Here is a 144,179-nt window from a genome sequence, read left to right on the forward strand (position 1 = left end):
GCTAATGTGGGTCCTGGGGAATCAAGCCTTGAACCGGGGTCCTTAGACTTCACAGGCAAGCGCCTAACTGCTAAGCTATCTCTCCAGCCCTCTCAAGAATATTTTAAGGGGGATGGGTTTTATTCACGTGCAGCAAGAAGTCATTTATTGGCTTTAAATAGTCACATGATTTGTATTTTTTAAAAATCATACCATCTCCAGTAATAAGACAATTGTGGGAATAAGAAAGAACCTAAGGGCCCCAGTTATCAATTGTTAGAATTCATGGGAAAGGATGGCTATTACTTTGGATTAAATTAGTCATGGGACAAGAGAATAGTCAAGATATATTTTGGAAATAGAATCAACAGACTTGTTGACAGCCTGGATGTGAGGGATGAGAAAAGAGGAAAATTAAGGATTACTTCCAGGTTTCTAGCTTAAGAAACTGGGTGGGAGGAGGTGCCATTTTCTACCGTGAGGAAAATTGTGGAGGAGGAACAGTCCTTTGGTATGTCACTGTTTATTTTTAACATGATTTACTTGAAATGTCTGTGAGCAACCTATGTAAGGGCAAATGTCATGTAGGCAGTTGAATATAAATCTGCAGCTTTATAATACGCAAACAGTATTAGGAAGTTTATGATAAGAACCTTATAGATGACTTAAATGTTTAAAGAAAGAAATCATGCATTCCTGGGTTAGAGGAATTTGTAGGGGAAAAAAAGTTAGGAGTTTACCCAAAGGAAATGAGGGAGAAAATTCCAGGTAAAAGGTAAACAATACCAAAGCCAGAGGAGAAAATCTTAAGGCCTCAGAGAGTGAGAAGTTCAATTTGTATGGCATATAGTTTGTGTTTGGCTTTTGGAAAGATGACACTAGAGATGGTGGGTGGAGTCAGCCCACAGAGAGTACTATATGAAGGAATCTATTATATTTTGTGGACAATTATGAGAGAGATCAAATCTTTCAAGTCTTTGAACAGAGGTATGACCTGATAAAATTGCCATAAGTCATTAAGTATGGTGTATTGAGGAATGAGAATAGGAGGGAATGGAGGCAAGTTAAGATATATTTCTATTTTCAAGGCATGAGATAGAACTAAATATTTTTAAGACTTTTGATTATGTTGGAGTTTCCAATATTTTCATTATGTGTCTTTGTCTCCATACCAGATTATGGCTTCTGGTAAGGCTAACAACTCTTTTCAGTCTTCCCACAGTTATATTTAACATGAATCAAATGGAGCATCATGGTTATAGAATGTCCTAGGGGAAGATACAGTACAGGTGAAGACTCTGAGGTGAGAGCTTGACATGCTTCACAGGGAAGTCAAGAGAGGTGTGAAAGTGGCAAATGACAACATATCACTGAAAGAAATAGAAGTAGGCAGGGTCTTATAAAAATCATTGCAAGAGTTCTGGACTTTACTGGAAGTGTTGACATGGGTTCAAAATAGGAAAGAACTAAAAAAGTGATAGCTCTGGTATTGAAGTGAATACATTCACTCAGGGTTAAGTACTGATGGAAAAAGCTATGTGTACTCAAAACCACAGGCTGGCAGGACATGGGTCATGAAGTGTGTACTAGTTAAAATTTTTAATCCTTTTCCCTTTTAAGGCCCCATTGTCTGCTTTCTCATTCCCTCAATAATTAGCCACACAGGTTGTTCCTTCAATCTCTGAAATCTTCCTTTTCCAGACTCCCATTTATTATTTCTACATATGTACAGTCCCACCTGCTCCCATATGATGAACATGAATCACTGAGAAAGTGGCTGAAGGTGCTCTCCCTCCCTCAGTAGTATTTCCATTTACAACTGAGGCCTTGAATTTTCTGATACAAATGTTAACCATGAAAATCACATAGCAAACTAGAGCTCAGGTGAGGTAGGGTTTGAGAGCTATCTGTATGTACCTAATGGTGAAGCATCTTGTTTTGTGCTGTCTCATTGGTATATCTATGATGAGTTTTCTTTCAAAAGAGGTAAAATTTGCTTAGGACAGTTTTTTTTTTGAAGGAACTCTACAGAAGAAAATAATATGACCAAAGTGCTGTGCAATACTGTTTTATCCCACCTTTCCTTTATTTCTATCTTCTGCTTATTGTTTTTCATTGTTGAGATATGTATACACATAGGTATATGTATGTATACACAGGGATGTGTATATAGTGTTCATTGTTCAGTGTGACCTTTGAGGAATACATTGAACCCTTTGGAGCATATGTGCTCTATAAATATAAAAAAGCAATGAATTAATAAAACATATTCTTTTGCATGAGTATAAGATTTGCTATTTCTGTATTCTTTCTATCCATCCTTTACTTAGGATGGTCCAAAATGTAGGTGGGTATAGTTCAATGGACACAGAAGACACTCTCTACTCTAAAATAACTCCTCTACTACCTGAAATGTAACAATGTGGATATATATAATTTTTGACTCCCAGGCATTTGTTTTCAAGAATCCTTATTAAAATTAAAATACCACAGGGGGTTCATGGGTCATGACTTAAACTTATTTCCTTTTACAGTAACCCACTGCTCTATCAAACACACTTTGGCTATTTCTGAACCTGTATTCCACTATGCTCCATAAGTAATTCTAAATTTTATTTAATACAATTTTTAAGTTTTTGTCATTTTGTGTGTGGAGTATGCATGTGTATGCACAGATACAAATGCCACATGTGCACACATGTAGAGGCCAAAGAAGAATGTTTGGTGCCATCCTCTATTACTTTCTACTGTTGTTTCATTCAAACGGAGTCTCTCATTGTACCTAGAGCTGCCATTTTCAGTCAGACTAGCTGACCAGTACACTACAGTTCTCTTGTCTCTGTTCTTCCTCAGGACTGGGTTTACAGGCATGCATGGCCATTCCTTGCTTTTTTATGTGGGTACTGAGGATTAAACTCATGTTCTCATGATGGTGTAGCAAGTCCTCTAACCCACTGAGCCATCTCCCTAGTCCTAGTAATGCTAAATTTGATATAAATTATAAATATAAAATTATTTTTTATCATTTTACAAATATCTCATTTGACACCCAAATCCAAACCTACTTGTTAGTTTTTAAGACAATTTATTTTTACAATATAACAATAGCAAATGTATTATAGAAAATTAGAAAGTAGCAAGAGGATAGAAAGGAGAAAAAATATCAACCATAGTCCTATCACCTAAGGAACAACCATCATTAACAATGCTGTCATGCTCAATCATTAAACTTTAGGTCTGATTTCTGGTGTGCTTGAACTTACTCCTCTGATTATGTATGTCCTGTTTTTATCACACTTGGACTTCTGTGTATAGTTACTTAACTTAATGTGTCTTGTGCTTCCAACTACACTGTAAGAACTTTGGCAAATCTGCTTATCCCCAAACATCAGGTAAACTGGACCAGTATTTTCTGACTGACTTAGTCTATTTAGATAATGAGCCATTATCAGAATATAAAATAGAACAAGTATTTAGGTCATGAAAATTAAATCTTTTTGGTCACCTAGCTTAGTGACTATTGTTTTTCTGTTTCTGAACTGTTGCAAGGCTATTTAAATGGCCTCTTTCTCCACACCAAAATTAAGTAAGAAGCATATTGATAAAAAAAAAAACAACACACAGGACTCATTCAGAGGTTCGCTGTATAAGACAGAAAGGTGAAAGGTAAAGAAGTATGTGGGGAAGTGAAGAAAAGAGAAGGAGAAGAGAGGAAAGCAGAAGAGAAGAGAGGAGATGAGATATGTAGTCCATAAGTTGAAAACAGAAAAGAAGGATAGAGGATAGATAGATAGATAGATAGATAGATAGATAGATAGATAGATAGATAGATAGGCAGACAGACAGATGATAGATAGATAGATAGATAGATAGATAGATAGATAGATAGATAGATAGTCAGTCAGTCAGTCAATCTGGTGCTCAATCCAGTATGTGATTTGCTTCCAGCACCGTGTACAGGATCCCATCCACTTGTTCTGAGTCATACCCGATCTCACGAAGCTCCAAGTGAGGGAGGACAGAAGTAAGGAGATAGCTGACGTGGATACGTAGCCGTGTAAGCCTTGCCAAAGCCCTGTATGATGGAGTGAGGGGGCAGAAGAGATGACATGAAGTCATTAGCCAACCGAATAAAATAAAGCCCCTTCAAAATAGGCCTATATTTCTTAACATTTATGTTTCCATTAGGTAGAAAGAAAGCAGAAAGCACAACGCCACCAAATACTGGGAGATTGGCTGCATCTTTCTAAGAAATATTAACTCAGTCCTTGGCTGCCTATGAATTTATGGTATCTCCCTTGTCTATTTGGCCAGTAACTGGGATGGGGGTGTCTTAAGGCATCTTTCCCATTAGCACTCTCAAGTTGATTACTACACTCTAGTAATTAACCTTTCTAGGTCATCTCTCTCTGGGTTCCGGTAGGAGACTTGAGCCTTCTGCAGCACTTCCAGGTGTGTCTCTGTTTCCTTCAGTTTTTCTTTTAATTCTTGCTTTTCCTCTTTGGTTCTTTCTAGTTCAGCTTTCAGAATCTGGAATTCAGCTTGGCGATAACCCATGTGTTTCTTGCTCCAGTACAAGCCTTCTGTCTCCTGGGTACTGTAGGTCACCAATTCATGTTGAACTTTCTTGAATTCAGAATGCCAGTGGTTCCTCTCTTGTTCTAGCTCCTCTACCTGCAGTCCAAGAAATAGAAATTCAATGACCAAACACTGAACAGAGTGCCCCAAATTGCCCCTACTGTATTCACCCTGTGTTCTCATTAAAAATATTTCTCTATACAAATATCTTTTCAATCCTAAAATAAGAGGGAAGTTCATTAGGGCTTGGTCCATCTGAGCAATGTCATAGACTGGTCAATAACATATTTAGTTTAAAAGCCTCAGAGGTTGAAATAAATTATCAGAGCATCAATACCCAAGTCCCTTGGTCACAATAACCTCTTATTTCTATTGGGAAAGTGTTGCCCAAACCTTTTGCTGGAACAAATTTCTTTCAGCTAAAACACGTTCCAATTTTTCTGTGGTTCTCTTCAATTCTTCCATTTCTCTCTGGTTCTTTATCTTTGGCGTGTTACGACCTCCACTCTCCTGGTGGACTTTTCCCTTTCCCCCAATGGCTGCAGCAGAGGCCACAGAAGAATAAGGAAGTGGGTTCCAGGATTCAGCTGTTTTTCTTCGCCCAGTAAACTCCTCTCTGTTAAAAGGGATTAGCTGAATAGGAGCTCCGGAATCTCTAACTCCTTTTGCCACACCAACAACAGCTACAAAAGGTCCCTTATTCACTTCTTTGTTTATGTTCATGCTACTTCTGTTAGATTCTTCTGCTACCAGTCTTGGCATCTGATCTTCTAATTCTTCAGGAAGCAGCGAGCCGCGACATTGGTCTTGAGACCCTGGACATAGAACTGAATCATCCCTGTTTTGCCCTGTATTCTTGCTTGCTTCTGGGTATTCTGGTAACAGGTATGGTGGTGTGCTTCTCTCTGAACTGCATTTATCATGACTGTTTTCTCCTTCTGGGTAGGCAATAGCTGCTTCTACCCTCCTGTGAGAACCAGGCATGGAATAGTCTAGAGGAGATGGGGTCATTTCATTCTGGAACCTTCTTCGTTTTTCCACAGGTTCCTCACTTAGAATCCATTTGTAATTACTACAAGAAGAGAAAATTAAACTGTAAGCTGTTACAATATCAGCTTAATATTATATTCTTCTTCTATGGAACCCCTCATCAAAGTTCTCACATTAAAACTGTGTCTAGATGTTCTGCACATATTACCTTAGGTCAAGACTAGAAATACCACGGTTGAGATATATGGTTTGTCCCCCAATGATTCATGTGCTGAAACCTGTCCCTAATTTTACAATGTTAAGAGGTAATGCTGTACCTTTAAGATGTGGACCATAATGGGGGGGGGGGGTTGCTAGGTCATTTAGGATGTACAGAAGGGAATAAAGCTATTCTCCTGGGACCCTGAGTTAATTCTGATGATGTACTCTTCCTGACTTATGAGTTACACTCTTGGTTTTCTATCTGATGAGATAATCTTTTCCCCCCATCATACACATGCTTATCATGATTCCATCTACCCTAAGGGATTGTACCACAGTCAAGCACTATGCCTTGGTCCTTGAAACTCTGGACTTGTGAGATAATTAAATAATTTTCTTTATAAAGTTATCCAGCCTAATGTATTTTGTTCTAGTAACCAACTCTACCCCTTTACTCATGCAACTGTTGTTAAAGGAGAGGTAAAGTTGAAAGAAAGGTTTTTAAGTTCAGCATATGAATAAGACAGGACTTGTCTGACCTTGGTAAAAAATTCTAAAAATGGATTTTAAGCCAGCTTGACTTGGAAGTTTCCAAAATACAAACAGAGGAAGACAAACAAAAAATACACAAAATACCTTAGCAGAGAATGGAATAAAGGGTCATAAAAAAAGCTTAGTGGTGTATGCAGAGAATAAAGCTAGCTCGTTAATTTTAAAGTGTCACAAAACCTTCAGTATCAAAGACTTAGCACATTTTTATATGGCAATATAACACCACACAATTCTTTGCCAGCCAAGTGGATTAAGGCAATTGCCCAGTATTCACTTATAAAAGTTAATTAAAACACACAGCTCTAGTTAGAAACAAGGAAAAAGAATCAGCCAATTCAAGTCATTTCCCCATTATGAAAACAACTCTACTTGGTCAGGCACAAACCGGCACTCCCTCTGTTCTTCAGAGAAATCCAGAATGATGGCCTCAAATCACCTTTTATTTCTTGCTGCTATAAGCATTAGTGGATGGAGAATCTAACAAAACAACTAGGGTTGGAGAAATCTACAGATTTTAAAATCATGTAGCAGGCTGGGAATGCCACTGGCATCCCTATCACTATTATATTCTCTCTCCAAATAACCAAGAAATTTCAAGGTTAAAAATTAGCTTTCAAACTTTGAATGAGAAAGAATCAGGCATGTAATTAGCCACCACACAGCACCTCCAGGTTGCCCTTATCTCTGCAATTTCAGAAAACATCTGTGAAACATCTTTAATCTTAGTTTTTTATGATGCTCTTTAAGTTCTCTAGAAATAAAATTGGCCTTCTATCTCAATAGATCTTATTATGGTAGCCTTTAGGAAGAAGCAAAAGGATTTAGATGCTACACAAAGACAAATGTATCCATCTTTAAATTTCCATTAGGGGAACTACTGCAAACAGTCCTTTTAGCACAGGAGCTGAGGAAGATAGCAAAACAATCCTTTGGCAGGAGTAAAGGAAAAGTATAATACTATATAGAAACAGTAATATGGCAATGCATGCCTATAATCCACTCTTCATCAAGTTAAGGCAAGAAGACTATCATTAGCTTGAGGCCATCCTGGGCTACATAGCCAGTACCAGGACCAGCTATGGCTAAAGAATAAGATTCTGTCTTAACAAACAAACACACAAACACAAAGTTTTATTTGCCTTATCATTTCCCCAACTTTAAAGGCTCTGTCTTTAACTGTTTTCCCTCCTGACCCTAAATTTCTTCTGTTTATCAATCACACACAACAGTTCAGCTACAACCCTTGGGCAAAAGTTTCTCAGATTCTCCCAAGGCTTGCCCTCTAATACTGAGTTTGTAACTATCGTACATTTCTTCCTGGAGGTCCCACTAGTATCTCAAACTTAGTATGCATAAAACTGACTTTTCATTCCTATGTTCAAACATGTTTTCTCCCTTACATTTCCTATGGATGGGTGCTGTTACTATGAAACTGTTGGTAATTGGTATAAAGTTTTATACAGTGATTAATATACTATAAGTATGCTAATTTAAGTTTTCATTATCTTTTCTAGACTATTACAATGATCTCCTGCTTCCACTCTAGATCATCTACTACTAAGTTAATATTCCTGAAGCCACACTTTAGATTATGCTATTCCTTATTTGAAGTTTTAAAGTACTGTTCCCTACAACATAAAAATTGAAATGCCTTGGTTTGGTATTGTAGTAGACAATGTCAGGTTCGCTGAGATGAACTTCCAAACCAGGCACAGAAGGGATTTATTGAAGCTTACAGATCCAAGGTAAGTTCCATAATGGCAGAAGAAGCTGGCCTGCTTTCACATGTACAAGCAGAGAGAGAGAGAAGCCACAAGCCAAAAGCTAAAAGCCACACAGCACACTTCAGGAACTCCAGGTGAAACTAGGTACTTTGCCTATCTTTACACTGGAATTTCAAACCCACCACTACACCTCCTGAAGCCAGGTGGCTGCAGGTCCAAACGACAAACTAATAAAACACTGAATATATCAGGGGCCATCTATTTAAACTACCACAGGGATTAAAGCTTTTGCTTGACAAAACATAGGAAACCTCTATGCCAGACAGTGTGAGAAGTGTTTAACATGTATTGTCTCATTTAGCACTCCCCACAATCAGGAGGTAAGTCATAACATTATCTAAATTGCTTTAAAAGGAAGCCAGGAATAGGTTATAAGCAATTGTCTCAAGATACTAAGTGGCAGGGGTGGTACATAATTTAGCTTTAACTTTTTATCTTCCAAAATTACTTCCTTCACAAATATAAGCCAAACGGAATTGCCGTGTGATTTCTCATGCTGTTCCTTTTGATTGGAATGGCCTTCTCTTCTCTAATACTGCATGTCTAAAACCAGCTCAAGAGCTGCTTCTGAATTTCTGCAATACTGTTTAACTCTCTCTCTTATAACAGACATCACTCTCTACTGGATGTGTCATGTATGCATATATATCCTAGGGTACCCCACTAAAGCACAGAAGTTTAACTTTATTTCTATAAGGAAACTTAATTGTTAAGAGTCAGATGAGGGAACACAACTTTCATGTAAGTGGCAATCAAAAATGAAATATTCTATAGCTGAGTGTGGTGGCACATACCTTTTAATCACAGCACTCAGGAGGCTTTCTGTGAGTTTAAGGCCAGCCTGGGCTGAAGTGACACCCTGCTTTGAAAACTAACAAACAAAAAAGAACTATTCTCTACATGATAGGAAAATATATGGATTTGGGGCTGGAAATATGGTTTAGTGATTAAGGTACTTGCCTGCAAAGCCAAAGGATCCAGTTTGATTCCACAGGACCCACATAAGCCAGATGCACAAGGCGGCACATGCATCTGAAGTTCGTTTGCAGTGGCTGGAAGCCCTGGCATGCCCATTCTATCTGCCTGTTTCTCTCTCTCAAATAGATAAATAAATAAATAAATAAATAAACAAACTAAAAAAAGAAAAACAAACAGATCTTACTTATTTATCACTTTATAAGTGCATTTTACATTATTTTCTAAGTATTTCACATTTTCTGATTAAAAAAACTAGCGTACTAACTATGCTCTTGCTGCTTCAAACTGCCTTCTAAGAGGTTTGACTACAATAAGTTTAATACTTCATTAATCAAATGAGGAATACTGTATTCAAATAAGAACATTTCATTTTTACACACTTATCCTTATGTTTCTTACTGTGTTTAAGATACTATAACAGTCAAGAATAAGAATGAATGAATATGACTTCTGCACAGTGAATATGTACTCATTCTACATATTTAAATGTCATATATTTACCCATTTAAAGTATACAATTCAATGGCTTTAGTGTGTTCAAAGAATTCTATAAGTATCACCACAATCGAACATCATCACACACAAAATTTAGCCACTATGAGTCACTCTTCATACCCATACCACCTCTAACTAGGTAACCATTAATCCAGGTTATGTTTCTATGTGTCTAGAATAGGCAAATGTACTCTAGGTATTTCATATAAATGGAACTACAAAATAGGTGGTCTTTTGGGTTTTGCAGTAGTAGCTGTTGTTTTTAAGTTCCAATATCACTATTTTGGCCAGGCTGTCATTGGACTCATGGACTCAAGTAATTCTCTGCCTCAGACTTTGGAACAAATGGGATGAAAAGCCTGACATATGTGGTCTTTTATAATTGGTTTCTATCATTTAGTAAGTTTCTAAGGTTTATCTGTGTTGTAGCAGGTGTCAGTATTTCACTGCTGCTATTGTGTTATGGTTTGAGCATGTTGGTATGTTAAAACATAATTCCCATTTTGCAATATTAAGAAAGTGGAAACTTAAAAGTATGATTTTAGAGGGAGAGACTTTGGAAGGTGATTAGCAATAGATAAGGTCATCAGTACAAAGCCACCATGACTAAATACTCATGAGAAGGAGAGGGACAGGGATAGGGACAGGGAGAGAGTGACAGAGACTCTCGGGAGGATATAGATACAGGCACAGATCTGTGCTTGCTATCTCTTGCCATGTGATACTATGACCCATCTCAGGACTCAGGCAGCATACTAGTGCTATACTGCTTGGACATAAAGCTTTCAGGATTAAGTTTAAAAAATCTGGCTTTTCATAAAGTTACTCAGCCTCCAGTATTACATTATAGTAACAAAAATTAATTATTTTAATTCTTTTATATGATTGAGTGAGATTCCATTGTATATTTATGCACTTATCAGTTGATAGACATTTAGGTTGCTTTTACCTTTTGTCTACTGTGAATAGTGATACTATTAACATGTTTCATATGAATGTAGATTTTCAATTTTCTGGAGTGTACACTGTAAGCATAATTACTGGGTTGTATAGTAACTATGTTGAATGATTTGTAGACTTGGCAGATAAGATTCTACCAAAGCAACTGTGACATATGGCATTAATAGCACCAATACATGAGCCCCATATATGTTATATTTGGATTTTTAAAGGAAAACCAACGTAATTATGTTGGTTTTTTGAGTGGGTTAATAGTCACATTTAGTGTATTACTGATATGTTTGAATTTATATCTGCTGTATGTTGTTTTTTAATGTCATGCCTTCTTTTGTTTTTCCTTCGGTGATCCTATTTATATATTTTTAATATATATTTTTCATTTTTATTTATTTATTTGGGAGAGAGAGATATATAGAAATAGGCAGGTTGAAAGAGAAAGAGAAAGAATGGGCATGCCAGGGCCTCCAGCCACTGCAAACAAACTCCAGATGCATGTGCCCCCTTGTGCACCTGGCTTACTTGGGTCCTGGGGAATCGAACCTGGGCCCTTTGGCTTTGTAGGCAAGCACCTCAACCTCTAGTCATCTCTCCAGCCCCCCTTTTATATTTTAAGAACATTTTATAGTGGAACACTATAGAAAGTCTAACAACTTATTTTTACAACTGAAAAAGAAAGTAGAGCAAGCACAATTTCATAGTGTAGTGTATTAGCCTTATTATTTACCTTTTGTTTATTTGTGACTGTGGATCTTAGTTGCTATCTGGTTTCACTCCTGTACAGATTTGCTACTACCAGCCAACTTCTTTATGCTATTCTTGTCAAATATTTCACACCTGTATATAAACCTAAGGACAAAATGCTATGCATATATGCAATAACATACAAATGCTATTTTACATAATTATTCTTTTTTTTAACTTTTTATTTATTTATTTGAGAGCGACAGACACAGAGAGAAAGACAGATAGAGGGAGAGAGAGAGAATGGGCGCGCCAGGGCTTCCAGCCTCTGCAAACGAACTCCAGACGCGTGCGCCCCCTTGTGCATCTGGCTAACGTGGGAATTGGGGAACCGAGCCTCGAACTGGGGTCCTTAGGCTTCACAGGCAAGCGCTTAACCACTAAGCCATCTCTCCAGCCCCATAATTATTCTTTAAATGGGTTAAAAATAGAAAGAAGCCAGGCGTGGTGGTACATGCCTTTAATCCTAGCACCCAAGAGGTTTGCTGTGAATCTGAGGCCAGCCTGAGACTACATGTAAATTCCAGGCCAGTCTGTCCTAGAGGGAGACCCTACTTTGAAAAAAAATAAAGGAATGCCATTATATTGCCCTTTACAACTCTAATGAGTTGCTGAGACACTTTTAAGAAATTCTGATGTTAGGTTTTATACTTTTCACATGCAGAATTTCAGCTTGGGTCTTTGAAAAAAAGAATTTCTATCCCTTACTAATATTCTATACCTGATCAAACACTGTCATCATACCTTCCTCAATTATTTAGCCATAGTCTCCTTCAGTTTATTTTTATAAATATTTACTTTTATTTATTTGAGATAGGCAGAAAAAGAAAGAATGAGAAAGAGAGAGAGAGAGCAAGAGTGAGTGCACACATGGACATGATGGCAGGGCCTCTTCCTATTGCATACGAACTCCAGATGCATGTGCTATTTTGTGTGTCTAGCTTTACATGGGTACTGGGGAATTAAACCCAGGCAGTCAGGTTTTGCAAGAAAGTGCCTTCAACTACTGAACTATCTCCCTAGCCCCTCCTTTAGTTCTTTTAACACATTATTAAAAGGTTGCTTGGAAATCTATCTGCTAAACCCAACATGTATGTTTCATCAAGAAGTTTCAAACTGCTTCTTTCTAGATACAGATCACACACTCCCATTTCTTTCATGTTGCATATTTTTTCTTGACATCTAGGTATTTTAGCTAATATAGTATAGAAATTCTGTACAAATATTACCCATATAGGGGGGATTGATATTGTTTATGTTTGCTTATTACTTTTGATTAATTTTGTAATGTGGCTGAACTGACTCCATAAAGTTGGTCTCCCTTTCACTATCAACTTTTGGTTCCTTGTTCAGATGTCTTTCTTGATTTGATCTTTCCTTTGGCAACACAGGGTTCATCCCTGACAGCACAGGGCATATCACATATTGGTCAAAGACTGTGTTCCCTTGGCCAATTAGGATTTTACCCTTTTCTACTGGATATGAATGTGGCTTGGAGGTTATCAAGCTTCAAAGAGTTTGTTGCTACAATCCAATCAGCTAGGCAAAAGCTTCTATTTGTTCCTCCTCAGTAACCCCTTAGAGACAAAATCTTGAAAATGTCATACGCAGTCTTCAAGATTTCCAGGGATATGTATGATTTTATTTTTTAAACCTGGTTTTCTAAGAACTGACCCTGGATAAGACTATTATTTTACCATGGGTTGCTGCTGGTCAGAGGTAGTACTTAATTCCTTATGCTAGTGAGGCTGCTGCCTTATTTCACCTTTTTGATGTGTTCAGTTTGGGTACTAGTTTCAAGACTACCTTATGTCCTGTTCTGCTTGTTTCATAGTGGGTACTCATTTGTGCTTATTCACAGCCTTGTTGACGCCTAGAATTAACTATAATCTCAAGAGGCTCTTCTATACTATTTTTCTCTGATTTTATTACCAAACTTCTATTTTATTTGGCTTTTTTTGCTTGTTATAACTTATATCACAGTTTTAAGTGTCCTCCTAATTATTCTCCACCATGATCTTTTTTTAAAAAAATTGGCAATACCCTCAGCTTATGAAATCCTTGATAATTTGTTTCACATTGTCAGTTATTTCAGGTGGAGCTGAGGAATTCAATCTTAAGGCCTGATTCTTTCCTTAAGGATAAACCTCTGCAACACTACAGTTACTAAAGGTAGATAGTGAACCACTTCTTACAGAGAGAAACAATCTGAAAATTAGTTGGAAGCACAAAAAAAGCTCAAATAGCCTAAGCAATTCTGAGCAACAAAGATAAAGCTGGTGGTATCACCATACCTAATTTTAAAACATACTATAAAGCTACAGTTACAAAAACAGCACAGTACTAGCACAAAAACAGACATGTAAATAAATGTAACAGAAGAGAGGACCCAGATGTAAACCCAGGCAGCTATAGCTATCAGATTTTGGACAAAAATATTCACAGGAGAAAAGATAGCCTCTTTAACAAATGGTGTTGGGAAAACTAGATATCTATATGTAGATAATGAAAATATATCCTTGTCTCTCTCTATCATAAGAACCAAGTCCAAAGAGATCAAAGACCTTAATATTAGACCTGAAACTCTAAAACACAAAATGTAGGGGAAACACTTCAACATATATACATAGACAAGGATTTTCTGAACAGAACACAGTCACTTAGGGAGTAAGAAAACTAATGAACCATTGAGACCTCATGAAATTAAAAAAAAATTGTACAGCAAATGACACTGTGAATAAAACAAAGAGGCAGCTTACAGAATGGGAGAAAATCTTTGCCAGCTATGTATCTGACAGAGGATTAATACATATGATTTACAAAGAACTCAAAAAACTAAATGACAGAAGTCAAAGAACCCAATAAAATGGGCTATAAGACTGAATAGAATTCACAAAAGAAGAAAAAGAATGGTCAATAAATATCTAACAACATGTTCTACATTGTTAGCCATCAGGGAAATGCAACTTAAAACTACTTTGAAATTCCATCTCACTCCTGTCAGAATGGCTATCATGAAGAACTCAAATGACAATAAATGCTGGTAAGAATGTAGGGAAAGAGGAACCCTTCTATGCCGTTAGTGGGAATGTAAACTTGTATAACCATTGTGGAAATCTGTGTGGAGTTTCCTGAGACTCTTAAATACTGATTTAACATATGACACAGCTATACTTCTTGGCCTATACCTTAACGATTCTACATATTACTATGGATATAAGTGCTCATCCATGTTTATTGCCACTCTATTCACAATAGCTAGGAAATGGAACCTAGATGCCCTTCAAATGATGAATTGATAAGGAAGATGTGGTATATCTACCCAATGGAGTTTTACTGAGGTATAAATGAAATTATGAAATTTGCAGGGAAATGGATGGATCTGGAAAATAGTATACTAAGTGAGGTCACCCAGGGTCAGATAAATCCCACATGTTGTTTCTCATATGTTCATCCTAAATTAAAATATTTAGATTTATATGTGAATTGGAATAATAGTAATAGAGAAGGGACTGTGAAAGAGACAAGAGAGGAGATGATTTAAGGGGAGGATATAGTGATATATAAGTAGAGGGGCAGAATGCTGGGTGAAGTGAAATGGCCTAAAGGGAGGGTATGAAGGAGAGGAGAGGTTGGGAGAGGGTTAATCAAAATTTAAGATGTTATGGATAAATCACATGGAAACCTACTTCTTTGCTAGCTAATAATACATACGTCAAAAAGAGAAAGTCTGGGCAGAGGTATCTTGTAGAAGTGATAATGCTATGCCCAGAAGACACAAATAGTTATTAAAAAAATTTCAGAGACAGAGGTTGGATACCTTCCAGCAAGTTGTTGGCCAGGGAGGCCCCTGATGGCCCCCAAACACTACAGCCTATTGTTAAGGCTTGTGGTTGCCAACCAGAAGAACTAGATAAGACCCTATTAGTAAAGATTCCACATGCTTGGGTTGCAGATCATTGAGAAATCCAGCTGGAGTTGAGTCACAAGCATCCTCCCTGTTGAGTACTTGTCAGTATGCTGGAAAAATCTATGCAGCATATTGTCATTGGGAGGAGGAAAGTCATCAACAGTTTGAAGAAACAGTTGACCCTGAAAAATGTATGGCTGGCCAGCCAGGTGAAATGTATCAAGTGGTGAAATAGCATGTCTGTTCTGGGGTAAATCAATTGCTATCTGATTGGAGTTGAGGCCTGCTCCATGAGAAGAAATTCATGCCTAATACTGAAAACCTAATCAAAAACCTATGATTGAAACCAGGAATGGTGCACACGCCATTAATCCAAGCACTCAGGATGCAGAGGTAGGAGGATCACCATGAGTTCAAGGCCACCCTGAGACTACATAGTGAATTCCAGCTCAACCTGGGTAGAGTAAAACACTACTGCAAGCCCCCCACCCAAAAAAACTGTTTGAGGAAGTCATATGCCCTAGGGAAGAAAACTACTACTTTTGTCTGGCTAAATGCATGTATTATGCCCATCAAACTACCCTCTAAACACATATGGTTATGCCCATATGGTAATGCTACTCTCATTTAAAAAATATTTTATTTATTTATACATTTGAGAAAAAGAGGTATATATAGAGAGAGAATGGGCATGCCAGGGTCTCCAGCCACTGCAAATAAATTCTAGATGCATGTGCCACCTTGTGCATCTGACTTACATGGGTAATGAGGAGTTGAACCTGGGTCCTTACACTTCATAGGCAAACACCTTTATCACTAAGCCACTCCAGTCCCTTTTTGAAAAAAAATGTATTTATTTATTTATTTATTCTCTTTTACATAGAAGCTTCTCTTTGGAGATGGTGGTGATTACTGGAGGGATTTAAAAATGGCCAAAGTGCTGAGAAGTGACATTGGAATGTTTAGTAGTAAGTGAAACATCTCTATCACACCCTTCAATGGTAGAAGAGGAGTATAAGAGTCAAAGGAAGGGGGGAGGACTGCTTACAATGCTGCAATTTTGACACCAAGTGGCCTTGATATTCATGACTTTACAGTTACTGACATTACCTACACAAGACCTGTATAACAGAAGGAAAAATGATGACATCAAAATAGAAGAGAGTCTAGTAGGAAATAAGAAGAGATTCAGTGGAGGGGGATTGGGAGAGGGACAAGTAGTGGTGGGAGGGGATTATGAACATGGTATATTGCCTATAGGAAATTTGTCAAAATATTAAAAAGTTTTTTGTTTGATAGTATCTTAGAATGTTGCCCAGGCTGATTTCAAACTCCTGGGATCAAGTGATCTTTCTGTCTTAACCTCCCAAGTTGTTAGGACTACAGGCAAATTCTACTGTGCCCACTTCCCCACCAATTGAATCCTTCTATATGCAAGCTTGAAATCATACAATTATTATAGTTTACTAAACATGTGTGATATTAGCAGAATCAAGTATAATGATCTATTGAAAGAATCTTATTCTCAATAAAATAAAATTACATATGAATTGTCAAAGTACTGCACCTTTCACTGTTGCTTAAACCTCACTTGGCATAGCATTCCATGAACTCATAAAAATCTCAACAAAAACTGATGAGGTATGCCACCCAATGGATGTACTGTAGTACTACACTCACAAAATACCAGACATAATATACAAAACAGCATTTGTAATCCTCTTGAGGTTACTAAAGACATTACAGATTTATCAAACAAATACTGGAATAAAAGGAAAAATGCTGAGAACAGAATAAGTATTTAAAAACAATGTCATGAGTATGCCCAGCAGACCAAGGTAGAGAGGTAATAACGTGCTTCAAAAAGACAGTGTTGGGGCTGGAGAGATGGCTTAGCAGTTAAGCGCTTGCCTGTGAAGCCTCAGGACCCCGGTTCGAGGCTTGATTCCCCAGGACCCATGTTAGCCAGATGCACAAGGGGGCGCACGCGTCTGGAGTTCGTTTGCAGTGGCTGCAGGCCCTGGCATGCCCATTCTCTCTCTCTCTATCTGCCTCTTTCTCTCTCTGTTGTTCTCAAATAAATAAAAATGAACAGCAACAAAAAAAGACAGTGTTGTTGTCAGGTTCCCATTGTTGGTAAAAATCACCTAACCAAGAGCAGCTTGTGGGGAACAAGAGGTTTATTTTGGCTTACAGATTCGAGGGGGAAGCTTCATGATGGCAAGGGAAAATGATGGCATGAGCAGAGGGTGGACATCACCCCCTAGCCCACATAAGGTAGACAACAGGAACAGGAGTTTCTGTTTGCTAGTGCCAAAGGGGGAACTGGCTATAACACCCATAAGCCTGCCTCCAACAATACACAGCCTCCAGGAGGCATTAATTCCCAAATCTCCATCAGCTGGGAACATAGCAATCAGAACACCTAAGTTTATGGGACACACCTGAATCAAACCACCACACACAGTATTCATTGAGCACCCTTTCAAACCTATGATGAGAACTGAAAAAAAAGTACTGACGGGAATAAGGTATAGTTAAGCTCAAACTACAGAGACCAATGTGTATTCTATTTTTACCCCTTTACTATACTATGGAAAGTACATCTTATAAAGTATTTCTTCAGTATAACTCAGATTTAATCATTATTAATTATTATTAATCATTAAGTGCCTACTATATATATTCCAAGGGATTCTTCTAGCTGCTTTCATATAGACTGTAATTGAATTCTATTAAGAATTCTATTAGTTTTGCTCCTAAAAGCTTGTTTCCTCTTCAGACTATCTGCTCATGTTTAGGATACCTAAAGGTTTCTCCATTATCTATATTTTTTAGCTTTTTTTTAAAAATTTTTTATTTATTTACTTGAGAGTGACAGACACAGAGAGAAAGACAGATAGAGGGAGAGAGAGAGAGAATGGGTGCACCAGGGCTTCCAGCCTCTGCAAACGAACTCCAGATGCATGCATCCCCTTGTGCATCTGGCTAACGTGGGACCTGGGGAACCGAGCCTTGAACCGGGGTCCTTAGGCTTCACAGGCAAGCGCTTAACCACTAAGCCATCTCTCCAGCCCATTTTTTAGCTTTTTAAGGTAGGGTCTCGCTGTAGCCCACACTGACCTGGAATTCACTATGTTGTATCAGGGTGGCCTCAAAGTCTTGGCAATCCTCCTACCTCTGGCTCCTGACTGCTGGGATTAAAGGTATGCACCAAAACACCCCACTTATTATCTACATTTTTAGGTGTGTAAGCATAACAGAATAGATGTGTACACCTGTACTACTTACCTAAGAAGAAACAAATAGGTAAAGGATCAGTATCATTGGGGAGGGGATTAATTTGCCCTCTGGAATAATCTTTTTTCTTTTGAAGCAAGGTCTCACTCTCACCCAGGCTGACCTTGAATTCATACCATAGCTCAGGCCAGCACTGAACTCGTGGTGATCTCCTACTTCAGCCTCCCAAGTGCAAGGATTAAAGATGTATACATCACACTGGCTCCATTTGATGTACTCTATTGCCTCTATTGTACAATATGTTAAGAAGCTATCCAAGCAGAAAAGGGTCACTAAAAAGTACACACCACCCATTACACAAGGATTATGTGATGATGACTATAGGATTTTCTACTATAAACAAGCAAATCTGGCTCAGCCCTACAATGAGGAGAACATCAGAGAAAAGAATGCTACTAGAAATGCTGTGTATATTTTTATGGGGGCAGCTATACTACTCAGTACCTCAGAGACTCCTAATATCTACATAAATGAATCCTTGTGCTCCTTCTTGCTATATGGACTAAACATTGATGAGGTGCTAGAAGATGAATGCATAATACCCCAAACCAAACTTTTACTAATGATTTATTCTAGAAAACAATGCATAATACGATCAAATAGCACAAACTTCTACTACTTATTTTTAAATGTGGCAAATGCTTCCTAGGCCTAATAAGTTCTCAAAAAATTTAATATCTTTACATTTATCAACAATGCTAATCTGTATAGCATGACCCTATTTATATAGCACTGTTATCATATCCATGACTCCATTTTTATGATTCATAGCATAATGTGAATACTTAATGAAGATCACTTAGTACAGTGATCACTTAAATATAAACATGATAGAATATATACCAAATTATAGGAACATATAATCTAACGAATAGTATGGAAAAGGGATGATGTTTTTAGTCACCTGGAAAACTGCAAAACACTGCAATCAAGAGGCTTAAGTTGAAGAGGTGATCTTCTTTCTTCAACACATGGAAGCAGGCTTGGGCTACTGATTCTCTCATACCCAATTGTCTTGTCATTCAGTCCAGCCATATGTTGAATAGTAGGAATCTTCAGTGGATTACTGAATACCTACCAAGAGAGAAATAATTCATAAAAATCCCAAATTCAAACCAAATACCAAAAGATGAGTCAATCCTCCTGATGCTAGGAAAGAATGCTTGACCAAATAAAAAGAAACTGTTTCCTCCACAAAACAAACAGTGCACAGTAATGTACACTAAAACACAGGGACATTTAGTTACCACCCTTTATCAGCTAGATACCAGCAGACCACCCCCAACTCAAGTATTGGCTCCTGGACCTATCCCACCCACAATATAAACCAAGTCCCCAATCACTGTCTATTTCTCTCTTGTGACCCAATTGAAGGCTAGGTTTTCATTCTTCTGATATTTGTGATGAGAGTAGGGGTTGAAGGGGAAGCAATGCAGCCAAGTGTCTGCTGGTTTGTGCATGCCAGAGACTATCACATGTTCACAGTGCACACACACAGAAACATGCACCTGGAATCTTGTAGTAGAGCCAACTTATGAAAAGAGTAGGAATAATTAAGGTGAGGGAATAAAGGGGAGGCAAACTGAATGAGGACAAGGCAGTCCTAGGAAATCACCCAGTCACTACATTGGTACAGAGTATGAAACCTGATTGCTCATATGCCTGGGCTTGAGCAGGGTATCTGAAGAAGTATTTGTATTAAACTGCCTCTCTCCTCACTAGTCTGACCTGCCCTGACTGAGGATGGGAGAGGTGAATCTAGCATGCTTCTAACAGATCTCTAGGAAATAGGGTCAAAAGGGAAACCATGCAGTAAGGCAAGGATGGGTGGGGGAGATATATGGGTGCTATGGTGGCTGTCAGGAAAAGTGTGTCCCTAAAAGGACGGCCAACCTTATTGCACCCTTCAGCGTCCGGAGCTGGGCAACCATGTCCGATAGACAGTGCTCCTGAAAATTCAAAACAGCAGAGTCTTTATAAAAGCCAGCCAGCCTGAAAGCAGGGATGGGGGAGGCACAAAGAACCAACCCTTCTTCCCAAGAGAAAAGAAGAAATCACTTCTGAAGTCCTAAAAGAAAGGAGACAGGAAAACCAGACACTCAAGAGGAGCACCCTGTATGAGGATGGAAGACATCTGACTATTCTGTGACACTAAATGTGACATTCTCACTTCCCAGAGTTGATACTAAACCCATATCTGGAAAACAAATAACTTAAATCTCCTGTTTTAAGTGAGTTGAACATAAGGAACAGAAGATCAACATAAAACCCAAAAGATCCAATAAGAAGAAAAGACATGAGAAGAAATCCTTATCATTTCTACACAGCTTTCTCCAACCTATGTCCTCTGTTGGGGAAAACCGTGTGAGGAAAGGAAGAGGGTGAATTTGTCTCTCACCTGGTGGTTGTCATTTTCCATGGGTTTCTTCATCTTCTCAACATTTTGATCTCTACAAGATAAAAGTGCTATTTTGACTTGACAGACCAAAGTATCAGGATTTAAAGTACAAGGCCAGCCTGGTCTACATGAGCTATATAGTAAGACCCTGTCTCAAAAGTAAGTCCTATTTGTTTCATTCGTGAAATGTCTCAGTTTGAAATGAATTATTAGTTTTGTATTTCACATATTATGTTCATTTCAAATTAAATATAAGCCTCAATGAGGAACTAACTAGGGTTCTTCTACTCTTGAATTGTGCTATTAAAGAGTTTTCAAATATTCTCTGTGCGAGAGACAGAGATAGAGAAAGGAAAAAGACAATCACAAGTTTAGACATTCTACATATTAGAAGATGGTTAGAAGGGATGAGGATAATGAATTGGCAGTGCAAAGAAGGAAGGAGAGAAATATTAAGTGCCCTCAAAAAGTATGCTTCTTCCCCAAACATCCATCTTATTACAAAGGGTCAGGTTCATCCATTCTATGATGCAGATTACCACCTCATGTGTACTCAACTGTTGTTTAGCTTTGCTCAGGTATAAGTCATCGATGCCATCTTGTTCCTCTGGAACAGAGCACCTCCTGTGGGAGAGAGAAATCTTTTTGGAAGCAAAATATGTTCTTCACTTTTATCATTTATTTTCCTTATGACTATAATAAGGCAGCTTAACAGCCCTTTAACATTATACAATTTATTTCCCTCTCAGTACAAAATCTTGCTCTATGTATAGCACGATGAACAGAATTTTAGGAGTAAAACCAAAATGAGTATTGAAAATTTATTCAATGGTTAAAATCAATCCAAGAAGAAAAAAATAATAATGGCAATTAGAAACTATATTATATCTGTTTTACAAGGGAGTAAAATGGCCAGGAAATCTCTCTCCTGCACTAAGTGTAAACAAACAGAAGTTAAAGAATTCAAAAATGAAAGTTCTAAGCACTCCATCCCACAGTCTGATCACACCATGTCATTTGGTCTCCTTGGAAAGATACTTAGGCATATCTGGAGACTGTAATGGAATGTTATAAGTGACAAATCTAGCCTTCATTTATTTACTTTCTTCCATTTTAAACATCTCCCCTAAAAAGCATACTCTGTTGTGTAGCTTTCTATCAGACTATCAGCATTCATCCTGTGAAGAAAGTGACAGCTGGATTGAAGCAAAGTGATTTCTTATGAGCATATGTAACTCATGAACAAAAAAAAATTGTTAAAGTTAATAACCATGGATATGTCAGGCAGTGTTTATATGTTTAATGCTACAAGGAACATATGGCGTATTAGGAAGACAAGCCTGCAAACAAGTAGCATTGAATGTGCAAGATACTATTTACATTGATTCTGGAAAGGAGGCATATTAAATTATTGACACAACCTGGAATGTAAGGATCTTAGTTTTAAAAATTATAAATCCAACAAGAATTCAAAAATGTACACATAAAATGCCTCAAACTATAAAATAGTATATTAAAATATCAAGAATCAAACACTGTGGAAAGTCAGATTAAAATCATTATAATTTGTCAACAGGAAATGTTACCACTAAGACTTCGGCTTTTGAACTAGTTATGATTTGGATAAGGAGATGGAATATACAAAGTCATTTCAATCAAGAGAAATTACACTGCTTAAGTCATGGAGGAGAGAGTAACCATTGCATATGCGAGGAGTAGTGCCTGACTAAAGCACAGGCTTTGTGCTAAGAATATAAAGAAAAATAAGGACAGATAGGTAAGTTGTGGCCTCTTAGCACAGGGTGGTTGGATTGTAAGCTCAAGAACATAAACTTGAAATGTTTCAGAATATAAAGATAATTCAAGCTTTATTCAAGCACAATATCAAATCATGGAACTTTACCTGTATTTTGGATGGGGATTATAGTAACAAAACCATCTTGCAGGTAATGTGGATGGATCCACCTTTCCAGGAAGCTTCCTCCATTTAAGACATTCATCACACTGTACCCATGTCTGGTCAGGAAGCTTCCTAAATGAGGAAAAATTGAACAGTATGATTATGTATATCTTAGCTCTGTGATTTGTCTAATATTAAAAAGGTACATTCAGACAGTGAAAAATACTTTTAATATTTTTATTTACAGAGAGAGAGAGAGAGAGAAAGAAAGAAAGAGAAAACAGGCCTGCCATAGCCTCTTGCCATGAACTCCAGACACAGGCACCACTTTGTACCCCTGGCTTTGTATGAGTACTGGAGAATTGAACCTGAGGCCATTAGGCTTTGCAAACTATCACCTTTAACCACCAAGCCATCTCCCAAACCCTGAAAAAATTTTTTTATATAAAAGTGTGTTATAATCTTGATATTTAAAATACATGCATTTGAACATCATAGATGATTACACCAGATACAGATAATGAAATATAACAGTTATTAACATGGTAAGCTATCATTCTTCCCAGAGGCCAAAAGTATTACTTATCCTTGGATCTTTAATTCCAAGAAAATAAGATAATTTTAGCTTAAAATTTAGTGATGTGAGAAAAGGATTATGTACATTTTATTTCAAGTATTATGTATACATTATGAGTAAGAAATGAACTATGCAGAATCATTTTATTTGCTCTGTCCAATCACAGAAGAGATATAAAATCTCTTTATAGGAGTTTAAAAAAATCCATTGGGGCTGGTGACTGGTTATATAGCTCAGAGACAAGGTACTTGTCTACCATGTACAAGGCCATGGATTTAAGCCTCAGCACCCTTTTGTTTATGCTTCAATCATATTTTGATTAGGTTGACTCTGATAGTCCCAAAGTTAATCTTAAGGGATAATATAACAAAATTTCCTAACTGGAATGTTTTCTCCTGACTAACATGGGTTAAATTATTAGAATAAAGTCTTCAAGAGCTTAATTATTAAAGATTTATAACCACTCTCATCCATATCCAGAAGTGCACAATCAAGTCATGTAAACCTCAAGGTGAATGTTTTTCTGTGAAAATTGGTAGCCCATATATGATACATGTCAAACGCTAGAGTGTGAAAGTTGCATTGGTGAAAGAAAACCAAAGGCTGGAGAAAATATGAGGAGGAGAAAAGCACCTCAGGCCCATTTTAATACTAGGATTGGTGATTTTATATATACATACATATATATATATATATATATATATATATATATATATATATATATATATATGCTGCTTTGATACCACATTTTGTAATAAACTTGTGTGGTTCTTATAAGTCTTAGTTCTAGTTAAATATAAAGTAATCTAACTTCATTATGGAAAGACTAGAAAACTCAGAATGATATACGGAAGAAGAAAGGTATCACTCAAATGCAATGTCCAATTCTTTTAAAACTCTGCTTTGATAAAGTTTGTGCACATACTTGCAGCCTTTAAGCTCTAAGCTCAGGCCTGACCTCTGGTGTCTATATACTTCCACACAGCCTCTGTTTTATTTAGAGCCAGTAGAAAGCAATTTCAGCCATAGTGGAAGAGGAGAAGAAAGGTCATGTTAACTTTGGTTCTACATGCATTTGTCCCTAAGAAACTCTTGTAGGAAGATGCCAATGTTACTCTTGGGAACAAGCACACTTCAAGGCAGGAACTTGCTGCTTAAAGGTTATGTGCAAACCATAGTGGGGAATCCTTCAACCCAGAAAAGGAGAGGTTTATAGTTCATGTTTGCACTAAATGGAATGTTAAGGAAACTGCACTACACTCTCCTCAATACATCCCTCCAGAAGAGTTTAGCTTTAAGGTCATTACTGCTTATAGTTGAACCTTACTCTAGCATGTTCTACTTTTCTAGTCTTTGGAAAGTTATTTAAGCTGTTGGTGAACCAGTCTTTCCATATGTAACAGAGTAATAATATTTGCCTACCTCCGAGTTGTTGGGATGACAAAATCATTATATATAAAGAACTAAGAACAGTGTCTGTAATTTAAGTACATGGTAAGTAATTACCATTATTAATGTTCTGCTTCCAGCTATTACCTGTTTTAGAAACATGAACATCTGTTTCACTACACTAACCACTGCTAATTTGAAAAGCATCTTTTCTTAATTAGAATTTTTAGGCAAGACATGGCAGAAGCACATGAACTGAGAGATTTTTAGAATAAGAAAGATGCATTCAGATAGCCTTCAGGTTGCATTTGAAACAAAATTTGTACCATGCATTTGTTTAGTGATCTCTATTTTAAAAAACTGACAGGGTGCCTCCTCTCAAAAGAGGGGGCAGTCTAATTTCTAACACTCTGTCTTGATGGTGGTTTGACTGCATATATATTATCATGTAGTTTATCTTCTATATTACACTCCTTTCCTGACCAACAGATGAATTTCAACTTGTTCTATGTCTAAGTCATGTCACAGACTTATTTTAAAAAAATCTACTTTTCATCTAATATGGTTGGCTCTGTGTGCTCTGAAATACCAGTTCAGTCCCAACCACATTCAGTAGGAATAAAGAGAAGGAAGTTTGTTAACCTGCCTCAACAACTACTCTATGCCATGTACTGTGATAAACTTATGGGACCACCTAACTCAATACATTTAGAGAAGCCACCAAGAAGATTCAGATATTCTACCCATGAGTGTCTTCTTTAAATGCTAATAAATGGCCCACTATATTACATTGGCTCTACTAAACTAATAGTATCAAACTCTTCACATTTATGATCCAAACCACATACGAGCTAAACCAGAATGAGAAGGTGAAAATGTGTTTTCTTATTTTCAGTTAATTAAAACTACTTCTGTAGAAATACTATTTTATTATTATTCCTTCCATTTTCTATAAGGACACTGCCCCTTCTATTTTTACATTCTGTACATGGTACTGGCCTGGATGTAGGTAAAGTCTCAAAATTTTCTTCAGATGCTTTTTCCTTCCAATAAGCATTGAGCTTCTGGGCAAGGGCATTTATTGTCATCCTGAAAGAAAAGGCACAAAGTTTTTCAAAGTTCAGCACTTGTTGAACATTTTTTTTTTAATTTCTGAGAAGCTCCTATTTAAACAGAAGTCAGCAATTTAAAATGTGTAGCAAAATTATGAAAATCTACACCTACCTTAAAAACTAACATGGAAACCAAATGCCTTTGAAAACAAATCATCATAATGGTAAAGTAATAATGTTGACTAGTCACTTTGGTTGAAAAATTAAAATGGTCATAAGACCTAAAAAGCCTAATTTTATTGAGTTTAAAGGCTTATATAATCATGGCAAGGTTGAGTAAGTGGACAGTAGAAACTGATATCACAAATTGCAGAGACAGGACAAAGCCCAATACTTGTAAGTTGACAGGACATTATTAAATTGTCAGATGATGACAGGCTAGTAACTCACAATCAAGTTGAAAATCAAAGGATCACATAGTGTACCATATCTATTACAAATCAAATATTAACTTGGTATTTCCATATAGTTCCTCAGCATCCAAACACTGGCGATCACATCACAATCATAACACCAATGGGAAAACATTCCTTTAACTTTTTTTGAGGTAGGGCTTGCTCTAGCCAAGACTGACCTAGAATTCATTATGTAGTCTCAGGCTGGCATCAAACTTACAACAATCCACCTACCTTGACCTCCCGAGTGCTGACATTAAAAGTGGGTACCACCAAGCCTGGCTCCTTCAAACTTTTATAGCATTGGTGTTATTGGAAGCTATATCTGAGCTCTGTCTGATGTCTAATTAATAATTCCTCATAAATTCTACAGCCCAGGATTATAACCCAATGTAGAGCCATACACATTGAACACTACAAACTCAGAATTCTTTAAAATCTCTTCATTTTCAGAACCATTACTCAAGGTGTTTGCAGACCTCTCTTAAAATTTATTTTTATTTATTTGAGAGAAAGAGGTAGAGAGAGAGAGAATGGGCACATCAGGGCTTCCAGCCACTGAAAATGAACTCCAGACACATGTGCCACCTTGTGCATCTGGTTTATGTGGGTCCTAGGGGACCGTACCTGGGTCCTTTGGCTTTGTCCTAAGGCATGTGCCTTAACCACTAAGCAATCCCTCCAACCCAGCAGACCTCTTTTTGAGAGTGATTCTTCCTCACCTCTACTTTACTCATTTTAGAATAGATTCTCACTACACAGATACATTAAAATAACCATGTAACATCTCCCCTATCAACTCTTGTCCCTTTCCAACCTGTTAATGCTCTCATATCTCTGGTAATATTTTTCCCTAAAGTCAAAGACATAGAACTATGCCTAATTTCCTATTTCAAAAGAAAGTTTGATGGGCTTCTGAGAAAAAGACAGGGTAGGAGGCACATGAAATCTGTCTCCTCACCTAGATACAATTACACTGGCATAATCTGCCTGATCACAGAGCAATAGTACTAATGCAAAAAGTATGTTCTTTTAACATTTTACTTCACAGCTGCTATTGGTGTCTCCATCTGAGTTCTAGTTATTCTCCAATTAATATTTACACAGAAGTAGTTTTGGAACTTTTAGATGCTAAATTGTGGATAATTTTGGTCAATTTCTGTTCCTAGCACAATAGCAGCTACACAGCCCCCTCCCTAGCACTATGGCAGAAATCCTGCATATATTTCAGGGATAGCTACTTGGAGCCAGTGTAGGTAAAAAGGATGTTATCTTCCAAATATAGTGAGCCTGTGTTCTCGTCAGTGCTATTTATGATCACGGAAGCACAGACAAAAGGTCTTTTTTTGTTATTGCATCTCCACTATAAGCCTCACCTCTTCTGGCTGAAATGATATTCAGGATATTCAACAAGATGAAATTCTGTTAATCTCTTCATTTTTTCCTGCTTTTGAAGACAGACATTAAAAGCTAAGACATTTAAAAGTATTCATGTATGTATGTATGTGTGTGTGTGTGTGTGTGTGTGTGTGTATGTATATATATATATACACACACATACATACATACATATACATATATATACATATATATAAACATACATGCACACATACATACATATATGGATATATGAGAAAAATTAGAAAGTAACTCAATTTCTAGTGAAAGAGGCAGGCTTAGGAAAGAAGTGAGATGATCTTGCTCTCTCTCTCTCTTTTTTACAGGTAGAGCAGGCTTACCTGGAACTCACTCCATAGTCCCAGGCTGGCCTCAAACTCACAGAAATCCTGCTACCTCTGCTTCCCAAGTGCTAGGATTAAAGGTATAAGCTACCATGCCTGGAAAGAAGGCCTCTTTTAGACTTTACATTTCACCTGTTTCTTATCACAAAGATAGCTTATGAATCCGGGGAAAGAGTGGAAAAATCTGGTTTCCAGAATTATCATGTTGTTACATTGAAATATCTAGTTTTCAATAAAAATTACAAAATGCATCAGAGAAAAGGGTAAATGTGATCCATTCAAAGGAAAACAAAGTCAAAAGAAATTGCCCCTGAAAAATGATTGATGAAGCTAGGTGTGGCAGAGCACACCTTTAACCCCAGCACTCAGGAGGCAGAAGTAGGATCTCAGTGAGTCCGAGGTCAGCTTGAGATCCCATAGTGAATTCCAGGTCAGCCTGGGCTACAGTGAGAGCCTATTTCTAAAAACAAACTAAAATCTAATGATGGTATACCAAAGTCTTTAAAATTTTGTATTAAAGCTTCTCAAAGAAACAAAGAAAAATGTAAAGACAGACCTATAAAGGATGTTAAATGATGTTTCAACAAAATGGCATTTATAGTAAAAAGCCAGAAAACCTAAAAAGAAACCAAAAGGAAATGTGGAGCTAAATAAAATAAATGAAATGAACAATTTACTAGAAAGATTCAAGGCCGATATGAACAGATAAAATAATTAGAAATTATTAAGATGGCACAACATGAAAGAACACAAATTTAAGAAAAGTAATCAAAGCAAGGTTTCTCAAGAGCAAAAAATAAAGGTGGGCTCCACCTCATGGACAAGGTTCCAGACCAAGGCTGAAGTGGAGCAGGTGGAGATGCCTGATGGGAAGAAGAGAAGAAAGGTCCTGGAGCTCCCTTGACACTGAAGCACCAAAATTTGGTTGTGGGACAAAGGCAAAGGGAAGTCCCTTCCTCTCAAGAATAAGAAGCCAAAGCCCCAGATGAGCCAGTGGGGACAGGAGACACAGCAGCTGTCTGCTAAGCAGGCATCTAGGAAAAAAGTTAAAGGAAACAAGGTAGAATCCACTTCAACCAGCTGGTCAAACAATATAAGCAGAAATTGCTGAGGCCTTCTAAAGGCACACTCTCATCAAGAGGAGCAAATAGTTTGATAGTTTGACACTGCACATAGAATGGGTTAGAAGTAGGAATGCACTTCCAGGCAAAACTTCTAATCCTACTCCCCGCCTCCATGTCTTTCACTGAAAGAGAAAATCTCAGAGGGTGTCCCCTTTGTTGGGGGGGGGTTCCTTTGGCTATGTATATCTGAACTTTGGTCTGTTCTCCAGTATGTGATTGGTTAGCCACAAAGAAATATCAGAAAGATGTGATCTTTTTGTATGTTATCCACATTATTTTATAAAGTTATATGTTTTATTATATTTCTCAAACGGAAACAATTATAAAAAAATCCTAGACTGCTGAATTTTTAAGAGTCATATTCTGTTAAACATCCTCAAAAAAGGTTTTCTAAAACAAGACAGACTTCTGTCAGAGCACTTGATTACTCACCAGAGGTTAATGGTAAGACCCTACTGCTTTAGACACATATGCTGTTGGCATGGGACATGGAGAGACATGGCTGGAATCTGGAATAGAGTGAGTCCCCAGACAGCCAGCCTGTCTAGTACTAGAAGGCATTTCATGAGCTACTTGAAGAATGTGGCCAACATCTGTCTGAGCAACTCAATTTCTAAGATACTCAGAAGCAAACAACCTGACATGATGCTCACACGAGGGCAACAGTGGCACACAACCATGGTGGGTAACCAACTACTCCTGGATTGGTTAACAGATCTGCTCAGAAGAAAGGAACCCATATCTAGCACTGGGAAACAAATCAGAATCATATTCAGATAATGATTTTGCTTTCCAATATCAAGATTCCACTAACATTGGACTACAAGAGGGTCTACACCCATTAAATTCTCTCTAAACTAATAATGATTTTACCACTTAACATGTGCTGACTTCACTCTCCATTGGAAAATACATTTCTCTTTTTCAGACAGGAGCAGGACCTGAAAACAGAAATGACCCACCACACTTCACCACAGCCCCAGATGAAACCACAGAAGAATTGTGGAAATAAGCAAGAGTGCTGCTTTCTTGGTGAACCTGATATTAGCACATGGGTAAAAGAGATAGACACTGGAGATACTCAACACCTACCAAACCAGAGATCCAGAGGCTCCTAAGAGTCCATCACTGAAATAGACTTAAAATGAACCCAACATGGCTCAGGGAATTCTGTGGAAGAGGGGACGGAAAGATTGTTAGAGCCCCAAGTTGGGACATTATGCACAGAGATATTGTCTCTCCCCCATCACTGACTGTTACCCTCATAATGCATGGCTCATAATCCCCATGGGGATGACCTGCATCCCTAATGAGGAGGGTCCCTTTGGAAAAGGGGCAGGGATGAAGGAAAGGATGGTACCAACATATGCTGTTTACATACCAAGTATGTCCATAACTAATAAAAAAATGAGAAAAAAAGTAAACAAAGCCTGTGGGATATAAGCAATAGTCTACCATATGTCACTGTAGAATTCTTAAAGAAAAAGTGAGAAGCAGGAAGATATATGTTAAATGTAATCTCTGTGATAATCACAGGGAAAATAGCTAGAGAATATACAGAAAAGGAAACAAGAAAGGAATACAAACAATTTACTATAAAAATAATCATCTAAATACAAAAGAAAATAGCAATGCAGGAAATTAGGGGGCAAATTATGAAACAGAAAAATGACAGAAGTCTTTCAATACCAATCATTACTTTCAATGTAAATGAATTAAACTGAGATTGACAAAGACATGATACAATAAAATGAGTGTAGCAGATAGACATGGGGTGCTATACCAAAAAAATGTGGAAGCTTTGGAATTGAAATTTGGTAGTTAGGTATAGTGGCACATGCCTAAAATCTTGACACTTGGGAGAAGGAGGCAGAAGTATATGAGTTCAATGTCATTCTTAGCTTCCTAGGAAGTTTGAGACCAGCCCAGGCTTCCAGACATACTGTCTAAGCAAAAAAGAAGAAAAAATTGGAAATTTGGCAAAGCCAAGCCTGGAAGACTTAAGGAAAATAACAAAGTCTAAATTGCCCTGAACAAACTGTAACAGAAATACAGATGCTAAACACTTCACTTCACTTCTCAGAATTAGATTAGCATGGTGGAGAAAGCAGAGATTGCCTTAGAGAACTCCCAAAATCACTGCTAAGATTTATGAAGGTTCAAATGAAATGGGTGATGTCACTTGAAAACTTGAAAGAAGGTTAGCCTTGTTACATAGTGGTAGAATACTTAGCAGAACTATTTCCTGCAGCTATTTTGAAAGAACAGTTGTTAATAATGAACTTGAATATTTAGCTGAGGAGATCTCCAGGCAAAGCATTGATGGTATGATCTGGCATCCTCTGGCAAAAAAAAAAAAAAGAAAGGAAGGAAGAAACCAGGATTTGATCATTCTCAGTTCATCAATCAAACTTGTAAAAGATGTTAAAATTTACAGATACATTGCCAGACATGTAACCTCTAAAATAAACATCTGACAGTAGGGTTGGACAACCATTTGGTAATAGCTCAGTAAGATCAAAAGGTGAAAATATTCAGTCCTACAAAAAGCTCTTTGAGAAGATTAAGCATGTGACTCATAGACCTCCACAGCCATCTCAGCTGAAGCCAAGAATAGAAATAGGATTATCTAGGAAAGACCTGTCAAGAGTCTCTTGTTGAATGGAATGAATATTCATGACACTCATGGAAGATCTACAAGGTTCTTAAAAATTGCACAAGCTTACACACTTTCAGCTTAAACTGAAAGGACTGGGGTAGGGAGAATATAAAATAAAAGAACCCTGCTGGACTTTCACAACACTACTGACAAAGTTGAGGAAACTGCTCAGCTACAGAAACATACTTTGAAATTTAATGAAGTTTATGTACTTGGATTTTTAAAATTGCTTGTTACCTGTAGCTCCTGTTGTTTTTATCTTTCCACCTGACATAGCATTTATATAACTGGCGCCTCTGCCACTATTGTATGTGTGTGTGTGTAGAGGGAGGTAGACAGAGAAGAGGAGAGGAAAATGTAATGTGTATGCATATGTGTGCAGATGTACACTCTACATGAGTATGTGTGTCTGCAGGCCAGAGAAGAATGTCAGGTAGCCTTCTCTTATCACTCATCCTTTTATTTACTTGAAACAGGTTTCTCCTTCAACCCAAAGCTGCTATCAGTGAGACCCAGTTATTCTCAGATCTTTCCCTACCTACTGGGTTTAAGACGAGCATGGCCATATCCAATTTTTTATGGGAGTTAAATTTGGTATTTCTCTGGTCCATGAGGCCCTCATGCTTAAGCAGCAAGCACTCTTTAACTGCTGATTTCCCCAGCCCCACTAATGAGTTTTTAACTATTAGGGAGAGAGGAAAGGAAGGATGGAGAGAGAGAGGGGAAGAAATAGAGAGGCGGGTAGAGCATGACAGAATTATCAAAGATATAGAATTTAGATCCCAGATACAACACACACAGAGTATCCTCTATATGTTATTTAAACTTAAAATTTGGGACTTTTAAGTTTAAAACATTTAGCTAAGATTGTAAGATTGTGTGTGTATGTGTGTATGTAGTGTGGTGTACACACATGTGTACACATTATTGATGAAGAAGCAAGAGGATAACATCATGTGTCCTCCATTATCTTCCACATGTTTCCTAGAGAGAAACTCTTGATGAACTTGCTGCTGTCATTTTTGGTCAGACTGGCTGACCAGCAAGCCACCAGTAATTCTCCTCTCTCTGCTTCTCACAGGACTGCTGGTACAAATATATACAAATATATCTAGCTGTTTACTGGGAAACCAAATTCAGGATAAACAGGGCTCTCCGAGGCCCTAATACTTGTACACCAAATGCTCTTACACACTGAGCCATCTCCTCAGCCCTTAGCTGACACTTGAAACTAAGTTAATATAATATGCTGGTACTTTTGGTGATTTGGGATGGAGTGAAAAGTTTTTGCATTTCTCAAACTAACTGAATATTAAGGTAACAGCAGGCAGACTGTGACAAATAAAATAATTTACTTTCAAACATTCCTATGCCTTAATCTCTGAAACCTGGGAATACCTTAGGTTACATAGCAAAAGGAATTAAAGTTACTTATCCAGTGACTTTAAAAATCGGAATCATCTTTTATCATTCAGTGTAATCACAGGGGTCTTTAAGTATGGAAGAGGGATACAGCAGAGTCAGAATCAGAGCAGGAAATGTGATGATGGAAGCATGTTTACTGAAATGATGCAATGTGAGGAGGATGCAACCCATCACTGCTGACTTTGAAGTTGGAGAAGCAGGCTCTGGGCCAAGGAATGCTGGCAGCCTCTAGAAGTTGGATAAGACAAGGAAATGGATTCTCCCCTAGAGCCTTTAGAAAGGAAGATAGCCTGCCAATATCTTGATTTTAGCCTACTGAGATCTACATCAGATGTCTAACCTGCAAAATCCTAAGGCAGTGAATTAACATTGATTTAAACTACTATATTTGTCATAATTTGTTATAATGGAAGACTATACTTTCTATTATATTGTTTACAAACAGGTTGAATATTATTGTACTTTCCTAATAATGTGAAATATTTCCTGATTCCCTTGTTAATTCATTATATATAGCTTAGCATATAGTTTATAAATAAAGTTCTAAGAAAAAATTCCAATTCCCCATTCAAAATATACTTAAGAACTTCAGATTCACTTGTCTATTTATACTTAGTTAATAAAAAAGATTCATTTCTCCATAAATGTTTTACTAATGACTCCTATGTTCTTTAAAAAATAATTTCTTAATGTAAAATTAATCTCAACTGAATTCCATATATCAAGTGTTAGTAAGCTTTAAAAAAATCCAGAAAATTTTTATCTCTAATCTTAGAAAACATATTTGAAGTAATTCTTGGTTAACTAATCTGGCTTGTTTTTGTTGATGGTTCTAGAGGTTTCAGAGAAAAGGATGGTATCTAAGCAATTTATCTGAAGTGTCTCAGATTGAGAGTGACTCACCGGTATTCCTTGGTGTACTCAAAGTCTTGTTTGTTGTAGGCAGGCTTCAGGAAATTGCATTCAATGACTCCAATTACTCCTACACCTTCTCCACGAGTTGGCTTAGAGGAAAAAAATATTAATTGCAACATATTACTATTGACTACCTAGAAGCATTTCCTTTTGATTCTAAACAACAACAACAACAATAATAATACGGTTGCACAATGTTCATGGGTATGAAAAGGCCAATAAATATCCAGAGAAATATTGAAATGTACTTCAATAGACTTTAAGTATTATGTGGAACTGGAAACTCTGACAAACTCTATAAAACAGATAGTCAAACAATGATTCACAGATCCCTAGGATTTTTTCAGGATTAGTAGCTATCTCTACTACATCCACACACCGACACCTTTATCTGTTTTATATTCAAGGACTGTCATAGTATTTCATTTGAATCCAGAATTACACTCCTCTTTTTCAGAAGGTAGCGTGACCGGAGGAGATAAACTACCCCTTGCACTTCAGCCAAGCCATAGCTGAATCCACAGAGGAATTAGGGAGACAAGCAAGAGTTCTGCTTCTATACTGTTACTGATAATCAGTACCAGGGTATAGGAGATAGACCCTGAGGATACTAAATACCTAGCAAAGTAGAGATCCAGAAGCTTCTAAGAGCTCATCTCTGAAGTAGACTGAAAACTCACCCACTATGGCTCAGGGAATTTTGTGGAAAAGGGGGCAGAAAGATCCTAAGAGCCACAGGTTGAAACATCATGCCTAGAGGCATTCTCTCTCCCCCAAATAATTGACTGCTGCTCCCACAATGCATAAACCACAACTCCATGGTGAATACCCACAACCCACTGAAAAGCATTCCCAATGGAATGGGGGGCAGGGATGAGGCAAAAGAGGGTACCAGCACATGATGTATCCATATAAAACATCTTGTTAATAATAACAATAATAAACAAAAAAAGAATTACACTGTTAAAAAATCAAGATAATATACTACTGCTTTAAAGGATTAAAATGAAATCTCATCTAAAAAATTAGGCATGTGATACAATAATCATACCCTATCTGTTAAAATAAGCATTTTCCCACATATGTATACCACCAAGCAACAAATAAAGAGAGTTGGGCTTGTAATGATTATTAGTTATAGGTTGAAACAAGAGATTTCATGGTTTAAAATCTATTTTTTACTAGACCAATGTATAACTAACCTGTCACCACCATACATACTGTATGAAGATGATGTAATAAGAAAAAAATATATAGTCTCAAAGTTAGTTATATTGGGGTTTACATAACTGCCTTACTATGACATATAAAGCAGTCTTCCAGTCCTTGTGATTTAGTAATCTGTAAAATAGGAATCAAAGATATACTTGTGGAAATTACTACTTTAAATGATCATTAAAACATCATAGAAGGGGACTGGGCAGATTGCTCAGTGGATAAAGTGTTTGCAGCACAAATAGGAAGACCAGAGTTTAGATCAATAACACCCATGCAAATGCCAGTTAGACATCATGGCCTGTTTGTAATCCCAACAAGAGATAAGAGACAGGGGATCCCTAAGGCAAGCTGGATAGTTTGACTAGCCAAATTGGTGAACTCTGGGTTCAAGGAAGAGAGCCTGCCTCAGTAAATAAGACATCAGACATCAACCTCTAAAGAACATGCACAAGTGTGCAGGTGAAATCCACACATTAAAGCACAAACACACACACACACAACACACAACACACTCCACATGACAAAGGAAAAATAAATAAATAATGGTGATAGATGTATAGTTTTGTTTATAAAATATTTCACAGAATTTATTATGCTTAAATCGTTCAATTCTCTAAGCTGTCAGGTAGCAAAAGAAAGTAAGATTATTGTTTCCACTTCACAGGTAGGTAAATTGAGTCTCAGAGAAATTACTAACTTGTCCAAGGATATAGTTTAAAAATAGAAAACCCACAACCCAAGTCTTGGTTTTCAATCATCAAATTTTATGGATTTTCTAATATGCTTTATTCTCTTCTCAAGATAATGGAGTTATTTTATACATCAATAAGCTGACATACATGGTGAAGTTGGTGGTATGATTCAATGCTTATTCTTATTAAGAGCCATCTAGAAAATGCATTCAGTATAGCTTTTGCATTAGCACCTACAAATAATAAGTACCACCAAGATTTGTTTTTCTTATGTGACAGCTTACTATAGCACAGAATTCTGGTACCAGACTTTAATAACTATGTGAGATGGGATTGAAAACCATTAATGAATGTATCCCCTTTGCAATGTTACATTCTCTTCCTATTCTTTTCAATCTTCTATAACAATGAAACATTAACCACTCACCTTTATCTGGCATCCCACCTTCTCAAAGGATTTTATGAGCCGGTTGTTATGATACATCATTATTCCAAACTGGTTATGATTCTTGCAAGAGAATCCAAAAGTGATTTTCACCTGCTTATTCTGAGAAGAAAATCATCAAGGAAAAAAAAAATACCAGAGACTTCAGAAGAAAACAAACTGTATTATATTATAGCAAAAATTGCCATTGAATGTCAATGCATGTAAGTTGGCACAACCTTTCTAATGGGCATTTAAAAAATTATAGCTGTAATTTAAGAATATTCTTAACCATTGATCAAGTTCTTCTCTTCTTAGGAATCTATCCCACAGCATCAGGTATAATGTTTCATGAATTATAGTAATATTTTAGTTAGTTATAGCATATAAACAAATTTTAATAAATGTAAGTAAAGCTATATGGTCTATTATACAGCTTTTAATATTAGGTCCTTAAAATATTTCTAAACATTATGAAATATTGATGATGTACTAGCAAGTTTTGTCTAATATACATGCACATGGGTGATATATATGTATATATGATTTAAAAACACTGTCAGGAAGGACTTCCAGTTAAGATGGCAGCATAGGTACCATGCCAAAGCAGCTTAGGGGGGAAAAAAGACCAAAAAAAAAACTCAGCAAAATACACACTTTTACTAAAAAGTGAAGTGTTTAGGAAATTGAAAGGGCAGTGGAGAAGTAGAAGAGACCCACAGCATCCAGAGCCCGCACAGGCTGGCAAAAGCGGCCCCGGCAGGTCCACTGACTACAGCAGCGGCAGCACACCAGAAAGCCACCATGCTCAGCTTGAGCCACAGGAAAAGCCAGGTGAGGGGAGCTACCACTCACACCAGAGCTCTAGGCAAACTCTAGAAATGTAAAGGGAGAGCGGCAGTGAACAACAGAGGAACAGATCACAAGGTAGAAGAACACATGGAACAGCAAGAGAACTAGAGCAGCATCGGTGCCCTCCCCTTCCCCACTGCCTGTGACCAGCTCGAGCGAACAGAACGGGACCAGCCACGCCAACTTGAGCTGACAGTGGGACCCAAGCAGGAGCAGAGTCCCACAGCAACATCAGTGGCTCCGGCAACGGCAACAGTGGCCCTGGCAACAGCAGCCCCAGCAGCAGCAGATCCAGCAGTGGCAGCTACAGCAGCAGCAGAAGCGGCAGAAGCAGCAGTGGATACAGCAGCGGCAGCTTCAGCAACAGCAGCAATAGACTCAGCAGCGGCAGCTTTAGCAGCAGCGGCAACAGATCCAACAGCGGCAGCTTCAGCAGCAGCAGTAGTGGTTCCAGCAGCGGGGGTGCTGATCTGCAGGGCCACAGTTGCCAGGCTTGGTTTGCCTCGCAGGAGAAGCAGGGCCCAGCTCCAGAAATCAGAACAGCAGCCCAACAACCCAGCCAGCAACTTGACTGAGACCAAAATCATCTAAGGTAACTGGGATTGCACCAGGGAAGGGTCTCACTTGGTCACAAGCTGACTTGGAATCCTCAAAAGACCAGAAATCTTAACCTCTTTGTTGATAGAGGATCTGGTTTTTATAATAACTACTCTTGCATAAATACTGAGTGCTGTTTTTGATTGAATGTGTACAGTATTAATTAAATTTTAGAATCTACCTATATTTTATTCCACTCAGCCTACATGAATACTCCCATAGCAGGGAAACTCAACCCCCTAGGAACACCTTGTAGATACTCTGACATCTTAAGAGCCACACCTAGCACCTTAAGCTCCTACCCTGAAGATATATAACATCAAAACAATTGATACAGCTAAGAATACCCAGCTAGCTAGAAAATCCAAGCATTAACATAATCCAAGATGCAAAAATATATACATATATACAAAAGAAACACTAAAAAGCAAAACAATATAAATCCACATAACAGTATTCATGCATCAGAAATGACCTCAAGTGAGAACGAGTTAGAGGAAATGCCCGAGAAAGATTTCAAAAGAATGATTGTAAATATGCTCAAAGAAGTCAGAGAACAAATCAAAAGAGTCAAAGAGGAACTTAAAGAAGAAATCAAAGGAATCAAAGAAGATGCAGGACACCAATTTAATGAAATAAAGAAGGCAATACAAGACATAAATAAGGAAATAGAAATACAAAGAAAAACCAGTCAGAATTACTAGCAATGAAGAACACAGTTAATGAAATAAAAAACTCTGTAGAAAATCTCACCAGTAGAATGTATGAAGGAAACGACAGAATATCTAAGCTAGAAGACCAAGTGGCAGATCTAATACAGTCCAACAAAGAGAAAGACAAACTTATAGAAAAGTATGAGTGGGAATTTCAAGATATTCGGGACACTACGAAAAGATCCAATATAAGAATCCAGGGCATAGCAGAAGGAGAATAATTCCACTCCAAAGGCATAGTAGGCATCTTCAACAAAATCATAGAAGAAAACTTCCCCCAATTGGTAAAGAGGTGCCAATGCAGATACAGGAAGCCTTTAGAACCCCAGCCAGACAAAACCTGGAAAGAACCATTCCTCGCCATATTATAATCAAACTACCAAACACACAACAAAGAAAAAATATTGAAAGCAGTTAGAGAGAAAAACCAAGTTACCTACAAAAGCAAGCCCATCAGGATTACAGCAGATTATTCAACACAAACTTTAAAAGCCGGAAGGGGGCTGGAGAGATGGCTTAGCGGTTAAGCGCTTGCCTGTGAAGCCTAAGGACCCCAGTTCGAGGCTCGGTTCCCCAGGTCCCACGTTAGCCAGATGCACAAGGGGGCGCACGCGTCTGGAGTTCATTTGCAGTGGCTAGAAGCCCTGGCGTGCCCATTCTCTCTCTCTCTCCCTCTATCTGTCTTTTTCCCTGTGTCTGTCACTCTCAAATAAATAAATAAAAAATGAACAAAAAATATTTAGAAAAAAAAAAGCCAGAAGGACTGGGAGTAATGTATTCCAAAATCTGAAAGGTAACAACTGTCAAACAAGGTTACTTTATCCTGCAACGCTATCCATTCAAATAGATGGAGAAATAAGGACAGTCCATGACAAAAGTAGGTTAAAGGAGTATTTGAAGACAAAACCAGCTCTACAGAAAATACTTGATAGAATTTTCCATGCTGAAGAAAAGGAAAAGCACACATATAAGGAACCTGGAAGAAACAAGCAATATTCAAATACTACTTAACACAAGAGACCAAAGGTAGAACCAGAACCAGAAACACAAAAAAAGGCAAACATAAATACAAACCTTTCAATAATATCTCTTAATATCAACTTCATCAATGCCCCGACCAAAAGACATAGGTTTGCAGACTGGGTTAAAAAGCAGGATCCTACAATTTGTTGTCTCTAAGAAACTTACCTTTCTACAAAGTATAGACAGTATCTTAGGGTGAAAGGATGGAAAATGGGGTTTCAAGCAAAGGGGCCTAGAAAAGAAGCAGGGGTTGCTATCCTAATATCTGACAAGGTAGACTTCAGTCCAATGTTGGTCAAGAAAGACAAGGAAGGTCACTTTATATTGATTAAGGGCACACTCCAACAGGAGGACATTACAATCCTAAACGTATATGCACCTAACATGAGGGCTCGCAAATTCGTCAAACAAACACTATTAGAACTAAGGTCACAGATAACACCAAACACAGTGGTGGTGGGTGACTTTAACACCCCACTCTCATCAATTGACAGGTCATTGCAGGAAAAAAAAATAGAGAGGCATCTGGACTAAATGAGGTCATAGAAAGAATGGACCTAACAGATATATACAGGACATTTCATCCAAATGCTGCAGAATATACATTCTTTTCAGCAGCACATGGAACATTCTCTAAAAAAGATCATATATTAGGACACAAAGCAAATCTTAACAAACTCTGGATAATTGAAATAATTCCTTGCATTCTCTCTGACTACAATGGAATCAAACTATAATCAGTAGCAAGAAAGGCTATAGAGCATATACAAAATCATGGAAACTAAACAGTACACTACTAAATGATGAATGGGTCAATGAAGAAATCAAGAAGGAAATCAAAAAATTTATAGAATCAAATGATAATGAGAATACAACATACCAAAATCTCTGGGACACAATGAAGGCAGGCCCAAGAGGTAAATTTATAGCCTTAAGTGCCTATATTAAGAAATTAGAAAGGTCACAAGTAAACGACCTAATGCTTCTCCTTAAAGCTTTGGAAAGAGAAGAACTAGGCAAACCAAAAACCAGTAGACGGGAAGAAATAAAGATTAGAGCAGAAATTAAGGAAATAGAACCAAAAGAAAACAATCCAAAGAATTAATGAAACAAAGAGTTGGTTCTTTGAAAGGAAAAACAAGATTGATAAACCCTTAGCAAATCTGACCAAAAGAAAGAGAGAAGAGACACAAATTAATAAATTCAGAGATGAACAAGGTAACATCACAAAAGACTCCAGAGAAATTCAAAAACTCATATGGACATACTATAAAAGCATATACTCCAAAAAGTATGAAAATCTGAAAGAAATGGATGATTTCCTTGATTTATATGACCTACCTAAATTAAATCAAAATGAGATTAATCACTTAGATAGACCTATAACAAACATGGAGATCTGAACAGTTATCAATAATCTCCCAACTATGGGCTGGAGAGATGGCTTAGTGGTTAAGCGCTTGCCTGTGAAGCCTAAGGATCCCGGTTCGAGGCTCGGTTCCCCAGGTCCCACATTAGCCAGATGCACAAGGGGGCGCACGCGTCTGGAGTTCGTTTGCAGAGGCTGGAAGCCCTGGCGCGCCCATTCTCTCTCTCTCCCTCTATCTGTCTTTCTCTCTGTGTCTGTCACTCTCAAATAAATAAATTAAAAAAAAAATAATCTCCCAACTAAAGAAAGCCTAGGCCCAGATGGATTCACTGCTTAATTTTACCAGAACTTGAAAGAAGAGGTAACACCATTACTTCTTAAGCTTTTCCAGGAAATAGAAAAAGAAGGAATTCTACCAAACTCCTTCTACGAGGCCAGCATCACCCTGATACCAAAACCAGGCAAAGATAGAACAAAAAAAGAAAATTACAGACCGATTTCCCTCAAAAACATAGATGCAAAAATTCTCAACAAAATATTGGCAAACAGAATACAAGAATATATCAGAAAGATCATTCACCCTGAAAGTAGGCTTTAACCCAGAGATGCAGGGATGGTTCAATATACACAAATCTATAAATGTAATACATTATATAAGTGGGTTGAAGGACAAAAATCACATAATCACCTCATTAGACGTAAAGAAAGCATTTAACAAAATCCAACATCCCTTCATGATAAAAATCCTACACAGACTGGGAATAGAAGGAACATATCTCAATAGAATAAAAGGTATTTATGACAAGCCTACAGCCAACATATTACTAAATGGGGAAAAACTAGAAACTTTTCCACTAAAATCAGGAACAAGACAAGGGTGTCCACTGTCCCCACTTTTATTTAACATAGTTTTGGAAGTCTTAGCCATAGCAATAAGGCAAAAGACCCACATAAAAGAGATACAAATTGGAAAGGAAGAGATCAAGTTATCATTATTTGCAGATGACATGATCCTATACATAAAGGACCCTAAAGACTCTACTACCAAACTGTTAGAGCTGACAAAAACATACAGCCATGTAGCAGGATACCAAATAAATACCCAGAAATCCGTAGCCCAGTAGCCTTCATATATGCTAACAACAAACACACAGAGGATGATATCAGAGAATCACTCCCATTCACAATTGCATCAAAAAAATAAAGTACCTTGGAATAAACCTAACCTAGGAAGTAAAGAATTTCTACAATGAGAACTTTAAAACACTCAAGCAAGAAATTGCAGAAGACACTATAAAGTGGAGAAACATCCCTTTTTCCTGGATTGGAAGAATCAATATTGTGCAAATGGCAATCTTACCAAAAGCAATCTACACATTTAATGCAATTCCTATCAAAATTCCTAAGGCATTCTTCATGGAAATAGAAAAAAAAACAATCCAAAAATTCATTTGGAATCACAAGAAACCTCAAATATCTAAAATAATATTGAGCAACAAAAATAAGGCTGGTGGTATTACCATACCTGATTTTAACCTATTCTTCAGAGCCACAGTAACAAAAACAGCATGGTACTGGCACAAAAACACACATGTAGTCAGTGGAACAGAATAGAGGCCCAGATGTAAGTCCAGGTAGCTATAGCCACCTGATATTCAATAAAAATGCCAAAAATACTCATTGAAGAAAAGACAGCCTCTTCAGCAAATGGTGTTGGGAAAACTGGATAAATATCTGTAGAAGGATGAAAATAAATTATTCTCTCTCTCTCAATGCACAAGAATTAAGTCTAAATGGATTATAGACCTTAACATCAGACCTGAAATTCTGAAACTGCTAGAGGAAAAAGTAGGGGAAACCCTTCAATATATTGGTCTTGGCAGAGACTTTCTGAATACAACCCCAATTGCTCAGGCAATAACACCACAGATTAATCACTGGGACCTCATGAAATCACAAAGATTTTGCACTGCAAAGGACACAGTGAAAAAAGCAAAGAGGCAACCTACAGAATGGGAAAAACTCTTCGCTTGCTATATATCTGATAGAGAATTAATATCTAGGATATACAAAGAACTCAAAAAGTTCAATAATAAGGAATCATACAAGCCAATCAAAAAATGGGCTATGGAGCTAAATAGAGAATTCTCAAAGGAAGAAATACGAATGGCATATAAGCATCTAAAAAAATGTTCTACGTCACTAGTCATCAGGGAAATGCAGATTAAAACTACATTGAGATTCCATCTCACGCCTGTCAGATTGGCTGCCATCATGAAAACAAATGATCATAAATGTTGGCGGGGATGTGGAAAAAGAGGAACCCTTCTACACTACTGGTGGGAATGCAATCTGGTCCAGCCATTGTGGAAATCAGTGTGGACGTTCCTAAAACAGCTAAAGATTGATCTACCATATGACCCAGCTATAGCACTCCTAGGCATACATCCTAAGGACTCATCTCATTTCCTTAGAAATACATGCTCAACCATGTTTATTGCTGCTCAATTTATAATAGCTGGGAAATGGAACCAGCCTAGATGTCCCTCCACTGATGAGTGCATAATGAAGATGTGGCACATTTATACAATGGAGTTCTACCCAGCGGTAAAGAAAAATGAAGTTATGAAATTGGCAGAAAAATGGATGGATCTGGAAAGGATTATACTAAGTGAGGTAACCCAGGCCCAGAAAGCCAAGCGCCACATGTTCTCCCTCATATGTGGATCCTAGCTACAGATGATTGGGCTTCTGCGTGAGATGGAAAATACTTAGTAGTAGAGGCCAGTAAGTTAAAAGGTGATATAAAGGGAAGGGAAAGGAAAGGAAGAGGGTACTTAATAGGTTGGTATTATATATATATAAGTGGAATGATTGAGATGGGGAGGTAATATGGAGAATGGAATTTCAAAGGGGAAAGTGTGGGTGGGGGTTAGGGAGGGTATTACCATGGGATATAATTTATAATCATGGAAAATGTTAATAAAACTTGTGAAAAGAAAAAAACAAAAAAAAAGAAAATAATGTCTATCTGGCAAAAAAAAAAGATTATATCAATAAAATAAAATAAAATACTGTCACGAAATAGATCAAATTTTCATTATTGATTAAACAATTCATAATCATAAAACATCTCTTAGCCTTTGGTAGCTATGCAAATTTCTCATAGAAATCACAGGTAAGAGTTTCAAATGGTATAAAACTAATCTGTATAATTATAAGTAATGTGGTAAAGTCCTGATAACCAAACAAAATACAATGAAGCCAAACGTTTAAAAAAAAACTCAATTTGAAAGGCAAAAGGCAATGAATAATCCTAAAATAATATATTTTTTGGAAACAAAGCAACATCCTTGGATGTATAAAACTGTGACAAGTACTACAAATAAATCATGAGTAATGATATGTGTTCAATAAATGCTACTTGATCTAAAAATTCAAGGAATGAAAAAAGATAAAAAACTGAAAAACAGATTATTTTCATTTAAAAAAATACAAATAAATTCCCATACTCTCTACTTATTAAAAAAGTATTTCAAGGCTAGAGAGATAGCTTAGTGGTTAAGGCACTTGTCTGTCAACCCTAAGGACCCATATTTAACTCTCTAGATGCCACATAAGTCAGATGCACAATGTGATACAAGCACGCAATATTGCACATGACCACTAGGGTGTTGGGAAAACTGGATATATATCTGTAGAAGGATGAAAATAAATTATTCTCTCTCCCCATGCACAAGAATTAAGTCTAAATGGATTATAGACCTTAACATCAGACCTGAAACTCTGAAACTGCTAGAGGAAAAAGTAGGGGAATCCCTTCAACATATTGGTCTTGGCAAAGACTTTCTGAATACAACCCCAGTTGCTCAGGCAATAAAACCACAGATTAATCACTGGGACCTCATGAAATCACAAAGATTTTACACTGCAAAGGACACAGTGAAAAAAGCAAAGAGGCAACCTACAGAATGACAAATGTCTGGAGTTCGATAACAGTGGCTGAAGGCCCTGGCACACCAATTCTCCCCCTCTCTCATAAAAAATTACAAAAAAAAATGTTATTCTCTCCCTTTCCTTAATCCTGGCTATCATATTAATTGGATTGAGGAATGACTAGGAGTAAAGAGCATGTCTTTTAGTGTGTCTGTGAGGGTGGTTACAGAGAGGATTAACCAAGGGAAAAGGTTTTCACTGAATATGTCCAGCATCATCCTATATGCTTGGGGCCCTGATGGAATTAAAGGAAAAAATAGATAACCTACTACTGTAAGCATTCTTTCTCAAACTGTAATCCAAAATAAATCTTTTCTTCCCTAAGTTGCCTATATGAGGTATTTTGTCAAAGCAACAAGAAAGAAACTAAAATAGATAACTAAGGAGTAAGTAAGGCTGCATCAATGATCTTGCCCCTTAATGACCTAGGAAAAATACTATTAGAAGCCTCATTTTACTTATGTCATAGTGAGTCAATTTGTTCAGAATTCTAATACAATGAAACTAGTCTAAAAGGAAGGGAAGATAAGTCACACACAACATACAGATAGAAGTTGGCCATACAGAAACCCAGAAAAGTGGACTGGTGATACTGCTTAGCAGTTAAGGTACTTGCCTGCAAACACAAAAGACCAGGTTTCAATTCCCCAGTACCCACATAAAGCCAGATGCACAAAGTGGCTCATGCATCTGGAGTTTGTTTGTAGTAGCTAAAGTTCCTGGCATATCCATTCTCATTCTCATTCTCATTCTCATTCTCATTCTCATTCTCATTCTCATTCTCTCTGTCTCTGTCTCTGTCTCTGTCTCTCTCTGCTGGCAAATAAATAAATAAAATATTTATAAATAAAATATCTTTAAAAGAAAAAGGAAACTCAAACCAGGTAAAGTGAAACATGCCTTTAATCCTAGCACTCGGGAGGTAGAGGTAGGAGGATCGCCTGAGAATACATAGTGAGTTCCAGATCAGCCTGAGCTACAGTGAGACCCTACCTCAGAAAAACACAAAAAAAGAGAAACCCAAAAAAGTAAGAAGCTGGACACTGAAAAGTTGCATATGAGAAGTTCTTTAGACTGACTCTGTTAAACCCACAATGTTAAGATCTTATCCTATATAAGGTGAAGCAGTCTCACAGTGTTACCACTGACTTTGTTAAAACGTTTGCTTAGAGCTTTAAAAACAAGTTTCCTAAGTGCTCCTGAAAAGTAAATCTACTTATAAGTAATAATGAAATGCCTTCTTTAAAAAGGAATAACTTCTAATTTGGGGAAAAGAAAGATAAAACAAGCCAGGCATGGTGGCGCACGCCTTTAATCCCAGCACTCAGGAGGCAGAGGTAGGAGGATAGCCATGAGTTCAAGGCCACCCTGAGATGACAGAGTTAATTCCAGGTCAGCCTGGACCAGAGTGAGACCCTACCTCGAAAACCAAAAAAAAAAAAAAAAAAAAAAAAAAGACAAAACAAGTTGGTATCTTTTGATAAAGCAGGGCTAAGAGTTGCATGTTTGGTTATGAGACAATAGAAGAACAATCTTTCATAAATACTTAAGATTCTCTGCCACTTGAAGACTATTTTATTGCTCAAACATCCACATTGAAGCCGGGCATGGTGACGCATGCCTTTAATCCCAGAACTCAGGAGGCAGAGGTAGGAGGATCACCGAGAGTTCGAGGCCACCCTGAACCAAAGTGAGACCCTACCTTGAGAAACAACAACAACAACAAAAATCCACAATGAAGATAGTTAATTAGTTTAGTTCATCTTAAGATTGTTTCTAGTGTTTGAAATCCATTCCCAAGACAATGGACTGTAGAAAATGAGCAACTACTTCTCTGAGTCACCATTATTGTGACAAGTTACCAGAAAATTCATGTCAGACTTGTTAATATTTCATCTCATGTTAGAAACATCAACCTTTAGTTTCCACTCTCTAATTTCCATCAAAGTTTAATTCTAAATCTAGTACAACATCAAAAAAACCCAATAAAATTAACAGTCCTGCCGGGCATGGTGTGCACACCTTTAATCCCAGCACTCAAGAGGCAGTGGTAGGAGGATCACCATTGGTTCGAGGCCATCGTGAGATTACATAGTGAATTCCAGGTCAGCCTGGGCTAGAGTGAGACCCTACCTCGGAAAAAAAAAATTAACAGTCCTGGTTGACATTTTATTTGAATGAATGTAACACAACAAAACTCCAGTATAGTCAAATTTGAAATATTTCTTGTGACTGAAATTCTCAAACCTGGCTGCTTATTAACATAAGTCAAATATTTTTAAGTATGAATTTCTAATAAAAAAAAGATTTCAAAACTGTGTGGGATGGTGAATGCCTATAATATCAGCACTCAGGAGACTGAGGCAGGAAGATCACCAACTGTTTGACGACAGCCTGAGCTACACAGTGAGTCCCAGGCTAGACTGGGGTATCAAGTAAGACCTTGTCTCAAAAATCAACCTACCTACCTACCTACCTACCTACCTACCTATCTACCTACCTAGCCAGCCAGCCAACCAACCAACCAACCAACTAATAGACTTCAGAATCTACCAAATAATAATCTCTAAAATCTCATCACTCTTATGGAAAAGTTGCTAGGTAGCTTTTATAAACATAAAATTGGTAAAGAGACATACAAGAAACAAATCCTTCAAGAGTACTATAATTTGTATTAAATACACAATTTTGAATTGTATAAAGCAAATTCTTAGGCTTTTGTGTCAATCCAGAAATTTATTCCTAAAATTAAAAAGTCAATCTCATTTTTATCATAAGGATACTGTGAAGGCAGGCTTATATATATCATATCCTACATTGGCCAGGCTCTTGTCAATCATCTGGGTAGTCACTTTCTTTTGACGTAGAAAAATTTTCATTCGTGGCTTCATATATAGAATACTACAAAATGCCTATGGAACAGTGAAAGGAAAGTTATTAGGATATAGTGATAACTCTACAGATATCCCCAAGACACAACAGACATTCCTAAACCTCCACTTTTCTTTACAAACATTTGGTTTAACTAAAATGGTACTTTACTATCTTACTTCCACACAAGTATATCCAATCCATGAATACCATATGGCCCAAGACAGCTATAAATATAGCCCTGCAAAATTGTAAACTTAATTAAAACATTATGAGAGATTCTTTTTTAAGCCATTCTTGAGTATGAACTTTGTATATGACAACACTCTGTGTCACAGTCAAAAGATTAAACATACCTGCTAGATGGTAGAAAAGAATCCTAGAGCAGGGCTAAAGGGTATATCATGTTTGCCTAATTAAACAATTTTGTTTTATAACATTTGCACATTACTTCTTACTGCTGAAGAATCACTCTTACTCACCCGTAAAGAATACTCGGTTTCTGGCAGCTCAGAGACACCACCACCAATCTCTTTTTCTTCTTCATCAAAGTCTGATACGAGGATGTCATACTGATCTGTATCAAAGTCCAGCTCAGACTTCCCATCTTTGTTTCTGCACAAAGGAGACAAGTACCAGTCTAACCAGAACTGACTGCTAAGGGGAAAATGCACTAAACTCAAGAGAATAGATATAACATGAGCTAATAATAAAGTGTGTGTTTCTTTCCCTGACAACCATTTCAAAGGAATTCCAAACTACTTCATTTGAGGACCATATAATATTTAAAGATCTCTCTACTCTAAACAAACCTATCATCCTTATAATGATGGTTATGCTAAGTTCATAAGGAAGGAAAAAGAAAAGAATGTGCAATGTCTGTGATGATAAATCTGCTATCCCTAAAACAAGGTCTTAAAACAGTCTGCAAATTTATAAGTGTTGCTGGAAAAGTCACTAAATATTACTTCTCCCATCTGAATGAATGAATGAATGCAGACTTATTTCTAATTTAAGTAATAGTCTAAGGATTAATGAGATACTATGGTGGTTTGATTCAGGTGTCCCCCATAAACTTAGGTGTTCTGGATGTTAGGTTCCCCAGCTGATGGCAATTGGAAATTAAAGCCTCCTAATTTATTGTTGTGGGCAGACTTAACAGGTGTTATAGCCAGTTTCCTCATGCCAGTGTTTGGCACACTCTCCTGTTCCTGTTGTCCACCTTATGTGGGCCAGGGGGTGATGTCCACCCTCTGCTTATGCCTTCATTTTCCCCTGCCATTGTGGAGCTTCCCCTTGAGCCTATAAGCCAAAATAAATCTCTTTTTCCCACAAGCTGCTCCTGGTTAGGTGATTTCTACCAGCAACGTGAACCTGATTGCAACAGTATAGTAGTACCGAGGAGTGCTGTCATTTGCTGCTAGAAACCTGACTGTGTGGCTGTGGCCTTTTGGAGCTAATTTTCAAGAGGAATGTGGAAGGATTTGAAACCTTGTCCTAAGAGATGCCTTGCAGTACTGTAAGTACAGCTTGATGGACTATTCTGGTCAGAGTTGAAAGATCTGAATGTAGTAAGAATTGTGGACTGTGAGGTTTGGCTTATGAGGGTAAGAAAGAGCTTTGCTTGGACTGGGCTAACAGTTTGTGTGACAGGCTTGCTGTTATGCCTATATCCTGAGAAGTTGTGCAGGGATGCTTTGCATAGAAATGAAATGGTGTGAGCAGAGGGATATGGCATGGAAAAAATTAAATCTTTGGGTGAACTTCTCCCTGCTCAGCTGCAATTAAGAGATTACAACCATTGAGATTGGGCCAGCTGGCCTGCACTGGGACAAAAAGAAGAATGTAGACTCTTTTGAAGGGGCATGAGTGCTCAAGGAGTGTCCCGTTCTTCAAAGTCTGCTTTATTCCTTCCTGGATTAACAAATTGGCACCCTACCTGGTATTGTGGAGTATAAGAAATACAGGAAAGAGAGGGTCATTGAGTTTACAACATGGTCTTGTGTTTTGGAAATGGCCATGGGCAATGTGAAGCAGTTTTGCTGGGTGCAACCCCATAGGGCCATGCGGATGAACCATGATTTCAGTGGAGATCCAGTGGAGATGCTGGGACCATGAGATGGCTGCTAAGGAAAGCTGCCAGACCCAGATGAAGTTTTCCAGGACTGTGAGTAGCCTAAATGGAGGAACGGAATTAAATTGCCAGAGACTTGATGGTTAGATTTATCGGACTTGTGGATTTGTCACTGGCCAGAGTTTTTAGACTTGAAGCTACAGAGTTTGATGTTTTCCCTGGTTGTTTTAAATTTTGTATTTGTTGAGTATGTCTTTGCTATGCCCAGTTTCAACTTTTGTAGTGTGAATGTTTATTGTGTGTCATTATGTGTTTTTTTTTTTTTTTTAGGTTTTATTTTTGGTATTATGGCTCAGTTAAAAGACCTTGGATTATGGGGATGTTCGAACATCATTAGGATTGATAAAAATTATGGGGACTTTCAAGTTGGATTGACTGCATTCTATTTTATATCATGTATGGATATAAGTTTATGGAGGCCAGGGGTGGAATGTGGTTGGTTGATTCAGTTGTCCCCCATAAACTTAGATGTTCTGGAGTTAAGTTCCCCAGCTGATGGCAATTAGAAATTTAAGCCTCCTGGAGGTGGTGTATTATTGGGGGCAGGCCTGTGGTTGTTATAGCCAGTTTCCCCATGCCAGTGTTTGGCACACTCTCCTGTTACTATTGTTCACCTTATGTAGGCCAGGTAGTGATGTCCACCCTCTACTCATGCCATCGTGGAGCTTACCCTTGAGCCTGTAAGCCAAAATAAACCTCTTTTCCCCACAAGCTGCTCTTGGTTGGGTGATTTCTACCAGCAATGCGAACCTGACTGTAACAGATATTAAGATTTTCCCAGAACTAGCCCTATGTCTTAAAAGGAAAAATGTTAAGAAATAGCATATGTTTACTAATTGTCTAGGATATTATTATTATATCTATATATATATATATTTATATCTTTACCACACTTATATTCCTTTCATAAGGTCCATTCCAAGGCCCTGGACAACCACAACCTCACCAATGACAGGGAAAATAAAACCCATGAGACCCATTGCTGTTCCTGGAAAAAACTCAAAACAAATGATGGGCTATAGAGAAAAAGTATGTATATCAGAACAACAACTTCCAAAACTATGTGGAATAGTTGTCCCTGGAAATTTTTTTTTTTTTTTTTGGTTTTTTGAGGTAGGGTCTCACTCTGGTCCAGGCTGACCTGGAATTAACTCTGTCATCTCAGGGTGGCCTTGAACTCATGGCTATCCTCCTACCTCTGCCTCCCAAGTGCTGGGATTAAAGGCGTGAGCCACCACACCCGGCTGGAAATATTCTTAAATAAGAAAAATAAAGCTAGGTGTGATGGCATATGTCTTGAATCCTAGCACTTGGGAGGCCACCCTGAGACTAGTGAGTTTCAGGTCAGCCTGGGCTAGAGTGAGACCCTACCTCAAAAAAAAAAAAAGTTGTATGATCAAATCAAATTGAGAAACAATTCTTAGCCTTTAGAGTCACCTCAAACTCATGTTATCACCTTCATGCTCCAGCTTCCACAAGCTCAGACCTGCTGTGCTGACAACTTCTCTCTATTCTCAAAGATGACCCAAAACCTCTGTGCATGCTGTCTCTATAAAGACCACAGCACTGTTAATATATTCTTCAGTTTTCAGGATAATCAAGATTCTCATTACCTCACCACACTACAATTCATATACTCTTGAGGTAGATCCAATTCTTCGCTGGTCCTCACCCTCTCTTTGAGAAAAAGGGTCTGAAGAAATATTCTTTTTTGACTTATTTTTAATTTTTATTTATATGAGAGAGAGAGAGAGAGAGAGAGAGAGAGAGAGAGAGAGAGAGAGAGAGAGAGAGAGAGAATGGGCACAATAGGGCCTCCAGCCACTGCAAACAAACTCCAGATGCATGTGCATCTTGTGCATCTGGCTTACGTGGGTACTGGGAAATCAAACCTGGGTTGTTAGGCTTTGCAGGCAAGTGCCTTAACCACTAAGCCATCTCTCCAGCCCTGAAGAAATATTCTTAAATGTTAAGAATATTACATACTCGATTGCTCCCCTAAATATTTTAATGTGCACTAGCATCTAAAAGCTTCTGCGAAGTCCTGTAGCAGAATAACATAAGTTTGTAAATCAGATTTCTCTAAAATTATGTGACTATAAAATGCTTTACTTGAGCTCTGTTTTTTTCCTTTTTTAATCTCTTTTTTTTTGAGATACAGTTTCACATAGTTCAGGCTGGCTTCAAACTTACTATGTAGCTGAGGATTATTGTGAACTTGATTCTCCTGCCCGCATGTCCTGACACAACACCTAGTTTATTCAATGCTGTGGATGATGCCCAAGGCTTTGTGCATGCTAGGCAAGTATTCTATAAACTGAGCTATATCCCTAGCCCCATATTTTTCTTTTAATTGAAGTATAAACCAGTATTGTTTTGTTTTACCAAGATAAGAAATGAGATATAGTGTTTTTGAACCTAAGGAAAAAAATGAATTCATTTGATAGTCTGTTTTGTTGAACATACCAGTAATCCTCCATTAAGTTAAAGGCTTTAAGATTTAGTCACACAAATATCTTTCTTCTACTTCATTTGAATTGTCTAATATATAAAATAACCATCACCTACCAATATCAAAACAATGTCCATTAATATAACCAAGGGTGTTAGAATAATGCTGAACAAACTTCATAATTTGTGGCAAAGGCCTCAGAATATGCACATTTTCATCTTAAATGTTCAGCAGTTTAACAAGAACCACTATTTTAACAAAACTAAGAGAAAGTTATAAAAGATATATGAAAAGATTAAAATGTGTCAGTTTATCTACTCTGCTTCTCTAGGAAAAAATTAAGAATTTTTTATGGTACTATCTTTGCTTATTAAAATCTATCCTCTTTTGAGTACTGTACCTGCGGACATTCCAAATGAGAACACGAGTGCCTTTTTTGCCTGGAATGGCATCAAACTGGGACAGCAGGTCATTTTCACTGTTGAAAATTGAGTAATTCAAGATGGCCTCTAAGCTGGGCAAAGAATCTTCTGTAATAATCATTTTTTGTAAAATCAAATATAGTCAAAGAAAAAATAATATCTTACAAGGATATTATTAAAAATAAGTGTCTTTTCTTTGGGAGATGTATATTTACACAAAAATATAGACATAAGGCAAGGGCATTATTGCTAGAGAAAGAAGTGGAAAATGGAGAAAGCCTCCAGACACCAAAATCAGTTATACCTGCAGAATCCAACTTCAAAGATGTAAACAAAGAAAGAGCTTTATGAAAAAGATAAAAGGACAAATTTTTAAACTATTTGGAAATAGTAAGTTCAAATTGTACTGCTATACTGCACCTATCAACACAACCTGACACCTAACAGAAAGAGTTGTGGGTAAGTGAGTGTAGATAAAGAACCTATTCTGCTATCAGATAGGTATGATTTTAGAAGTCTAAACACAAATAGAATCAGCATTTAGGAGGAAAAATGGATCACCTTGGAACAATTATGAGAGATAATCTCTATAAATAAAAGTACATTAACAATGAGAATTTCAAGCAAAGGTGAAAGACTTACATACTTTAAAGATAAACTAGAGTATAACAATGAGAATTTCAATATAACAAATATATAACAAAGCTTCTGTCAATGTCCCGCTTATTTTAAAAATAATCAAGGGGTGGAGAAATGGCTTAGTCGTTAAGATGCTTGCCTGAGAAGCCTAAGGATCCATGTTCAATTCTCCAGGTCACACATAAGCCAAACACACAAGGTGACAAAATTGTACAAGGTTGCACATGCGCACAAGGTGGTGCACATGTCTGAAGTTTGATTGCAGTGGCTGGAGGCCCAGGCATGCCAATTCATTCTCTCTCTCATAAAAAAAAAATTACAAAAAATTAATCAACTGAAATTTCAGTTCTATCTAACACATTTAAGTACTTTTTAAGTATAAAAACATATTTGAAACATGAAACTTCAAGAAAGAGCTGCATTTGATCTAAAGAAGAGGTTCCTGTCCAAATAGTAATTTGAGACTAATTTTTAATCAACATTCTTCATTTCCAGAAAGGATATTGTTTTGCTGGCTGAATGGAACAATTGGCACAACAACTGCTTGAGCCTGGATACATTCCAGATAGGTTTGCGATAAGAGTCCAACAGTGAGAGTACCCCCATTCTTGGTGAAGACAAGAGCATCCTTTCCTAGCCGCATGGAGCCTGACTTGAAACCATTACCAAAGACCCCAATGGGACGCTGGCTCTTCTTTATTACTTTATCTGTAAATCCAAAGCTGAAATTACACAAGAAAAATAAATCATAAAGATAAAAGGCATCCTAAGACAGGTAACGAGCAGAACATTTGGTTTACACATGCAGACTACTTGGAAACATCCTTTTTAAAAATTCTCTTTATGTACTTCCAGAAAAAATATTAAATTAAAAAGATAGGGGGCTGAAAAGATGTCACAGTGGTTAAGGAACTTGCCTGAGAAACCTAAGGGCCCAGGATGAATTCCCCAGTACCCATGTAAGCCCAGTGCACAAGGTAATACATGTGTCTGGAGTTCTTTTGCAGTGGTTAGAGGCCTGGAGTGCCCATTTTCTCTCTATCTGACTTTTTCTCTCAAATAAATAAAATATTTTTTTAAAAGATAGGAAATTACTATGGGATGATGACACTGATTTTCCAGTGTTGTTAGTGTAGACTTTAATAGTTCTATATGCTAGAGTCACACACTCTGTACATGTATGGTTCCTTTTCACTGGCTAACAGTGAGAACTGCAGAAAGCCTTGTACTGCTGCCTTTTTTGTCTAGCTAAAACTGCCTTGATAGCTAGAGTGAAGTTAGGGTAACATGAAAAGTAGAGCTACCTGGAAAGGATAATATAAGATAGTGGTACTGATTAAGGTACTGGACTAGACATCTCCTATCTTGACAATTTCAATTCTCCATCCAAAGGATAACCCTCCCAATTCTAACCTTCTGCTCCATCTGCTGGGACAGTCCACTGGAATATGGCCAAGAGATAAAAATAGGTAGTTCTGTCTCTGAATATCTGCAAACAGCTGCAGTATAAACTCTCTCTTGTTCTATTAAGGGCCTCTCACTGAGTCACCCCAGAAAACTCTATGGCCCCTTGTGATGAGCTTAATCTAGGAGCCTAAACTTTTCTCTCTTTTTTTTGTATTTTCTTTTCCAAAACTCAGCTATATGCCAACTCACTGGACATAAAAATAAACACATGGGATCTACAAAGTGATGACCTTCCTATTTTTTCTTTCCTCACCACAAATAAAACTAATTTTAAGGACTGCATGTCTTTATATTGCGTAATGTTACAATGTTCTAAACTACCATTAACTTAATATTTATTGAGTCACTATGTCCTATGTGTGCATTGTGATAAACAGTGGAAATACAAATGTTAATGAAATGGATATGATTCTTGCCCTCACAGCTTAGTCTGCAGAATTTCATATGTTACAGATTAGATACTTATCCAGTATTAATAAAGGAGAAAAAAAGCTGGGCAGCTTGGTCTTGGCTTTGCTCTTTATAGCATGGAGGGCTTAGATATCCATTTTCCATTTCCAGAAGTTTGTGGTTTTATGTTTACTCCCCAAGAAAGGGGGCCATATTTTAATTTTCTATCTCAAAATGTTATATAGTAATACTATTATGTTATATAGGGTTCTATGCATATTACAAACAAACATAATGACAGATAAAGGTAATTTTCAGAAAAATAGTCCCTAACAGAGACTGATTGAGAGGGGGAGGGGATATAATGGAGAGTGGAGTTTCAAAGGGGAAAGTGGGGGGAGGGGGAAATTACCATGGGATATTGTTTACAATCATGGAAATTGTTAATTATAAAAAATAAAAATAAATAAAAATAATTTAAAAATCCAATAGGCTGGAGTAGTTTCTCTTTACTAAGCTAGCCTTGTTCTACCCTTTCCTGAAAGAAACATTATTATTTACACATGAAGGGATTTGGAGACTAGCTCTTTCAGTGGAGTCTAAGAGTCCTATAACTTCCTTCTGAATATCTTAAGATGTCAGGTATCTAGATACTATAATGATAATTTTAAATTTGTTGAATGTCTAATGAAACAAATCTTAGTGAAATCTAGAAGCATACAAGGACAGGCACTTATCTGTTTCCTATATATAGTGGCAATATAATATGTAATATAAATAAGTGGAAAGCTGCTGAGTATACTATTATTCTCTGGCTGTTAATTCTAGAACAGCCCTATTAGGACACATGACTCTGAGCAGAGGTAGCAAAGACCTTCAATCTGTGGCTCTGTGATTGTTTCAATCCTTGACCTTTGAAAGAGGCTTTCTACCTTGCTGGTAAAGGGTAGTAAATATACATACTACCTGATTCACATGCTGAATTCAGAAGCTAAAAAGAATACTGGGCTTTAAAGCAACTGAACATTAAGAATTTTATTTGTTTGTTTGTTTGTTTGTTTAATTTCCCTTGAGGTGCTAACCCAGGGCCTTGCACATGCCAGTTAAGCATTCTACCACTGAGCTAAATACCCAGCACAGAATTTCCCTTTAATTTTCATGGGGTCTTGTATTTATGGAAGAAATTATTGTTACAGTTACATATCTATTCTATCTGCCTGAATAAATAAGAGAAGCGGAAAAATCAGAAAATAAGAACAAGACACCAGCAAATGTTACAGTTAAAACAGAATTTTGGGGGGGCTGAGGGTGTAGCTCCTCAGTGGGTAAAGTGCTTGCTACACAAGCATGAAGACCTGAATACGGATCCCACTCCCATGTAAAAAGCCAAACATGGTAGTGTGAGCCTATAATCTTAGCACTGGTGAGGCTGAGACAGGGAATCCTTGCGGCTCACTGGTTAAATTGGTGAACTAGGTTCAGTAAGAAATCCTGTCTCAAAGAATAAGGTGGAGATCGACTGAGGACATTTGATGTCAACTGTGGCCTCCAAACACATATGTGCAATCACACTATCACACATGTAAATAAACATATACATGCATGCACAACTACATACATGAAAAATATATTTCTGTAAGCTTAATAGTTTTGTACATTTTAATGATTTTTTTTTCAAATATGAAAATAATGCCTCAAAATGAAAAGTGGAAAGTTAATATACTTAATAATTTTCAAAGATGTGTCTAAAGTTCAATTCTTTTTTAAATGTTGTGGGATGGAGATAAGAGTTAGGTGGGTACAGTGCTTGCTTGTCATGTGCAAAGCCTGTGGGTTCATAATCCAGTAATGCCAAAAGACAAAACTATAGTAAGAGAAATCTTGGGTCAGATGTTAGAATAATACTAAGTGATCTCTATTAAATAAACATTTTCTTCTGGCTTAGTCAAATTTGTTTTAGGGTATAAGCACAAGGTAGCTGGAGATATAGCTCAATGGGTAAAGGACATGCTGTGCAAGTATGAGGGCAGATCTCAAGCACCCACATAAAATGCCATGTGTGGTGGTATGCACTTGCATTGGGGAGACAAAAACAGAAGTTCAAACAGTAAGCTCCAGGTTCAATGAGCAATCCTGTCTCAAAAAGTGCCTGACATCTCTGAGACTGTCTTGAGTTTGATTCCCCCAACACCCACATAAACAACTGGGCACTGCCACACGCCTCAGTCTTGTGGGAAGCAGAGACTGGAGAATGGCTTAGGCTTGTGATAATCAGCAGCTCCCAGTTGAGAGAGATTCCATCTCAAGGACATACATGGGTGAACGATAGAATACCCAATGTAATCCTCAGGCCTCCATACATGTGCACAGGAAGTACACTGCATGTAAACACACACAGACCACATACAACATGCACACATGCAATAAATAGTTAATTTTTAAATAAGAGCAACAACTGCTCAGGGAAAATTACTGTGAAACATATTTATCTTGATGGGGAAACTATCATGGCTATAGAAGTTTCTGTGTGTTTTGGCTCTTTAATAAGGAAACATAATTCTGAATGGATGATAATGATCCTTCATATTTCACTTCAAATGTCATTTCTTCAGTGTAGTCTCTTTTAAATTTCCTAAACTAGATTAAATTCTTATTCTAAATGTTCTCAAAGAAATTGCACTCATCTCCTCTAGCACTTACCACTGAGACTAGCCTACTTATTTAGAGCAATAGTCAACTTCCCTTTATTTCTAAAATGCAAACCTTTTGACAGCAAAGATCATGTCTGTGTGGTTTATTATTTTTCTAGTGCTTTGTACATAGGTCCTCAACAAGAATTTATTGGATGAACTTACATTCACAACCACAAACTTTTTTTGACATTATCCATTTATTTGCAAGTAGAGACAGGGGGGAGAGAAAGAGAGAGAGAGAGGGAGGGAGGGAGGGAGGGAGGGAGGGAGGGAGGGAGGGAGGGAGAAAATGAGAATGAGAATGAATGGGCACACAAGGACTCTAGCTGCTTCAAATGAACTCTAGATGCATGCGCCACTTGGTGCATCTGGCTTTACTTGGGTACTGAGGAATCAAACCCAGGTCATTAGGCTTTGCAGAGAAGTGTCTTAACTGCTGAGGCATCATCTCTCCAACCCATCACAAGCTTTTTAAAGTAATGACATAAACTGAAAGTAATAACAGAAATTTATATCCAACTTCTACAGTTAGGAAAAAGAACTTTCTAACTTTACAGTTCTACAACAAAACTGTCAAAGATTATGTGTGAATGCCTTCTATTTACCTTTCATGGGGCTTCAATATACCCAGGCACCTTTACAGTTCTAATCAACATGTCATTCCATGTGGCTCTAAAACTTCTGATTTAAGAATGAAGTTAGGTTAATTAGGAATTTGAGATGACCTCACCTCAGATCAATAAAAGTCTTCAGGCTTTTACTTATGCCATTTTCTTTCCTTGAACTCTTATTCTTTGCTCCCTTTTTATCTAATTAAATTTACCTAAATTCTACTCAACCTTATGTCTTTAAGTATCATTCCACCTAGGAGGCTTTTGTCAGCCTCTAGGATCAAATTGGGTTCCTCTTTTGGCTTAGCTTATATGTATCTTGTGCTTTTTTTTTTTTTTAATTTTTCGAGGTAGGGTCTCACTCTAGCTCAGGCTGACCTGGAATTCACAATGGAGTCTCAGGGTGGCCTAGAACTCACAGCACTCCTCCTACCTCTGCCTCCCGAGTGCTGGGATTAAAGGCATGTGCCACTATGCCCGGCTTTCTTGTGCTTTCTTGTTAGCTTATAGTATTTTACTAAGATTATTTACTTAATTGTCTAAATTTCCAGCTAGACTGTAAGTTCTTTGAGGGTAAGAACAATGTCTATTTCATAATCAGTGTCTTGACACATATACTTAATTAGCATCCACTGAGTGAATAAAGCAAAATTAAAATAGGTATAGTAATTTCTAAGCCTTAAAGTTAGTGAGGTCAAGATAACAGAAACAGAAAGAAGGCATTTTTACCTCAGCATTCGGTGGAGTTTGTAAGGTGTCATTCCACATCCATCGTCAGTAAAGGTCAAACAAGACTTATTCTTGACCTCTTCAACATCTATAAAGACCGTCCTGGCAGATACATCTGGATCGACAGCATTATCTGTAAAAGGTAGAAATCTGTGATACTAGTTCTCCCTTTCCAGAATTGTATCAAAATCTCTAGTTCAGTATCTAAGAACTCCTCACATGGATGTCCCAGAACATAAGCAAGGATCACTAATAGTAGTAAACTTAACTGAGTTGGGAGAAAAACTGACATGACTGCAGATGGAGTTATGAAGCTGATTTCTAGTTTTCACATAATGAATTATCTGTCCCCTGACTGTCTCCCTTTATAAACTTTGAAGTCTGGGAAAGTAACTACTATTTTCAAAGCATTTTTCCTTGATTTTACATTATTCTTATTTCTCAGGTACTTTATTACTCATGAACACATAACATACAAGAAAGAAAGAAGATACTGAAAAAGCTGAACTAGCAGTTTTAATTTAAAAAGATATCTATTTCTAAAAAAGGTGTCTATTATTCACATGATAATTTATTTGCAATAATTTAATCTTTTACTTGTTTTATAATCTCCTCTGTTAAAGAACACAGATATCATCACCTTTCTTGTTTATAGTGTAAGGGTCATTGAGGAGGAGGTTAAAATCAAACATTTAATTGCCTGCCTACATCCCAATAATGGCAATGGCAGCAAGCATGCTTAGCAAGAAAGAACAATTCTGCTGTCTTTCTATGTAACAGTACTAAAAGTGAAGCTTTTAATGTTTTCATTGTCTCAATGGGGGCCATTGAGTTACAGAAGAAATAAACATATATATATATATATATATATATATACACACACACACATACACACACACACACACACACACACACATACACACACACATATACATACATATACAGTTTCATTTTTTCTCCTGAGTTACCTCTTCAAGGTGGGCTAATTATTTAAGACTCCAAAGACATCAAACATAACAATATCCTAACTTACAGGCCATGTCAACTTCAGGATGCCACAACCTAGAGGCCACATCTTTTGCCAAAGGCACCAAGTTACATAATTGTTATTCACTGACAAATGTAGTTTAATAGTCTCAGTAGGGCTCGCTGACCCAATCAGAAGGACATTCCATACAATCTCTTGGCTAGTACTATTTTCTGGGTATGGTTTATTCCCTAAAGGTTCACGTGCTTGAAGTTTGGTTTCCAGTGTGGTGATTCTGCAAAACCTTTGACAGGCATGGTCTAGTGTAAGGAAATTAGGTTATTGGAAGGGATTAATGTTGTCAGATATGAAAAGACTGGATTAATTCCCACTAGCATGGTTTGTTATACTCCAAGGCCACCCTGTGTGTTTTACTCCTTCTATACACATATACATGACTAATCTCTTATGGTTTCTGTGACATGCTATGATACAGCAAGGGAACACTTGCCAGGATATTGGCACCATGCCATTTAGACCTTCCAGCTACCAGAACTGTGATACAAATAAACTACTTTACTTACAAAGTACTCAGTTTCAGGTATTTTGTGATACTGACACAAATTGAACTTATATAGATAGGTTAATTAGTTGTTTCTCTCTCTATTAGCTCATTTTGCAACTTAAAAAGTGTTTCTTGGGCTGGAGAGATGGCCTAGTGGTTAAGCACTTGCCTGTGAAGCCTAAGGACTCCGGTTTGAGGCTCGATTCCCCAGGACCCGTGCTAGCCAAATGCACAAGTGGGCACACATGTCTGTAGTTCATTTGCAGTGGCTGGAAGCCCTGGCGTGTCCATTCTCTCTCCCCCTCTCTCTCTCTCTGGAAGCCCTGGCGTGTCCATTCTCTCTCTCTCTCCCTCCCTCCCTCCCTCCCTCCCTCCCTCCCTCTCTCTCTCTCTCTCTCTCTCTGCCTCTTTCTGTCTCTGTCTGTAGCTCTCAAATAAATAAATAAAATAAACAAAAATATTTTTTAAGAAGTGTTTCTTGCCCTGATATCCTAAATGGCTTTGCTGATGCATCATGGCTAGGCTGAGACAAGCAGGTGTGTAGGGGACCGAGGTTACTTACTTATACCATTATAATTGATCAAATCATGTCATTTCTCTGCAGAGAACATCACTTACAATCATGAAAATTATGCAGACTCAAAACACCCATTTTTATAAAGAATTTACAGTGTTAAGTACAACTTGGATATCTGAAATTTCTATCAAATAAAAAAGACAATTTCAAGTGATACAGTAGTGTTGCCAGAGTCATTGACAAACTGTCACTGTCTGGAACCTAAACTATCTGAACAGTAAGTCATAACCAATAGCCCCCAAAAGGGAGTAAGAGGTCTGACATAGTCAATCTCTAATGTCCAGGTGTGGTATAAGTCCTACATTAATATGGCAATGATAAGTTCACATGCAATGACAAATTTATTAGAAATATTGTTCTTTGTAAGAGACAGCAGGATCTAGCATTATATAGCTGTCAGCATTCAAGAAATTTTACTTGGCAAGCAGGTGCATATCATTCACTCCTGTGGTAGACAGCTATAGCCATTGAGACCAGTACAACTTGTCAGCCAGTTGTACATCATTTATACATGGAAAATGAAGAACATTGAAAATTTTTTCTAATACTTTATGAACATTCACAATTCAAACATATAATACATTAATCCTAGATATACATTTACAAAACAGTTCATCAAATAAATCTACTTAGAGGCCTCTAACAAAATCACTTTTTCCTCTCTACTTCAAACTTTGCCCAAATTCTATGTTATGATTTTTTTTTTAATAGGAATGTACCAAAGAGTCTAAACACAGGCCCTTCATGAGCTACATGGTGGCTGCCAGGACATATAAGATTTTTTTTTCTCCTTGACTGTAGGGTCATGGAGTACAGGGCAATGGGACACATGAAAGACCAGGGTCAGCTGGAGCAGCAGGGAAAGTGAGATTAATGTGCAGGTACCAGCAAACAGAGCTTTGCAGTTACTTTCCATTTTATGTGGCCTTTCACTTGCCTTCAAGAAATGAAATCATAATAACAATATCAGCCTCAACAGATGATTTTATTATAATAAGGCACCAACCTGACCTCAATTCTCCTTGTCATTGCTAATAACTCCAAAAACTGATCAACATGTAGCATATGCAATCAAATCCTGGGGAATTTATTAACACCCCCTAACCTAGCCCAGCCCACCTAGCCTACAAACAGGTCAATGACAGACCTCTTACTCTTCTCACTCATTACTTAGGGGGGCAGCTGAATTATCAGATCCTAAAATTCTACATCTGCCTAACCTGGCTTCATAAGCCCATGAGCTCAGGGAGGCCTTATCTCTCCTAATTTGGCCTATGTTTTTCCTCTTAATGAGAGGGTTCTATCAATCTCCACCTTCTTTTCACCTATCTCTTTGGCAAAAGAATGAGAATCCTTACACTCTAACCTGGTCCACATGACTCCTTCTTTTTTAAAAAGTATTGTTACTGAGGGTCATTTTTTTACTTTTTTGCTTTATTTTTATTTATTTATTTGAGAGCGACAGACAGAGAAAGAGGCAGAGACAGAGAGAGAGAATGAGCGCACCAGGGCTTCCAGCCACTGCAGACGAATTCCAGATGCTTGTGCCCCCTTGTGCATCTGGTTAAAGTGGGTCCTGGGCAATCACGCCTTGAACTGGAGTCCTTAGGCTTCACAGGCAAGTGCTTAACTGCTAAGCCATCTCTCCAGCCCTTGTTACTGAAGTTTTATACTTCATCAGAACCTGGGAGCTAATGGCAAACTCTTCAATGACATCTTCCCAGAAGAGATAAGATGGGGAGTGGAAGATTGCTTTGAGGTACTGTTTCACAAGCCTCCCATCCTTTTCTGTTCCAGTATGTGGCTATTTGCAAGGATGCCAAGGCCAGGTTGTTGTTCTATAGATATCCTGCAAGTAGGTAAAAGTATTCTTATCTGAAAGTAAAGTGACATTTGGGGATAAGGCTATTCTTCCATTGTTACACACACACCATCAGCATTCAAATGACAACGTTCAAATTCAAAAGTCATTTTTGGAACTGGAGTTGTAGTTCAGTGATAGAATACTTGCCTAGTATGCATGAGGCCCTGGGTTTGATTCCCGTATCACAAAGTCACTATATTACTCTGTCCTTACTGCCCTACATATATATTCTTAGGGTCTCTTATATTTTGCTTTTTCTATTACCACTGTCATATTCTTAGTTTACAGAGTTTATTCCATCTCATATGTATATTTCAACAGCCTCAAAACTAGTCTTTCAAATCCATATGTCTCTTGTCTCTTATCCAATCCATCTTACACATAGCTACAAGATTAACTAGCCTGAACACAGCACTCATCATAGCATTCTCCTTGTCAGAAAACCTTTTGTTTTCACTAAGAGGCCAAGTGCTGGCTCTCCCAGTCACATTCCGGTTCTAGCTTACCTTTGTAACCTCATTTTCCACTTGGAACTTGCAGAAAAAACGACTTGCGTTTAAGTGTTGAATTTTCCACTTACTAGATACGTGTTGCAGTCAAGTTTGTATTGCTGGTAGAAATCATCCAAAATTACCCTTGGCTTACAGGCTCGAGGGGGAAGCTCCATGATGGCAGGGAGAACGATGTCATGGCATGATCAGAGGATGGACATCATCCCCTGGCCAAAATCAGGTAGGCAATAGGAACAGGAGAGTGTGCCAAACACTGGCATGGGGAAACTGCCTGTAACACCCATAAGCTTGCCCCCAACAATACACTGTCTCCAGGATACTTTAATTTCCAATTGTCATCAGCTGAGGAACCTAGCATCCAGAACACCTAAGTTTATTGAGGACACCTGAATCAAACCACCACATTCTACCCCTGACCCCCATAAACTGATACCCATACATGATGTAAAATGCAATGCATTCAGATCAACTACAGTTTTTATCAATCCTAATGATGTTCAAAAATATTCCCATAGTCCAAGATCTTTTAACTAAGCCATAATACTAAAAAAAAAAAAAAAAAATCTCCAAAAAGCCCATAATGGCACAGAATAAACACATTGCAAAAGATGTCATTGAGCATAGCAAAGAAATAGTCAATCAATACAAGATTCAAACAGGCAAACATCAAACTCTGTAGCTCCAAGTTCAACAACCCTAGTCAGTGACAAGTCTCCAAGTGTGATAATGCTAACCAGCAAGTGTCTGAAGTTACAATTCTGTCCCTCTAGCTAGGCTACTAACAGTCCTGGAAAACTTCATTCCAGGCCAGCAGCTTTTCTTAATAGCCATCTCATGGTCCAAGCATCTCCATTAGGTCTCCACTGCAAGCCTCAGTTCATCCTTATGATTCCATTGGGTCTGCATTCAGGCATCCAGCAAACCTGTGACACAGTGTCCCTGGCCATTTCCAAAACACAAGATTACATTGCAAGCTCAATGACCCTCCCTTTCCTGCATTTCTTGTACTACACAATACCAGGTAAGGTGCCAGTTTGTTAATACAGGGGGGAATAAAGCAGAATTTGAAGAACAGGACACTCCTTGAGAACTCAGACCCTTCCAAAAGAGTCTACATTCTTCCTGATGCTCTAGTGCAGGTCAGCTGGCCCAATCTCAATGATTATAATCTCATATAATTGCAGTTGAATGGGCAGAAGTTTCAGGCCAAAGATTTCATTTCTGTGCCATATTCCTCTGCTTGCACCAGTCTGTTTTTATGCAATGCAACCCTGCACAACTTCTCAGGACATGGCCATAACAGCAAGCTTCTCACACAAAGTGCTTCTAGCCTAGTCCAGACAAAGCCCCTTTTCACCCTCATAAGCTAAACCTCACAGTCCCTAGCTCTTACTGCATTCAGGTCTTTCAACTCTGACCAGAATAGTACATCAAGCAATACTTACAGCATTACAAGGTGTCTCTTAGGCCAAGGTTTCAAATCCTTCCACACTCCTCTTGAAAATCAGCTCCAAAAGGCCAAAGCCACACAGTCAGGTGTCTAGCAACACCACCACTCTCAGTACCACTTTACTGTTGCAGTCAGGTCCACATTGCTGGTAGAAATCACCCAACCAAGAGCAGCTTGTGGGAATAAAGAGGTTTATTTTGGCTTACAGGTCTCGGGGGAAGCTCTATGAAGGCAGAGAAAACAATGGCATGAGCAGAGGGTGGACATCACCTCCTGGCCAACATCTGGTGGACAATAGCAAGAAGAGAGTGTGGAAAAAACACTGGCAAGGGTATGCTGTCTATAACACCCATAAGCCTGCCCCCAACAATATACTGCCTCCAGGAGGCTTTAATTTCCAACTGCCATCAGTTGGAGAACCTAGCATCCAGGACACCTAAGTTTATGGAGGCCAGCTGAATCAAACCACCACAATATATAACATTGGAAAAAATATATTAATTCTATGAACCTGTTTTTTCATCTGCAGAAAGGGAAAAAAAAACCCTGCTCACTTCAAAGGATAAAGTTAAAAGGTATTTGTGAGAGCTGTTCATGAACTCTCTAAAGACCTATAGTTCATGTTGTCAACTCCATGCTCTAATTAAATTCAAGGACCCAGTAGGTATCTTCATGCTTTTATTCATCCAATTGTTCCTTTTGACTGGAAAGCCTTCCCCATACTATAAACAAATCCCAATCCCTCAAACCTCAGATCAAATGTCACCTCCTCCACAAAGCCTCCCCTAACCTTTTTCTGCTCCTGATAAGATGGAAGTCATTCCTATTTCCTCTGAATGCTTACAGCACTTGGATATATCTTCACCAATACAGCCTTTTCTATTATGTTGTTATAGACAACATAAACTTTTGTACATGTTCTATCTTCCTTAGTACAAGTGTGACTCTACCATATTCATTTTTATATCACTGCAGTGGCCTTGTGCACAGTAATTACCTAATAAATATTTACCAAATGAATGATTCGCTAGAAAATTAATGTGTAAGTAGGGAAAACTATGGAAATTCTCAAAATGACAGCTTTGGATTACCACTTAACACTCTGATATCCCCATTCTGTAGTAATATCATTAAAAACATTTGTGATTTGATTTTAAAACCTGTGTTTGTATACATGCATGTGTCTGTATAATATCTATACATATTCACACTCATGACAGTCACCTTACATCTCAGGCAAGGTTTTAGGTTCTTTAAACTACATAGAGCTGGAAGTGTAGCTCAGTGGAAGAGAACTATGCTTGACATAGGTGAGGCCTAGAGTTCAATCTCGCACTGTAAAAAAAAGGGGGATAGAAAATGTGCTGGGGAAATTGGTTCAGTGGGTAAAGTATTTGCTGGGCAAGCATGAGGACCTGAATTCAGAGACCCAGCACCCATGTAAAAGCTGGACATTAAATAGCCTGCTCCTGAAATCCCAGAGCTGGGGAAGTGGACACAGGAGAATTACCCTGCACTTGCTGGTTATCTACTCTAGCTGAATTGGTGACCTTTAAGGTCAGCAAGAGAGCCTGAGTTAAAAAAAAAAAAAAAAAAAACAAGTTGGAGAACAACTGGGAAAACACCAGATGTTGACCTCTGACCTCCACATGCACATTTGTGCTTATGAACATATGCACACAAAATCATATATTCATATATTCAGTTACAAACTGTAAACTCATTAAATCACTCATAAAATACAAAACACAAGTATAACAGGGTACAACTATGTTAGAACAATAAAATTGCTCACATTTCCATTTTCCATTTCTGACTATATTGTCATTTTTCCTCTCTTTTTGTCTTCTTTCTGTTACACACAGATTGATTTCAGTCCACTACACAGTTTACTGGAGACACTGCAGAAACTCGAGATATAATCCCTGTTCTTTAAGAATTTACAGCAACAATACCACTTTTCCCCTAAATGAAGTCATCCATACACACTGTAAAGCATTTGGGGTTGTAGCCAAACTAATTATCAAAACTCACCACCATCTTCCAAATAACTGTGACTCTCCGCCTGCTGCTCACTGAAGTCTTTAACCAAAACAAGTCTCATGGCATGGACACAGCAATACTTAGGTAGCTATTGAGACTCCTTCATGCAGCTGTGAAACTTTTTCAAGATTTTGCTCTGTAATAACTAGCCCCATAAATCTCTCTCCCTTGTTTCACTTTCTGAAATATTTATAATATGCTCTGTAAACTGCTGCATTTTATGCAGAATTGGTTTTCTCCCTTGCTTTCAGCACAAAATTCAAAACGTTACTGCAAAAGTTGGTGTACTTGGCTTCAAGGAATCAAACTGAAAAAGCATTAAAAGCGAGCCTCGGTGCTGCTAGAGGTTATGTCCTCAGTGTTCATTCCAGCGGTGTGAGGGCGCTCGTGGACTAACCCAGCCCTTTTCGGGCTCAGGGAGCCAAATGCACTCGTGTCATCTCTTAAGAGATGTCCCATCATTCCTAGACTTCTCTTGCCTCAAAACTTAAAAGAACTTTTTCCTGGTCTTTCCAGCAACCCTACTCGGTTCTTTGCCATGCTCCTTGGCAAGCCTGACGTCCTCTGTTGCTCGTCAGCTGCTATCCAGCCCTGTTGCTCAGGGGCCCGGGTATTTTCATGCATTGCCTTTTGATTATTAACGAAGTATCCTAAATTGCCCCGAACATCACAAGCCTGACCAAAACACGACACGGGAGCCCTAACTTTTCGTTTCTACACCGTTTCCACCGCTTGACTCCTGGCACCCAGTCCTCGGCGACCAGCCCTCGCTCTCCTCAGCAGGCCAGGCTGGGTCGGGTCCGGACACCCCCAGCCCTTCCCAGCCCGGGTCCCCGCCCCACGCGGCTGGACGCGTTCCTCTCGCGTCCCCCGCACCACGCTGGCACCGCTGCCTCAGGCGAATACGGCCGGGCCCGCCCTCGCCACTCACCTAGCAGCTCCGCGATGGCACTGAAGGGTCGCGTGTGGCTGCTGGAGTTGCTCTGTAGGTAGCGGGGGCTCATCTGAGGGCGAGAGAAGGTCCCGTCCCGCGTGAGGCCTCGGCCCGCCAGGCCCACCCAGGGCGCCCCCCATAGCTCCCCACAGCCCCAGGGCCCGCGCGCGAGTCCGCCCCCTCGGGCCCAGGACCTACCGTACTGAGGCGGATCCCGAAGGCCTGCGTGGGGACGCTGCCCGGCCGGGTCAGTCCGCCGCCGCCGGGTACGCCGGGGCCGGCGGGGGCCCCTCGGTACAGGAGCATTTTTTTGGCCGCCACGATACTCGTTTGCTGCCGCCGGACTCCGGGGCCGGCCGTCCTGATCTCGTTCCTCACACACTCCCGCTTGCAGCTGGCCGCGGCCGTCGAGACCGGCTATTCCCCTCTCCCCCTCCTTCGCAGGCTCTCCCTCGCAGCTGGCGGAGGCGGGGCGCACCCCAGCCACCTGTCCCCGGCGGGAGGGGGGAGGCCGACCCAGCCCAGCGGCGGCCCCGCCCTGTCAGCACCTCTCCCTACCCACCGACTCCGGTGCTGCCCCGGGGCGTACAGAAATATGGCGACCTCCTGACAGACGCTACTTGAACCCCGCCCCTAATTAATTCTTGGCGTTTGCCATAGGCCAGGCGGTCCGAGCGGGAAAGTGCTAGGGGAGGGGTGAGGGATGGCGGCGCGTGGGGAGGGGCGGGAAGGGGGCGAGCGGAGGGAGAGCCCGCTTGGGATTTCTGGAGTCCCGCTTAGGCTGCATGACTAACGGGGCAGGATAAGACAAGTCTTTCAAGTTTTAAAGGCTACAGTTTTGGTATCTTGGGAAGATAGGCTCCAGTGAAGAGAAAGCATTTGTGACTAGCTGCTTCCAAACTCTCTGGAAGCGCCCAGAACTTTCTAAAATGCAATTGGCAAGCTGCCACATATCCTTGCAAGGCTACCGAGAGACTTTATTAAAAGAAGTTGGATTTACAGCTAAATAAGGGATTGCTTAAATGGTAAGCGTATACACAACATAAAATAATAAAATAAAAGGTGAAGCTACATTTATGCATCTCATATTGCTCAAATGAGAATGGTAGCACGTTCATTACTTCTTTTATGGCCTTTGTCCTGTGGTATTGGTATTAAAGAAAGGACCTTAGGTATACCAGTGAAGTGCTCTACCACCAAGCTACATCCCCTCACTATTTTTTTTTTGTTTTATTTTATTTTATTTTATTTTTCAAGGTAGGGTTTCACTCTAGCCCAGGACAACCTGGAATTCTCAGGGTGGCCTTGAACTCACAGTGATCCTTCTTCCTCCCTAGTGCCAGGATTAAAGGCAAGCGCCACCACATCCAGCACATTGTTTTTATATAGACAAGAGTCTCACTATGTGGCCCTTGCAGGCTCAAAATTCTGCATGTTCCTGCCCCAGTTTGTTCTGGGATTAAAGGTGAGCCCCACCATATGTAGCACATTTTTTTTGTGTGTGTGGTGAAAACATTCAAAGACTTCTGGCTATTTTGAAATATATAACACTATATGTTCAGTAAAACTCCAGAATTTATTCCTTCTGACTTTATACCCATTGACCACTTTCTTCCTATCTTGTCTTTCTCAGCCTTCCCAGTTTCTGGTAATCACTATTCTACTCTCTACTTCCATGAGATCAGCTTTTAAAAAATGTTCCTACATGAGTGAGATCATGCAGTATTTGATTTCTATGCCTGGCTTATTTTACTTAACATGCTGTCTTCCAACTTCATGAATGTCTCCAATGACAAAATTTCATTTTTGTGTTTTAGGGCTGAAGTCTAAGCATTCTTTATCCATTCACCCATTATTAGGTGTAATCCAAGTTTTAGTTATTGTAAATAATGCTGCATGAACATGGGAGTACAGATGTCTCTTCCATACAGCGGTTTCATTTCCTTTGGATATGTACCAAGTATTGGGATTGCTAGATTACATGTTAATGATACTTTTAAATTTTTAAAATGTGCGTGCGTGCGTGCGTGTGTGTGTGAGTGTGTGTGTGTGTGCTGCCTCTGTGCTGTTTTTGATAATGATTGCACTAATTTACACTCCAACTAATGATGTAGAGGTTTCCTTTTCTCCTCATCCACACCATAAATTATCTTTGTCTTTTGATAATAGACATTCTAACTTGAGTGACAAGCTCATTTTATTTTCCTCTTTGTGATGCCGAGATCTTGTTTCTTGTACTAAGGATGGTACCTAGGGATTTACACATACTAAGCCAGCACTCTGCCACTGAGCTGTATCTTCAGCCTACTGTTTACGTTTTATTTTGACAGAGTATCTCACTAAATTACCCAGGGTGGCCTTGATCTCACTTTGTAGCCCAGTCAGACCATGAATTGACAATCCTTCTTCCTCAGCCTCCCAATTAGCGGAGATTACAGGCCTGCACCACCAAGCTGAACTGAGATTTTTTTTGTTTTTGAGGCAAGCCCAACAGACCTTTTTTATGTGTGACAGCAAGAACGAGAGTGAACTGGAAAGGGGGGGGACAGAGAATTGGTGTACCGAGACTTCCATACAGTACAATCAAACTCCAGACATGAGTGCCACCTTGTACACATGTGCAGCCTTGCATGCTTGCATCACTGTGTGTCTGGATTATGTGGGACCTGAAGAGTTGAACATGGGTCCTTAGGCTTCATAGGCAAGTGCCTTAGCTGCTAAGCCATCTCTCCAGCCCTTGTGTGAGACAGGGTTTCATGTGCCCAAGGCTGGCCTTGAACTGTGTAGCCAAGAATGACCTTGACCTTCTGATCCTCTTGCCTTTAGCTCCTGAGTGCTGAGATTAGAGGCAAGTGTCACCATACCCCGTTTATATGGTATTAGGGATGGAACCTAGAATTTCATGCATGCAAAACAAGAGCTCTTCTAACATAGCTATGCTAGATAACATATTGGTCTTTTGCATGTTTTCTTTTTAATATTTATTTAGCCTATGTGGGGTTAGGGGTTTCATGTGTGTGGTGGTGAATGCCATGCCATTTGTGTGGTAGTTAGAGGACAACTTTGTGGCAGTCTTCACCTTCCATCTTGTTTGAGTCAGGGTGTATCATTGTTCATTGCTCCATTTGAGAGCTTCTAGGGAATTCTCTTGTTTCCTCCTTCCTTCTAGCCATAGCTTCTGGCCTTTATGTGGGGTCTGGGGATCTGAACTCAGGTACTCAGAGGTATGAAACAATCACTTTATCTACTGAACCATCTCCCCAGCCCCATTATGTTTTCTTTTGAGAAATATTTATTAAGGTCTTACATATAAATATATAGTTTTACTTCTTTATTTATTTTCAAGGATTGAGAGGGAGAAAGAGGGAAAGAGAATAAGAAAGACAGAGAGAGCAAACATGCCAGGGCCTCTTGCCTCTGCCAAGAACTTCAGAAGCATATCTCTGTGCATCTAGCTTTATGTGGGTACTAGGGAGTCAAACAGGCTGGCATGGTTGGTAAGCATGTGCCTTTTAACTGTTGAGCAATCTCTTCAGCTCCATTTTTTTGACAATTTTTGCTATTGACTTGTTTAAATCCATTTTATGTTCTGGATATTAATTCTCCATTTTTTTGAGGCAGAGTCTCACTATAGCTCAGGTTGACCTGGAGCTCACTCTGTAATTGGGCTGGCCTGGTACTCATGGTGGTCCTTCTACCTAGTCACCTGAGTGCTGGGATTAAATGTGTGTATCATCATACTGGGCATATGAATAGATATTGGTGTAAAAAAAATAAGAGAATTTGGGAAATGAGTTTATAGCGTATTTTGTGTTGTGTAGATATTTTCTCTTGATTGAAACATTCTCTTCTAGAAGGAGGGAAGTAGGAAAGAGGCTTATCAGGTTCATGAACCTCACAAGAAACTTATGACACCCCCCCCACAAAGGTTCATGAAACTTACAAGATTCAGGAGGTCTTTCCCGCCTGTTATATAGCTAGTAAATAATTTCCAAGGGAGAGGAAGGACACTCTTACCAAGACCTAGGAGGCCACTTGGGGTTTAAATGGATAGGAAGCAATTGTTGAAAAAGAGAAGTCCCTAAAATTGCCAGCCATCTACAGGTTTCCCATTTCTATGTAGGTTTGGTTAAATGTGTGGGCGCAGAACCCACTGATACAGAAAGATAACCATATATGTGTGTGTATCTATCTATCTATCTACAAATATATGATGTAATGCAATATATAGCAAGATGATATGTTTGAACCAGAATTATGGATTTTTCTGTTATTTATGTTTGTTCCAAATTTTGTACTATGAACATACTCTTATTAGAGAAAATAATTTATATATATATATATATATATATATATATATATATATATATATACACATATATATATACACACACACATACATATATATGATGTGAATGAACCATAATTTACTTATCCATCCTTCTGTGATTATTCAGGTTGCCTTCAATTTTAATTAAAAATGTTGTTTCAGACCCTCTCATGGACAGGACATTCTAAACTGACGCTGCAATTTCTACAGAATAAATTCTAAAAGGTAAGATTGCTGTGTGTAAAAATGTGTGAGGTTTTGTCATCAGCACACTATGCGAGAAGCATACATAATCATGCTTGTCTTTCCACAATGTCAAAATCTATTGAATAACAATAAATTCACAATGTTCAGCAGTTTCAGTGGCAGCCATTTGCCAGATTCTCAGCTTTCCTGGATAGCCATAGCTGAGGTAAACACTGGTTCTTTTATGTCACTCTTAACTATTAATGTTAGCCCTACAATCACATAATACATATCAACAATATATATGTTTATGCATGTGTACATACATGCAAGCAAGAGTAAGTCCAGCGGCTGTTGAGTCACAGGTTTCAAGCAGAGGTGTATAGTTTAGTCCAGCTGCAGAGCAAGATGAAGAGCAGGACCGAGGTGATATCCAGACAAAAGGACATGCAGATAGATAGATGGTTATTATGTCCGCACAGGCAAGCAGGCAAACTGGCAGAGGGCAAGTGAGGAGGCAAAGCCATAAACAGGGGACAGAAATGAACTGAAGCCCCTGGAACAGTTGGGAGCTCCTTGACACACATATCAGGTATCCACTTCTTTGTGGGATCCAGGACCTTTCCTCAGTAAGGTGTATCTGATATATTTCTTGAGCCTGGTTTTCCTGATATGACTTTAATATGCCCATGTGCTCCTATAGTCCTAATTCACCCCAATAAATTTTGTAGGGTGGTACCATTTCTACTCCCAGAAATAAGTCATTTATTAGTCTGTGCCACATAAATGGTGCTGGATAGACAATGATACTCATATGTCCAACCAGGTGCAGCGTTACCCTCCATCCTCAAAATGGAGTCAAAGCTGCTTGTAAAATAGAGTACCTCAAGGAAAGAAGGCACATTCTGAAAAGCCACTGTTTTACACACTAGATGGAGTAACTTAGATCAGGTTACAGACTGATCCCAACAGATTTAATCTCTGTAATTACTGTAAAATGGAGACAATTTCCCCTTTCAGACACAGTCAGATATTTTGTATGTTCATAGCACTAGATCATCTCCATCTTTTAACATTTTTGCCAGTCTTTTGGATAAAAAGTACCTCATGTTAATTTGCATTCCTTTAACTATCAATGAGGCTGAGTATGATTTCAAATTTTTATTTTACATTTCTATCTCTTCTGAGTGCCTCTTTATTCCTTGAGTTTCATTTCCTCCATTGAGTTCCTTGTATTTGTCTTTTTAAATTTATCTTTTATTATTATTATTATTTTTATTTTTGAGAGCAAGCAGGCAAGAAAGAGGCAGAGATATGGGAGGGGGGAGAATGATCATGCCAGGGCCTTTTAGCTGCTGTAAACAAACTCCAGATGCATGTTCCCCCTTATGCACATGTGGAACATTACACTCTTGTGTTGCTGTGTGTCTGGCTACATGGGACCTGGAGATTTAAACATGCATTCTTAGGCTTTGTAGGCAAGCACCTTATCTGCAAAGCCACGTCTCCAGCCCAAATTTATCTTTTTCTTTTTCTTTTCTGTTCTATCCTGCTATCCTGTCCTGTTCTGTTCTTTCTTTCTTTCCTTCTACTTTTTTTTTTTTTTTTTTTTTGGTTTTTTGAGGTACAATCTCACTCTAGCCCAAGCTGACCTCTTGGAATTCACTATATAGTCCCAGGCTGGCCTTGAATTCACATGGATGCTCCTACCTCTGCCTCTCCAGTGCTGGGATTAAAGGTGTGCACAACCACACCCAGTTTATCTTTTTCCGTAAGGTTCTAAATTACACAAAAATCCAATGAACAATATACTGAATCTGTATACACATACTACTTTATTTCAGAAATGATAGAGATTAACATACCTGCTGCAATGGATTGAAAATCTTACATTTCAAAATTCATGACAATATTCTGACCCCCCCCCAATGTGGTGGTGTTTGAAGCTAGACCTTTGGTAGTAATTACACCATGAATGTGTAACTAATCCGTATGAATGGGATTAATGCCCTTGTAAATGGATCAAAAATATCTCTCACTGGCTTTCCTACACATGAAGACACAAGAAAATTCTGCAGCCTACAATTCAGACGTGAGGGCTCATCAGCACTAAGCCATGATTGGAATCTGAGATCAAGGTGAAATTCTGTTGCCTCTACCCCCTCTTGCCATATGAGCACTGTGATTACAGATGATGGCTACTGCATCTGGGTTTATATGGGTTCTGAAGATTCAAACACAGTTCCCCATACTTATACAGCAAGAGCTTTACCCACTGAGCCATCTCCTCAGTCCAAATAAAATTTATAATAATTATTTGGCATCCTCTGAACCTGGCCCATATTATAATTTTCCCAAAACTGTCTCAAAAATGTCTTTCTGTGGTTGGTTTGTTTAAAATCAGATTCAGCCAGGTGTGGTTGAGCAAGCCTTTAATCCCATCATTCAGGAGGCAGAGGTAGCAGGATCCTCATGAGTTCAATGCCTCCTTGAGACTACAAAGTGAATTCTAGGTCAACCTGAGCTAGAGTGAGACTCTACCTCGAAAAGAACCAAAAAATAAAAATAAGAAAAATAAAATCAGATTCAAATCAGATGTACACATTTCACTTGGCTATGTGTGTCTTAAGTCTATTTTAATCTAAAAAACTCCTTTTTTTCTCTATACTATTGAAAGGAAGAAAGCAAGTCAGCTATGCTTTTGAATACCCTGCATTTTCATTTATATATTTGCTTCTTCATGTTGCCACTTGATCTGCTCTTCCTGCTAAAATAAATGTAACAACTATGCATCATATATCAACTTTAAAGTTTTAAAGTGATTTCAACATAATGATGTTTAAGCAGTAATGCTCATGGATGGTTCTGTGCATTTCCTTTTCTATCACATCAGGAGCTATGGCATACTACATAGAAATGTTCAGGCTCATATATAAGTTCAGATAGGAACAGTCTGAAGCTTACACTATAAATTTTTCCATTGACCTTTAACTTGATAGTTGTACCAACTCATGTTCATTGTCTGAAAAATAAAACTAATAGACTCACAAAATTAATAATGGAATCCTGTAATTTCTTCTAATTTATTAACTGTATCCTTCCTTATAGAACTTACATTCACCAACCACGGCTATTTGGTTTTGCTGTAATAAAGTTGCTATTAAGAATGAAGAATTAAAAAAAAAAAGAAGGAAGAATAAGTGGTTAACTCCTTATTTGGCAATTTTTAAAAAGTTGGTGCTCATGATAATACTGGGACATGCTAGCCCATCTCTCATTTCAATACAAACTTTTTGACAAAGCCCCTGGGAAATTTGTCAGCAGGCTGACTCCAGCTGTTAGTTCCTTCAGAGTTTGCCCCAGGTACTCTCTGACTCAGTCAAGTTCACAAAATATTTCTGGGGCAAGCCACAGTGACTAAAGACAGCATATAAGTCCTGGCCATTTCAATCCAACCTGAGACAATTCTAAACCATCATCTTAACACCAGATCCTTCTGTGAGGGTGGCTGAGACTATTGTTCATATTGTAGTTCAGCCCACCCATACCTGCTTTTTCCACAGATATTAATACAATGAGTACTTCTTCATAAGCATTCAGCATAGTAAACTCTGTTTTTGAGTTTGATTCATGGAGAAAACCTGTGCCACTTGAAATGGGGAGTGATCTAAGAAAGTTAAGATGATTATTTGGATTTGGAATCTAGCTTACTCACTGAGAAGTTGGCTGTAAGGACAGCCTACAGTGAATAGATAGAACACATATACCCTCCTGTCAGAAGGTGGTAGTAATTTCATTAGGACTCCCAGGGTTAGAGATGTGTCAGTGGTGGAGTTCATTGGAATAATATACCAGTAGAGTAAATATATCTGTTATGTTGTATCAAGTGTTTATAAAATGTGGAGGAAGTTGTGGTTACCAGGTTAGTGGAATTTGATGATTACTGAAATTTAAAGAAGATGAAACTCCCAATAAGTGCAGATTTGCTACATGAAAATAAACTCTACTTGGGAAAGAATAGGACTCTGCAAAAGGCTTTGGGTATATCTAAATGGATGTACCAAAATCACAACCCTCCAGACTTTCCTTAGCCTTTAGAATTGCCTCAGCTCATCTACTAATAGTGGTCCCCTAGTTTTTGCCTTGCTTAGAGCCATTCAAAGCTCCTCCCTCAAAACAGAGCATGTGCCCCTCTCCTGGGACCTTCCTGGTATCAGGCATATAACAAGAGCTAGGGCATAACATTGACCCATGAGGTCTTATAAGAGAAGTGAGTGACTATTTTTCTGAAGAGGTGCAAGATTTGGCCAGTATACATTGGCAATAGCTGGAAAAAAGGTTCACGTGGAACTGCATTCTGAGAGTATTTAATTATGGAAGCTGGAATATAATATTGGATAATGGAGCATTTATCATTGTGGGAACAAATGTCCTGGAATATAGAAGTTAATGCCATAACAAGGACCACAAAAGATACTTACTAGTTGTACAGAAAGAATAATGATGCATATTGAGGTGGAAAGTCCAGTGTTGCTGTGAAAGAAGGGATTACAGATTCAGAAGAGAGCCTACTAGAGTGACTATACCAAACAAGCTTAGGAAATTCAATCAGAAAGGCATAAGATATTCCATTTTCCAGGACATAAGGGAACATGCTGGGGACAGGGGTAGTAGCATCACTGAAACATTGGGTAGTGGCTTTTCTCTATCACTAGGCTTGGTGAGAGACTTGCTAGGTGAACTAGGTTCATTATAGCAGTGGGAACTGTAAGGAGCTCAAATTGAAATAGCTGATTCTTCTTTCAGGTTCTTGGCAGGATTGGAGGAACAACCAGAGGAGCCTGAGTACTGTTATGAAAATGGCAACTAGAACATGGCCTCCCTAGGGAAAAATAGATAGACAGGAAAAATAATTGTCTATTATGGAGACATTTTAACTAATACCTTATGTCTGAATGACACATCCAATCCCCTTTGCAGAGTGACCCACTGCCATTTCTTCCTCGCTAAGAACAGCACAGCATCTGGAAACCCTTGTGCTGCCCTTGATCTGAATACTCAAGACTTGGCACCTTTGGGGAGGCCCCACTGACTGACTTCTGAGCAGTCTTGTGTGGTCCACATGACTGGCTTGCTGCTGGGCATTGTGAATGTGTGCTTACTAGTGGTGGGAATTGGAGTTTAGACAAAAGCTTGGTGCTCTCCAAAGCATTTAGCCTCCTGATTGGAAGCTTGGGTTCCAGACACCCTCAGGCCCTCCCCAGCTGCCCACGTCAGAGATGATCCCCAGGGGCCAAAGGGAGCTATTGAGAGTCTATAGCCTGGCCTCCTCCAGCCTTGATGCCACCAGGCAGCCATAAACAAAAGAGCAAATGAATTCATACACATCCCACCACTGTAGCTCCACAGAGCTGTAAAACAGCCATAACATGAGGTTCTACTACATCACCCCCAAACAGGGCTTCTGCAGCAGCTGGCATGTAAGTGAAGGAGGATGAATTCAAGGAGCATAGGGGTCAGTGGTGTAAGCTCCTGGGGTTTGCTGCACAATGGAGAAAGGGAAGTGCTTCTGCAGTTTTTGGCACAGTCTAGAGAATCCCTGCTAGCCTCTGTCCTGGGGCAGAGTTGTAGACTTCATGGCCAGCCTCCCCTGCTCCAGGGCTTTGGGTCAGAAGCTCTGAACCATCTACATGACTTTTGTTCTTTCAAACTGTCTGTTCAGGTCAAGGCCGAAAGAGCTGCCCCAGCCGAGCCAGACATAAAGGCATTTGGACATTACCATGCAGGGCACCAGGAAGTGTGTGTTTCTCCTATCATATTCTGACCCGTTCTCTAAATTCATATGTCCCCAGTCCTTGGGAGGAAATGTCAAAGCATGAGGATTCATCAAGGTGGAAGAATGGCTAGGTGTGGTTGAAAGGTTGAGAATCAGAAAGTATCAATTCTTGTCTTGACTCCTCTACTCAATCCACCTGTCAGCTTGGGGGCACAGGCTATGTTTTCAGGGAAGCAGACAGAGCTAGAGCTTTGTGTGTAGGAAGATGGGGACTCTCTTAAGATTGACACCTTCAGGGAGTGAAAAAACAGGACCAAGCAGAGGAGGAAGTAGAACTACAATGTGACTTTACAGAGGCTTCAGCTGAAACCATGGAAGCTCCAGTAAGTGTTCAGTTACAACAAAGGGCCAGACATTTATGCTCCAGCTTTGAGCAGTCTATGGATGCTGGGAGTGGTGCATGACCATAGGCATTTCAGGTTCTTTTCAGACAAGTGCATTTCTGAACAGGGAATCAGCTGGGAATAGTGCCCACCACTGCTCCCTGCAGTGGGCTGATGAGTACATCAATACTAAAGAGAGGCAGGACCATGCACCACCTCCCATACTCCAGCATCCAGTTCAGAAAGTGACTTCCCTCTCTCTGCTCATTTTCTCCTCTGTAAGATGAGTTCTAGGGTCCCTTCCATGCCCTGACTCTTTGAATCCTCCAGCCTTATTCCTTATTCCTTATTCCTACCTTTACCCTCTACTTTTCAAGCTACACAGGATTTGATATCTGACCCTTTCCTCAGTGTTTGCACTGGTTAACTATAAGACCACACAAATTTCCTACATGGCTTTCAAAGCCTTCTATGATCTAGTGCCTACCTCTCTCCCCCTTCAGCTTTCTTCCTCATTACATACTCTTCATAGTTAACATTTTGTTCCCATCATGTTTTCCCTGAAATCACTCTCCTCTCCATTCCTCTTCTCTTTCAATAAGGATATATCTTTTATATAGTCGTGAGCAGTTGTGCCATTTGGGAGTCAGAACTGAGTTGAAATCCAAGTCCAGGTCTGAAAAGCTATGTGTGACAATGGGTTGGTCACTTAGGAATTCTGAGGCTGTTTATCACAAGAAATGGAGTTACTTGTGTCTTCATATGGCTGTTGGAAGCAGCAAATGAGATAATGCTGGAGAAGTGCCTAGTGCAAAACTTCATGAAAGTCAGTAACGTAGTTCTCTTACCTTATTGGAAAAAACTAAACTCAAAATACATCACCCAATGGTTACTTTTAAAACTAGTTTGAAGTGAATGAATGCTGTATGTCACTTGGTACGTTTCTTATTAATCCTTAACTCAAAAAAAAAAAATCAAGTGAAATCCTGCCACGGGGGCTCATGCCTGTAATCCCAACACTTGGGAAGCTGAGGCACAGGATCACCATGGGTTAGAGGACAGCCTGGGCTACAGAGTGAGTTTCTTAGGGCAGCCTGGGATAGAGTGAGACCCTTCCTCAAAATAAAAGTCGGTTAGAGTTTTGCTTGATGCTAAATAAATTCTCAGTCTGTGTTCAAGCTGCTTCCTGGTATGTTTCTCTCCCACTGGCCCAGCTGGGACCCTTATAGTCATAAAAGTACAGATGCTTTGATCTTTCCTCTGTCAAGAAGCCTCAGACAAATCTCACCTAGGCTTTATAGTAACACATTCTCAGCCACTATGTGGGGCCAGCAATCTCTGTGTTACTACTGGCCTGGCCGTGCTCAACCTCTGCTACATAGTCCTAACTTGGGGTTTATTCCGGGCCACCAGCTGCAGGAAGTATTGGGTCCTCAGTATTCTCCACTACTCTCTTCTCAGCCTAGAACAAGGCATGACAGCAGGAGTTAGAAAATTCCAGAAGAAACTGAACTTTAGGTAGGAGACTTCAGGTGTTACCTGTGCTCTCAGCAACTATTCAGCCCCAGGAATAGATTACTAAGCTGTTCCCATGGCCATCTAGAAGCATCTCCAAGTCACATGGTAAGTTCCTTGCCTTTCCACAAGTTCCTTCAGGTCCAGAGACCCTTGGCCTCCATACCTACTTAGCACAACCCCTAAGGCTATAGTTCTCAACTGTGTGGGCCCCAGATCAACAGTACCTGCACACCTGGGGGGAACATGTTAGAAATGCACATTCTTAGACACTACTCCAACCCTTACTTCAGGTGATTCTGTCACAGGCTCAGGTTTGTATCACCCCTGGCTCTATTTTGTAAGCATTAATAGCACAGTATGAATGTAATTTGTTTTTTCAACCTCCACATTTTTTGATAAATTCTTCCGTGCTACACAGAAGACAACATGGAAGATAAGAACACATTGATAGAATTTCTAAAGCCACATTTTCTAATTAAAATGTACTCCTTTTCCATTTACCTCTGGAGTTATCTGCTCTGACTAATGATTTTGGACTGTGGTGACCTAATTTGATTTTCTCTTAATTCATATTTTTTCAGTGGCTTGTTACTACTTGTGAAAGCTTTGGTACTCCAAACAGAACATTAGTAATATAGTGAATGAACATTTTAAATAGAGATTTAAACCAGTTTTGGTATAACCACTAGCATGGTGTATTTTGTAGTTTGAACTTTAGCTCCCATTGTGAAAACTCAAGAAAAGTAACTAGATCTCAAAAAATAAAGAAAGAAAATTAAGGGCAGAGGTAGAAGAGGCACTCTGCAAATTACAGATCAATTAGAGATCTAAATTGATCCGGGAAGCTAAGTTAATGAGGTTCTTTTACAGCAAGGGAAACAAAGATTGCCATACATGGGCATGATTAAGTCAGAACCCTCCCTGGGGATAGAGGATGTTGAGGCACAGCAGGGCTGGCTAAGGACCTTAGAGGGAACACCAGACCACTAAGGTAGCTTTGTGGGAGATTCTTAAGAGGGCACACCAGGGCTGGGAGCTCAGACCCAACATCTAGGAGTATGGACTGATCCAGTGATGATTGTATGGCAGATGGGCAGACATCTTCCCTGAAGACAGAGACAGAAGGTTTATTGGGAGTGAGAGAGGAATCCAACATTACTCCATACCTGCTAGTCCTAGTGTGATGACAAGAATAAAATGTTCAATTATAACAGGGCCCAAAGAATGATGATTCCTTACAGTAAATACCATGCTAGGAGCAGAGCATGGCCCATCCCAAAAGCCCTGCCTTCTTGTGTCAAGGGAAAAGGTTATCTCCCAGTTCAAACAATGAGGGTCCACAACTAAATTTACACATGAATATATCTTGGCTATTGTTTCATATTTTCTGTAAATTATCATGGTAATATGGACAATTATCACACAGTTTGAGAATTTATCTCTCCCTTATTTTGACCAAAACTGTAAATAAACTAATTTCCTCATAAATGCATATATTTATCTAAGGAATATACTTAAATATTTCTCTTATTAAAAACATTTAAGCCTAGGAAAATGACTCAGTGGTTCAAAGTACTTGCTACTTCAGCATAAGGGCTTCTCAGCAAGAGACCTGTAACAAGATGGGTGTGGCCATACACATCTCTAACCCCAGTCCACAAGGGATGGAGAGAAAGAATCACTGGGGTTTGCTGATGGATAGTAGCTCCAGGTTGAGACCCCATCTCAAGTAATACAGCAATGAGCCATATGGACAGCTGATGATTTTTCCTGGCCTTTACACACATGCGTATCTGTACACAAATGTTCTTAAATGCACATATACACAAGTGTGTACCAAAAAAAACCCACAAAAACAAACCCATGAGAAAGAAAACAAAACAAAACTTTTTTAGTTGTTGGAGATCAAACACAGAGAGGCCTGTTGTACATATCAGTAGAGCATGCTGTCAAATACCTATATCCCCAGCTCTCCTCTCCCTCTCTCTCTCTCTCTCTCCTTTTCTCTATACCTCCCTCCCTCTCTTCTTCTCTGTCTCTGTTTTTGTTGTGGTTATTTTTTTTCTGAAATAGAGTCTTGTTATATAGCCCTGGCTCTTCCTAAACTGACACCAGTCCTCTTGTGTCAGCCTATGTGCTGAGTCTAGGTGTAAGCCACCAAGCCTAGCTCACTTTGCTTAATATGGGTATTTAGAGCCAGGCTTTATGACTAGGGGCTCTGCTACCAAAATGAGACTCCACCTAGCCATCCCCCAACTCTAAGCAGGCCTAGGTGGAGAGTATACCTTCCTTTTTACCAGTTGGCAGGAAATTACAGCAGGGGCCAAGTTGACATTGGGGCCCCCATACTCTTTCTTCCAGCTCAATATCAAGCACCAGGCCTTTCTAAAGAAAGCCATTCTGAGCTGGGTATGGTGGCACATACCTTTAATTCTAGCACTAGGAGGCAGAGGTAGGAAGATAACTGAGGGTTAGAGGCCAGCCTGAGACTACATAATGAATTCCAGGTCAGCCTGGGCTACAGTAAGACCCTACCTTGAAAAAACAAAAAAAAAAAAAAAAAAGGAGGAGTATTACGAGGAGGAGGGAAAGAGGTAGTACTAGAAGGCCATTCTGCTGCCTGAGCTATATTTATTTTTAAATGAACATTTTCTTTATTTTTCTCTTCATGGAGTCTTATTAACAGACCAAGTGAACTAGTCCCAAGACACAGGCCTCGCTTTTACACAGAACATGTGTGGTCAGAGTGGTTTTGTTTTTCCATCATTACAAATCTGGGCAGGCTGCTTCCTGGCTTTACCTGACAAGGGTGTCAGAATGCCTCTGGGGGAAGAAGATGAAGCTCTAGCTACTTCGAGGAACAGGAAAGGAATGCCTGTGGTGGGGAGGTATGCTCCAGACCAGGCAGGAGTATGCTGTTGGATCACCCAAAGCTGACTGTCTTTGGGACTCCTGCTTCTTTGTGCCAGCTGGCCATAAGTACAAACTTCAGTGGTGAGTCAAGGAAATGTGTCCCCTGGGCATGTGGCATTCAGAAGGAAAAAGGCACTTGTCTAACTTGTGCACAAGGGACAAGATGAAGAGCCTGTTGCCTCACCTAGGCAAGCTTGTTCTAGGTGAATGTGTATGTTTGGGAAGGAACACCCAAGGGATAGAATAAGCAGGCTGTTATGCATTTGTCAAAATCTATCAAACACTTTTACATTTCATTGAAGGAAAATTGTATGTTGAAAAGCAACCTTTTTAGGGGTTAGGGAGGTGGCTCAGCAGGTTAAGAGTGCTTGTTGTGCAAATATGATGACCTTAAGTCAATCCCCATCACCCACTATAGAAGCCAGGCATAGTTGTGTACATTGGTAACCCCAGGGCTGATAGGGGTAGAGACAGCAAGGTCTCTATTACTCACTGGTTAGCTAATAAAAACAAATAAACATATAAGAAAGACAAACTGGGGAGCTCCAGATTTAATAGTAGACTATGTCCTAGGGAAGTAAAGTGGAAGAGTGATAGAGGAGGACACTAGACATTTTTCTCTGGTCTCTGCATATATGTGCATTAGGTGTGCTTATCTACTCATGCACATTTACCATACCCGCCCCTATCCCTCAACCTTCAACACCCCTCATGCTACCTACATACACATGCAAAAAAAGGAACCATTAACAGAAAAAAAATGACACAAAACAAAAAGAATTATAAGCAAACATTGATCTCTAAAGATGCATGTGGCAGTTCGTCAAGGGAGGTAACTGTTTTCTGTAGCTTTGAAATGCATACAAAATTAAACGGGTTTATGAATGAATAGAAGATTGCATAACTAAAAGATAAAGACCATATAATTATAAATTAAAATCAGTTTTGTCTATATGGATGTTCACTTCATGGTTCTTTCAACTTTTTACAAGTTTAAAATGGAATATAGGAAAATCATATTTCTTGGCAGGAAGATATTGAAATTAGGGTCATTCTATAGGAAAGGGCTAGACTTTATATGTATGTTTAATTTTTTCCAATCTAATCCCTTGGGGAAGAAGATTATAGACCACTGTAAACACACAAAATTAGTGTCATACTTTCTACCTCATACTATATGTGGCATATTTGCCAGAACAGAGGAACACATAATCAGGTCTATGGTATGTGGCCATTGATTCAATGAATGTGTTCTTTTCCAAACCATGTATAAAATAGGACCAGAAAAAGTTCAGATTCAGGGGCTGCTGAGATAGCTTAGTGGGAAGAGTACTCACAAGAATGAGGACCTGAGTTTAATTATCAGCACTGACATAGCATGTCAGGCATGGCCATGCATACCTGTAACCCTAGTGCTAAGGGTTCAGGCAGGAGGATCACTGGGGCTTGCTAGTTAGCCAAACTAATGAAAATGGTATGAGCTCCAAATTCAGTGATAGACACTATCTGAAGAAAATTAGGCAGAAGAGCATAGAGGAGCCCACCTGAAATCCTCCTTTGGACTCTTCCATATGTGTGCATGGTGCACACACATCTGCATACTCATGTGCATAAGCCACATACCCATGCACACACCAAACACATATGACACATAAACATATAGTCAACAAGAAAATGTTCAGATTCATATAGGAGGACAAGAATAAATATTTGCCAATGACTATTTTTGTGGTGCTAGGGATCAAGCCTGGGGCTTTGTACATGATTGTGCAGCACTCTGGGACAGATTTACAAACCCAACACAACAGCATACATTTGTAACTTTACTAAGTAGCTATATTCACTTTCTAGCTCTCTGCTATACTACAATCTAAAGAGAACTGGATGTCCTACAAATTTCACATTGATCCACTCTATAAAAGCAAGAAATTGCTTTTATACTGGTGCCTTTTACAATACATAATCACTACCAACATGGGATACAAACTATGTGAAGATTAAGGGCCTTCCACATCAATATATTTTTATGTGTTCATGGCTGGAGACTGGCCAAGTAATCCCATCCCAGGTAAAAGACAAATACTGCATCTTGTTCTTTTGGCCACAAACACAGCAAGTATAATATCTGAGGGGAGTTTCTTCTACTTTTGGAGGCCATATATTCCTCATTTTGGACTATTTCTCTGATCCACGTGGTAGATTATGCAAATTACCAGCAGCTTTAAACTGGAATTCAAACATAATACACTCTGCAGCAGCCTTACATTACAGTGCCGTAATGCTTGGGTAACATGGCCATCATACCCTATAGTACTAAAGGGAATAGTGGTGGGGAAAATATGGAATTATCAAAATCCTATGGGATAATCACAAGATCTCAAGGGTTTAAGAGCAAGGACATGCCACCTTCTGAGGATAATTACAAGTCTTTGAAAAACAACTTTGGATCCTTGTATAAATGGAGCAACCAGACAGTAGGAGAATCAGTGAGCATGGGGCTAAACTGTTCATTATGAGCTGTGATCTATCACATCCCCACATCCTGCATTATCAAATGGACCTAGTATTAAGCTATTATAAGTGGTAAATCCAGTACTAGCAGGATCAAAGGATACAAGTAGCTATGATGGGCAGGTGGTTCAGATTCATCAGACTCTTGTTTATCTCACACGTATGGTATAAAGGAGTAGTTTCATGACTAGCTGACACAGGAGAGAAAGGAATGAGGTTGGTTCATGCATAAGCCGTCATAATATGCAGGTATAAGCTGAAAATGAGTGACAGACACATTACTCATGATTATTATGACAGATAGAGATGATGAATACCTCTACAGAACCATTCTAGCTGAGATTGTCTTTGGGCCTACATCACAAATCAACTTCTCCCTACTTTCTTTCCCTTCCATTAGTGTTGATCCAAAGATTACTTCTTTTTTTTTAATTTTTTATTTATTTATTTGAGAGCGACAGACACAGAGAGAAAGACAGGTAGAGGGAGAGAGAGAGAATGGGCGCGCCAGGGCTTCCAGCCTCTGCAAACAAACTCCAGACGCGTGCTCCTCCTTGTGCATCTGGCTAACGTGGGACCTGGGGAACTGAGCCTCGAACCGGGGTCCTTAGGCTTCACAGGCAAGCGCTTAACCACTAAGCCATCTTGCCAGCCCCAAAGATTACTTCTTAACTAACACCCTGGTCACTTTCACCACCTCAGAGTGCTTCCTACTATAATAGTACCTAGTTTTATTTTTCACTGTGTAATTTTTTTTAAATATTAGGTATAATATCATATATGTTACAGATTTTCTCATAATCTGTCTTTTGTCTTTTAAGTTTGACTACAGTGGTTTTAGAAAGCAACTCAAATTTGTGACTATTTTCTTTTTTACTATTTTATATTATTTATTATTTATGAGAGAGAGAGAATGGGTACACCATTGCAAATGAACTACAGATACATGTTCCACCATGTGCATCTGGCTTACGTGGGTACTAGGCAATTGAACTGGGTCCTTAGGCTTCTCAGGCAAGCGCCTTAACTGCTAAGCCATCTCTCTCCAGCTTGATAACTAAATATTTTTATTTTCTTTATATGATGACTAATTTCCAGGCATTGACATGGAAGAGACTATGATATATTTTCAAGAGGTACAACCAACCTACATAATCATGTATAGTCAATGTTTACCAAACTCTTCTGGTTACAGGATTCACTAAACTTGTTTGAATAGTCAGATTTTTTATAAAAGATGTGGATTAGGAATCTGCATTTTTGTAATGGAAATAAGGGGAGGAGGGCCTCCATTCATGTGTGTGAGTGTATGTTTATTCATAGTATATGATCTTAGAAAAATGTGTGAGGATACACATTAGATTAACATTAGTTTCCCCCAATGGAAGAACCCAGAAGAAATGGGAATATCATGTATGTAGTTATTTAATTTTGTTATTCCTATTATAATGAGCATGGATTACTTATGATATTTTAGTCTAGCAATTTTAAAGCTATTTAAATTACCTTTTTAAAAATATTTTTATTTTTTTATTTGAGAGAGAGAGAGAGAGAGACAGAAAGAGGTAGAAAGAGGGAGACAGAGAGAATAGGTGCACCAGGGCTTCCTGCCACTGCAAATGAACTCCAGATGCATGCACCTCCTTGTGCATCTGGCTTATGTGGGTCCTGGGGAATTGAACCGAGGTCCTTTGGCTTTGCAGGCAAATGCCTTAACCGCTAAGACATCTCTCCAGCCCTTATATTGCCTTTTTAAAAACAAGCTAAAAAAGGATGAGAGGCATTCAGGAATGCTGCTCTAATTCTTTGTGGTTTTTTTGTTGTTGTTGTTGCTTTTCAAGGTATGATCTTGCTCTAGCCCAGGCTGAGCTGGAATTCACTATGTAGTATCAGGATAGCCTCAAGCTCTAGGCCATCCTCCTACCTCTGCCTCCTGAGTGCTGGGATTAAAGGTATCTACCACCAAGTCCTGCTCACTCTAATTTGTCTAAGACTTCCTTGTCAGTTCCTCCACAGCCTCAGGTATTTCCATAAGTTAAGACAGCTAATCCTACTAGGTGGTGGATGAGATTTGCACCTGTGGGACCATGAAATAGTTAACAGAGTTTCTATGTTGTTAAAATTTTGGTTCACACCAAAAATAGTTTATACAGGTTGTGTAACAGCTGCTGTTGAAATTATGTCTAATGGAAGGTTTTGATTCACACCAAAAACACTTACATGTGTTTTGAGTGGCTAAAACTTCTTGTTTCCTAGGAACTAACTATACAAGTCTCCCCTGGGGAGTCTGAAATCATCCTTCTTACTTTTGCCTGGTTCACTGCCTTGGAAACATTCAAAACAGATTGGCTGATCTGCTTCTAGGCACTGGGATTATGAGACTTGCTTGTCCTTTTATTTAGAAAAATGTTTTTCTGATTATACAAGTAATTACATGCTTACTGTTGAAAATTTGAAAAAGACAGAAAAGCATAAAAAGAAATAAAATAAAAATCATTTATAACCCTACCCTTAGAATCAATGACTGTTAACTTTTCAACACATAACCTTCCAATTTTATGACAAGGCAGCTTCTATAGCATTGAGCTCATCCTGGAGATTTAATTTTGTTTACTGCTTTTATCATGCAATGTGATAAAATGAGCAATTCCCAATAAAGCATGCATTTATACCTCTTCATTTTAGTTAGATGAAATCTGATTTGGTTTACTCTTTCATTTTAATTTATATTAAGTGGCTTCTATCAGAAAAATAAATCCGAGGTTATGATTTTTGGGGAAAACTATCTGAAACCATCATATCCATTTCTCTCTCTCTCTCTCTCTCTCTCTCTCTCTCTCTCTCTCTCTCTCTGTGTGTGTGTGTGTGTGTGTGTGTGTGTGTGTTTGTGTGTGTGTGCGTAAGCCAGAGGGCAACCTCAGGTGTCATTCCTCTGGAATGTCATGTACCTCCTTTCAAATGGGGTCTCTCATTGGCTTGGAGTTCACCAATTAGACTAGACTGACTAGCAAGAGAGCCCCAGGGATATTCTTGTCTCCACCTCTCCTGAGCTGAAATTACAGACATGAACCACCATGCTAGGCATTTTACGTTGGTACTAGGGATCCAAAATCAGGCCCTTATGTTTGTGTGGCCTCACTGTATCCACTGATCCATCTCCCCATTTCTTTTTTAAAAATTTCTTTGAGAGAGATTGAGAATGGGTATGCCAGAGCCTTCAGACACTGTAAAAAGACTCCAGACACATGTACTCCTTTGTACATCTGGCTTACGTGGGTCCTGGGTAATTAAATCTGGATCCTTTGGCTTCACAGGAAAATGCCTTAACTGCTAAACCATCTCTCCAGCCCTCCCCAGCTTATTTCAATGCCAGTGATGATGTTGCCTAACAGCTGTACTCTGTTAAGGTACTTAAAACATTTCACCTTGTAGCTACCATAGTGCATTGCAGGATATCTTAAGCCCACCAACGAAGATTCAACCTGTGCAAAGCAGAGGACAAAGGGACAAATGAAATCATAGTTCTAAAGACAGAAAGGTCAAGTATGTTATGCTAAAAGTCAAATATAATGAAATCCTAGAACAGTGATGACAGTGCTATCTTTCTCTTAAACCAAACTCCTATGTATCTACTTCTGCATTGTCCTTTGTTCTTATCTGAGGTGTTCAGTCAAAACTTGTTGGTGTTGTTTATTCTGGCAGAATTCTTTTAAAAGAAGGACTAAAGACACCTTGTCTAACTGAGCTGTATGCTGCTTGCTGAGAAAATAGCAGAAGATAGATCTCACTAAAACTATTGTATGTTTAGTTACAGCCACAGATTTATGAAATTTGAAAAGAGTGCCTTGACACTCTTCAAAATATTCTTGAAATTGCTTTAAAAAATCTCCAGGCAAAGAGATGTGACCATATGAAGAAAAAGATGAGATGGGATTAGTAAAAATGTTGCTGAATTTTTAAAGCAAGGTTTGAATATAAAAGATTCTCTTCCTGAATTCAGTTTGTTTGGAATTTTCCATCATAAGAAGAGAGAAGTGGGTAAAAAGAGAGCTAGAATGAGAACAAGGGCAAGAGTGCAAGTTCAAAAGAGCTACTAGGGAAACTAAAAGACATCTACAAGATCTGTCCAGTGGAAAGGAACTCATGGCTGGAACTGCAAACCAAGTCAGAATCATATGGAGACCATGGTCATGGACTCAAATGAAAAGCTCCCACTACTCTTTGGCCAAAAGTGAGGCTACATCCATGAAAATATGTGTAACTTAACCTATCCTGATCCCAATCTACATTGGAGAATCATTTTTTTTTTCTTTTTCCAAAAGCAGCAAGAACTGAGGACAAAAAAATCTATCAACAAGACAAGAATACATGGATGACTCTGACAGAAGATGAACCACCCCTAGCACAGCAGGTGAGAACACAGAGGAATTGGTGAGATGCGCAAGAGTGCTGCTTCCATGGCGAGCCTGACAACCTGTGCCAGGGTGATGGACACAGACAGTGAGGATACTCAAAACATACCAAAGCAGAAATTCTAAAGCTGCTGAGAGCTCAACACTAAAGTAGACTTAAAGCACACCCACCAAAGCTCTGGGAATTTTGAGGAAGAGGGGTAGAAGGGATGTAAGAGCCACAAGGTGAGAGAGAATATACAGAGGCATTACCCGCCCACACCCTCACAATTACTGACTGCTGCTCTCAGAACTCATAACCCACAAAATTTGTTGCATGCCAGCACTCCCACTAAGGAGGAATCACAGTAAAGTGGGGAAAAGGAGGAGGGAAATGATGGTATCACAACATGATGTATCCATACAAGGTTTCTAGTTAATAAAAAAGCAACAAAACCACAAGTCCCATATGATCCTTATAGAAATAATAACATTTAAGCTTGTTTTGAATTAGAATTTTCTCATCTGTGACACACTTTCTTTTTTTTCTTTAATGAAGCAGGGTCTCATACTATCCCACAATAACCTGGAACTCACTCTGAAACCCAATCTGACCAACTCATGGTAATCCTTCTACTTCAGCCTCCCTAGTGCTGGGATTAAAGGTGTGTGCCACCCTGCTTGGCCTGTAACACATTTTCTAAAATAGCTAGGCAACTACACAGTCAGCTTTAAAGACACATTTAATTATGTGTTTTACACCTATAATAATTTTGCTGTGGCAAGCAGAAATCTTCCTGACTCTTAAGTAATGGAATAACTCATATTGCACTGAATGAGAAACTATGCTTCAGTGAATGACTGGCCTTCACACCTTGCAAGAGGCAAAGGGCAATGAAGCAGACTAACCTCACAGTTGTATAGAAGCCATCATGGTCACCTGCTGCACACAGAAAGGAAGGTACTGCAAAAGCACAACATCCATCTGCTGCTAGCTACACTGCAGAACCAGCTATTCTCCGTGGTTTTTTTTTTTCAAGTCTCTGTCCTAGCATGTGGCATGTTAGACTATGATCTCTCTCTCTACTGACCTTTCTTCCCTCCTAAGAGTCCAGCTAATGTGAAGATAAGTGTGCGGCTTATTTAGTTATTATTATTTTTTTTTACATAGGACTTGGGACAGTCTCCAGAAAAGTACAGTAAACAGAAATATGTGATAAATGTGCAAAGAAAGAAATATACAAAAGTACTGAAACTGAAGCATGCAAATAGCTAAAATTTGATTTAATTTTTTAAAAATATTTTTATTTATTTATTTATTTGACAGGGAAAGGGAGAGAGAGAGAGAGAGAATAAGTACACCAGGGCCTCCAGCCACTGCAAACAAACTCCAGACACGTGCACCCCCTTGTACATCTGGCTAACGTGGGTCCTGGAGAATTGAACCTGGGTCCTTTGGCTTTGCAGGCAAAGGCCTTAACTGCTAAGCCATCCCTCAAGCCCTGATTTAAAAATTTTAATTGATATAGTTTTAAGACAGTTCCCTAACCTCTGTGAGTCTCAGGTACAATGTAAAAATTGCAATGCCTGACATTTTAAATACACAGGGCTATTGCATGACTCAAAATCAACTGGAAGTAATGCACATGAAAGCATTTTTGAAATCAAAAGGAAGTAATACCATCTGTGTTGTGTTGAGACAGACAGCATAGCATGAGGTTTATGGCCCCTTTCATTGGACTGCTGTGAGACAGAAACAAGGTGATATATGTAAAGCACTTGGCAAGGTACCTGGGACAGAGCACTCACTCCAGAACTGGTAGAAGGTCTTATTACTCTCTTGTGTATGAATGGGTTCAAGGTGGTGGGACTATCTGAGAGCTGGTATTATGGACCAAATGTCCTTTAAAATAACCATTTGGCTTCTATGATGTTATGGTAGATAATGTGAAATCCTTCATGTTTAATAACATCAGACTTATATATAGTCTCTCTATGGCCAGCTGTTACATTTTACTGGGTGTGAGGATGGTTCTTTCATGTGTGCACATGTGTACTTTATATGACAATATGCATGTGTACATGTATTTATGCATATATATGTGTATATGTAGATGTCCTTGTATGAATTTATTGCTTTAAGTCTGAAAATGGTCCCAACTGAAGTGTACATATCTCTGTGTTTATCTAGGGATATATGTGTGTAACTTGCTATGTTTATATGTGCTTATATGTACAGATATTTACTGTGAATATATATGCATAAGTAAATGCAAATATATATTTATGTACATATATGTATCTTAATCAGGGCTGGCCACCTTGGCTGATCTTAGTAGATGAATGAACAGAAGTTTCAGGGTCTGCTAATTCCTTAGTTGGAATAAGTCATAGGCTACATCCTTTAGCATGGCTATGGGGTAGGAGATGGAGCATTAGAATGAAGATTAGGGGGCTGGAGAGATGGCTTAGTGGTTAAGTGCTGGCCTGTGAAGCCTAAGGACCCTGGTTCGTGGCTCGGTTCCCCAGGTCCCACGTTAGCCAGATGCACAAGGGGGCGCACGCGTCTGGAGTTCGTTTGCAGAGGCTGGAAGCCCTGGCGCGCCCATTCTCTCTCTCTCCCTCTATCTGCCTTTCTCTCTGTGTCTGTCTATCTCAAATAAAAAAAAAAAAGAATGAAGATTAGGCATGGCTAGGTAGGAATTCTCACATGACATACAGGCTTAGCTGAGGCAATGTTGGGTATCAGGCAGAAGTCAAGGAAGGTATCATTTGGGGGTCAGGGGCTGTGGGCAGAATAATTTATAGGCTAGTTAATTCCAAAGCTCAGAAAAAGGCCTTATAATAAGGCCTTCAACCAGTAGGCCTAACGGACCAATAGTCATCTCTGCAGCACTTGCTAATTTTCAAAGAGATGTCTCACAGGGTATCATTCTGAGTTGAAAACCAATGCTAAAGAAAGTGGATTTGGCATTGAAGATAAAAATTTCATTTCAGAAATTTCAGAAATGCAAAATTAGAAGGAACTTGTAGTTTCGTTCTCTTGGATAAAGCACTCAACAAAAAGCAGCTGAGGAAAATGTGAGGAAAGGTTTTTATTTTGACCAAGGGGAAGCTTCATGATTGCAGAGGATAGCACAGCATGAGCAAAGGCTGGGCATCACCTCTGCCACAGTAGATGGAAAACAGCAGGAGGAGAGTGAGCCAAATTTTGATAAGGAGGAACTGGCTATAATATCCTAAGCCCCTCCTTCCCATAACACACCACATCCAGCAAGTCTCCATCTCCCAAGTTACCATCAGCTAGGGACCAATAATTCAAAACACATGAGTTTATGGGCAACATATAATTCAAACCACCACAAAATAACCAAAATATGGTCCTATTTCAGGAACTATGCAAAAATACTTTTTCCCTTCACATAAGTTCATTCTTGGATGGCTTAACAGCATTTACTTTATTTAAGAAACCCAAAAATATTATCTGAAACCTGAAAACCTTATTGAACCTCCAAGTCAAGATTTATGCCTGCTTCACTTTAGATTTTACATGACAGTCAAGAGAAAAATAACTCATAGGAACATTATGTGGCCTATGAAATCTGATAGTTGGATTTCCTTATTGTTCAACTTTAGTTGGAAGGTGAAAAAAGCTGGTGGCAAGACAGTCTCTAAATTTATTTTGTTAAATTTCCCTTAATCTCTCATTCCAGACAATTTGTACTGGAAAAGTAATTTATATGCAGAGTTAGAAAAGTCAAAGAAAGGAAGATAGGCTATGGGAAGTGAAAGTGTTCTCTACTCCCTCCTCTAGTCTCTCTTTTTGAGGATAAGTACTTTTATCATTTTTTAAAAAATTATCTATTTTATTTATTTATTGTAGACAGACAGAAGGAGAGAGAGAGTGAGAGAGAGAGAGAGAGAGAGAGAGAGAGAGAGAGAGAGAGAGGGAGCCAGTGAGAACAGGCATGCCAGGGCCTCCAGCCATTGCAAACGAATTCTAGACACATGTGCCACCTTGTGTATCTGGCTAATGTAGGACCTGGATAATCGAACCTGGGTCCTTAGGCTTGGCAGGCAAGTGCCTTAACTACTAAGCCATCTCTCCAGCCCACTTTTATTATTTTTGTATAATTCTTTCTAGAAAATAAAAGCAGGAAACTTTGTTCTCCTCAGCAGCACCTATCTAATTGTTTATCACTCTCTTTTTAAAATATGTATTCACTTAGCTTCCAGGTTCCCATACCCCCCTGCTTCTTTTCTACTCTACCTGAGGGCATCTTTCCGTCTTTGCTTGTTTCTTCATTTCTCCATGCATCTTTTCTGCTACCAAATGTGATATATTGCTTCTTCATCACCAGGGACAAGCAAGTGGAAATATAGACAAATTGAACTCTAACAGAAGCAAATGGGCTGTGGGTCCAAAAGGCTTGTAGCCTATGATTGAAATCTTCTGTTTAGAGATGACCACTGCAATCCACGTGTCATTCACGCCCATTTTAAATGTGAGTTTGTTGCTCTTATCATCAAATAGATGAGGTTATTTTCTTTGTTCTTCAGTCTTTACTATCCTAGGGACTGGCTGTGATAAATAGAATAAAAGTATAATTGATGAGAATCTGTATGAAAAAACCTTTTTCAGCTTGCAGTTTTTCCCTTTTGGATCTTTCCCTCTGGAATGTTGAGCTACATGGGGGAAAACTGAGACATGCAACCCTAGAACCAGAAACAAGACCCATGACATGTAAGCAAGGCCATTTTTCAAGCACGCACATTTAACCACTGAGCCATTTCTTCAGCCCAAATGGGGCTATTTTGGATCCTCTAATCTCTGTTGAGATGCCTCAGATCGTATCATGTGGGGCAGAGTTAGCTCTCTGAGTATTGCCTGAATTTCTGAGCCACAGTATTATAAGCAAATAAACTTATTTTTGTCACTATTAGCTGTCATTCACTACTGAGGGAGAAGTGGGGTTTTATGAACCCTTTCCCCATCTATTATGAAATATTGACAGGCTCAATCTTACAATGAAAACATTTTCAGAATTTTAGAAATTAACCAAGAGTTTGTAATAAGCTAGAGGGAATTTATTCACAAATATGCTAAATTTTGGGCAGAATTTTAACTTACTATCCCCATTTCCTTCTCCTTAGAACCATGGCTGGCTTGAAAATGATTTCAATCTCTCATCGAAAACCAGTAGTTGGGCAGCCACTGGAATGAGCAGATGAGCTTTCAGCTCCTTCGAAATTCTGTATTCAGATAGTTGTCAATATACACTCTGCCTGGCATTTCCCTGCAAAATTACATTCCCAAGGCTTATCTTTATTTCACTTGACTCTGAGTTTGCTCAGAGTTAAAAGCCTCCCCCCTTACCCTCCTACACATGCAATCATTTGTCAAAAACCATCAGTGACAATAGCTTCAGTGAGTAGCACCCTGGGGCAATGACAACAGTTGAGGCAAACAACAAGCTGTCAAAAATCCTCAAATAAAAATCTGGAGAATGAGATTCAGAGTGTTTGAAGATGTGCCAAAATGTTCCTTGGAATCTAGAAGGCTACTTTTGTGTGTAAGTCTGAGTGCCTAACACTGTGGATATAACCAGTAAAAATCACAGAGAACCTGTAGTTATCACCCCTGGTTGACCTTGAGGCTTTGTATAAGAAGGAAGTGAAGCCTAATACAGTATAACAGCTTGTCTGTGTCAAAGTCATGCCCCAACACCCACATAGAGCTCCTTGACAAAGGCTTGGTCAGTAAGTTAAATGATAAGATACTCCATTGGCCATATAAAACAAAGATTTAAGACTTAAAGATTTAGTTCAGAAAAATCAGCAAACAAACAATAGCTAGCAAAAAATACCAGTAAGAAAAAAATGACACAATGAAATTTGAAGAAAAATGGTTGAACCTGGAATAGACCATTCTCAGTGAACTCGCCTAGTCACATAAAGGTAATCGCTGTATAGTCTCACTCACCTAACCTGAATCTACCCAAGATGCTGACATACCCAGCAAGCATCTCGAGGACTAGACAATAGGATGGGTGGGGAGGGAGAGGAGGGGGTGGAGGACACAAATCTATACCCAAACAGCAATGGTACCATAAAATTGTACATCCCCAAAGGCAGACTAAATGGTTGAACCTTCACCAGTCCCTCAGAGGGAACACCTGAGCCCCAAGGCACTGGAGAGTGTATGTTGAAGACTGACCTTAATCTTCTACAATCTCTCTCTCTCTCTCTCTCTCTCTCTCTCTCTCTCTGTCTCTCTCTCTTTCTCTCTCTCTCCTCTCTAACTCTTTTATATTAGTTATCCTTTTCTTCCTTCTCTTAGTGGGCACTGACCTGTAACTCCCAGTACCAGCATGGGGCTATCATCCACAATGAGCTTTTGATCAGAAAGACCTACAAGGTTTCCTAAAAGAAAGACAGATTTCTGTCAGAGTACTTGATGACCCACTAAAGGTAAGTGGTAAGACCCTACTGCTGAAGACACCATATGCATTTGATACGTAAAATGGAATGGCATGGCTGGAAGCTGGAAGAGAGTCAGTCCCCAGACAGTCAGCGCGTCTAGTGCCAGAAGGTGCTACATGGGGACTGGGGAAAATGACCAATATCTGTCCAAGCAAATCATGGTCTAACCTACTTAGCAGCAAATAACCTGTCGTGATGCTTACACAAGTGCAATAGTGGCACACAGCCATGGTGGGAAACTAACTACTCTTGATTTGGCTAACTGATCTGCTCAGTGGAACGGGACCTATAGCTGGAGCTGGGAAACAAGTCAGAACCATATCCAAACATAAGTCCACTCTCCATATCAAGCTACCAGCAATCATGGGCTACAAGAGGACCTACACCTATTAAATTCTCCATAAAAAATAAGGGATATCCCATTTGTCTGGTGCTAACTTTACGTTGGAGAATCTGTTTCTCTTTTGCAGATAGTTGCAGCTCCTAAGGAGAGAACCACCACATCATACTTCAAAAGGGCCCCAGCTGAAACTAAGAATAATTGGCGAAATAAGCAAGGGTGCTGTTTTCTTGGTGAACTGGGTACCAGCACAAGGGTGAAGGAGATTAACACTGAACAATCAACTCCTACCAAATCAGATATCCAGAGACCCAGAGGCTCCCAACACCTCATCACTGAAGCAGACCAAAACTGAGCCCAAAATGGCTCAGGAAAATTTTGCAGAAGAGGGGGTGGAAAGAATGTCAGAGCCACATGTTGGGTCATGATATGCAGAGTCATTTGTCCTACCCATAACTGTGGGCTAACTCCACAATGCATGACCCATATACCTCAACAAGGAGGGGCCAGGGGGAGGGGGTAGGACATGGATGAGCCTAACAATGGTACCAACTTGACTGTATTCACTGTGTACAAAACTAGTTAATAAATAAAGTAATTAAAAACAGTTATTTGGGTCTCAATTCTATATCACTCCCAAAGTTGAAATAGTATAGTATTTTTAAACATTTACTTTCCAACAAAATAAATCTGATGCATAAAATTATTCCAGAAACTATGACCAATAATGCATAGGATAAAGGCAGTGAAGGAAAGCTGCCCTTAGGGAAGCCTAGGCATTGGAGTTGTTAGAGAAGGACTACGAGCAAGTCATTTGAAATATACTCATGATACAAAGGTCATAGCTGGGCTGACAGCTGTGGCAACTGAGAGAGTGACAGGAGTTAGTTTTGTTGCCAAGTATCTATAAATTTTGACCTGTCAAGGAAGCACTAGGTGTACAGAATAATAGAAGTAAATGACAGAATCAACTTCCTGAGGCCTGGACACATCTTGTGCTATGAGTGTGGTGTCCCAGTTAGTCCAAATCTTGCCAATATTTGTATACTCCTTGCAAAGTAAAGTAGACATCAGCCAAGGTATTTGGAAACAGGCCACTATTTCGTTTTACAAACAGTGTCAAAGATATTTTCAGACACCAGGACCTTGGGTTAGAATCCATGGTATTTCTAACTTTATATTTGAAAAAAAAAAAAAAAACAAATTTCCCCTGAGTGAGGTAGATCTTGTAGATGAAAGTTTTGTTTGGAATGAGTCCCATTCTAAGACTTTCATGGAAAATGTGAATATGTGTGTGTGTGTATCCATAAAGGATAAGGATATGTCATTTGTAGGAAAATGGATTTAACTAGAGATATTACTATTAAATTACTTAAAGAAAGACAAATATCATATGTTTTACCTCATTTATGGATCCTAGATTTTATATGACTACATAAAATCATGTATGTATACATGACATGGAAGTAGAAGTAAAATTGTCTAGGGGACAAAGAAACTAATGGGCAAAAGGATGGGAGAGAGAGAAAAGGGAAGGTAATTATATATATGAGAGGAAATGCTCAAAATACAATATATACATAAGAAAACTTATTGCTAAATAAATAAGAAGTTAAACTGGCTGTTGAGAAAGGTAATAAATGGTGCCATCCTTCAGCAAATGTTTGTGTGGCTTATGCTGTTTTGTGTAGTAATTTGCTCAGAACTTAAACATCCCCTCCTAGAGGGAGGTGGGAGACTCATGAGACTTAGTCCTAAACAAGTCCAGGAAAGCTAAAACTTACAAGATCCACAAGACACCTCCCAAAGGTTATACAAGGATTAAACAACTTCTGGAAGACAGACTCTCCAACCAGTAGAGCTGCCTGCAAATCTTGTAGTGAGCTCCAGGATGCAGCTTCTGAGTCATCTCCCATACTGGGGTGGGCTTTACAGTGATGCAGCTGTCTTTTAGCCATCTGTGCTTCTTTAAGTGACTCTTCACCCATATTCCTGTAAGTAACCCCAATAAAGTCATTGCTTCACAAAGCTGGGCTTTGATGTTATCATTACTTTGGTCTGTTGTTGGTTTCCTATCTGGGATTATTAGACATCTGTTGAATAGACATCTGTTCACATCTTTCCAGGAAAATTTAATGTTGTTTAGTTCCAAAATGCCAAAACTTGTGCAAAGAATGGGCATTAAGAACTAGGTATATGTGTGTATGCAAGTATCCAATGTCAACTATCTCATAGATCCAAACACAGGTTTCAAATATTGATAGATATACTTTCTGGAGTCATCTTTTCAGTAGTTTATGCCATCCCAACCAGTGAGAAGAGCTTATTATGATGAGCCACCGAAAAATCTGAGGTTGAAAGCACAGTGCATGTTCTGAAATAAGTAAAAAAAAAAAATTATCCCCAGGGATGCCTGGGTTAAATAAATATCTGGAATAAATAGATATAAAAAGTAATTTGACTCCCCTCATTTGGAACATCTTCTAAATCCTAGGGATATGATACTGGGGTTTGATTTGAGTAAATGACACATCAACAAAATGAACTCAGGTAGAGTTCAAGATGTAGTATTAAATCAAGAGCTATAACTACTATGTAACCATAGTAGAAACTAAAAACTAAAAGAGATTGTAACAGATAGAGAAAATATGGATCTAGATGATGAAAGGCTATATACCAAAATCTCCTTGAAGATCTTGAAGAAGATGAAGCAATTAGAAAAAAAAGTCAACATTCACAGATATTCAGGCATCCCTGTAGAAAGTGGCAAAGATGATGGCACACTCAAATTAGTCTGGCTGAGATGTTGGAAGACCTTCCTATTTACCAAGATGCCACAGGTGAAGAAAGTGCATCAAGGACAATATAGTGAAATCATGCTGTAGAAACTGTGTATCTGTGGTCCTAGGAAGTTGGATAAAATCACTTCTCAGCCTTTTGGATAAGAGCAAATGTAGCAAGTTGGAAAAACCAGCTTTTACTGCATGTTTGATGGGTTCTTCCATATTTTGAAAAGGGAAAATTAGTTTGAAACCTAAATAAATGTAAGTATTTGATTGTTCAAAACACTGAAAAGGTTTCATAACTTTTAAATATGATAATAAATACAAATAATGTAATTATTAATGATATTTAGGTCATTATAATTATTCAGTTTTATCATATTTTCCTTTTTAAAATCTTTTTTGTGTGCATATGTTTATGGTGTGAGTGTGTGTGGACAAATGTGTTGGGAAGGGGTGTGCATGTATATGTATGTACATGGATAGAGGCCAGGAGTCTATTCCAGAATCTTCTTCAATTGCTGTACACCTTATTTTCTGAGACAGTCTCTCAGTGAATATGGAACTGATTTGACTAGAGTGGCAAGCCAATAGACCCTAGGGATCCTAATCTCCCTGTGTCCTCAGTGCTGAGATTACAGGAACATGCCACCATGCCTGGCTTTCACATGGGTACTGGAGACCCAAACTCAGGTACTCTTTGCTTGTGCAGCAAGCAATATACTGACTGAGCCACTTCCCCAGCCTTCATTTTTATTTTTAATATATGGGGTACTGTCATATTTTTTATACTATGATGTTGGAAAAAGTTCAAAAGCTGTTATTCTTTGAACATGAACTACATATTCAAACATAAAATAAGCTTTTACATTAATTTAACATTGACTGCTTTACAAGCATATGAAAAATATGCGTGAAGAATGATTTTTAATATGAACTTGTTATGCATTTTGATCCTTTTTAGATCATTTTTATGTCCTTGGGGTAGAAAAATTAGGGTTTAGTTTATCAATGAACATTCAGGAAGGACATTAATTTTTCAAATTTCTTCATAAAAATAACATTACAAAAAGAAACAAAATTAAGCTACATTTAAAGAAGTAAATAGAAGTAAGAGAATGACATTTCATTCTTTAAGTGAAAGAACTTATCAAAGAGAACAAATAGAAATTGTGGAGTTGAAAACTCTGAGATTTATAAAAACAACTGAAGGACTGAAAGTAGATTTGAATAGACGGAAGAAAGGAGCAATGAACTTGAATCTAGATCAATTGAGACTATCATATATAAAGTTCAAAACGACAAAAGAATGAGGAAAAATTAACGGCACCTCAGGGAAATGTGAGAGTTCATGTATGCATACCAGTATATACACAATGCAAATTCTAAAATAGGAGAGGAAGAGGCAGATAAAATTCATGAAGAAATAGTGCCTCAAAACTCCCAAGTATAATGATAAAAACCTTGATCTCCGCATCCAAGAAACTCAAACACTCAAGATAATATGAATTCAAAGGGGTTTGAGTATCAGCCAAACTGTCAAAAGTCAAAGCAGTAACAAATCAGGTACAAAGGAGTCTCAATAAAATTACTGGCTGATTTTCTCACCAGAAATCATAGATGCCAAAAGTTAGATGCCAAAAGGCAATGGAATGACAGATCAAAGCACTGATATAAAAAGTTTAAATGAACAGTAATGTATACTACAAAAAGTGCTTAAAATAAGAAATTAGTACATTCCTGAATTTATAAAATGTGAGATGATTCTTCTTTAGCACATCTGCCCTCTATGAAATTACAAAGGGATCCTTCAGGCTAAACTACAAAAACACTGAACAGTAACTTGGATCAGCATGTAAATTAAGGTACTACATAAGTTAAGTTAAATTAAGTTAGCTGCATAGGTAAATATAAAAACTTTTATAGTTTAATTTTTTGGTTTTATATTCTCTTATTTAAGAGATTTGCATAAATCAATAACTAAAATTATATTGGTGAGACTACAAAGACTAAAGGCATGACAATAATAGAATGAAAAGAAGGGATAGAATTTTTAAAATTGAGCAAAAGGCTTGAAAATACATTTATTCAAAGACAATACACAAAATGAGCCAAAAACACATTTAAAATTGCTCAATATTTAATCTCTAATTGCTCACGATGGGAATGGAAATCAAAACCACATTGAGATACCAATTTACATCCACCATTATAGGATAACTATAGTGGAAAAAAGAGATAATAATAAGTGTTGGTGATGATGTAGAGATATTAGAACCCTCTCAAACTGCTGGCCAGAATGAAAAGGGAACAGCATCTCTAAAACAGTTTCTCAATTTTCCCAAAGAAAATTAACTATATGACATAGAAATTCTAATCATCAGTTTATGCAGCCAAGAGAAATGAAGATATTTGTCTATATCATAATTTATACATGAATGGTTATAACATAATTATTCATAATAAGCAAAGCAAAAATAATAAAATGACTACATACTATTGATAAAATAAAGAAAATATATAATATCCACATGATGGAATGTTATGCAGCCATTAAAAAGAACAAAATGCCTATAGAGATGAGGATGAACCTTGAAACGATTGTGTTAAGTGAAAGAAACCAAATACATAAACCCATCAATGATTCAACTTATAGGAAATATCTTGAATAAGTAAGTCTATAGGGATGGAGTGTGTTAGCGATTGATTCGACCTAAGGTGAGGGGAAAGGAATGCTAGTGGGCACAGAGCTTCTTTGGGAAGTAATGAAAATGTTTGAAAATTACAATGACAGTTGTGCAAATCTATGAATGTAGTAAAATACTACTGAATTGCATACTTATTAAAAAAGGTGAAGTTTATGATATGAGTATAACAAAAACAATTACATCTGCATAAATTTCATTAAGTATAGGGTTTTCTGGAATGCTCTAAATAAAAACAGCATCTTAAAAACCAAGGCCTACATGCTCCATTGTGATACCAGATTGAGCTTGGGAGTTACAAGTCAAGGCTAGTTGCCATTACAGGGTGGGTGCCTGGGAAGGGAAAACCAATGGAATGTAATTTGCAAGCAGGGCAACTCACCATTGTGAGACTGGGCTGAGTGCCAGGGTTGAGCACCAATGTTAGATGCCATTCCAGGGCAGCTACCTGGGAGTGGACCAACCAGGGGAAGGTCAGCTGTGAGCAGGACACTGTACCACTTGTTAAACAGGGGTGAGCACAGAGGTTGAACAGTATGGCTAAACCCCACTCTATGGCAGATGCCTGGTATGGAACAAACTAGGGGAAGGTTAGTGGCAAGCAGCTGCTAAACTTGGATTCTACTTTTCACAATCACCCTGCAAGCCCTCCACCAAAAAAAAAAAAAAATCATTATCTGAAGAAGGGCTGAAGAAGAGAACAACTGTGTACTGGCCCCAGCCACAATGATAAGTTTAGAGTTGATCTTACTCCAAAAAGCCAGCAGCGAATAAGACTGGAAGAAAAATGCCCAGCTTGGAAGCCAGTAAAGCCAAGTCTCCTAAAATTTTACACAGTTTTTCCAGGAGGTGGCAAAGTAGATCCAGCTCAGGCTCATTAGCACCCACCCTAACCCAGAGGGTAGTCTTCAATCCCATGCCCACCTTGATCAATTTAGACCAAGCTACCCAACACAGAATATACAAGAGCTGCTTTGCTGCAACCTCAGTGAGACAACTGACCTCAAGTTTGGTAGACCTTAATGCAAAGCAAATAATAAACAACACCTAGCAAAGGGATCCCCACCAAAGGAAACACAAGACATTGAAGCCCAAAATGAAACCATGACAAGCATTTTAAATGAACTTAATGAGACTATGAGCAGATTGATAGTTGAATGGGAGGAAAGTGGACAAAGATTAATAATCAAACAGGAACTCCAGGAATGGCTGAAGGAAATGGGAGAAACTCATAAAAAAGTATTAAAGTTACAAAACATAGGTTGGCTCAATGTATTGGAAGAAAAACAACAAAAATAACTCAAGGCACGTATGAAGGAAATGGAAGATAATTGACAAGAAAACTCAATTGATGGCTAAAGGAAACCAAAGAGAATCAGGAAATACTTCTCCATAGACAGCTTGATTAATTTGAGGACAATCAAAAAGAGACCAACAAAAAAACTAAAGGAACTTGAGAAGAATGAACAAATGAATGAGCTCATGAACTAATGGAACAAGATCAATGAGGACATATCCAAATGCAGGAATGAATTCCAAGAGATAAAAAGAAAGGTCAAATTAAGAGATAAAAATGGAATTCAAGTGAGAGATGGAAATGCTGAAGAAAAACATAAGAAAACATAAATGCAATAACCTTCTTTGAAGGCTCCCAAGAAAGCCTCACCAACAGAATAGAGTGTATGGAGGGCAGAATTAACAGACTCGAGGACAAGACAGAAGAATTAGACAGGGACTCTAAAAATAATACCAAGTTTAAAAAAGTATGAACAAAACATGAAGCAACTTTGGTACACCTTAAAAAGACCAAATAGTCAGATCATAGGCATACAGGAAGGAGAATAAAGTGCAAGAGCATAGAGAATATCTACAACAAAATTTTGAAGAAAATTTCCCAATCTTACAAAAGAGCAACCAATCCAGTTACAACAGGTGCAAAGAACACCAAATAAACAAGACCAGAGAAGAGATACACCATGTCACATGATGATCTGACCACTAAACACAGAAAATAAGTAAAGACTGCTTGCTAAAAGCTGTAAGAGAAAAATAGCTCATTATAAACGCAGGTAAGCCCATCAGAATGACCTCAGATTTTTCACTGGAAACTCTTAAGGCAGGAAGAGCTTGGAAAGAAGTATTTCCAAAGCTTAATGACCATGACTGCCAACCCAAACTACTGTACTCAGAAAAACTATCCCTCATAATAGAAGGTGAAAGAAAAGCCTTTCAAAATATAAACCAGCTGTATGATTTCATGAACACTAAACCAGCCCTATAGAGAATACTGTATGGAATACTCTACACATAGGAGATGAACTGACGTGCGCATGAGGAGAGATAAAGAAGTAATCAAAACTAGAATTGACATAAAAGCATGCAAAGACCAAGAAAATACCAAACTCCACAAAACCTTCAACATGACAGAGATTAATTTATACATCAGATCTATAACTGTAAACATTAATGGGCTGAACTCCCCAATCAAAAAACACAGCTTAACAGGAAGGATCAGAAAGCTGGATCCATCCATTTGCTGGCTGTAAAAACCTAGCTTACAACTAAAGGTAAGCATCAACTTAGGGTGAAATGATGAAAAAAATGATATTCCAAACAACTGGAAACAAGTAGGAGTGGCTGTACCAATTTGTAACAAAATTGACATTAAAGCAAAAGCAATCCAAAGAGACAAAGAAGGCCACTTCATACTCATTAAAGGAAACATTCAACAAGAGGGTACTAGAATCATACATTTATATGCAGCAAGCACAGGGGCACCTAATTTTATAAAGAAAAATTTACTAGACAATAGAACAGATATAAATACCAATACAATAATAGTAGGAAACAAATGTTGCACTATCATCAATAAAATATACTGAAGAATAATAAAACTAAATAACACCATAGATCAAATGACTTAACAGACATCTACAGAACATTCTACCCTAATTCTATTGAATACACATTCTTCTCAGCTGCTCATGTGCAATCTTCTCCCAATTCAAAAAGTTGACATAATTCCCTGCATCATATCCAACAACAATGCATTAAAATCAGAAATCAGCAGCAATAGAAACAACAGAAAAGATATCAACTCCTGGAGACAGAACAACTCACTACTAAACAATGAATGGGCTGTTTAAGAAATCAGGAAGGAAATCCATAAATTTAGCAAACTAAATGATAATGAAAACAACATACCAAAAATTATGGGACACAATGCAAGCAGTTCTAAGAGGGAATTTTATAGGACTAAATCCCTATATTACAAAAACAGAGAGATCTCAAATAAACATCTTAAGTATCCATTTAAATTTGTAGGAAAGAAAAATCAGTCTGAGCCCCAAAGTTCCAGACAGAAAGAAATTATCAAAATCAAAGCAAAAATAAATTAATTGGAAATAAAAAATATTAAAAATAAATAAAACAAGGAGCTGATATTTCAAAAAAAAAAGTAAACCAGCCAGGTGTGGTGGAGCACACCTTTAATCCCAGCACTCGGGAGGTAGAGGTAGGAGGATTGCCGTGAGTTCGAGGCCACCCTGAGACTACAGAGTTAATTCCAGGTCAGCCTGGACCAGAGTGAGACCCTACCTCGAAAAAAAAAAAAAAGTAAACTAGATTGATAAACCACTGGACAAAGTGATAAAAAGAAGAAAATATGAGACTCAAATCAACAAGATTAGAAATGGCAATGGACAGAGCATAACCAATAACAATGAAATTTAAAGAATCATCAGGGTATATTTCAAAACCTATATTACACACAACTGGCAAACCTGGTAGAAATGTATGAATTCTTTGACTCATATTACCTTCCAAAACTAAATGCAGAACAGTTGGACTTCTTAAACAAACCTATTACTTATAACTAAATTGAAAAAGTATTTAAAATCTCCCAACAACAACAACAACAAAAATCCAGGCTCAGATGGATTCACCATTGAGACCTACCAAACCTGCAATCAAGCACTATAATGACTTCTTCTGACATTATTTTGCACAATTGAAAAAGAGGGAATGCTTCCAAATTCCTTCTATGAAGCCAGCATTTCTCTACACATAAACCAGATACAGAGCCCCCTCCAAAATAGAAAGTTATAGACCAATATCCCTAAGGAACTTAAAAATAAAATTTTCGAATAAAATCCTCACAAAACAAATTCAAGAACATATTATACACACTGCAATCAAGGATGCTTCATCACAGCGATGTAGGGATGGTTCAACATATAAAAACTGATAAATGCAATTCAACACATAAATAAAATTGAACACAAAAATTTAATGATTATTTCAATAGATGCAGAAAAGGCCTTTGACAAAACGCAACACCCCTTCATGATTACAACACTGGAGAGACGATGGATGGAGGCTATTTATTATGCACGGAAGGCCCAGATCACACTAAATGAGGAAAAACTCGAAGTGTTCCCATTAAAGCTTAAAACAAGACAGGGTTGCCTACTCTCACCATGGCTTTTCAACATAATACTTGATATTTTAGCTCAAACAATAAGACAAGAGAAATTTAAAAAAGGGCTTCAAATTGGTAAGGTAGAACTAAAACAAGTCCTATTTGCAGATGACACAATTTTATATATAAATTACGCAAAAGACTCCATAAAAAAAAAAAAACTTCTAAAGGTGATAATTCTTTTAGAGTTTCAGGTCTTATATTGAGGTCATTAATGCAATGAAATTAATTAATGAAATTCTTTTAGTAAAGTGTCAGGGTACAAAAATGAACACACAAAAAAAACCAGTAGCCATCCTACACACCAAAGATAAACTCATAAAAATAGAGATAAGTGATTGTATCCTTTTCAATAGCCACAAAAAAATTGAATACCATGGAATATCACTAGTCAAGGAAGTGAAATACCTGTACTATGAAAACACTGAGGAAAGAAGTTGAGGAGGATATGAGAAGATGGAAAGATCTCCCATGCTCATGGATAGGAAGAATTAATATTGTAAGAATGATCATCTTACCAAAAGCATTATATTGATTTAATGCAATTCCAATAAAAATTCCATCTATATTCTTCACAGATATAGAAAAAATAGTCTCAAAATTCATATGGAAAAACAAAGGACCTTGGATAGCAAAGAACTATTCTCAACAAAAGAAATACATCTTGGGGTAACATCATACCTGACTTCAAGTTATACTACAAAGCCATAGTAACTAAAACAGCATGGTACTGGCATCAAAACAGACATAAAGAACAATGGAATGGAATAGAACACACATCTCTAGATCCAAGCAACTACAGATACCATGTCTTTGACAAAGGGCCCAAAAATACTCACTGGAGAAATGATAGCATCTTTAACAAATGCTGTTGGAGAAATTGGATAACAACATTTAGAAGAATGAAGTTGACCCACCTCTCTCACCCTGCACTAAAGTCAACTCCAAATGCATTAATGACCTCAATATAAGACCTGAAACTCTAAAAGCTCTAGAAAAACAGGGAGAACACTCCATAATATAGGCACAGGGAAAGACTTCCTGAATAAGACCCCAGTAGCACAGGATATTAGATCAGTACTCAACCACTGGGACCTCTTGAAACTAAAATGCTATTTTACAAAAAAGTAAACCACCAACAAAATCAATAGACAACCCACAGGATGAGAGAAAATCTTCACCAGCAATACCTCTGACAATGGTTTAATATCTAGAATCTGCAAAGAACTTAAAAAACTAAACAATAAAAAAATCAAACAATCCAATCAAAAAGTGTTTCCCCTATCCCTAAAGAGACTGATCCTGAGAATGAATACTAATGACCTCACCAAAAACCCTCAGCAGAAATGAATCAGGGGAGATGATGTTTATGTGTGCAACCTTTTTATAGAAAAAAAAACAGTAAAATTTAAAAAGGTGTTCATTTGTATCCCTTTCCTTGCTTTAAAAAACATTTAAAAATCATTTTTGAAAGAGTCTAGTCTATGGTTCCAGCTGGGGCTTGGCTGAAGTGCAAGGGGTAGTCTCAACTGGGGAGGTGAGCAAGAATGCAGCTTCCATGGTGAGCCTGACAATCAGTGCCAGGGTGAAGGAGACAGACACTGAGGACACTCAACACCCACCAAAGCAGAGATCCAGAGACTCCTAAGAGCCCACCACTGAAATAGACTTAAAACACATCCACTATGGCTAAGGGAATTTTGTGGAAGAGGGGGTAGGAAGATTGTTAGAGCCACAAGTTGGGACATCATGCCCAGAGGCACTGCCTCTTCCCAGTAACTGAGAGCTGGTCCCCCAATGCATAACCCACAACCCCATGGGGAAGACATGTAACCCCACTGAGGAGGGTTACAGTGGGATGTGGGCAGGGACAAAGGAAATGTTGGTACAAACACATGATGCATGCATACAAAGCATGTCTATAATTGATAAATAAATAAGAGGCTAGTCTGTGAAAATGCAAAGGAAATGTAGTAAGTGAATTTAATAATAGTGCATGGTACAATTTTATTTGTATTGGTTTCTTCTCCTCTTGTTTTCCTTAATGTTGATGTGATTTTTTAAATTAAAGTTATTTTGTGAACAAATTAAACAGTATTTATTTAATATTTTATTTTTATGCACTTGAGAGAGAGAATGGCCAGGGCCTCTAGCCACTACAAACAATTCCAGATGCATGTGCCACCTATGCATCTGGTTTATGTGGGTACAGGGGAATAGAATCTGGGTCCTTAGGCTTCACAGGTAAGTGCCTTCATCACTAAGCCATCTCTCCAGCCATATATATATGTTTGCTTGTTTGTTTTTCGAGATAGGGTCTCACTCTAGCCCAGGCTGACCTGGAGTTCACTATGTCATCTTAGGGTGGCCTCGAACTCACCGTGATCCTCCTACCTCTGCCTCCCAAGTGCTGGGTTAAAGGCGTGTGCCACTATGCCCGGCTGGCCCTATATTTATTTATTTTTGAATGTATTCTTATTTCAAATATTCTAAAGGTGAAAATAAAGTTCCTTATGTACAAATATTTTGAAAAAAACTAGGATAGCAACTTGAACAGAGAATTATCAAAGGAAGAAATACAAATGGCCATTAGACAATTAAGGAGATACTCAACATCTTTAGTTGTCAAAGAAATGCAAATTTAAAAAAAAAAAAAACTCTGAGATTTCATCTCACTCCAGTTAGGATGGCACTCATAAAAACATCAAATGAAGGTTACTTCTGGCCAAGATGGCATCTGACTAACCATGCTGCATCTCCCAGGGTAGGGAAAATAAGACATTAAGGGTTCATTGGGTCCTCTAGGGGGAAGCAGACTCTAATAAACTTCCAGGGGGAGGGCATGGAGGAGGAAAAAGAGTGAATCGAGAGGTTGATTCCCATGCTCAGGTAGTCCACCAGTCCCCCAATCCCTCAAGCAGCAATCCTAGCCATAGTCCCAGTCACAGGTTCCTCCTGCACTAACTGCAGGCAAGAGAATCCAGGCCAGCAGACCAGCATAACTGCACCTGCACCTCCATGTGCATAAATGCCATCCCACTCACCACTGCCCCTCACCACCATGTGTAGACCCAAGCCAGAAGGCTAATATAGCTCCACCCATGCCTCCACACTCTTGAACACTGTCCCACTTTCCACTGCATGACACCATGCCCAGATCTAAAACAGCAAGCCAGCATAGCTCCACTCAGCCTCCAGGCTCGGGAACCCCATCCCACTCTCAGCCGCCTCCCCCCACCCCAGTGTAGGGACCCAGGCAGGCCAGCATAACTCCACCTATGCCTCCAGGCTTGGGAATGCCATCTCACTCTCCACTAACCACCATTCCCCTGTCCCCTTAGGTCCACCTGACCAAGAAGTCCCTTATCTGAATCATGGAACAAGAAGCCCCTACATTAGGTCCTGGGGCCCCCACCAGAGCCTCAAGGGCTCCTTCCCTCTGACCAGGCAGGCCCTATTACCAGCAGAAGCCTAGTGGAAGCAAACATAAAAGGGAATAATCACTGAAGACACATCAAGGTTAGAGGTTAGACTATAACATCTTCCTAAATTAAATAAGACTCCTACACTGTGATGGGCAGAACATAGCACAAAAGGAATAACATGAAAAATCAAATGGAAGTAAATACAATAAAATCATTCAGTCCCACAATGAATGTCTCTAATAAAAATATAGAAGAGATATTAGGAAGGGATCCAAAGACAGTTAAATGATCTGAAGGAGAGTGAAACAAAAGAAGGATCTCAATAACAAGCTGGCAAAACTCAATGAAACATAAAGAAAATGCAAGGACAAATTCCAAGAAGCATTAAGAAACTCCAAAAACAATGTGAAAAGGGAACTCAATAGAGGGATGGAAACTATACATAAAAAAGCAGTAGAAAATCCAAAAAAAAATTGAACAAGCCCAAAACTCTATAGAAGCTTCAAGAATAGAGTCAGCCATGTGGAGGATAGAAACTCAGAACTGGAAGAAAAAACAGAAGAATCACTTTGTGAGTCCAAAAATTTCAATAAGTTGAAAAAAATTTTGTGAGCAGAACAACAGGGAACTGTGGGATACCCTTAATCGTCCCAACATTCAGATCAGGGACATAACCAAATGGGAAGAAATTTAGACCAAAGGAGTGGAGAAATTATTCAACAAAATTATCAAACAAATCTTTCCCACTCTCTCAAAAGAAAGTCCCATCAAGTTACAAGAAGCTAACAGAACTCCAAACAGACTGGACCAAAGGAGAAATTCTCCAAGACATATTATCATTAAGACTCTGAACATCAATACCAAAGAGAAAGTCTTGAAAGCAGCTAGGGATAAACAACATTACATATAAAGGTAACCCCATCAGAATTACTTCAGACTTGTCAATGGAAACCCTGAAAGGCAGAAGAGCCTGGAATGGAACACTGCAAAGTCTAAGAAACTATGGCATCCAACCCAAACTACTCTACCCATCAAAAAAATTTCTCATAATAAATGGTGGGAAAAAAAAACTTTCCATAATAAAACTCAGCTTTACAACTATAGGAACCCAAAGCCAAAGCTGCAGAGAGTACTTGAGGAAATTCGCCACACAGAAGAATCAAATAATAAAGTGTCTACAAGAAGCAGATCACAATAACCAGACTCAGAGAAGACACAAAAAACTACAAAGTCCAAGAAAACACCAAAATGCAAACCACCACAATATGGCAGAGATCAAATCAAACCTCACAGTCATTACCCTAAATATTAATGGTCTGAATTTACCCATCAAGAGACCTAAGCTAACAGAGTGGATCAGAAAATTAGACCCCTCTGCTGGGCGTGGTGGCACATGCCTTTAATCCAGCATTAGGAGGCAGAAGTAGAAAGATCACCATGAGTTCGAAGCTACCCTGAGACTACATAGTGAATTCCAGGTGAGCCTGGGCAAGAACAAGACCCTACCTTGAAAAACCAAAAAAATTAGACACCTCAATCTGTTGTCTTCAAGAAATCCACCTTACTACTAAAGACAGACACCTCCTCAGGGTGAAAGGATGGAAAATGATATTTCAAGCAAATGGAAATAAGAAACAAGCAAGCATAGCTATAATAATATTGGATAAAATAGACTTCATACCAACATAATGAAAAAAGGCAAAGAAGGTTACTTCTTACTTATCAAGGGATCTACCCAACAAGATGATATCACAATCATCAGTCTTTGTGCACCAAACACAGGACACCACAATTCATAAAACAAAACCTACTTTACAACAAAACAGAAATAACCACCAACAGCCTCATAGTTGGGGATGTCAATATTCCACTATCATCAATAGATAGATCATCCAAACAGAAAATCAACAGGGAAGTGAGAGAGCTCAACAAAACCATAGAACAAATAGGACCTATAGACATCTACAGAACATTCTACCCCAAATCCACAGACTACACATTCCTCTCAGCAGTCCATGGAACCTTCTCTAAAAGAGAACATATACTGGGTCACAAAGCCTGCAACCATATATTTAGGAAGATCAACATAATTTCCTGCATGACATCAGATCACAATGCTGTATTGCTAGAAATTAACAACAAAATATGTGCTAGGAATCCCATTGGCTCCTGGAAACTGAACAAAACACTTTTAAACATAAATGGGTAGTGGATGAAATAAAAAATGAAATTGAAAATTTTCTAGAAATGAGTGACAATGAGAACACATCATACCAAAACTTATGGGACACAATGAAGGCAGTTCTCAGGGGAAAATTCATAGCACTAAGTGCCTTCATAACAAAGACAGAGAGATGCCAAGTCAATAACCTAACCAGCTGTCTAAAGGCACTTGAAAATCAAGAAGAATCCAACCCCAAAACTCTAGATGGAAAGAAATAATTAAGATCAGACCAGAAATTAATGTATTGGAAACTAAGAAAACAATTAAGAAAATTGATGAAACACAGAGCTGGTACTTTGAAAGAATAAACAAGATTGATAAACCCCTAGATAATTTTATTTAGCAGAAAAAAGAGATGCATCAAATTAAGAAAACTAGAAATGAAAAAGGAGGGATCACAACAGACATAATTGATATTGGGAGAATCATCAGGACTTATTTAAAAACCTGTGCTCCACAAAACTGGATAGCATGGAGGAAATGGATGAATTTCTGGATAGATACCACCTATAAAAGCTGAACTCTGAGCAGACTAATCTCCTAAACAAACCTATCACACCCATTGGGATTGAAAAGATAATCAAAACCCTCCCCCAAAAGAAGAGTCCAGGACAAGAGGGATTCTCAGCTGAATTCTATCAAACCTTCATGGAAGAACTGAAACCAATTTTTCTCAAACTGTGCCACACAATCAGAGAATAGGGAAAGCTCCCAAACACCTTCTATGAAGCTACTATCCCCCTAATACCAAAATCAGGCAAAGATGCCACAAGAAAAGAAAACTATAGGCCTATTTCCCTGATGAACTTAGAAGCAAAGATTCTGAACAAAATACTTACACACTGAATTCAAGAACACATAAAAAGCATTCCCCACCTTGATCAAGTAGGCTTCATCCCAGGAATGCAGGAGTGGTTCAACATAAGAAATTTGTCAGTCTAATACACCACATAAATAAGCTTAAACTCAAAAACCATATGGCCATTTTGATAGATGCAAAAAAAAGCCTTTGACAAAATATAACATCACTTCATGATCCAATTATTGGAGAGAATAAGCATGGACAGTTCATATCTCAACATAATAAAGTCTCTATATAAAGATCCTAAAGACCAAATAATACTTAATGGGGACAGACTGTAAGAATTGCCATTGAGATCAGAAACAGGACAGGGGTGTCCCACTCTCACCTTTGCTCTTGAACATAGTACTGGAAGTCCTAGTTCAAGCAATAAGACATGGGAATGAAATAAAAGGGATGTAAATTTGAAAGGAAGATGTTAAGTTAGCTCTATTCACAGACAACCTGATTCTATACATAAGATACCCGAGAATCTCCATCTCAAAGCTTTTAAAGGTGATTAAGTCCTTCAGCAAAATAGTAGGATACAAAATCAATGCATAAAAATCAGTAGCCTTTCTATATTCAAAAGACAAAAATACAGAGAAAGAAATAAGTGACATTGTTCCATTTTCAATAGCAACAAAAATACCTTGGAATGGCATTATCCACAGGAGGACTTTAGAAAATGTAAAGCCCTCCCATGTACCCAGACAGGCAGAACCAACATTGTGAAAATGGCAATCTTACCAAAGGCAATATACATATTTAATGCAGTACCAATCAAAATGCCATTTTTCTTCATAGAAATAGAAAAAAAATGATCTCAAAATTCATATAAAATGGCAGAAGGCCTGGTATATCCAAGTATATCCTCAGCCAAAGAAACACCTCTGGAGGCATCACCATACCTGATCTAAAGCTATATTACAAAGCCATAATGATAATAATAAAACATGGTACTTGCATAAAAACAGGATTATAGATGAATGGAATAGAATCGAAGACCCAGACTTTGGGTCAGGTAACTACAGCTACTTGATATTTGACAAAGGCTCTAACAATGTAAGCTGGAAAAAAAGACAGCATCTTCCACAAATGGTGCTGGAAAACTGGATAATCATAAGCAGGAAAATGAAACTCGATCCACACATCTTGCCATGCACAAAAATCAATTTCAAATGTATCAAAAACCTCAATATAAGACCAGAATCTTGGCTACTAGTAGAAGAAAAAATATGAGGAACTTTCTATGATATAGGAGTGGGAAAAGCCTTCCTGAACAAAACCCCAGTAGCTCAGGTACTTAAATAATCACTCAACCATTGAGATCTCATGAAGCTGAAAAGTTTCATCACAGACAAATACACAATAAGCAGAGCCAGTAGATTACTCACAGAATGGGAGAAAATTTTTGGTGGCTATACAATGGACAGAGGTCTAATTTCTAAATTCTAGGAAGAACTCAGAAATCTGAACAATAAAAACTCAAACAACCCACTCACAAAATGGACTAGGAGTTCTCAGAGGAAGAAACACAAATAGCAAACAACACTTAAGAAAATGTCCATCATCCTTAATCATCAGGGCAATACAAATTAAAACAACTATGAGATTTCACCGTACCCCAGTAAGGATAGCAAACATCAAAAAAATCAAATTAGGAAACCTTGTAGGTTTCTCTGCTCAAAAGCTCATTGTGGATGATAGCCCCATGCTGGTACTGGGAGTTACAGGTCAGTGCCCACTAAGAAAATGAGGAGAAAGATAACTAATATACAAGAATTAGAGAGGGGAGAGAGAGAGAGAGAGAGAGAGAGAGAGAAGGGGGGAGAGAGAGGGAGGGAAGATGTAGAAGATTTAGGTTAGACTAGATCCTACCCTCTCCAGTGTCTTGTGGTTCAGGTGTTTCCTGTAAGGGCCTGGTGAAGGTTCAGCCATTTGATCTGCCTTTTAGGAAGTAGAATTTTATGGTACCATTGCCGTTTGGGTCTAGATTAGTGTTTCCCACCCCTTCAATGCCCTCCCCTCCCTCTCCCTCCATCCTAGTGTCTAGTCCATGAGATGCTTGCTGTGTATGTAAGGTATCTTGGGTAGATTCAGGTTAGGTGCTGTACATGAGTGAGACTATGTGGCGATTTTTTTTCTGTGATTGGGTAAGTTCACTGAGAATGATCTGTTTCAGGTTCAACAATTTTTCCTAAAATTTATTTGTGTCATTTTTTTCTTACTGTTGTATAGAATTCCATTGTGTAGATATACCACATCTTAGTTATCCATTCTTCTAGTGATGGACATCTGGATTGATCCCAGCTCTTAGCTATTACGAATTGAGCTGCTACAAACATGGTTGAGCAAATCTCTCTGGCCTGTGGTTTCAAGGTTTTAGGGTAGATGCCCAGTAAGGGAATAACTGGGTCTGTTGGTATCTCTATAGTCATCTTTTTCAGGAGTCTCCATATTGCTTTCCAAAGTGGTTGTACCATCCTACATTCCCACCAACAGTGGATGAGTGTTCCTACTTCTCCACATCCTCGGCAACATTTATTTTCATTTGATTTTTGATGTTTGCTATCCTTATTGGGGTAAGGTGGAATCTCATAGTTGTTTTAATTTGCATTTCTCTGATGATTTCTGTCAGAGTACTTGATGACCCACCAAAGGTCAGTGGTAGAACCCTATTGCTGAAGACACCATATGCAGCTGACACATAAAATGGAACAGCATGGCTGGAAGCCAGGAGAGAGTCAGTCCACAGACAGTCAGCATGTCTAGTGTCAGAAGGTGCTACATGGGTGACTGGGGAAAATGACCAATATCTGTCTAAGCAACTCATGGTCTAACCTATTTAGCAGCAAATAACCTGTTGTGATGCCCACACAAATGCAATAGTGGCACACAGCCATGCTGGGGAACCAACTGCTCTTGATTTGGCTAACTGATCCCCTCAGTGGTAGAGAACCTATAGCCGGAGCTGGGAAACAAATCAGAACAATATCCAAACATTAGCCCACTCTCCAATATCAAGCTGCCATCAATCATGGGCTACAAAAGGGCTTACACCTATTAAACTCTCTATAAAAAAAAGTAAGGGTTATCTCATTTGTCCTGGTGCTAACTTACTCTCTGTTGGATAATCTGCTTCTCTTTTTCAGATAGATGCAGATCCTAAAGAGAGAGCCACCCCATCATACCTCAAAAGGGCCCCGACTGAAAATTGGCGAAACAAGCAAGGGTGCTCTTTTCCTGATGAACCAGATACCAGCACAAGGGGGAAGGAGACCAACACAGAGAAAAATCAACTCCTACCAAATCAGAGAGCCAGAGCCTCAGAGGCCCCCCCAACACCTCATCACTGAAGCAGACCAAAAATGAACCCAACACGGCTCAGGGAAATTTTGTGGAAGAGGGGGCAGAAAGAATGTCAGAGCCACATGTTGGGTCTTGATATGCAGAGACATTTATGGTACCAATAACTGTGGGCTAACTCCACAATGCACGACCCATATACATCAACAAGGAGGGCCTAATGAGGAGGTGGTAGGCCATGGATGAGCCTAATAATGGTACCAAACTGCCTGTATTTGCTGAATAGAAAACTAATTTTATTTATTTATTTATTTATTTATTTATTTATTTATTTATTTATTTAAGAGTGAAAGACACAGAGAGAAAGACAGATAGAAGGAGAGAGAGAGAATGGGCGCACCAGGGCTTCCAGCCTCTGCAAACGAACTCCAGACGCGTGTGCCCCCTTGTGCATCTGGCTAATGTGGGACCTGGGGATCTGAGCCTCGAACCGGGGTCCTTAGGCTTCACAGGCAAGCGCTTAACCGCTAAGCCATCTCTGCAGCCCAGAAAACTAATTTTTAAAAATAAATTAAAATTAAAAAATCAAATTAAAATAAATGCTGGCAAGGATGTGAAGAAACAGGAACCCTCATTCACTGTTGGTGGGAATGTAAGATTGTACAATCACTTTGGAAAGCAATATGGAGACTCCTATAAAGGTTGGCTATAGAGTTACTAACAGACCCTGTTATTCCCTTACTGGGAATTTACTCTAAAAGTTCCATGCCTCGGTTCTGACAGATTCGTTCAACCATGTTTATAGCTGCTCAATTCATAATAGCTAAGAACTGGAATCAACCCAGATGCCCATCATTAGACAAAAGGATAACCAAGATGTGGTATATCTACATGATGGAATTCTACACAGCAGTAATGAAAAATGACACAATGAGTTTCAAAGAAAAATGGTCAACCTTGTAACAGATCATTCTCAGTGAACTCACCCACTCACAGAAAGATAGCCGTTGTTTAGTCTCACTCATCTGCAGCTCCTAAGATGAATCTACAGGAGATGCTGACATATTTAATAAGTATCTTGAGGACAAGACAATAAGGAGGGTGTGGTGGGAGGGGAGGATAGGAGTGAAGGTAGAGGACACAAAACTGGACCCAAATTACAATGGTACCATAAAATTCTACCTCCTAAAAGACAGACTAAATGTTTAAACCTTCACCAGGTCCTTAGAGGGAACACCTGAATCACAAGGCCCTGGAGAGTATAAGATGGAGCCTAACCTTGGTCTTCTCCTCTCTCTCTCTTCTCTCTATCTCTTTTATAGTACCTATTTTTTTTTCCCCTTGGTACTGGCCTATAAATCCCAGTACCAGCATGTGGTTAACACCCACAATGAGCTGTTGATCAGAGAGACCTACAAGGTTTCCCAAAAGTACACAGATTTCTGTCAGAGTGCTTGATAACCCACCAAAGCTTAGTGTTAAGATCCTACTGCTGAAGATACCACATGCCAATGTTATGGAACATGGAATGACCTGGTTGGAAACTGGAAGAGAGTCACTCCCCAGACAGTTAGCTCATCTAATGCCAGGAGGTGCTACATGAGCGACTGGGTGAAAATGACCAATATCTGTTCAAGCAACTCATGGTCTATGCTACTCAGCAGCAAACAACCTGATGTGATGTTCATCCAAGTGCAATAGTGGCACACAGCCATGGTGGGTAACCAACTGCTCTTGAGTTGGCTAACTGATCTGTTCAGTGGAACAGAAACCATATGTGGAGCTGGGAAACATGTCAGAACCATATCCAAAAATGAGCCCACTCTCCATTAACAAGCTCCCACCAATCGTGGGCTATAAGAAGGCCTACACCTATTAAATTCTCTATAAAATAACAATAGTTATCTCATTTATCTGGTTCTAACTTCACTCAAGGCAACCCTGAGAATACATAGTGAATTCCAGGTCAGCCTGGGCTAGAGCGAGACTCTACCTTTAAAACAACAATAAAAAAAGTGGTTTGAATGGACTGCATCAGGTTTCAGGGAACTCCTAGGGTATTTTATTGACTCAAATTTATCTTCCTTCAATCCAATTTCAATCCCTCACCTCTAATGTGAATACATATAGAGAACCCTATGAATTGGTAATGAATGAAGGTTAGATGAAGGGAAAGGTTGGAACCTTAATTATATAGGACTTGTATACATAGTCTAAAAGGTTAGGTCTGGAGAGATGGCTTGGCGGTTAAGTGCTTGCCTGTGAATCCTAAGGACCACAGTTCAAGGCTTGATTCTCCAGGACCCACGTAAGCCAGATGCAAAAGGGGGTGCATGCATGTGGAGTTCATTTCAACTGGCTGGAGGCCCTGGTGTGCCAATTCTCTCTCTCTGCCTCTTTATCTCTCTGTCACTCTCAAATAAATAAATAAAAATAAACAAAAAATTTTAAAAAAGAAAAGGTGATATCCTCCCACCTCTTTTTCTCTCCTCTCTCACTCACTCACTCACTCTCTCTCTCTCTCTATCTCTCTCTCTCTGTGTGTGTGTGTGTGTGTGTGTGTGTGTGTGTGCATGAGTGTGTTGCCAGGAAAGGTCAAGTGGGCACACAATGAGAAGTTGGTCATGTACAAGTCAAGAAGAAGGTCCTAACCATAAAGCAAATCACAAGAGCACCTTGATCTTGGATTTGTAGCTTTCATAAGTGTAAGAAATATTTTTTATTGTTTAAACCACTCAGGTTTTGGTATTTTGTTATGGCAGCTCTTACAAGCTAATACAGGTGTAGCAGAAGGTAGAAATATATCAATTTATGAACTTTTTATCACATAATTTTTAAAACTTTGAAAGCTCTAGTAAAAGTCATAGATGTATCTATATGTATCTTACAAGGATGTTAAAGCCCTTTCATGTACGAAATTGTGCTTCCAGACGAGTTAATTTTTGGAAAGATCACTGAATAAGGTCTCTTTTCCTACTAGCTTTAGTGAAGAGTAGAAAACTATTTCAAAGTAAGCATTCAAAATGAATGAATAACTAAACCTATATTCAAGGAGGGACTATAAAAACAGAGTCAGCTTGTCAATAGAAAGGGTGTAAATTTGTATATATATATATATATTTCGATTTTAACAAAATTTACCATTTTACATATACAGTGGTATTAAACACATTTATAATGTTATGCACCCTTTATCAAATACCTATAGAAGTAACTTTTTAAAAATCATTATTATAATTATTATATTTTTATCTGTGTCATGTGTATTTCATGTCTGTGAGTATAGGCATGTGCATGCTATGGCACATGTTTGTACATCACAGAATGACTCCACAGGTCAGACCTGGCCATACACCTCATTGGAGGCAGGGTGTCTTATTGTTCAATCCTATGAGTTCCAAGCTGGCTGGTCTGTGAGCTTCTTGGATACTCCTGTCTCTGTGTCCCATCTTGACATAGGAGGGGTGGAATAATAGATGCTCCCTATTGCATCTAGATGTCCATGGGTTCTGGGGATCTGAGCTCAGATGTTCAGAGTCAGAGTCATCTTTCCAGCACTTGATAACTCATTTTATCTCATAAAGTAGATAGTCTATATTCATTAAACAATAAATTTCCATCCATCCTTCTACCTCACCCCTGGCATAGACTCTGTGCTGCTATGATTTTGATTAATCTAAGTACTTTATATAAGAATAATATAGTGCTTATCTTTTATGTAACAGCTTATTTAACTTAACACCCTCAATATTCATCTATATTAGAATTTCCTGAATTTTCAAGGTTAAATTATGAATCACATTCTTTTTATTCATTCATCTGTTCTTGAAAACTAGGGGATAATGGTATCAACAGTTTGAACAAGCAGGCGATTCTGCAAGATACTAAATCAACCAGCCAGACAAGATATGCACACCTGTGCAATAGTGGAACATAGAGTGTGTGGGTAATCAAAGACTCTCTGATTGGATATGAAACCACACTCAGTGAGAGAGAACTCATACCTGGTACTGAGAACCAAGTCATAATTCTATGGATAGGAAGGTCATAGAGAGAACCTCCCACTGACTAGTCTTTGGCCAAAAAGAGTAGCTATACCCATCAAATATTCTGTAAAATACTTATACTTATCCCTTTAATCCAGGTTGCTGTCACTCGTTATTGGAAAATCTGTTGTTGTTTTTTTTTTTTTTTTAAACAGAAGTCAGCAAAAACAGGGAGAAAGACGATCTGTCAATACAAGAAAAGGCAGCTGACTGCCTAACATGAGCCAAGCCACCTCTATCACATCTGTCAGGACCCAAGAGGCAGAAAACAGCAATTTAAATGAGTGCTGCTCTTACTGCTTACTAGACCACCAGTTTCAGGGAGATGGCAATAGATGCCATCAAACACTCAAAATTCATCAAAGCAGAAATCTAGAGGTTGCAAAGAGCTCAACACTAAAGTAACCTTATAACGCAACTGCATGCAATCAGGAAACCTTGTGGAAGGGGGGGGGGTGGTAAGAGCCACAGAGTTGGAAGGAGTATCTCCTGAAGCATTGTCCCATCCCTCCCATAAAATCTAACAAATGCATCCATGATCTCACAGTGAATACCAATAACCCCACTAAGGGGTCTGGAGAGATGGCTTAGCAGTTAAAGGCATGTGCTGGCTTCCAATAACCCCATGAAGGAGGGCCCTCATTGGAATGACAATGGGGAAGAGGAGATATAATTGGATAACCTGAAGTGAATATGGCCAACCTGTGATTTATACATATAGTAAAGTTTATAATTAATTTTTAAAATGAATTTAAGGGGCTGGAGAGATGTCTCAGTGGTTAAAACACTTGTCTACAAAGCTCAACAATTGGGGTTTGATTTCCCAGTACCCATTTACAACCAGATGCACAAAGTGGCACATACTTCTGTAGTTTGTTTGCAGTGGCTAGAAGCCCTGATGCATCCATTCTCTATGTCTCCCTTCTCTCTCTCATACTCTCTCTCTACTTGCAATAAAATAAATAAAAATATTTTTAATGAACTTAAAAAAAGATTCTGATTTCAGTTCTTTTGAGTATATACTCAGAAGAGGAATTGCTGTACCATATGATAATCTATTTTTAAATACTTTATTTATTTATCTGAGACACAGAGAGAAAGAGGGGGAGAGAGACAGAGAATGGGTGTAGCAGGGCCTCTAGCCACTGCAAAGGAACTCCAGACACATGTGCCACCTTGTGCATCTGGCTTACATGAGTACTGGGGAATCATACCTGGGTTCTTAGGCTTTGCAGGGAAGTGTCTTAACCACTAACTCATGTCTCCAACCCCATGACTCTATTTTTAGTTTATGTGAGCATGCATACATATGTATGTGTGTGTGTAGCGGATGTGTGGTGTGGTGTATTATGTTTTATGTATGCACATTTGTGTGTTTAGTGGCTAAGAGGAAACTTCCCGTGCCCTTCTCTATTGCTTAACTGCATACTTTATTCAGACAAGGTCTCTTCTACAGCCAGGAACTGCCATTTTTTTCCAGGCCCAGAGATTACCTGGTTTTCCTCCTCTGTGGACTGAGGTTACAGATGTGTATGATCTTGTCCAGAGTTTTACGTGGGCTCTGGGCCTCAAGCCCTTCCAGGTCCCCGTGCTTAAATGTCAAGCACTCTTTTTTCTTATTTTTGAAAGAGACAAAGATAGATAGATAGATAGATAGATAGATAGATAGATAGATAGATAGATAGATAGATAGATAGAGAAAGAGAGAGAGAGAGAGAATTGGTGCGCCAGGGCCTCAGCCACTGCAGTTGACCTCCAGACGCTTGTGCCACTTTGTGGGCATGTGCAACCTTATGTTTGCTTCACCTTTTGTGCATTTGGCTTATGTGGGTTCTGGAAAGTTTAACATGGATCCTTAGGCTTCATGGGCAAGCACCTTAATTGCTAAGCCATCTCTATAGCCCCCAAGCACTCTTAAATACTAAGACATCTTCCCATCCTGGCTTTTAGTTTTTTGAGGTACTAACATACTGTTTTCTATAGCAGCTACTCATTATTTTACATACCCACCAACATTATACTGAGTTTCCCCCACTCTATACATCCTAACTAGCACTTGTTATGTTTGTTATTTTTAAAAAATGTATTTTATTTATTTATTTATGAGAGAGCAAGAGAGAGAGAGAGAGAGAGAGAAAGTGTGTCAGGGCCTCTAGCCACTAAAAACAAACTCCAGGTGCATGCATCAGCACATGCATTTGGCTTACATGGGTTCTGGGTAATGGAACATAGATTTTTAGGCTTTGTAGGCAAATGCCTTAATGGCCAAGCCATCTCTCCAGCCCTGGGCTTTTTGATGATAGATATTCTTATTAGGGTTAAGTGATAGTATATGTGGTTTTAATTTGCATTTCCATGATGATTAGTGTTACTGAGCACTCTTCACATGTCTTTTAGGAATTTGTATGTCCTCTTTTGAGAAATGTTTACTTGGGTCTATTACTGATTTTAAAAGTAGGTTACTTGATTCTTTTTGCTATTGAATGTTTTGAGTTCCTTATGTGCTCTGAATATGAATCCCTTGCTGCAAGTATAGTTTGTAAATATTTTCTCTCATTCTTTACCCTCTTAATTTTTTTCTTCTTTTGGTCTACAGATAGTTTTTAGTTTGATATAATCCCATTTGTCTATTTTTGATTTCATTTCAAATGCTTTGAGAATCTCTTCACAAAATTCCATACCCATTCCAATGTCCTAAGGCATGCTTCCTATGTTTTCTTCCAGTTTTTCATGGTTTCAGGTCTTACATTTAAGTGTTTAATCCATTTTGAATTGATATTTTTCTATTGTGTATGTTAAGGATTTAATTTCTTTCTTCATGTGGACATCCAGTTTTCACATCACCATAATTTTGAAAAGACTAACCTTTTGTTATTGTGTAATCTTGGGACCTTTGTCAAAAAATCAATCGACTGTACCTATGTAGGTTTATTTTGGGACTCAATGTTTGTTTGAAATTATTCTGACTGTTACACAAGGAGGAGAAAGATATGAATTTTCCTTGGATAGAAGTATGGAGAAAAATGTTGAGAGCTTGTGTGAGGATATGTGCTCAGTACTAATACACACACACACACACACACACACACACACACACACACACTTTCCTAGTGCTACAAACCTTTAATTCCCTGTAACCCATTCAAATCCTTTATGATGTATTATCCTAAATGCATGTAAATAAATGCTCAATTAAACTATATATCATTGTATAATAATACACAAAGATACACTTAAGATTTATGAAAAATATAATAGACCCAAAAACAAATTACATAAAAATAACAACAAATCAGCATGGCAAATAGCCATTGCAATAGAAAAATGGGCCTGGGATATAAACTGGTACTTCACAGAGGAAGCCACCCAGCTGGACAAGAATCAATGAAAAGATACTTAACCTTGCTAGGAATTACGAAAATACATATAAGAATGATTGCTCACTTTACATTCATCTTTTTAAAAAAAAATCAATGTTTGAGTACCTCAAGTTTGTAACAATGTTGGAAACAGAAACACTCATACTTCTGGTGGGATCTAAATTGGTTCAATCACTTTGGAGAGTCATTTGGAAATACCTGATAAGTACTCCCTAAGGCTCACAATCACATTTCTAGGGGTAAGCACTTCCAGTGGTTTAGTAATTACACTTCTAAGTGTGTGCCCTGGAGAAAAATCCTTGTCATATATAATCTCCAAGGAAATTTCTCTTAAAGACGTTCATTGAAACACTGAATTTAACAGTAAAAAAAAAAAAAATGGATAAGAAATGCAAGTATCCATCAACCACCCATAACAAACTGTGAAATATTTTGTGTTGTATTCAACTGTACTAAAGTCAAAATGGATGTTACTACTTTTGAGAGTAACAGAGCCTCTCAAGCCAGTGGCTCTTGAGTTCATTGTCTTGCAACCAGTGAAAAATGACAAGTGCATACATGAAAAAAAAAAGTGTAAGTTAAACCAAGGTTTATTCAAAGAGAAAGTGGCATGGGAATGTAGCTTGGTGGTAGGTACTTGCCTACCACACATGCTGGAAACTAGGTTCAATCCCCAGCACTGCTAAAAATTAACAAACAAAAGAAGCAGTCAAAAAAAAGAAAACTTAAATAAAACATTTGGGCTGGATAGATGGCTTAGTGGTTAAGGCATTTTTCTGAGAAACCAAAGGACCCAGGTTTGGTTCCCCAGGACCTACGTAAGCACAAGATGGTGCATGCATCTGGAGTTTGTTTGCAGTGGCTGGAGGCCCTGGTATGCTCATTCTCTCCCCTCTCTATATATTTCAAATAAATAAACTGAAATAATAATAAAAAGAGAAAGTGAAAATAAGCAGGGAAGTTACCATACACATCTTGGAGAGGCCCCAAGCTAGTAGCCACCTAGTCATTTGGATCAGGCTTTTATATCAGTGGGGATATAAATTAAGTGTCAAGTCAGGGTGGATTGGACTGGTTACTCTGAATATATGTGTGGTGCTCCTTACAGACTGATGAGTTAGACAAAGGATTGGTTATTTTATATGTGTGCCCCCAACTCCCACTGATGACCTCCTGTTGAGTCTGCATAAGTTACAGTTCTTTTGATCTTATAGAAACCAGGGCCTTTTAGATTTTAGTTCCCAGACTCTGCTTTCTGGACTTATGAAATCTCTGTGTTCATTGCCTCTGTCAGATCATACAGATAGACATCTGATTATTCGTTTGGGCCTGACGAGCTGCCTACAAAATGGGGGCTATCTTATTCCTTATTCTTATCAGATGGACTATACCTAAATGCTTCATAAGGAATGAATCCTCAGGGATGGAGAGATAGCTTAGTGGTTAACGCACTTTCCTGAGAAGCCTAAGGACCCACGCTCAACTCTTCAGATTTTACATAAGCCCGATGCTCAAAGGTGAAGCAAGCGCAATAAAAGAATGAATCCTCAAAACATATTGAGCATAAAAATCATATGAACTGAAAATACACACAAGGCTATGATTTTGATCTCCAGCAACACACAAAAAGCACTTTCGGGAAAGGGCAGTACTAGTATGACATCATTTAACAAAATTGTTCTACTGATTACATACGTAGTAATACTACAGAACTATACAGAAAAGCGTTTCTCACCAGCTTCAATACTATAGTTTACCTGTAGGGAGAGTAGAAAGGGACATCCAGAAGGAATATGATGTTAGATATGACGTTAGATTTGTTTATAATATTTTCTTTCCTGTTCCATACGTATATGTATGTGGGAGATGTATTTGTATGTATGTGTATTGGCACAGTGTGTGTGCAAGCACACATGAAAGTGTGGGACCACATATGTGGAGGCCAGAGGACAACCTCAGGGGTTGTCCTTCAGGTGCTGTCTACCTTTTGTGAGAAAGCGTCTCTCACTGGCCTGAAGCTTGCCAAGTAGACCATACTGGCTGGCCAGTGAGCCCAAAGAATCCACCTGTCTATTCCTCCCCAGGACTGGTGTTAAAATATGAGCCACGATTTTTAATTTTTTATTCATTTATTAGAGAGAGAGAGAGAGAGAGAGAGAGAGAATGGGTGTACCACCTTGTGCATATGGCTTACATGAGACCTGGAGGATTGAATATGGGTCCTTAGGCTTTGCAGAAAAGCGCCTTAACTGCTAAGCCATCTCTCCAGCCCCACACCCAACTTTTTAATACAAGATTCTTGGATCTATCTTAGGCATGTATGCTTGTAAGTCAAGCACTTTATGAACTAAGCTATCTCCCCAGCCATGTCTGTAATATTTTCTTGAAAGAATGAAGTCCAAAGCATATTTAATATTTTTCTTTTTTAACCTTTTTTTAATTAACTTTTCTCTAACCTTCTCATATCCTCCAGCCCCTCCCATAACACCATTAGATCATTCTAAATTTACTATTCCACCCCTTTGCTGATACATCTACTATACTTTCCCTTTAAACCCTCCCCTATAGTTCAAAATTTTAACATCTCTATATGCTTGGGTACTGGGCCATAGCTTCTATTATATTATTGTTTTTATATTTGATGTTTCACAATTAAAATAATTTTGGCTTAAAATACTATTTTCTATTTAATAATAATAACACCTTGAATGAAGCGATGTTTCAACTTTCCTCACCCTACTGGCCTCAATTTGACCTTCCATTATTTTTACCTAATCTATTTTCTGTTTTCCATAGGTTTCATATCTCTTTCCCATATACTTCATCAAGCTTATACCCCTTTGCCTTGTGTTCTATTTTAATTTTCATTGCATGTTCCAGGAGTACTTTCTCTTTCATTCCTGCACTTTAGTGTTCTAGATGTCAGCCAATATGTTCTATGCTGGAGAATGTTTAGTGTATGCTTAAGAAGATTGTACATTGTGCTATGATTGGGTGGAGTAACCCATAGGTGTCTCTTAGGTCTAGTTGGTTTATACTACTTTTGTGTCTTACAGTTCTTTGTTAATCATCTGACCAGTTCTACTCATTATTGAAGTAGGATATTGAACCTGGATATTATTACTAAATTGTCTCTTTCTTCTTTTAATTCTGTCTGTTTTTACTTCAAATATTTTTTGGTGTCCATTCTTAGCTGCATATATGTTTACAATTGTTATATTTTCTTGCTGCATGCATATTTTATCATTATAAAATATGCTTCTTTATTTCTAGTAACTATACTTGTCTTAAAATCCATATCATAATATATTATTATATATACCTCAGTTCTCTTTTGTCTACTGTTTGTATGGAATATCATTTTTCCTCTTTTGTTTTCAATGGGATTTGAATGTGAATTTAGTCATTTATAAACAGCATATCATTGGATACTTTTAAAAATTCATACTATGATTTTTAACTTCTAATATTTAATTTCCATTACATCTAATATTATTTGTAATGAGAAAAATGGACTTCTATAATTTTGCTATTTGCTTCATATTATGTATTATATATAATCCAGTTTTCAATTTCTCTTCATTGCCTTTTTATGTTAAATGCATATTGTCTAGTGTAATATTTTAATTATCTATTTTAATGTTTTGCATGTGTATGGTGTGATATGTGTGTATATGCATGTCCCATGTGTGCATGAAGAGAACATAGTGTGTCTTCCTCTATTGCTTTTCCACTTGTTTCCATGAGATGGAGTATTTCACTGTATATGGAACTGCCTTTTTCTGTCTGACTGGCTGGCCAGCAATTCCCTGGCAACTCTCTGGTCTCCACTCAGCAGAGGACTAGGATTACAGGTGTGTGTGATCATGACCAGTTTTTACATGAGTAGTTGTCCTGTGGATTACAATCAGTGTGTTAATTCATAAAATTCTAGGTTACATGAATAATTTATTTTCAATACTATATAAAAACTTTCTCCTATACAAATGATTTCCCTTTCCAGTTTGTGTTATCATCACACATTATGTTTGCATATATATGACTATAGTCCTAAATTTAAATAATTATTGTTTTGTGATAATTTATTTTAAGTCTTATTTCTGGAAATGAGTTGAAACAACAAACTGTACTTATACGTTTTGGCATGCATAGTGTGTGTGTACATGTGAGTGTATGCATATGAACACATGTGTATGGGTGTGTGTTCATGTATGTGTGCAAACCAGAGGTTGACACTGAATGTCTTCCTCAATTTTCCCCTTATTTTATTGAGTCAGAATGGAGTCTAGAGCTCACCAATTCAGCTAGTATGGCTAGGGAACTTGCCTAGTCTCCACCTCATGCATGTGGGATTATAGGTGGCTGCTGCAATCACCCAGTATTTAAGTGAGTATTTAAGTGAGGGTCTGAACTGGGCTCTTCACACTTGCATAGCAAGTACTTTTTTTAACCAACTGAACCACCCCTCAGCCTTGTGCTGTTTTTCATATTTACCTATGCAGTTAGTTTTTTAATGTTACATATGGATTTCAGTCACCCTCTAATGTCCTTTACTCCATCCCAAAGTATTCCTCTAGCAATGTCTTAATTTTTCTTATACTAAAATGTATTTAAATTGATTTTAATTGACACAACTCTTATACATCTTAATGACGTATAATGTTAATGTTATGTTTTAATTAACAAAATACTGAGTAATAATTTTGTTGCATATAGAATCCTTGTTTGATATGGTTTTCTTTTTAAACTGTATCACTTTTGAATATCCTTAGCCCACTATCTTCTGGTTTCCTTAGTTTCAGATAAAATATGAACAGTTAAGCTTACTGAAGATCATTTATAGTTGATGTGTCACTTCTTTCTTGCTGGTCTAGAAATTATTTTTGTCTTTCAAATTTGATAGGTTGATTAGAATGAGTTTAGGTGTTTGTCTGAGTTTATACCACTGTTTCACTGAGCTCCTGGAGAATGTAAATTCAGTTGTTCAGAGTATTTGGACATTTTCAGCCACTATTTCTACAAATATTTGTGTGCTTTATGGGGTTTCATCTTTTTCTGAGACTATTGATTTTTTTTCAGTTTCTCCTAATGCCAATTAGTATTATTATTAATGCTAATTATTTATTTTGCCTATTTATATTCTCTATTATACCCCATACTGGTGTATAATTTTTTATAAGTAGGACAAATTTTTATTTATTTGTAAGGACAGACAGAAAGAGAGAGAGAAAGAGGAGAGAGAATGGGCATGGTAGGGCCTCTAGCCACTGAAAATGAACTCTAGATGCATGTGTCACTTTATGCATCTGGCTATACATGGGTACTAGGGAATTGAACCCAGGTAATAAGGCTTTGCAAGCAAGTTCCTTAACTGAAGAGCCATCTCTCCAGTCCCATGTTTAACTTTTTACTGTTGTTTGATTCAAATCCAGAGTTTACATCGGTTCTTTTTAAATAATTTCTGCCTATTGATATTCTGTTTAGTGAGAATGTATTTTATATTTTCCTTGTTTTCTTTAGAGAATATTTTCATTTTCTGTTTGAGAATATTTAAAACGATTGATTTGAAGTCCTTCTCTAGTAAGCCCAGTCTCTTAATCAGGTGCAATTTGTGTGTGTGCGTGTGCATAGTATGTGTGCTGTGATGTGTGAGTGGTGTATGTATGTGTATATGTGCTGATGTAGTGCCCCACCTCATGTTATTATCCTCACCTGTGGTGCCCAGAGAAGAATGTCCCATGTTCCCACTCCATCACTCATCTACCTGTTTTTCTTTGCTATGGAGTCTCTTATTAATTCTGGAGGTTGCTCTTGGTGCCCACCCCCACCCCTAGCCATTCTCCAGTCTCTGCTCCACACAGCACTAGGGTGACAGATGTGTGTAGCCATGCCCAGATATTTAAGCGGGATCTGGAGATTTGAACTTAGGAAATCTCAGGTCATCTCAGGCCATCTCAAGCACTTATGCCTACACAGAAAGTGCACTGAACTGTTAAGCTATCTCTTCAGCTTTGTATTGATTTTTAAAGTTGTTGTTCACTTTATTTTTTCATGTTTCATATCTTTTGGAGAAAAGCCAGACCCGTGAGTATGAAAAGATTTGTTGCTGCTGCTTGTTGTGCCCTTCCTAGTGATTTTCCTGAGTGAATCCCATAGTGTCTGTATTTGTTGTCGTGTGTGGCCACTGAAGCATCTATTCCATTAACTTAGTAGTCAGCTGATTGGGTCAAGATTTCATTCAATGCCTAGAACAAAAAAATCTTCTAGTATTTGCATAAGGGCTATCAGTGTTTTGTGGAATGCATTCAGCATAGCATAGTAGTTTACAACTCTGCTTGTGCTCAGCATCAAGGCCAAGCATAAGTTTAGTGCCTAGGATTTTCTCAGGTAATTCCTGAGCATGTACAAAGCCTTGAGTATGCATATGTGGTCCTCTAGAGTCTCAAGATTATTCTGGAACCAATCAAAGCTCTTATGGACCTCTCATTTCTTAGCCTTCCCTTCCAAGATTTTTGGTCTATTGTCTTTCTCAACTGTTGCTTATTGCCTGCAAGCAACAATGACTAAAACATTTTCCTACAAATGTTTTTTACAAGTTTCTCCCAGGGATTTTTGCACTGAGTTAATTCTGACAGGCAAAATAAAGACAAACCTTTTGAGTGGGTCTTCCAGACAGCCACCAGACAGATCAAATAAGGACAATTCTTTGTGTATGTAATACATTCAACTCCCTCTGGTACCAAGAATATGGGCTGTGTTTAAGAATAGCCTGAACTGGATGGGACTGGAGTAAGAATACATCACAGAGCTTGCTGTTCTTACCCAAATTCAGCTGTTTTTCTTAAATAAGTGTTCCTCATCTTTCTGAAAGTCCTTACTTAGTTTCCAGAATTCCTCATATGTTAATTCTCACAGGTATGTGGGGGTTTTTTTTGCCAGTTTTTGAAGGCACAATATTCCAGGGTACCATTTTTTTGCTGACATTGTTCATTAACTGTGCAAAAGAAATAGCCATAATCTAGCTGAGAAATATTTGATTACTGAACAAGCTAAAGAAATCAGGTTCCTACTTTGTTTGCAAGGTGAAGGTGTGCCAGGCACCATATCCATCTTTTTTTTTTTTCTGGCAAAATGAAGTCTTCAAATCTCTAACTGTGCATACCTATTTCTAAGATGGGTATGTCATCAAATCAGATGTACAAGGCCAGACAGCAATTCTGTGGGGATAACAAGACACATATTTGGGGCCCACTCATGAGCAGGCTATGTCAGAAACATAGACAAACATTCCTATATCCTTCCACAATATCAGAATCTATTGAATAACAATAAATTCACAATGTATGACAGTTTTGATGGAAGCAACTTGTCATATACTTCTTCCCTAGATATCTCTAGCCAAGGCAAAGGTAGGTTCTTTTATTCTAATATTCATTATTAACTTTGTCTTTCACATTACACAGTAATAAATCCATATATGTATATGCCTATATGTAGGTTATTGAAATAGCTACAAGGGGTTAACGAAGCAATGAATTATTTATTTAAGAGCGACAGACACAGAGCGAAAGACAGTTAGAGGGAGAGAGAGAGAATGGGCGCGCCAGGGCTTCCAGCCTCTGCAAACGAACTCCAGACGCGTGCGCCCCCTTGTGCATCTGGCTAATGTGGGACCTGGGGAACCGAGCCTCGAACCAGGGTCCTTAGGCTTCACAGGCAAGCGCTTAACCGCTAAGCCATCTCTCCAGCCCCGAAGCAATGAATTTTAAAAGATGAGCTGGAAAGCTAGTAAAACGTAAATCTGTGTACTGATAAGCTAATCTGCTGTAGGAGACTTCAGAGAAGTTGCTGCTGTTGCCTGTAGAATCAAGCTGCAGTGGCGAGCTGAACTGTAAGTCCAAGGTGAAGTAAAAGGCAGGTCTGGGTCCAGATGAACAGACAAACAGATGGATGAATGGCAGGTCAAGTTAGGTGATCAGGCAAATTGGCAAATGGCAATTGAGTAGGCAGTGTCAATTGAGCTGAAGCACCTGGTCTTTGATGCACAGACTGGGTGGTCAGATGACAGATCAGTGGGAGCCATAACCATTGTAATGTTAGAGGTCCACTTCTTGATGGGGTCTGGGTGAGGGACCTTTCTTTCCTTGGTCTACTATGTCTGATAAGTCCCTAGTCCTAGTTTCCCTGATATGATTTTAATACATCCATGTGCCCCTACAGTCCTAACTGATCATGGTAAATTTATAGACCAGCACCCTTTCTGCTACAGGAATGCAGTTTATCTGACTGTGCTGCATGGGTGGTGCCAGACAGATGGTGCTATTCACATGTCTACTCAGGTGCAGTCTTCTTACCCTCAAAATAGAGTCAAAAGCCATTTTTATAAAATGGAGTATCTCAGGGAAAGGCTGGGAAAAAAACACTTTTTAATAAAATATGGAGTAACATAGAGCAGGGCACAGCCTGATCTTAACACACACTAGCATCAGTTTTTTTTTTTTTTTTATCCAAAACAAATCTGGGATCAGCATGTGGCTGAACGTCATGACACTAAAAGTATATTTTTCTTGAATATATTAAGTCAAATTTCAGAACCAGGCCCTAAAGTTTTCTTGGCTCTTTATGAAGCTATTTAAAATGAAGTTATATAACCGGGAGCTATATGAAAAACCAGGAATTTGCCAAAGAATATTGAATAATTTGGGGCAACTAATATACTGGACATGGAATATGACCCAGAAAATTACTTCATCTAGCTGTGTTCCACATTTAGATAGTCATGATAGTGTAATACTGACTTTTGTTCTGAGAGGTACTCTCTATGTTGGCCAGCATGGCCTCAAATTCCCAATCTGCCTACCTCAGACTCCAAGTAACTTGGATTGCAAACACCCACAGCATTTAGTTTTTGTTTTTGAAATGTTAGAACTACCCCATAGATAAAGAATAGAGGACGTCATCTAGTTATAAAGTAGAACATAGTGCTATTAATTTTCCTCATACAATAGATAGGTAGAGAGTAGTAGAAGGGAGGAAAGACTGAGGGAAAAACCTGCATAAAAATATTGTCATTTCAGAGTTGGGAGTTAAGAGATAATGTTATGACATAATGAGACAGGAATTCAACTAGGCTACCTATAAGTAATAAAAGTAAGATAACATTAAAATTGAGAATGAAGTTATTGAGCTGGATTATCAGAATCTGTAGATTGATAATATCATACCTGATAATAGATAAATTGGTAAATCAAGAAATGGAAAAATAAATACAGAATTAAGAATTCTGAAATAGGGCTGAAGAGATGGCTTAGTGGTTAAGTGGCTTGCCTGTGAAGCCCAAGAACCCAGGTTTGACTCGCCAGAATCCACTTAAGCCAGATATGTACATGGCAGTGCATGTGTCTGGATTTCGTTTTCAGTGGCTAGAGACCCTGGCGTACCCATTCTCTCCCTCTCTCCCTCTCTCTCTCTCTCTCATAAATAAATAAATAAATAAATAAATAAATAAATAAATAAATAAAAGTTCTGAAATAGAAACTAGAAAGGTAAGTAATGACTTAATAAATTGTGGAGCTGGGGTTGTGGAGTAGTGGTCACTTCTTTAAGTATGAATATATAGAAGTAAAGCATGCATATATTTAAAATATTAGTAACAGCATGCTTTACAGTGAAGGTCATATGCCAGATATCAACCATTTATTTTCATATCTTCATAATTTATAAAATCATTTAACATTCAAAATAGGTAGTCAGGCATGATGGCACACACCTTTAATCCCAGTACTTGGAAGGCAAAGGTAGGAGGATTGCTGTGAGTTAAAGGCCAACCTGGGACTACAGAATGAGTTCCAGGTCATCCTGGGCTAGAGTGACACCCTACCTTGAAAAAAATAAAACAGAAATCACCATGCAAAATAGGGCTGGGGAAGACAGTAAGTGGGTAAAGTGCTTGCTATCCAAGCATGAGGACCTGAGTTTAGATTCCCACCACTCACATAAAACCTGGCCATAGTGACACATGCCTGTCATTCCTGGACTGGGGAGTAGATATGCGAACACTATGGATTGCCGACTGAGTTAGTGAGCTCCAGGTTCAGTTAGCGACCTTGTCTCAAAAGTTAAAGCGGTGAGCAATTGAGGAAGACACCCTATGTAGACCTCTTCTGACTCCACATGTATACACATATACACACTTAAGGGTTCCCCACACACATGAACACATATACATACATAACACACACACTGTACAAAATAACAGTAAAAAATAGGACAAATATATAAGCTGTCATATACTTACATTATAGTATGCTAAATAACAATAAGAATAATATATAAACTGAGTGTGGTAGCCTTTAATCCCAGCACTCAGAAGGCTGACATAAGAGAATCACTATGAGTTTGAGGCCAGCTTTAGACTACATAATGAATTCCAGGTTTGCCTGGACTAGAGCGAATCCCTGCTTCATAAAACCAATATATAATCAACTATATGAAAAACATGAATGACTCTCAGAATAATGTTAATTCAAAGAAGTCAAACAGACAGAAAGAGTATAACCTCTGTTGTTCTACTTATATAAAGAACATAAACAAATAAATCTCAGCCATAGTTAGAGTCCAGATCAGGGTTACTCTGAGTGGCATATGGTGAGGGAAGAGAGCACAGGGTGGGTTCTGGATATGGGATGCTGTTTCCTATCTGTTTGCCAATTACTCAGTAAGTTATCAGTTGGGCTCTTAAGAACTATGCTTCATTTTGTATATACGTTATACTTCAATAAAAGCTTGATATCACTCATGTAGTGTGTATTTCGTATAAGGTGCTATTCTAGATGACTTCACATTTATCAATTCATACTGAACTATACATATCCATGGCACTCATTTTTGCTTGAACCATTCTCTTCACCTGGAATTCTTTCACACACATCTGCATATAACTGGCTCATTTATGCTCTTCAGCTGCAAGATTAGTTTCAATAACACTGCTCTGTTTTAGCTTATTATCACTTATCACAATTTTCCATTGTTCTGTGACATTTACTTGTTGATAATTTCATGGATACCCCCACTTCAAGGTAAGAAGTTCCACAAAGCCAAAGATCTTATTTGTTTTCTCCACTTTGGTATCTTTGGAGGTTGGAACAATCTCTGATACCCAGTTTGTGTGCAATATATTTTTACTCAGTGAATGTCTATGAGTGTGATGTTTAATTATGTTTGTCAACTTCACTGGATTAAGAATGCCTAGGGCATTAGTGAGATACACCTTTGGGTGTATCTATGAGGTCATTTCCAAAGAGTATTAAATGAGGCAGACACTTCTGGAATGTAGGCAGCACCATTCCAAGGGCTCAGGTCTGGGATAAATATAAAAAGTATGTATTTAATGTTTTTGTTGTATTAGCCTTCTTCTTTAACTTTTATTTATTCCTATGGATTTTAATTACCATAAGGTATTCTTTCCAACATAATTGTTTCAAAGATAGCTTTAAAATAGTATATGTTTCTTTCTCAATGGTAAAGTGGCATGACAAGTTCCTGATAACCATGCCCAAACTCTTCTCCTTCTGCATCATTCTTATTATTGTCAAGGCTTATCAATGCTACTACTTGTATCCTTACCTCAGGTTTCAAAGTTGACAGTCTTCATGTGCATTCTCTGTTCTATTCCATCGACCAATTTGTCTGAAATTGAATAGTGTCCATCCTCTGACTTCACTGTCCCTCTTTACTGTGTTCTGGAAATTCTAAGTCTTTTGCCTGTCCATATAAACTTGGCAATTAGTTTGTCTATGTAATGTGCTAAGATTTTAAAAATATTTTTATTTACTTATTTGAGAGAGAGAGAATGGGTGTACCAGGGCTTCCTGCTGCAGCAATTGAACTGCAGATGCATGTACCACATTGTGCATTTGGCTTTAAATGGTGTGGTAGTTTGAACGTATGCTCCCCAAAAGACTCAGGTGTCTCATTAAAACTTAGATTTCTAGCCACTTGACATGAAAAGGTGTCACTAGGGTTGGACCCTTGTGTCCATCTTTAAGATGTGTTTGGGGTCAATCTGATTTCCAGACCAAAGATATGGGGAGCAGTCTAAACCCTGGTGAGGGTCCCTGCTATTTGCTACAGTTCCCTGCTGTTGCTGCCAGTGTGTGCTTGCTTGTGGTGTTGGCTGGTGCTGGTTTTCTTTCTTCTTGGATCTGTGAAAGGGAGCAAGTCTCTCCCACCATTATTAAACTTCCCCTGGATCTGTAAGTCTGACATAAATCTCTTCCTCCTCTAAACTATGTCTGGCTTGGAAGTTCACCCCAGAAACATGGAGCTGACTACACAATACATGAGTACTAGTGAATTGAACCTGGGTCATCAGGCTTTGTAAGCAAAGCAAGTGTCTTTAACCACTGAGACATCTCTGCAGCCCTGTGGTAGGATTTTGACTGAGGTTTCAGTTAATACATGCCATTTGTAAATAACTGACAACACAGTGGATTAATATTCCTATCCATAAATATAGAATATATCTTTACATTCAAATCTTAATTCTTCTATTTTATCAGAGCTATTGTTTTTGTTTCTTTTATATTTTTTTCCATATTTTAGATAGATATCTCAATCAGTAGAGTGATTAATTCTGATCCCCAGAACCCACATTTTAAAAGCTCAGTGTGGATATGTGTGCTTGTAATTCAAGTGCTGGGGAGGTAGAGCCAGGAAAATCCCAGAATCCCTGGAGCTTATTGGCCATAATTGCTAAGCTCCAAGACAATGTGAGACCTCATCTCAAAAAAGGTGGATATGGGATGAAGAGATGGCTTAGTGGTTAAGGTGCTTGCCTGTGAAGCCTAAGGACCCATGTTTGACTCTCCAGGTCCCATGTAAGCCAGATGCACAAGGTAGCACATGTGCACAAGGTGGTACATGCACCTGGAGTTTGATTGCATATGAACATATTTTAACATCACATATTATATATGTTAATTTGGAATTACAACAATAATGAGATATCACCATTATCCACTGGAATATCTAAATGCAAAATATTGACAATAGCAAATTCTTGTGGAGAGGTGGAGCAACAGGGACTCAGATTCATTTGTGATGAGAATGAAAAAAATATCAAAAAGCATTTTGGAAGTTACCTTTACATTTTCTTACCAAATTAAATATAGTCCAGCTACATGATATATCAATTATGATCCTTTATGGTATCACCTAAATGAGCTGAAAACATGTCCATATAAAATGACTGTCCACAAATATTTATAGATTTATTCATAAACACCAAACATTGGAAGCAGCCAATTCTGAATGTATAAGCAAAATGAGGAAATCCATACAACACAATATTTATTCAGTGACATAAGGGAATGAGCTATCAAGTCATATGAAGATTAGAGGAAACTTAGATGTACTTTTAATTTCCATGTTCATGAATGACTGAAGCCAGTCTGAGAAGCATCATTTGGTGTTATTCTAACTATTTGATATTCTTGGAAGGGAAGAAGTATAGGATCCATTGTTTTTAGAAGGAGAGACCAGAAATGACAAAGATATAAATGTACTCCATCTATTGCTATGTGATTCCTTGCACCACTTCAAAATTCTGTCAGCAGTAAGGTCTTTACCAGAGAGCCCTTTGACCTTGCATCTCCAGAACTGTGAGTTAGACCTCTTTTAACTCATCCAATATGTAGTAAAATGCTTATAAAACAACAGCAAAACCCAGACTAATAGAGATTATAAGGCAATACTTTATGATGACAAAACAATAACATAAAATAAACTATTTCTAGAAGCATTGAGATTATTAATATGTAAGAAAAATTTAAAAATAGACTAGTATAGGCAAACAGATCAAAATATTAATGCTTTCCGGCACTCACAATGAAAAATATAGACCCAGAAATCCTTACTGGTGAAATCTATTAAGTATTTATTTAAAGAACAATTAGTGTTGTTTCTTAGCATTTTTTTCTTTTTTTAAATTTAATTTTATTAACATTTTCCATGATTAAAAAAAATCCCTCCCTCATCCCTCAAACATTCCCCTTAGACATTCCATTCTCTATCATATTACCTCCCCATCTCAATCATTGTACTTACATATATACAATACCAACCTCTTAAATACCCTCCTCCCTTCCTTTCTCTTCCCTTTATATCTCCTTTTTAACTTACTGGCCTCTGCTACTAAGTATTTTCCTTCTAACACAGAAGCCCACTCATCTGTAGCTAGGATCCACATATGAGGGAGAACATGTGGTGCTTGGCTTTCTGGGCCTGGGTTACCTCACTTAGTATAATCCTTTCCAGATCCATTCATTTTTCTGCAAATTTCGTAACTTCATTTTTCTTTACCGCTGAGTAGAACTCCATTGTATAAGTGTGTCACATCTTCATTATCCATTCATCAGTTGAGGGACATCCAGGCTGGTTCCATTTCCCAGCTATTATAAATTGAGCAGCAATAAACATGGTTGAGCATGTACTTCTAAGGAAATGAGATGAGTCCTTAGGATATATGCCTAGGAGTGCTATAGCTGGGTCATATGGTAGATCAATCTTTAGCTGTTTTAGGAACCTCCACACTGATTTCCACAATGGCTGGACCAGATTGCATTCCCACCAGCAGTGTAGAAGGGTTCCTCTTTTTCCACATCCCTGCCAACATTTATGATCCTTTGTGTTCATGATGATAGCCAATCTGATAGGAGTGAGATGGAATCTTAATGTAGTTTTAATCTGCATTTCCCTGATGACTAGTGACATAGAACATTTTTTTAGATGTTTATATGCCATTCATATTTCTTCCTTTGAGAATGCTCTATTTAGCTGCAAAGCCCATTTTTTGATTGGCTTATTTGATTCCTTATTATTTAACTTTTTGAGTTTTTTGTATATCCTAGATATTAATCCTCTATCAGATATATAGCTGGCGAGGTTTTTTTCCCATTCTGTAGGTTGCCTCTTTGCTTTTTTCACTGTGTCCTCTGCAGTGCAAAATCTTCGTAATTTCATGAGGTCCCAGTGATTAATCTGTGGTTTTATTGCCTGAGCAATTGGGGTTGTATTCAGAAAGTCTGTGCCAAGACCAATATGTTGAAGGGTTTCCCCTACTTTTTCCTCTAGCAGTTTCAGAGTTTCAGGTCTGATGTTAAGGTCTTTAATCCATTTGGACTTAGTTCTTGTGCATGGCGAGAGAGAAGAATCTATTTTCATCCTTCTACAGATATATATCCAGTTTTCCCAACACCATTTGCTGAAGAGGCTGTCTTTTCTCCAATGAGTATTTTTGGCATTTTTATCAAATATCAGGTGGCTCTAGCTACCTGGGCTTATATCTGGGTCCTCTATTCTGTTCCACTGATCTACATGTCTGTTTTTATGCCAGTACCACACTGTTTGTGTTATATGGCTCTGTAGTATAGGTTAAAATCAGGTATGGTGATACCACCAGCCTTATTTTTGCTGCTCAGTATTATTTTGGATATTCGAGGTTTTTTGTGAATCCAAATGAATTTTTGGATTGTTTTTTCTATTTACATGAAGAATGCCTTTGGAATTTTGATAAGGATTGCGTTAAATGTGTAGATTGCTTTTCGTAAGATTGCCATTTTCACAATATTGATTCTTTCAATCCAGGAACAAGGGATGTTTCACCACTTTCTAGTGTCTTCTGCAATTTCTTGCTTGAGTGTTTTAAAGTTCTCATTGTAGAGATTCTTTACTTCCTTGGTTAGGTTTATTCCAAGGTACTTTATTTATTTATTTTTTGATGCAATCCTGAATGGGAGTGATTCTCTGATTTCATCCTCTGTGTGTTTGTTGTTAGCATATATGAAGACTACTGATTTCTATGTATTTATTTTGTATCCTGCTACATGGCTGTATGTTTTTATCAGCTCTAACAGCTTGCTAGTACAGTCTTTAGGGTCTTTTATGTATATCATCATGTCATTTGCAAATAATGATAACTTGATCTCTTCCTTTCCAATTTGTATCCCTTTTATGTGGGTCTCTTGCCTTATTGCTATGGCTAAGACTTCCAAAACTATGTTAAATAAAAGTGGGGACAGTGGACACCCTTGTCTTGTTCCTGATTTTAGTGGAAAAGCTTCCAGTTTTTCCCCATTTAGTAATATGTTGGCTGTAGGCTTGTCATAAATAGCTTTTATTATATTGTGATATGTTCCTTCTATTCCCAGTCTCTGTAGGACTTTTACCATGAAGGGATTTTGGATTTTGTCAAATGCTTTCTCTGGGTCTAATGAGATGATCATGTGATTTTTGTCCTTCAACCCATTCATATAACGCATTACACTTATAGATTTGCATATTTTGAACCATCCCTACATCTCTGGGATCAAGCCTACTTGGTCAGGGTGAATAATCTTTCTGATATATTCTTGTATTCTGTTTGCCAATATTTTGTTGAGAATTTTTGCGTCTATGTTCATGAGGGAGATTGGTCTGTAATTTTCTTTTTTTATTGTATCTTTGCCTGGTATTGGTATCAGGGTGATGCTGGCCTCATAGAAGTGGTTTGGTAGAATTCCTTCTTTTTCTATTTCCTGGAAAAGCTTATGAAACAATGGTGCTAGCTCTTCCTTAAAGTTTTGGTAAAATTCAGCAGTGAATCCATCTGGGCCTGGGCTTTTTTTTAGTTGGGAGATTATTGATAACTGTTCGGATCTCCATCTTTGTTATAGGTCTATTTAAGTGATTAATCTCATTTTGATTTAATTTAGAGAGGTCATATAAATCAAGGAAATTATCCATTTCTTTCAGATTTTCATACTTTGTGGAGTATATGCTTTTATAGTAAGTCCCTATGAGTTTTTGAATTTCTCTGGAATCTGTTGTTATGTTTTTCATCTCTGATTTTATTAATTTGTGTCTCTTCTCTCTTTCTTTTGGTCAGATTTGCTAAGGGTTTATCAATCTTGTTTATCCTTTCAAAGAACCAACTCTTTGTTTCAATAATTATTTGGATTGTTTTTTTTTGTTTGTTTGTTTGTTTATTTCTATTTGATTAATTTCTGCCCTTAGCTTTGTTATTTCTTCCCATGTACAGATTTTTGGTTTGCCTTGTTCTTCTTTTTCTGAGGCTTTAAGGTGAAGCATTAGGTCATTTACTTGCGACCTTTCTAATTTCTTAATATAGGCACTTAAGGCTATAAATTTACCTCTTAGAACTTCCTTCATTGTGTCCCAGAAATTTTGGTATGTTGTGTTCTCATTATCGTTTGACACTATAAATTTTTTGATTTCCTTCTTGATTTCTTCATTGACCCATTCATCATTTAGTAGTGTACTGTTTAGTTTCCATGATTTTGTGTATGCTCTAAAGCCTTTCTTGCTACTGATTTGTAGTTTAATTCCATTGTGGTCAGATAGAATGCAAGGAATTATTTCAATTTTCCTGAATTTGTTAAGATTTGCTTTGTGTCCTAATATATGATCTATTTTAGAGAATGTTCCATGTGCTGCTAAAAGAATGTATATTCTGCAGCATTTGGATGAAATGTCTTGTATATATCTGTTAGGTCCATTCCTTCTATGACCTCATTTAGTCCCAATGCCTCTCTGTTTATTTTTTCCCGGGATGACCTGTCAATTGATGAGAGTGGGGTGTTAAAGTCACCCACCACCACTGTGTTTGGTGTTATCTGTGACCTTAGTTCTAATAGTGTTTGTTTGATGAATTTGGGAGCCCCCATGTTATGTGCATATATGTTTAGGATTGTAATGTCCTCCTGTTGGAGTGTGCCCTTAATCAATATAAAGTGACCTTCCTTATCTTACTTGACCAATGTTGGACTGAAGTCTACCTTGTCAGATATTAGGATAGCAACCAATGCTTGTTTTCTAGGCCCATTTTCTTGAAACACTGTTTTCCAACCTTTCACCCTAAGATAATGTCTATCCTTTATAGAAAGGTGAGTTTCTTGGAGACAACAAGTTATAGGATCCCAGTCTGCAAACCTATGTCTTTTGTTAGGGACATTGAGGCCATTGATATTAAGAGATATTATTGAAAGTTGTGTATTTATGTTTGCCATTTTTGTGTGTGTGTGTGGTTTCGGTTCTACATTTGCTCTTTTGTGTTAACTAGTATTTGAGTATTGCTTGTTTTTTCCAGGTTCCTTCTATGTGTGCTTTTCCTTTTCTTCAGCATGGAGGAGCCTATCAAGTATTTTTTGTAGAGCTGGTTTTGTCTTCAAATACTCCTTTAACCTGCTTATGTCATGGAATATCCTTATTTCTCTGTCTGTTTGAATGGATAGCTTTGCAGGATAAAGTAACATTGGTTAACAGTTGTTATCTTTCAGAATTTGGAATACATCACTCCAAGCCCTTCTGGATTTTAAAGTTTGTGTTGAATAATCTGCTGTAATCCTGATGGGATTGCCTTTGTAGGTAACTTGATTTTTCTCTCTAACTGCTTTCAATATTTTTTCCTTGGTTTGTGTGTTTGGTAGTTTGATTATAATATGACGAGGAGAATTTCTTTCCAGGTTTTGTCTGGCTGGAGTTCCAAAGGCTTCCTATGTCTGCATTGGCATCTCTTTCCCAATTTGTGGGAAGTTTTCTTCTGTGATTTTGTTGAAGATACCTACTATGCCTTTGGAGTGGAATTCTTCTCCTTCTACTATCCCCTGAATTCTTACATTTGATCTTTTCATAGTGTCCCAAATATTTTGAAATTCCCACTCATACTTTTCTATATAAGTTTGTCTTTCTCTTTGTTGGACTGTATTAGATCTGCCACCTGGTCTTCTAGCTTAGATATTCTGTCCTCACCTTCATCCATTCCACTGGTGAGATTTTCTACAGAGTTTTTTATTTCATTAACTGTGTTCTTCATTGCTAGTAATTCTGACTGGTTTTGCTTTTTTTATTTCTATTTGCTTATTTATGTCTTGTATTGCCTTCTTTATTTCATTAAATTGGTGTCCTGCATCTTCTTTGATTCCTTTGATTTCCTCTTTGAGTTCCTCTTTGACTCCTTTGATTTGTTCTCTGACTTTTTTGAACATATTTACAATCATTCTTTTGAAATCTTTCTCAGGCATTTTCTCTAACTCGTTCTCACTGGAGGTCATTTCTGATTCATTAATACTGTTAGGTGAATTTATATTGTCTTGCTTTTTAGTGTTTCTTGTGTTGTAATGTGTATATTTTTGCATATTGGATTAAGTTAATGCTTGGATTTTCTAGCTAGCTGGGTATTAGCTGTATCAATTGATTTGATGTTATATATCTTCAGGGTAGGAGCTTAAGGTGTTAGGTGTGGCTCTTAAGGCTCTCAGAGTATCTACAAAGGTGTTCCTAGGGGCTGAGTTTCCCTGCTATGGGAGTATTCAAGTAGGCTGTGTGGAATAAAATACAGGTAGATTCTAAAATTTACTAACCACTGTACACATTCAATCAAAAACAGCACTGAATATTTATGCAAGAGTGGTTATTATAACAACCAGACCCTCTAGCAACAAAGAGGTTAAGATTTCTGGAATGTTGAGGGATCCAAGTCAGCTTGTGACCAAGTGAGACCCTTCCCTGGTGCAATCAATGCCAGTTACCTTTTTGGATGATTTTGGTCTCAGTCAAGTTGCTGGCTGGGTCATTGGGCTGCTGTTCTGATTTCTGGAGCTGGGCACTGGCTATTCCTTCTGGGCAAACCGAGCCTGGCAACTGTGGCCCTGCAGATCAGCACCCCTGCTGCTGGAACCGCCACTGCTGCTAAAGCTGGCGCTGCTGGGTCTGTCATCTCTGCTGGGTCCACTGCTGCTGCTGACGCTGCTGCTGCTGCTGCTGCTTTAGCTGCCTCTGCTGGATCCTCC

The 144,179-nt window shown here is 38.3% G+C and overlaps 1 protein-coding gene and 1 pseudogene across 1 annotated transcript; one reads left to right on the forward strand and one right to left on the reverse strand.

Annotated features, from left to right (window-relative positions):
* Positions 1-3,693: 3,693 nt before the first annotated feature.
* Morc4 (MORC family CW-type zinc finger 4) lies at positions 3,694-68,836 on the reverse strand. Its single transcript, XM_045140470.1, has 17 exons — positions 68,507-68,836; positions 68,306-68,378; positions 59,397-59,529; positions 54,011-54,228; positions 52,846-52,993; positions 48,342-48,474; positions 47,772-47,900; positions 36,442-36,561; positions 34,093-34,193; positions 25,732-25,821; positions 22,770-22,898; positions 21,425-21,490; positions 20,867-20,918; positions 19,373-19,542; positions 4,951-5,629; positions 4,370-4,653; positions 3,694-4,054 (listed from the first exon to the last, which is right to left on the reverse strand). Exons 1-17 carry the CDS (start codon positions 68,612-68,614, stop codon positions 3,901-3,903), a joined length of 2,787 nt encoding a protein of 928 aa, XP_044996405.1. The 5' UTR covers positions 68,615-68,836; the 3' UTR covers positions 3,694-3,900.
* A 30,456-nt stretch (positions 68,837-99,292) lies between these two features.
* On the forward strand, positions 99,293-100,008 carry LOC123456559 (annotated as a pseudogene).
* Positions 100,009-144,179: the final 44,171 nt, after the last annotated feature.

This window comes from Jaculus jaculus, chromosome X (assembly GCF_020740685.1).
Source record: "Jaculus jaculus isolate mJacJac1 chromosome X, mJacJac1.mat.Y.cur, whole genome shotgun sequence".
NCBI lineage: Eukaryota > Metazoa > Chordata > Mammalia > Rodentia > Dipodidae > Jaculus > Jaculus jaculus.

Bases quoted from the DNA above. Each gene is read 5' to 3' on its own strand.
- Morc4 (XM_045140470.1), bottom strand. From the start codon at position 68,614: ATGCTCCTGTACCGAGGGGCCCCCGCCGGCCCCGGCGTACCCGGCGGC. The intron at 48,475-52,845 runs GTACAGTACTCA...TCCTTTGTGCAG, and splicing joins CTCATTTGGAATGTCCGCAG to AAACAAAGATGGGAAGTCTG. The intron at 36,562-47,771 runs GTATCCTTATGA...TTTTCTTCTCAG, and splicing joins TATATAAGCCTGCCTTCACA to AATAAGCAGGTGAAAATCAC.